The sequence below is a fragment of the Gigantopelta aegis genome, chromosome 9 (genome assembly GCF_016097555.1).
Source record: "Gigantopelta aegis isolate Gae_Host chromosome 9, Gae_host_genome, whole genome shotgun sequence".
Lineage (NCBI taxonomy): Eukaryota > Metazoa > Mollusca > Gastropoda > Neomphalida > Peltospiridae > Gigantopelta > Gigantopelta aegis.
In genome coordinates, this window is record NC_054707.1 from 22,216,167 (window position 1) to 22,360,345 (window position 144,179).

The 144,179-nt window shown below is 38.7% G+C and overlaps 3 protein-coding genes across 5 annotated transcripts in view; 2 read left to right on the plus strand and 1 right to left on the minus strand.

Moving 5' to 3' along the window:
• Nucleotides 1-49,834: 49,834 nt before the first annotated feature.
• LOC121380515 lies at nucleotides 49,835-74,336 on the plus strand. The gene is made up of 5 exons (XM_041509358.1): nucleotides 49,835-50,162; nucleotides 57,780-57,939; nucleotides 61,295-61,413; nucleotides 67,909-68,029; nucleotides 73,908-74,336. The coding sequence occupies exons 2-5, from the start codon at nucleotides 57,896-57,898 to the stop codon at nucleotides 74,245-74,247; spliced, it is 624 nt and encodes a 207-aa protein (XP_041365292.1). The 5' UTR covers nucleotides 49,835-50,162; nucleotides 57,780-57,895; the 3' UTR covers nucleotides 74,248-74,336.
• Nucleotides 74,337-87,214: 12,878 nt separating this feature from the next.
• Nucleotides 87,215-115,554, minus strand: LOC121381241 (palmitoyltransferase ZDHHC17-like). Its single transcript, XM_041510467.1, has 15 exons — nucleotides 115,500-115,554; nucleotides 112,735-112,973; nucleotides 111,163-111,240; nucleotides 110,894-110,964; nucleotides 108,174-108,312; nucleotides 104,971-105,133; nucleotides 103,683-103,808; nucleotides 101,781-101,920; nucleotides 98,350-98,450; nucleotides 97,086-97,210; nucleotides 96,517-96,673; nucleotides 95,244-95,327; nucleotides 93,814-93,974; nucleotides 91,319-91,476; nucleotides 87,215-88,286 (listed from the first exon to the last, which is right to left on the minus strand). The coding sequence occupies exons 1-15, from the start codon at nucleotides 115,551-115,553 to the stop codon at nucleotides 88,121-88,123; spliced, it is 1,962 nt and encodes a 653-aa protein (XP_041366401.1). The 5' UTR covers nucleotide 115,554; the 3' UTR covers nucleotides 87,215-88,120.
• A 10,086-nt stretch (nucleotides 115,555-125,640) lies between these two features.
• LOC121380439 (troponin T-like) overlaps nucleotides 125,641-144,179 on the plus strand; it is a 35,874-nt gene continuing 17,335 nt past the window's right edge. Inside the window, exons 1-8 of one of the 3 annotated variants that reach the window (XM_041509257.1) lie at nucleotides 125,679-125,713; nucleotides 132,575-132,644; nucleotides 134,316-134,327; nucleotides 134,696-134,719; nucleotides 139,049-139,091; nucleotides 140,651-140,767; nucleotides 141,599-141,685; nucleotides 142,841-142,993. In XM_041509257.1, coding sequence (XP_041365191.1) covers nucleotides 132,619-132,644; nucleotides 134,316-134,327; nucleotides 134,696-134,719; nucleotides 139,049-139,091; nucleotides 140,651-140,767; nucleotides 141,599-141,685; nucleotides 142,841-142,993 — 462 coding nt within the window. In that variant the 5' untranslated portion in view covers nucleotides 125,679-125,713; nucleotides 132,575-132,618. Of the gene's footprint in view, nucleotides 125,714-132,574; nucleotides 132,645-134,315; nucleotides 134,328-134,695; nucleotides 134,720-139,048; nucleotides 139,092-140,650; nucleotides 140,768-141,598; nucleotides 141,686-142,840; nucleotides 142,994-144,179 lie in introns of all 3 variants that reach the window. The other 2 variants (XM_041509256.1, XM_041509258.1) reach the window with 2 other exon arrangements.

The following is a 144,179-nucleotide window of genomic DNA, read 5'->3' on the forward strand; positions in this document are numbered from 1 at the left end:
TTCTCAACATCATTAATTCACCACAAATTACATTTTGCCTTTGTAGGGAAAATATTACAGTCATAGTTCTAAACTTTAAATTTTTAATTAGCAGGGCATGATTTTAATGAGATTTACCAAAACTCTTGGAGGCTTCCTTGTCAACATAGTTGGCAGAAACCGATTTTGGTATATGGAATCACCTGGACTATTTTGTTTTAGCCAGTGTTTCGTGCTTATATTTAATTGAGGTTCAAGCACGCTGCCCTAAGCACACACCTTGATATATAATTCGGTGTAGTGATCTTAAAGGGTGTACACCATCAAATCAAATCCCATAGACGACAGAACAGAACAGAACTTTATTACACTCAGGGTCATCGTTCGATGACATTTGAGGAATACATGTATAATATAAAATATAACAGCATCAAGATGACAGGGTTTGAAAAACAATTCACAAACTATAAATAATGGAAGTTTTAGGAGGGACAGAAATATTTGTTGATAATAGTTATAAATCTACACAGGATTCTAAGGGTGCCATTGATTAAAAAGCCGCTTAAATTTGTTTACATTAGGTCTTGTAAAATAATATTTGTGAATAAATTTACTATTTAATATATCTATCTTCAGTAAATTTTGTACATATAAATAAGTAGTGAAATTCATCACCAACATCATCAGTAGTACAACAGGTACATTTCCTGTTTTCATATAAACTATTGGTCCATCTTTCGGTTTCGACAATTGTAACATATGTGGCTTTAACTCCTGCATGCAGCGTATCAATCGACATATACACCATGGATATAAATACTACCATCCCTGACCCTTAAAAATACCCCCTATTGAGTCGTTAAAACTCGCTTAGGGTCGGAGCCGGTACCGGGCTGCGAACCCATACCTACCAAACCTTATGTCCGATGACTTAACGACAACACCACCGAGGCCGGTACCTCGAACTTTGACCCAGCCTGATGTTATTTAGTTTATTGCTACCTACACCTACACATAGAGCAGTTAAAACTCAGAATGGGATCCAGTATTGGGATACGGACTCAGTACCTTCAGTTTCTAAGGATGGTGGCAGACTCTAAACCACCTGATTGAAAGGTATATACATGTGTCTCTGGATCTGCAGACAATTCTTCCACGCAGGAATTCACCGTGTTTCTACACAATGATTACAATATCGATACACAACATATCATGCTGAAGACTTTTGTTATGACAAATCTGCTTGCGGTAAAACAAACCAGGGCTGTTGTCAGACGATACTGCGCCTAATAACAATATTATATTCCAAGAAATCTAATTGGGAGGGCCGGTATTAATTAGCGAGCGAATATTGACCTGTTTCTCTAGCAGACGTGACTATTAGCAGTCGAAATCATACTGCAGTAATATAGTCTATCATTTATAGACTAATCCATTTTTAAAGAAATAAGGTTCTGTAAATACCCATTGTACAATAATTCCTCATATTATGCTGTCGTTCATAAGCGTACGAGACAAGGAACAACTGATACCTCCCCCCCCTCCCCCAGTCCTGAAGAAAATCCTCAAATTCGGGCAAAAGCAATAGAGAAATTCGGGCAAGATGAGCTGGTTTGAACACTTTTCACCATGTATTTTCATCATTCTACCCACATTATTAGTTGTAATCCACGTAAAAATGCGTGGTGATTCATTTGCAACTCCGTATAGCTGTTTGATAGTAATGCAAACGTTATGAAATACATAGTGAAGAGTTTTCAGGCTAGCTCATTTTTCTCCATATTCTCTATTGTTTTAGCCTGAAATTCAGACGCCCCCCCCCCCCCCCCCACTGTCTCGTACGCGTATGTACAAGGGGAGTATGTAGAAAAATAAATGTGTTTCATTTTCTAGAACTGACTCCTACTTTAGGCCATGAACTAAAGAACTAAAGAACTTGAACTTGTATCAATCACCCGGAGAGGCGGGATGTAGCATAGTGGTAAAGCGCTCGCTTAATGCGCGGTCGGTCTGGGATCGATCCCCGTCGATGTATCCATTGGGCTATTTCTCGTTCCAGCCAGTGCACCACGACTGGTATATCAAAGGCCGTGGTGTTTGCTTTCCTGTCTGTGGGGAAGTGCATATAAAAGATCCCTTGCTGCGTTAGGAAAAATGTAGCGGGTTTCCTCTGTTGACTACGAGTCAGAATTACCAAATGTTTGACATCCAATAGCCGATGTTTAATTAATCAATGTGCTCTTGTGGTGTTGTTAAACAAAACAAAGTTCTTCTTATCAATCGCCCCTCGTAGGAGGCTAATGTGAACCAACGACCGGTTTTAGACCTGGAATTAGACGTTCCGCGACATAAAGTTATGTGTGTGACGTGCCTGAACCTCTTTTGAATACAAAAAGTAAAGTTTTTTTTATTTAACGACGCCACTAGAGCACACTGATTTTTTATCCTATCATCGGCTATTGGACATCAAACATATGGTCATTCTGACTCTGTTTTTTTTTTTAGAGGAAACCCGCTGTCGCCACATAGGCTACTCTTTTACGATAGGCAGCAAGGGATCGTTTATTTGCGCTTCCCACAGGCAGGATAGCACAAACCATGGCCTTTGTTGAACGAGTTATGGATCACTGGTCGGTGCAAGTGGTTTACACCTACCCATTGAGCCTTGCGGAGCACTCACTCAGGGTTTGGAGTCGGTATCTGGATTAAAAAATCCCATGCCTCGACTGGGATCCGAACCCAGTTCCTACCAGCCTGTAGACCGATGGCCTCACCACGACGCCACCGAGGCCGGTTCTTTTGAATACAGGCACGTTCATAAAATAACAGTAACAATTATGTAAAAAGGCGTGCGCTACAACAGCTTGTTCTGAATGTGCACATAAAGCCCTATAGCCTGGTATGTAAAGAACTCGAACAGTCGAACAGTATTTTCGCAACAACCATAATATGATGTTAAACGAACATCCATTTTGTATCAAGTTTGCGTTTTAAACATAATTATTGTTTTATTTATTACGAGCTTTAGCGAGTTTAATTACCTCATTATTAGTCGGTATTCGTATGCTGCATTATTGTTATTATACGGCTCGGCAATTAACGCAGGTGACATCGTTAACAACGGTGGTGGAATTAATCATTTCCCAGTAAAACATAAATCTATCGTTTTGCTGTGACAAAGAAATGTATATTTTAATCTGTATGAAAGAGGGTTGATATTTTTAACCGAAATATGGATGTCCGCGGTATACAGTTAGCTATTTAGTAAAGCCGTACCCCCCTTGTTGGTTAGAGGAAATGCTAGGAAATGAGCCCAGTATCTCCCAGCCTTAATATATATATTATATATATATATATATATATATATATATATATATATATATATATATATATATATATATATATATATATATATATATATATAGTATATATGTATGTATATATATATATACATACATACATACATATATATATATATATATACATGTATATATATATATATATATATATATATATATATACATATACATATACATATATATATATATACATTAATTAGAAGTAGTTAATTGGTAATCTGACGTCTGCCGAGTCTCTACTTAGTTAGCAACCTGCCAATTCGGCTAATTAGTGTCAAGCACTAAGAAAACATGTTACGAGCAACCCAAGTATTTTAATTGTTGTCACGGGTGTTGCAGGCGTCTTAGCGAGTACACCATGACAACTATATATCAATACAATCATTTCATTTCAACTTATTTTCGTGGTTATATCCAATTAAGGTTCAAGCACGCTGTCCTGGGATCACACCTCAGCTATCTGGGCTGTCTGTCCAGGACAGTGGGTTAGTTGTTAGTTGGTTAGTGAGAGAGAAAAGGGTGTAGTGGCCTTACCACCTACCCATTGAACCCTTAAGAACTCACTCTGGGTTGAAGCCGGTACCAGACTGCGAACCCTGTACCTACCAACCTGTAGTCTGATAGCTTAACCACTGCGCCACTGAGGCAGGTTGGTTTTGTACAACTGAGCTGCATATCTCCTTCATTACGCAATAGTCTGACACTCAATAGCCGATGCATTTTTCGTGCTAGGGTGTCGTTAAACATTCATTCATTGAATGCTTACGCATTTCGGCGCATTTCGATTTTGGGGTGGGGGCTTGACTGCCTTAAAGGGACATTCCTGAGTTTGCTGCAACTTTTAATATGTTATCGACTAACAGAGCCTTTTTAACGATTATAATTACATATCAAATATATTTTTCTGCATAAAATATTAATGGTTGTATATTAAACGTGTTTCTGATCGTTCTAATATTTTTACTGGTTTAAATTTCATTTTATTTCCTAAAATACTATTTTTTCGTATGTTCGAAATTATTTGAAGACAGAATCCAGTTTGCGCTTCTTACAAATTTCAAGAAGAACAGAAAGACATTGAATATACAGGCACTGATATTCTAAACAAGAAAATATATTTAATATGTAAATTTAATCGTAGAAATATTTTATTAGTTGGAAGCATCTTACAATGCAACAAACTTAGAAACGTCCCTTTAAGAATAATATGTACATTCCTACCCTTCCGCCATATCCTCGTCTCTTACTTTCATGACTCCTAAACAAATGCATGTCTGGGGTTCGTCTAAAATTGGGACTTTGGAAAACGAAACGTTCGTCAAGGCATCGGCTCAATTTCTTTGCAGGAAACACTAATATCTATCGACTAAGATGGAAGCCGTGTTTGCACAGTGTGCCTATTGACTGCAAAGCCGCGCCTAGACAACGTTGATTGCAACACGTCATACTACAGAAAGTGATGTGTTTTCTCCATGCGACATTGCAGTTGTCTTGATAACGGAAGAACCATTTGTTTTTCTTTAATGGTGGTGGCTTGTTCAGTTCCATTTTGGTTTTGGTTAGACAAACGAGATACACATACTATAAGGAAAAGGAAAGGGATGTTTGTTTAACCCACACCTCAGCCCATTTTAATTCTTTACTTCACTACTTACACGGCGAGAAAGACTTTACAGTTTCGATTATTTTTGCAAATGTTGTGCGTGGGATTGTGGTGGTGGGGAGGGTTTTTTTATGGGACAATGCCCCACAATCATATCTCTTTTTTTCGTGACACAATTCATAGAGTACCTCGGTGGCGTAGTGGTTAAGCCATCGGACTACAGGCTGGTAGGTACATGGTTCGCAGCCCGGTACCGGCTCCCACCCAGAGCGAGTTCTTAAGGGCTCAATGGGTAGGTGTAAGACCACCACAACCTCTTCTCTCTCACTAACCAACTAACAACTAACAACTAACCCACTGTCCTGGACAGACAGTCCAGATAGCTGAGGTGTGTGCCCAGGACAGCGTGCTTGGACCTTTATTAGATATAAGCAAGAAAAAAAGTTGAAATAAATAAATATATAAATAACATAGAGTGCCCCCCCCCCCCCCCCCCCCCGCCAATGGGAGTGGCTTCCAATATATTATCGTTGTTGTACCAGTGGACTAGAAAGAGAGAACCACGCTGCCATCTCATAAGTTACTGTTTTAGGTAGTACTAAGCCAAACAACTTCCGGCTGGGTCAAAGTTCGAGGTGAACCGAACTTTTGATATAGAAGTTAACACCACAAGTCCTGTGATTGTTGATAAATGTGAGTGTGTTGGTTGTAAAAAAACATAGTTTCATCTAGTACCACTGTGTCAAGTAGCCTTGTGCTTGAAACATGTAAAACAAGTACTCAAAGTTTGTGCGGAACTAGGATTGTCATAGACGCTATCTGTTATCTCTGAAATGAGCAGCTTCACCCCTAATTTGTTTCTGATTCACTTTAAGAGTGAGGGGTGGTAGTATTTATATCTGAGGTGTTTATGTCGATTGATACGCTGCAGGTAGACTTTTTAGCCACATGTGTTACTATTGTTATCTATGGGATTTGATTTCACGAAGAATCGCAATTTATTGTATACCAGAAACCTAATAATAAACAGTGCTGAGAGATCCTAAACATTGTGATTGGTTTTGTTTTTGTTTTAAAAATAAAATAAATTTTGTTTTATGTTGTTATACACATAACGGTATTGTTGTTATCGTTATCGGTGTAGTAGTAGTAGTAGTAGTAGTAGTAGTAGTAGTAGTAGTAGTAGTAATAGTAGTAGTAGTAGTAATAGTAGTAGTATTTAAAGTCAAGAGGTCATGCTAATTAACCATATATTTAAAAATAATTATCACAAAGATGTGTAGCTTGGGTTTTATGTATGTATGTATGAAATATACCAATTATCAAAAAGGTAGTAGTAGAGAAGGGGGGGGGGGGGGCATTATTCGTCCATAACAGGGTGGCTGTAACGTACCTTAGTAGCAAAGTTTGGGGGCTTGTGACGTCTTGAATGCAGATAAAATACGACGCGTACACGTACATAAACATGTGACTAGGGAATTTACGATCATAATTTCTGCAAATTCAGCCCAATGTATTTATGTTTCGGGTGCCCCGAGGGAGCAGGATTCATCAAGAAGAATCTATAACAAATGACGTTCGAGTCGACATTTACCACTGTGAGAGCTACATAATTTGAGTGAACGCAGATACGGAAAACAACGACGTCTGTCACTGTTATCATTGGAATCGTACGTGGAAATTAACCATTAATATTTAAATGCACACGGAAGTTGACTTATTAAATGACCTAAAATATTACCTAAAAATGTATTTTATTCAACCAGCTATGTAGTCGACATCATAACCAACAGATTATCGATCATCTTTTTCTATATAATTGAATTATTGCTCCGTAGCTATAAATAGAAATGATCAACATGGAAATGAATCGCTATTTTCACATTTATTTGTAATAAATAATAACCAATTAATCAATCCCACGCATAATCTTTCCATAATTAACTCTAGAATAATATATATTTTTTAATCTTGCACTGGAAGAAGAAGTAGTTTGTTTTATTTAACGACACCACTGGAGAGTATTGATCAATTAATCATCGGCTATTGGATGTCCAACCCGCTACATTTCATTTCAACTTATTTTCGTGCTTATATCCAATTAAGGTTCAAGCACGCTGTCCTGGGCACACACACCAGGACAGTGGGTTAGTTGTTAGTTGGTTAGTGATTAGTGAGAGAGAAGAGGGTGTAGTGGCCTTACACCTACCCATTGAGCCCTTAAGAACTCGCTCTGGGTTGGAGCCGGTACCGTGCTGCGAACCCTGTACCTACCAGCCTGTAGTCCGATGGCTTAACCACTGCGCCACCGAGGCCGGTGCCCGCTACATTTTACCCAGTGCAGCTAGGGATCTTTTATATGCACTTTCCCAAAGACAGGAACTCACATACCACGGCCTTTGACCGGTTGTGATGCACTGGTTGGAACGATAAAAAAATCCCAATCAGTTTAATAGATCCACCGAGGTGGTTCGATCCTGCGACACAAGCACCTCAAGCGAGCATTCAACCGACTGACTCCGTTTGTGGACCCATTGGGCTATTTCTCGTTCCAGCCAGTACTCCACAACTGGTGTAACAAAGGCCGTGGTATGTACTATCCTGTCTGTAGGATGGTGCATATAAAAGATTCCTTGCTGCTAATCGAAAAGAGTAGCCCATGAAGTGGCGGCAGCGGGTTTTCTCTCTTAATATTTGTGTGGTCCTTATTCATATGTCCGACGCCATATAACCGTAAATAAAATGTGTTGAGTGTGTCGTTAAATAAAACATTTCCTTCCTTCACCCGACTGAGGTAAATCCGGCGCCTCTTGCACTGGACAAGAAGGGTTTCCCGAATAATTTTTGGCTAAATACAACATGGCCACCATCTTATGTATTTTGTCAGGCCTCACTACACAGGTCACTTCCGGGTGAGAGTTCATTCATCACGGTCACCATAGGTCAAAAGGTCATGACAAATGTGTTGATTTAAAAAATCCGAAATCTTGGCATTAATGGTACTACTGCTTCATGTTTGAGGGTCATATTTCAACTCAGCTGTCTAGAATGTGAATGATAGACACCCTATGAGTAATTAAAAGAGTTCATTGTTAAATGGTTTTTAAAAAAAGTCATATTTACAAAGCTAACATAAAAGTGTGAAAAACACATACTTACTTTACAGGCTGTCAACAAATCCTTACACACTACCAGTAGCAACGTGAACATATTTTACCGTTGCCTTAGGTTTCAACTTTAAAAAGGGACCACTTGTCTTAGGTCTCACTACAAAGTTCACTTCCGGGTGAGAGTTCATTGATCACGGTACACTATAGTTCCTAACTGTGACACATGTTATGGTTCACATATTCACTTCTAGAAAATGGTGAAGAATTAAAACAATATGTATCTTTGGTAAGCCTTCTGGCTGTATTTTGCCCATGTTATTTTGTAATATTGTGCATTGACCTTTTGGGACATGTTTGTATAGGTAGTACTAAACCAAATAACTTCCGGCTAGGCCAAAGTTCGAGGTGCACCGGATAGAGAAGTGAACACCACAAGTCCTGTGATTGATGATAAATGTGAGTGTGTTGATTGTAAAAAACAATTGTTTCATCTGGGCAAAAATGTATGCAATTTTATTTTGTACGGAACTAGGGTAGTCATAGACGCTACCCGTTATCTCAGAAATGAGATACACTCTATAGCACAAGAGACAGCCGGAGTGAATCGGTTAATGAACCACCCGTTCGGACTGGTACTACAGCTAGATGCGATCATATAGCAAAAAGCTGAGAAAAGAAAATGTTCTTAATTTTGGAGTGAAAATAAATGCTTATATAATGTATGTTCGCAATGGCGTATGTTGTACGTGCCAACGAGAACCCGTTCTATTGGCAATCTTCATTTGAAGTTGGGCTATTTAACATGGGTTTCAATGGCAGATGACCTCAGCTGACCGCGAAAAATTCTTGGTAAACTTTGTGTGTTGAATGTGTACGCATAAAACAGTGACGTCACTAGTTAATCGTCTGCCAGGCTCAAGATTTCCCTCTTAAAATATTTTATTTTGTACTAGTAAGTGGAATATTTGGTTGTAATTTTTTTATAGGCATATAGCTAAAAACATAAACTTCATGTTTCAAAGAAAATCATAATAAATATTTTTGGCGGGAACCACCATTATTGCAACTTTGACATAGCACATCGAGTTTATTACATACCACGTGATCCGTGCGACCGCTCTTTGTATGTAGTTAAAAATACTATCAATGGTTACAAAGGGAAGTAACTAAAAGGTTCGTTGATGAGGAATGTTCCCTTGATGAGACACACAGTTACGTCAGGCAGAAGATCTACCTTATCCATTTATTCATTTAATTTATCTTCGCTCTTGTAATCCACATTAGGTTCAAGCACGCTGTTCTGGACACACTCCTTATGCATCTGGGGTGGCTGTTCAGAACAGGGGTTAATCGTTAGTTATTAGTGATTAGCAAGAGAGAAGTCGGTGTAGTGGCTGTATATTTCCCCGTTGAGACATTAAAAGTCATTGTAACTTGGCTCCGGTACTGGGATGCGTACCTGGAACCTACCAGCCTAAGAGCTCAGGAACTAACCACTGCATCAGCGAGATAAGTGCTCTGAGCTACACCCCGCTTCATACTTAATAGGTGGAGTGAACCACACGCCTACAAAATGAAATATGCTCCAGTACGTATATATCTATCCTGTTTACAAAATACTGATTGGAGTTCGGCCTAATCCAATCTAACTGGTAAATAAAGCGACTATGGACGGACGGGCCGGCTAGAAAGAGGCAGCAAAGCGTCGAAGCGGACACCAAGTGACCCGTGTTTTTCAGGAAAAGCCGGCTGATGACTCAATTACGATCTTATTGGCAGTACTTGTCTGTTTTGATGAACCCAACTAATAATATCTGGACACCAAATCACAGAAAAAGCACTGGACCGTCTCTCAAGAGAGTTGGATTTGACTGGACGTAGAATGGGAACCTGTGGTATATGAGACGGGTTGACGTGCTGGGGCAATAAAGACATGCGTTTGTCATTCACAGACGCCTGGTTATAATGAGCGGTTGCCGAGGGAGGAATTTTAAAAAGAGAGAAAAAAGATGTCCGAGTTAGAATTAATTCTTGAGACATTTTTTGTGTGGGTCTTTTGGGGATTTATGAACATGTATACAAAGAGTACGAACTTGTTTTAACCACCTAATATGTCTCTAATAATTAAATCCTTGTGATTTAGAACGCGCTGAAGGTTTATAGATACATTACGTGTTTGGTGGGGTTATTAACTGAAATAGTCAATTCCACAAAATCACTTGCATGTACTTTATGGTGTGTATGTGTTATCAGCATTCTATTTAGAACATGTTTGTGAGCATATAGACAGTTATGTACCTGAACATATTTATAGTGCAGTTGTCGGCATAGAGAGAGCTTTGACACCAATTTGATAGAATATAATGTGAGACGAGTTAAAAGATCTGGTTGATTGCTTCACAGTAATGAATTGTATGTCAAAGTCAATATCAGAGACCGCGGAAATGGGGAGGAAGGTGGGGGGTGGGGGCATCGCAGTGAGGAGGACATTTCTATACTTTCCCCTGTTATTGTGCTCAGAATGCGGAATGTACCGTATTTGAATACCTGAAATTCAAAATTTTCTCCGGACAGCATGCCCCCGAATCCACTAACCCTTTGAATTACACTGACAGTGACCACCACACTTTCAAATACTCTCGTTGTATATATATATATATATATATATATATATATATATATATATATCTCTCTCTCTCTCTCTCTCTCTCTCTCTCCCTCCCTCTCTCTCTCTCTCATCTCTCTCTCTCTCTCTCTCGCTCTCTCTCTCTCTCTCTCCTCTCTCTCTCTCTCTCTCTCTCTCTCTCTCTCTCTCTCTCTCTCTCTCTCTCTCTCTCTCTCTCTCTCTCTCTCTCTCTCTCTCTCTCCGTCTCTCTCTGTATTAAACCTACTCGTCCGTCCATCCATGAAATTCTACACTGTCTGCAGATATTTGACATTCATTCATTTTAAAAAGTAAAACGAACTATAATAGGTAACTGAACACAGTGGACACAGTTTTGTTGTTTAGAAAGGTTAACGGGCACTTTATTCTGCATGGAATTCAATACTCAGTTGATTAAGAACCAAACAAAAAAACCCTGTGGTCTCTCGAGGCGTCACTTGTTATGGACACATGACATGCAAGTTTGCATGGGAATATAGATATATCTATTATTACCATAACTATGAAATATCGGAACACCAATATTATCTAACTTCTTAGTTGCCTTACGTTCTCAATTTTTTTGTTGGCTGACATTTTAAAAGGGAAACATTTCTACCTAATACTCTAATACTAGTAACACAGTGTAGTTTTTCTTCTTTTCTTATTATTTTCTGACGAATGTAACTGATGGAACAGAAGTCAGAAGTTGGTGATATAGTTTCTATTTTTCTTTCCAACATGAAAAATTATTAACAAGTTGCCAACATGGTGATACAGATGCTATTATATCTCAGCTCTTGTGTGAATGACACACGTCTCCCGATAGAGCTGACATTGCGACTGAGAACACCTAGGGAATGAACAGTAGAGCTGTCCTCCTTGAGTTTCCCCTTCGATCTCACTGGGTCCATATATTTTGGTCCCCACTTAGGTCTCTCCTTCATGTATAGAAAAACTAATATTTATAAGATATATATGTGTGTTAACACGTAATTGAAATATGGGTTGGAGCCATCTTTACATGGATACGAAGCCAAATTAAACGGAAAGAAAAACTTGTTTAACAATACCTCATCATATTTAAACTAAGACTGCGTGGTCCTTAACCATATGTCTGACGACGCCATATAACCGTAAATAAAATGTGTTGAGTGCATCGTTAAATAAAACATTTCGTTCCTTTTTACCTTGGTCACAAGCACCTCAGGCAAGTGCTCTACCGACTGAACTAGATCCTGCCAGTCCCCACCAGTCCCTACTAGATCCTGCCCCGTCCCCACCAGTCCCTACTAGATCCTGCCCCGTCCCCACCAGTCCCTACTAGATCCTTCCCCGTCCCCACCAGTCCCTACTAGATCCTGCCCCGTCCCCACCAGTCCCTACTAGATCCTGCCCCGTCCCCACCAGTCCCTACTAGATCCTGCCCCGTCCCCACCAGTCCCTACTAGATCCTGCCCCGTCCCCACCAGTCCCTACTAGATCCTGCCCCGTCCCCACCAGTCCCTACTAGATCCTGCTCCGTCCCCACCAGTCCCTACCAGTCCCTACTAGATCCTGCCAGTCCCTACCAGTCCCTACTAGATCCTGCCAGTCCCTACCAGTCCCTACTAGATCCTGCCAGTCCCTACCAGTCCCTACTAGATCCTGCCCCGTCCCCACCAGATCCTGCCCCGTCCCCACCCTACGATGGTACCAGTCAAAATATTGGCGAGTGCTCGTGTTTCAGAACACGCCAACCCGATTCCTAAAGCTGTAAACCCGATTCCTACAGCTGTAAACCCGATTCCTACAGCTGTAAATCCCGATTCCTACAATTGTAAACCCGACGGAAGAAGCAGAAAATGCACCCTAGCTTGTATTGGCAGAAACATCTGAGATAGGGAAGGTACGATACTTTGTTCTTTTGTGCATTACAAAATATCGGAATAATTGCAGTAAAAGGTGAAGTAATCATGTTCCATACTTAGCCACCATGTTCCGGGAAACCGGAAGCAACTAATTGACTAAGTGAAAGCGTATTCTCCATACGACAGAAGCTATTTAAGGATTTGTAAAAAACAGAAATCAATTGTAAAAAGTCGATGCAGGGTTACAATTCATTAAGTCTGGATGAATCTGTGTCCACGGCTTAAAGAAAGCCACCAGGGATAACAAAATCAGCCAATAGCGTGCATAATGCCGTTTCCTGGTCAAGCATTAGGCCGTTAAAGGTGATTTGTTTTTTCCCAAATGTATTAAATCGCCAACAACTGTCCCGAGTCCAGGACCATACCTGGCTTAAAATAGCAGCGAAAACGAAATGAGAGTTGCACAAATAGGAGAGAGGGGAGAAGACGAAATGAGAGTTGGAGTGAGAGAGAGAGAGGGAGAGAGAGAGAGAGAGAGAGAGAGAGAGAGATAGAGAGAGAGAGAGAGGAGAGAGAGAGAGAGGGGGGGACAGAGGAGAGAGAGAGGGGGAGGGGGGAAGAGGGAGAGAGATAGAGAGACAAAGAGAGAGAGAGGGGGGGAGGAAGAGGGAGAGAGACAATAGAGAGAGAGGGGGGAGGGAGCAAGAGGGAGAGAGGAGAGAAAGAACCCAGAGAAAGAGAGAGGGAGAGAGGAGGGAGGGGGAGAGAGAGAGAGGAGAGAGGAGAGAGAGAGAGAGGAGAGAGAGAGGAGAGAGAGAGAGAGGGGGAGAGGGGAGAGGGGAGAGAGATAGAAGAGAGGGAGAGAGAGAGGGAGGGGGAGAGGAGGGAGAGAGAGAGAGAGGAGAGGGAGAGAGAGAGATAGAGAGAAGAGGAGAGCGGAGAGAGGAGAGGGAGGAGAGAGGGGGAGAGGGAGAGAGAGGAGAGAGAGAGGAGGGATAGAGAGGGAAACAAGGAAAGAGGAGGGAGGGAGGGGGAGAGAGAGAGAGAGAGAAGATAGGTAGAGAGAGAGGGGGAGGAGAGAGGGAGAGAGAGAGAGAGAGGAGAGAGAGAGGGGGGGAGGAGAGCAAGAAGGAGAGAGATAGAGTAGACAAAAGAAAGAGAGGAGAGGGAGGAAGGGGAGAGAGAGGGAGAGGGAGGAAAGAGAGAAGAGAGGAGAGAGAGAGAAGAGAGAGAGAAGAGGAGAGAAGAAAGAGAGAGTAGGAGGAGAGGAAAGGGAGGGAGTAGGAGAGAGGGGAGAGAGAGAGGGGAGAGGAGGAGGGAGAGGAAGTATGGAGAGGGTAAGAGGGAGAAAAAGAGAGGGAGGGAGGGGGAGAGAGGAGAGAGAGAGAGAGACGGGGGGAATAGGGATAGAGCAAGGAAAGAGAGAGAGGGGAAAGAGGGAGAGGAGGGAGAGAGAGAGCGAGAGGAGAGGAGGGAAGGGGGGAGGGAGGGAGGGGGAGAGAGAGAGGAAAAGTAGAGAGAGAAATGGGAGGGAGAAAAAGGGAGGGAGATAGACAGCAGCGAGGCAAAAAGAAGAGAAAACAAAGGAAGAGAAGGAGAGAGAGGAGAGAGAAAGAGGGAGAGAGGAGAGATAGATAGAAGAAAGGAGAGGGAGAGGGGGGGAAGAGAGGAAGAGTGGAAGAAGAGGAATAGGAAGGAGGGACAAGAGGGGGGGGTAAAGGAGGGGGGGAGGGGGGGGAAAGGAGGAGGGAGAGATAGACAAGAGAGTATAGAGAGAGAGGGGAAGGGGAAGAGAGGGAGAGAGATATGAGGTGGGAGGGGGGAAGAGGGAGAGAGTATAGAGAGACAGGAGAAAGAGAGAGGGAGAAAAATAGAAGAGGGAGATAGAGAGAAAGAGAGAGAGAGAAGAGAGAGGAGAGAGAGAAAGATGAGGTTAAGGACAGGGAGGGAGGAAGGGAGGGGGGAGATAGAAGACAAGAGAGGAGGATAGGAGGGGGAGGGATCAGTACAGAGGGAGAGATGAGAGAGAGGAGGGGGGAGAGATGGAGAGTTTAGAGAGAGAGAAGGGAGAGAGATAGAGAGGAAGAAGAGGGAGAAGAAGAGAGGAGAGAGAAGGAGAGAGGGAAGAGAGAGATGAGGAGGTAGATAGAGAGAGGAAGGGAGTGAGAGAGAGATAGATAGGGGGAAAAGATAGACAGATAGAGAGAGAGAGGAGAGAGAGAGAGAGAGAGAGATATAGAGGAGAGAGAGAGGGATGAGAGAGAGAGAGATGAGAAGAGAGAGAGAGAGATCCGGGATGTAATTCAGGGTATTCTACGGCTAGACAAAAAGGAAAATTTTAAAATTCAGATTGTTTTAGCTTTTTGAAGGGTAGTTGGGTGGGTACGCAACTTTCCTCGACACCACTAAGTATCGTTATGGATCCCGTGAAATGGAAGTAATGATTTGAGTTGACAGTCAGTGGAGCTTGAATATACACATACCTATGACATCACGTAAATTCACTCTAACAACAATTAATGTTGACATTTAGTTAATTGTTCTGCTACTGCTAGCACAATCAACACCACTACATACATACATAAAACCCAAACTACATATCTTTCTGATAATTATTTTTACATGTAATATTATGGTTAATTAAATTTAACTTAATTACCATGACCTCTTGACTTTAAATAGCTGCATATCAGGTAATATTTTACCTAGTCTTGATGTTAGTACCAAGTAACCATTGTAACATATTTGAATCTAAACGTTTATTCCATCAAACAAAGCAAAACTATTTGTAGTCTATATAATATAATATAATATAATATAATATAATCAATAATTACCGTAAGTTTGGTGATGGACACTCTTAAAAGTTTTGAACAATCATCCAGTGAATGTGAAAAAGCCACAGAAATATGTTTTAAAATTTACTTTAAACGTATCTTGTTTCCTTATAAAAACATTTATGTTGGAGATAAAGATTTTCTTTTAAAATGGTTACTGCAATACCAGACCAGTAACAGTCGTATATTAGTGTGGCATAGACTTTTAATGACAAACAATCAACTATATCTATAAAGATTGATACATGGTCCTTCCGCTTTATTTAACATAATAAAATTCTCAAACTGCATCTTTATATTTTCGGACTGTGGACAGATTCAATGTAATTTCCTTGTCTCAGGAATGCTGGAAGCAACTATTATTTCTCCATTGTTACAAATCGACAGTGAATAGATTTAGGTTGGGCTGAGCGAATCCAAAGAATTGGCGAGGCAACATTATTTTCTGATCATATATGGTTGTTGGAGACAACATGCAACTCTGAATGCAACATATTTTGTGATGCTAATATCGTGAAACCTTTACTTCTCTTACTTCTGGCGAACGCAAATGAACGAACCACCAAATTAATTAATTCTTATAGTACATGTAAAAATAAATATATAAACTGTTTTGTTACAGAGTTGAAATTGTAGCACTGTGAAAATACTTCCAAATCCATTTGATGGTATTTTTCCATGTAATTTTGCTAAAAAGTGTAAAAATCTTCCTTTTCAAAAATGATTTTATTTTTATTGTGCAGTACACTCCTCTGAAAGGTACAACATGTTGGGTGGTCACCCAGTCTTGTTGGACAAACATTAACTGAGAAAGGTGAAAAATATTACTACTGAAAAATTATAGCGTGAATATGCAAGAATTGAGAGACAACGAGTAAAGTTTTCCCTGTTTTTAGCTTGAAAAACCAACAAAATGAAAAGAAAAAACACTTTTCCCCAAACTAACCCCAGTTTAAAGTATCATTCATATGCATCAACTACTACGAAACATATGCAACAGGTCATGCTTCATGCTAATTAAGAAAAAGTTCGTAACCCATATCTGTAAAAATAATTATCCGAAAAAGGTGTCATTTGGGTTTTGTACACACACACACGCACACAGGCACACACGCACGCACACATGCACAGGCACACACACACACGCACACACACATACGCACGCACGCACACATATACACACACATACGCACGCACACACACACGCACATACATACACACACACATACGCACACACATACACACACACATACAGACAGACAGACAGACACACACACACACACACACACACACAACAGACGAAAAAAGTGATGACAATGATGTTAAACAGTTCGTTGAATTGACATGGAATGACCCTACTACTGCTCCATCGATTACTACTACTTCTACTACTACTACTACTAGAGCTACAACTACAGCTACTACTCCGTTACGACTGCTGCTGCTGCTAGTACTAATACCCGCTACCAGGGCCGTAACCCTGACCAAAATCAATGGGGGGGGGGGGGGGGCACTAAAGTTTATAAATAATTTTTAACATACTATAAAGATTAAACATTTCTATGCTATTACTGGAGATATATATATAAAAAAAAAAAAAAAAAAAAAAAGGCAAGATCTCAAGGGGGTGGGGGGGGGGAGGGGGCCAAAAGCTGCCCCCCTGAGAACCCCCCCCCCCCCCCCAGAGGGTACGGCCCTGGCTACCATGTTTATTGGCTACTTATATTACTGCTGCTACTACCATTATTGTTATTATTCATATTCAGTACTACAATGACGACCACTACTAAGTACTGTTGTTGTTGTTGCTGCTGCTGCTACTACTACTACCGCTACTACTAACACTGATACTACTACTACTACTGCTACTACTACTACTACCACTACTACTAGCCCGATCTCGATCCCCATCGGCGGGCACATCGGGCACTTTCTAATTTTAGCTCCTGATGTAACAAAGGCCGTGGTATGTACTATCCTGTCTGTGGGATGATGTATTTAAATGATCCCTTGCTGCTAATCGAAAAGAGGCAGCGGGTTTTCTCTCATTAGGGCCTATTATCTGTACGGTCTTTAACTATATGTTCGAAACCATATAACCGAAGGGCGAGACGTAGCTTGATGCGCGGTCGATTTGGGATCAATCCCCGTTGGTGGGCCCATTGGGCTATTTCTCGTTCCAGCCAGTACACCACGACTGGTATATCAAAGGCCGTGGTATGTGCTGTCCTGTTTATGGGATGGTGCATATAAAAGACCCCTTGCTACTAATGGAAAAATGTAGCGGGTTTCCTCTCTAAGACTATATGTCAAAATTACAAAATGTTTGACATCCAGTAGCCGATGAATAATAAATCAATGTGCTGTAGTAGTGTCGTTAAACAAAAAAACTTTAACCATATAACCGTAACTAAAATTTTGTCGCAGTTGTGCGTCGTTAAATAAAACATTTCTTTCTTTAATTTTTCATGATATTGCTAGTACACATAGCGTTACTTTTTGCTATTACCATTTTGCTTTAGCTTCACATTTCTTTTTATCACCTGCAAAATGGTCAGAGATTTGATCAACAACAATGTATAAACAAATCCCATCTTCACACAAACAACTGTCGCTGTTTATTCACAATCCAATATCTTTCTCTTCGTTTATTTGATAAATCTCTTCCACAGCGGTATTTTAAAAGAATACACAAAATACTCTTTAATGCCACTCAATTAACGATGCATTTCTCACGGAGAGATACGCTGGATGTTTGAGCAACATATCGAATATGACACATTTCTCACGCGGGAGTCGTAATGCGCGGAAATTGATTTCCTTTCGTATTATTACAACGACAGGTGTTTTTCGTTCGGCGCTCAAGAGGTCTCGTAGATCGTTCTCGTGGACAAATGAACTAAGTAGTCGGTAATTCTGCCAGTCGGAAGTTTTTACAATCAACTAATACAGCGTACTCAGTGTGGCTAGACATAAGTTTTGTCTCAGAAGATTGTTTTGTTGGTAAAGTAATGATGAATGTTGTAATGTATTTCCTTGAAATATTTAATTATTTTGTCATTTGTTTTCATGATTATATAAGTTATTAATCCATCCATACACCCAGGCAACTAACCACCCACAAACCCAACAGGAGCACCTCGTAAACTAACAAAAGATGTAAACAAAATCACTAACACATATGCACATAAATATACACGCATACACGCGCACGCACACACTGAGACACACGAATACGTACGCACGCACACACACACACACACACACACACACACACACCAAACACAGACACATCGCAGTACATGTTGTACATCACACAACTAAATTAATGGAACCATCAGTAAAAGTTTGTTAAAGTTTGTTTTGCTTAGCGCTAAATTTTGTTCCATTAGTAACAAAATATATTTTACATGCACCATCCCACAGACAGAAAGCACATACCACGGCTTTTGATACACCAGTCTTGGTGCACTGGCCACAACGAGACAGGGATCGATCCTAGAAAGACCATACATCAAGCGAACGCTTTACCATTGGACTACGTCCCGCCCTGGAACGATCAGTAATGTTAAAACGAATTATGGGAATATGCAATGATTGTTAAAGGGACATTCCTTAGTTTGCTGCATTGTAAGATGTTTCCGATTAATAAAATATTTCTACGATTAAACTTACATATTAAATATATTTTCTTGTTTAGAATATTAGTGTCTGTATATTCAATATATTTCTTGTCGTCTTAATGTTCGTAAGAAGCCCAGTCTGGATTTTGTCTTCAAATAATTTCGTACGTACGAAAAAAAGAATTTTAGGAAATAAAATGAAATTTAACCTAGTACAAATATTAGAACGATAAGAAACACGTTTAATATACAACCACTATTATTTTATGCAGAAAAATATATTTGAAAGTCTCTGTTAGTAGATAACATCTTAAAATTTGCAGAAAAGTCAGGAATGTCCCTTTAAGTTATTAGTTATTATTAAAATAAATCCAAACTGATACATATAGCCCGTATGTGTAAAATCTGAATCACTGAAACAAAGGAATAATTAACGACCTCCCCAAAACAACAACAACAACACGGAAGTGAAGCTAGATTTAAAGGGACATTCCTGAGTTTGCTGCATTGTAAGATGTTTCCGACTAATAAAATATTTCTACGATTAAATTTACATATTAAATATATTTTCTTGTTTAAAATATCAGTGTCTGTATATTCAATGTGTTTCTGGTCGTCTGAATATTTGTAAGAAGCCCAAACTGGATTTTATCTTCAAATAATTTCGTACGTATGAAAAAAACTTATTTTAGGAAATAAAGTTAAATTTAACCTAGTACAAATATTAGAACGATCAGAAACACGTTTAATATACAGCCACTAATATTTTATGCACAAAAATATGTTTGATATGTAATTACAATTGTTAAAAAGTCTCTATTAGTCGATAATATCTTAAAAATAGCAGCAAACTCAGGAATGTCCCTTTAATAAATTTTAACAGTAAGAGAATACTTTGTGACAAAGTGTACAACTTTGATCTAAACTCAGAACATCATTAAAAGACGTATCTTATTCTTAATGTTGCAAACAATTTATCATTCAGAATAAATCCCACCATGAACAGTTCTTCCACGTTCCAGTTCTGAAGTTTCGCTTCATATTTCACGGTATGACGTATCACTGACTAAAATGATGCATGATTCAATACCCTTCCGCGACCCTTGTTCTTAAGCCTTCGTCATTATCGCAAGGAATCGGCGGTTTCACCCACAGACTCGATTCATCCAGAGCTTCCTATCAAGATATAAATACAAGATTCATAAAGAGTTCTCCCATAGGCCTCTCCCACAACGTAATCTTCCCTGGGTGAGAACTGAGTTTCCTTTAGTTGTGTTTCTTGACGCGCCAACAACTGAAATTGGAGAATAATTTTAACGTGCTTTTTTTCTGTGAAGTTATAAATCAAGCATTTCGTAGGATATCTTAAGCATACGACTTGTTACTTGACGTGGCTTATCGGTATCGAGTTAAAGTTTGTTTTGTTTATTAACGACACACCGCTAGAGCACATTGATTTATTAATCATCGGCTATTCGATGTCAAACATTTGTTAATTTTGACATATAGTCTTAGAGAGGAAACCCGCTACATGTTTCCATTAGTAGCATTGGATCTTTTATATGCACCATGCCACAGACAGACTAGCACATACCACGGCTTTTGATATACCAGTCGTGGTGCACTGGCTGGAACGAGAAATAGCTCAATGGGCCCACCGACGGGGATCGACCCCATACCGACCGCGTATCAAGCGAGCGCTTTACCACTGGGCTACGGTCCGCCCTATATCGGTATTGAAGAACGGCGGTTGTTCGGTCCGACAACCCTCCCCCCCCCCCCCCCCCCCCCCGCGATTTTTGTTCTAAGCAGCTATGCAGATATACAACACTAATGATATCAAATTATATTTAGGATCCTGTTGCACTGGTAGTGTTCACCTTCTGAACGCCCCGTGTAGCTGCCCTGTTTGTTTTTAACAGAGCCAGTTTAAGGATGCGTGGGGCATGTAGCAGGATATATATTTTGCAACCCCGTCGGGGAGTGGGGAAAAATGACCTGGGGAAAATAAATGTATACATCACCGCGGGGCTCCCTGAAGCGCGGAGACCCTAGCATGTGCTACATGTGCTACTAGGATAAACCTAGTTTTAATTCAGACCTTTCGACCAAGAAAACGTTGTTAATATAGCTTTGCTAGCATATTATTGTTACTTTTTATTTCATTGCCTCTTTCCATTCGCTACCTTGATTTTCATTTATTTTCTTCCCGATCTAACAGCTCATATCATATTTACTTCTTTTGCTGTCCACCTGTCAGTCCTTGTCTCTCAAACTGCAACAGATGCTTGTCCCTTGTGACCTTGCATGCCAGACACCGGTCATTTCCATATCAGCTTGTACCATATTTTCTGTGGGCCAAGTCTAACCACTTTGGAGGGATCAATGGTCACTTGTGGCTATCACATCAATCTTATTGATGGCGACGATGTAATTTACTTTTGTACCTATGTCCATTTGCAGTTCAAGCATGCTACGCTGGGCTCACAATTTATATTCCAGGGCCCCGTCTTACGAAGCGATCTTAGCGCTAAGAGCATCTTAAGTTCATTAGGTAGGTATACACTTAAGGTGATCTTATCGCTAAGATTGTTTCGTAAAACAGGGCCCAGGGGCCCATTTTACTAAACATAATAAGTTTACGTCTGCTGCAAGCAGATATACCGGTCGTGCGTTTACACGTGTTTGGCATCAATTTCACGCCGAAAAATTACATCATTGCGGAAGCTGGAGTATTCAAAAGACAAAAGAAAATGAAATATGTGTTCTTCTAACTATATTTGTTGAACTATAATAGTAATAAGAATTGTGGTTTAGTCGTAGATTTACGTTTACGTGCAAAAAAAGGCTTACGATGTTTTGTGAAATTGGACCCAGGACAATAATATAAACCAGCTATGGCGATATTGGCCATTCTTACATCAGCAGGATGGATTTTCACACAGACAAGAGAGCAAACACCAAGACACTTGGTGGACCAGCCATAAAGCACTGGTAAGGTTTAGATCGGCCATCCACATACAAACGGATCAAAAATCTTGTTCTCTAACTTAACTCTAAAACGCGGCCACCACATACAAACGGATCCTAGCGTAGCGCAACTTGAGCAGCAACAAGGGCCTATGTTCCAGCGTCATCTTGCAACCATAGCCATCCGGCCCTTTAACCAGTGAAGTTAAATCAAAATGTCTTGTTCTCTAACTTAACTCTACAACGCGGCCACCACGAAAAAAAAAAAAAAAATTCACCGGCCACTACTCTCCATTCAAATCACAGACCAATTACAGGACGGGATAATCTTTTCATGGTAATCGTAGCCATCTTCCAATAAAACAATCAACGTGATCACCTCTTGTCCGAAGTTATTTGTGTGGTCTACGACTGATCTCAAGGGTCATCTAACGAGGCAAGTCAAGCCATCAAGTGAAAAAGGAAAACTCAATATCGATGGCTTGTTTTGTCAGAACCCTTCGAACCGGCCTCGTCAGAATTGACTGACGCCGAATTATCGGCTTCTGTAGACTGGTTTCGGTCGACTGTATTACGCGCGAAGCGTTCATTTAGACTGGTAGTCGGCTAAGTTGTAGTGAAAACATTAAACGTTGCCCTCTTGGCTGATACACGGTGGAATTTGTTTGTAATAAACGTTAAGAAAGTGTGCAGTTTTAAGGATGTGTTATTCATTCATTTTTTTCAAGTTTTCATTATTTAACTAAAGTGGCAGACACATCAGCTATTTTGATATAGGCAGGAGTTGCGGTTAATACAGAAGTCGACATTGTGGCTTTACATTTCTCTTTGAAGTTGTAATATATTGTCATCTATTAGGTCTACGTTATGGTTTGATGTTTGAAACATTGTTTCTCAGAATTTGAAAGCACTTGATCACTTGAGACGTCACATACACTGCTGCCGTGGATGACAAGATATCTCCAATAACTTCTCTGAGTACCTGGTGGGCGGTACCTAACAGGGGAGGGAAGGGGCTTTTACACCTCAAAAACAAACAAATACCCCCCAAACCCCCCCAAACCCCCCCAAATAAATTCTCGCAACAAAACAAATAAACAAACAAACAGCAAAACGAACAACCCTTCCTCCCACTCTCCAACCCACCCCCCAAACCCAAAACACCCCCCTCACCCCAAAAAACCCCAACCAACCCCTCAACAAAACCCCCACAAACCCCCCACCCCAAAAACAACCCCACACACCCAAACACCCTAATACGAACAAACACAACAAAAAAGAAAACATACAAACAATAAAACCCCACAAACAACAATAACAGCAGTAACAGTAGCAACAACAACACAATTGCTGCTTTTATTTTACAAGTGTCCCATTTGTCCAACAGGAGAGGATTCTCTATTACACGTAGTGACTGTCGACACAAATGGAACATAAGCGTATATATATATATATATATATATATATATATATATATATATATATATATATATTTATATATATATACATACACACATGTGTATATATATATATATACATATCTTGAAAAACAGCAAATCCATTCATTCATTTATTTTCGTGCTTATATCCAAGTGAGGTTCAAGCATGCTGTTCTGAGTACACACCTCACCTATCTGCCCAGGACAGAGGGTTAGTTGTTTGTGGTTAGTGAGAGAGAAGAAGGTGTAGTGGCCCTACCCCTACCCATTGAGTCGTTAAACTCGCTCTGGGTTGGAGCCGGTATAGGGAGGTGACCCCAGTACCTACTAGCCTAAGTCCGATGGCTTAATCACACTACACCACTAAGGCCGTGAAAACCGTAAAAACCTTCCAGCTTCTTGGCCTGTGTGTCAGTTACACCAAACCAAAGGTAGTTTTGATTGAGTCGTGACGTCACAGAGCTAGGTACGAGATCATTATTACATAATTATGTGTATTATACGACATTTATTACACGTTTTATTTATAATCATGCGAAGAATAAAAAGCAGTATTGTTCGAGTGCCCGTTAGACATCATTAATATCTTACGATCTGCTTATTTGGAAACATATCTAAAGCATATGATACATCTATAAAGTCTGAGACTGTACATGATACACACGAAGTGATAACACCTATGGTATTATTATTATTATATTATGCTATGCTGTGCTGTGCTGTGCTGTGCCGTGCCGTGCCGTGCCGTGCCGTGCCGTGCCGTGCCATGCCATGCCATGCCATGCTATGTTTGGCAAAACCCTGTTAAACAGAAATCGTTAAACATTTGAAATCTAATTCCGGTTATTACAGCTTCTTTTTTTACCTTTAAAGAAAAAAAATTACTTGTTTAAGTTTTGAACTTTGGTAAATCAAGTGTTAATGGTCGTTCTAATTTGTAATAGCTCAAAAATCTTGATACAAAATTAACACCAATGCTGAAGCAAATTCGAGCAAAATGTGGTAGCCTGAAAGTGAAACCTTTTCACCATGTATTTTTATCATTTCAATAACAATAATATTGTAGAATATTAGTTGTAATTCATGTAAAAATGTGTGGTGATTCGTTTGCAACCCTATATAGCTGTTTGGCAGTAATGCTAATATGAATTAGGGCATTTGCGTTTAATTCGGACAAAAACCACGCTGCCAACCCCCTCCTCCCCTACAAAAGCGGGAGCCCGTAAAAAGGCCGTATGCCTATGCGTACAGGTCTTTACAGCAACAAGAAACCCACAAACATCAGTGGTAGACGATAAAAACTACACATATATTATGACGTGTCTTTAAGTTAACAAACTGAACATGGCAGTCGTAGTCATGCTGATTGGTTAGACCTAACCGAGTTACTCTGAGGGTGGGGATGCATTCAGCTGGTGAGATGTGTGCTAATTTAGAATAACAACAACTGACAACACACGAAGATCAACAAGGAGTAGCCTATAATTGTTCTAAAACCAATGAAATCCAGCACAGTATTTACTGAGGAGGAAAGGGGCAGCTGCTTCTTCAAAACATAAGAAAAGATGTCATTTTCAGTTTAGAAGCGTTCTTTTTGTCCAGCTAGAGAAGACCACTATGTTGCTGTGTCGTGGTCCCTTTTTACTGTTCCCTGGGTACCTTATTCAATTTAGACCTGATACGGCCAGTACTCCAGGCAATTATGTTCATTTTTTGAAGGTAAATTTTTTTTAATTTATCAGGTTAACAACATTTTTGTTTTATGTTCCCAAGACCTACCTGAACCATTGATATAATTTTTATTTCCTGACCACTATAATGTCAGCCATCTTGAATTTTAAAATGGCCGTCATTTAAATTTTTTTTTTTTTTTATAATTCTCTTCTCCCATTAAGGTCTCACTACACATTTCACTTCTGGGTGAGAGTTTATTCAACACGGTCCACTATAGTTCCTGATTTTGACATTTGCTGTGGTTCACATTTTCACTTCTAGTAACTGGAAAAGAATTAAAATGATTTTTATTTTTCAATGGTACGACCTTTGGCTGGATTTTGCCCACGTTATTTTGTAATATTGTTCTTTACAATTTGGGAACATGCGTGTATAGCGGAACAGGCAGCCGGCGTGAATCGGTTTCTTCACCACCTGTTTTGACCAGTACTACAACCAGATGCGATCATATATAGCAACAAACTGAGAAGGAAATGTGAAAATAAATGCATGTATAATATATGTTTGCAATGGTGTATGTTGTTAGTACCATCGAGAACCCGTTCTATTAGGAATCTTCATTCTAAGTAGGACAATTTAACATGGAGTGCAATGGAAGATGTAGTGTAGTGATAACTAACAGAAACATCTTGAGGAGGGTCTATTAAAACGTTTTATGTCAATGAATTCACAGATAACAATTATTTTATTCATCCTATCATGACAGGCATCTGAAAATTCAATATAGTCGTTATTTTAATATATATGTGTTTTATCTTTGATCCCAGTCAACAGAAAAATAATTTTGGTGTCTATTTACATATAAATACATGTATCTATAAGTTCAGTGAATTAATTTGTAAAAATCCCATTGTTGTCTGGTTATGGCAACCATCTTGAAGTAAAAATAGTCACCAATATGTTTCATATGTCTCAGCTCCTGGTTAATGTAGAAGTACACATTTTGTTTATGAACATTTCTATAGCCAATGCATTTTTGGGTGACATTTTTATATTCATTCAATCATGCCAACCATCTTGAAATTAAAAATGGCAGCCTTATGAAAATTCAAAGTGGCCACCGATTTAAACATTTGGCACATCATTTTTCTCCTAGTCCACATAAAAATATGTTTCTAAGAACATTTTTAGGTAAAATAATTAAAACATTGTATTACTAACGACCTTCATGTTCTATATTTTAAACTAAAAGGAACATAACAATGTGTTGTAGCGGGGATTATGCGATGGTCTAGAATGAATAGGAACAACAATATATAACGCAGTTGCAATATTTGTTTCTAATCTCTATACTTTCTTGTTTTGTTGAAAATATATACATAAATACATACTAGTATGCACTTTTCCACAGACAGGACAGCATATATCACGGTTTATGATATACCAGTCGTTAGGTACCGGTTGGTACAAGATGGCGTATTTGAACATTAATTAGATGTAAGATATAATTATGTTTTTCCTCCTCATCATCGTTGTTGTTATCGACATCAGTGGGTGATGGGATCTCTCTCTCTCTCTCTCTCTCTCTCTCTCTCTCTCTCTCTCTCTCTCTCTCTCTTCCCCTCTCTGTCTCCTTCTCTCTCTGTGTCTGTCTCCCTCTCTCTCTTTGTCTGTCTGTCTGTCTGTCTGTCTGTCTCTCTCTCTCTCTCTCTCTCTCTCTCTCTCTCTCTCTCTCTCTCTCTCTCTCTTCCTCTTCCTATGATATTGTCCGTGTCTGTCTATCTTCTTTTCTATGTTTCTTTCATCACTGCCTCTATCTATGTCTGCCTCTTTGTATATCTGTCGTCTGCCTGTCTGTATGTCTGTCTGTCTGTCCCTCTGTCTCTGTCTGTCTCTGTCTGTATATCTGTCTCTCTCTGTCTGTCTGTCTCTCTGTCTGTCTGTCTGTCTGTCTGTCTGTCTCTCTCTCTCTCTCTCTCTCTCTCTCTCTCTCTCTCTCTCTCTGTCTCTCTCTCTTTCTCTTCCCCTCTCTGTCTCCTTCTCTCTCTGTGTCTGTCTCCCTCTCTCTCTTTGTCTGTCTGTCTGTCTGTCTGTCTGTCTGTCTCTCTCTCTCTGCGTGTGTGTGTCTCTCTTTGTCTCTGTCTCACTGCCTCGCAGACTAGTTGTCTCTCATTTTCCACACTCGTACGTGCAAATTTAACCAAAAAAACAACACTTTTTTTTTCTCTTTTTTTTTTGTACAAAATAAAAAAGCATTTGTCTTAAGTAATCCAATATAAGCGGAGATATTTTGTTTATGAATCACATGCGGTGATTGGCACCAATTAGTACTCGATGTGATTCGCGTCGAATATCCCCTTGCGGCGTATAACGGTAGGGAAATACGAAATGTAGTCGTTAGTTTAGCATGGATTTAACGAAAGAAAAACGAGGACAGAAAACAAGAACTAAATTCTGTTAAAAACAGAAACGTCCATTAAATACTAAGTGGAAAAAATCTCCATGTCTGCTTTTTTTCTTCTGATTTATGTGCATGTAATTTACAGAAATATTCCAAAATAGCGACGTTTGCAGCCAATGCGAAAAGTTACAAAATGCTAAATTCTGAAACCGCAAAGCACCAGCTTCTACCAAATGTTTTTTTTTTTTTATTTTTTTATTTTTTTATTTTTTTTTGCGAATATTTTCTGTTTAGCTTGACCAATGTTTATCAAAATTCCACAGTACAATAGAACATGTTTCTTACTTCCGAAACACTTTTCATGTTCTTTATACGCCAAACCACACAGAAGTTAATTAAAAAAAAACTTTTACTGAAGGCTGGGGAAGTATAGATAATGTTTAGACGCGTGTCGATTTCGCAACATCTCCAATTTATCATAAACGTAATCAAGGGTGAAAACTTATTTTTTTTATTGTATTTTTATTTATTTTATTTTATTTTATAATTCAACTTTGTTGATAACAGAAGTCTCCGTCGCTTCCAGACTTCTAGTATTGTTCCATGACGTTCCTAAAGGCTCTCTGTCCTGGTATTGGCGCTCATTATGATATAAATGGGAGAGGGCAGAACGCAATTAAATCGTTAACGGGTGCCGGCAAATAAAATATATTTATGTACTGAAGGCAATCTTGCATTTCTTGAAAACTGGTATGATTGGATGACTCGATGGGCTCAAGCATTGGTTTTTTTTTATAAATAATTGTTTATTGTCCCCAGAAATATAAGCAAGATCAAGATTTTTACGGGTTTATTTTGTCAAATAAATTTGATTTTCTTTTTAACGGTTTGTATCATATGATTTGTTGGATTTGATTGTATTAAGAGTAAATGTGTCACTTTTTGTATTAAAGTTTCAAGAACTGTAACTCTTCCAAGGATAAAGAGTTTTCCAATAATCAGAGAATTATAATAAATCTAGCTACGTTTATAAAAATAATTCAAGCTTAAACGTCAATCGATTGTTATATAACTGCCTTACCTGTTCTTCCACCCCATTATTGCCAGTTCTTTTCTACCAATAATGTCTTCACTGATTTTGTATTATATTGTGTATTGCATGAACCTCATATGCCGTTGTGTAACGGCCTGAGTCGTAATAAAGTTTCTGTTTCTGCTTCTGTATTGTATTGTATTGTATTGTATTGTTATGTATTGTATTGTATTGTATTGTATTGTTATGTATTGTATTGTATTGTATTGTATTGTATTGTATTGTATTGTATTGTTATGTATTGTATTGTATTGTTATGTATTGTATTGTATTGCAGGCCTGGACCTTATGTTTTTTCAGTGGTAGCCCACCGGGCTACCAGGTTATAAAATCTAGTAGCCCCCAGTAAAAATCGGTAGCCCCTTAATAATAATATACAATAATTCTATATTATTATTTATTATTATTATTATTATTATTATTATTATTATTATTATTTTATTATTTAATTTAATTTATTATAATTTTTTTTTTTAATTTGTGTTCTTTGTTTTGTGTTGTTTAATTCCACAGCCAACTCATTATTGAGGTGTATTTATACTTTGCTATAAGTGTTTTGTTATGTAATACTTAATGCAATAAACTATAGAAACTGACCAAGTTTTAATTAAGTGCTGCATTTCTATAATCTTTGAGTTGTAATTAAATTCTATTTTACAATCTGAATTAACTTTAAAGTTTATACCAAGTAGATTAAAATTGTCCGCACCCCATTCGAGTTTCCATTGTGTGTGATGATAGACTGACTTGGAATGTGTTGTTTTTTTGCTACCTATCCAAATGGCTTTTGACTTAGTGTAATTAATTCTTAAACCAGAAATATCTCAGTAATATTGACAAGTAAAACCATAGAACTATTCAGAGACCGGGATGACCCATTTAAAATAAACGTAGTATCATCAGCGTATTGTGAAGAAGCTTGTTTTGGTTAAAGGGATATTCCTGAGTTTGCTACAATTTGTAAGATGTTATTGACTAACAGAGACTTTTTAACGAGTGTAATTACATATCAAATATATTTTTCTGCATAAAATATTAGTGGCTGTATATTGAATGTGTTTCTGGTCGTTCTAATATTTGTACTAGGTTAAATTTTACTTTATTTCCTAAAATATTATTTTTTCGTATGTACGAAATTATTGGAAGACAAAATCCAGTTTGGGTTTCTTACAAATATTAAGAAGACCAGAAACACACTGAATATATGCAAGTTTAATCGTAGAAGTATTTTATTAGTAGGAAACATCTTACAATGTAGCAAACTCAGGAATGTCCCTTTAAGCGTAGAAATATTTTATTAGTAGGAAACATCTTACAATGTAGCAAACTCAGGAATGTCCCTTTAATCGTAGAAATATTTTATTAGTAGGAAACATCTTACAATGTAGCAAACTCAGAAATGTCCCGTAGAAATATTTTTAAGTGTAGAAATCAGGAAATAATTTATTTTAGTAGTAGGAAACATCTTACAAATGTAGCAAACTCAGGAATGTCCCTTTAATCGTAGAAATATTTTATTAGTAGGAAACATCTTACAATGTAGCAAACTCAGGAATGTCCCTTTAATCGTAGAAATATTTTATTAGTAGGAAACATCTTACAATGTAGCAAACTCAGGAATGTCCCTTTAATCGTAGAAATATTTTATTAGTAGGAAACATCTTACAATGTAGCAAACTCAGGAATGTCCCTTTAAGTGTAGAAATATTTTATTAGTAGGAAACATCTTACAATGTAGCAAACTCAGGAATGTCCCTTTAATCGTAGAAATATTTTATTAGTAGGAAACATCTTACAATGTAGCAAACTCAGGAATGTCCCTTTAACATCTGATGGATGTAAAACATTTGGTCATTTTGACGTCTAGTCTTCAGGAGGAAACCCACCACATTTTTTTTCATTAGTAGCAAGGGATCTTTTATATACACCATCCCACAGACAGGCTAGTACATACCACAGCCTTTGCTATACCAGCCGTGGTGCACTGCCTGGAACAAGAAATAGCCCAATACGCCCACCGACGAGGATCGATCCTAGACCGACCGAGCATTAAGCAAGCGCTTTACAACTGGGCTACGTAAGGCGGGGGTGGGGTGTGGGGGTGTAGTGGGGGGGGGGGGGGGTCTGTTGTGGGATGGAGGTCTATTAATAATAGTAACAATAATTCTGAATAAAACATATTATTGGTATTATAAGAAAGGGATGAATTTTACTTGTAGAATGCAGGAAATTGCATTTTAGGACATCTACTTTTTAATACTTTACGGGGGAGCATACGCCAGAACTCCCTAGAAACTTTTGCTTTGCGCCCTCGATCTCAATCAGCGCCCCCCCCCCCCCCCCCCCCCCATGTCTATTTGCTTCCGTCGTCCCTGAATTTAGAACCGAGACAAGAGATTACCGGCCAGCGTTCACCCAGCCATTTTCCTACTACCGTTTTCGCTGGTTCCCCAAGAGGTCAATCGGCTTAATGTGTAGCGTAAAAAAAAACCATCCAAGCAAGCGTTAGCGACAAATGGCTGACTGAACTCACACAAGGTTTTTCTTATAAACTGTTCTCAGACTCATTTTGCGACAAGAGACCTCTCCGACCACGACTGTGATAACAGATAAATGCTCGTTATTTCTTCACGCCATGTCCAAGTTCTTAATTTAACTGGCAGTAAACGTGAATCACGTTTAGCAAACACGAACCCTTTTAGTTCGTTTTTAGAAATTTCACTAAAGTAAACATTCCCCGCCACTCTCGTTTTTGGCAGTTCCACAACGTGTGTCGGTGTTTAGCAACCGTGACCTGTTTTCGGAAATGCCATTCGCAGACATTTTGATTTCTCAAAGTTTTTCCATTATTAAATCGAGATTTTACATTTTCCATTAAAAGAGAGTCTTCGATTTTGATACCATACAGGAAATGAAAGACTTAATTGAGTGCTAAACCTTTAGCTTCGTCCCTTCACGGTGTTTAATAATAGATATCCCTTTTACTGACGATAATCTCTTAACAACACACGCCAGACAGAATTTCAAATTTTGATTTTGTGCCAAACACAGTGAAATCTGTCTTAAATACATACAAACACACACACAGGCGTGCGCTCACACACAACACCTCTAAAACCATAAATCAATCAATCAATCAAGATAATAATAATAATAATAATAATAATAATAAAAATAAAAATAAAACAAAACCCCACCAAAAACATTTTTTAAAAGGTTATTTGCCCGTTACTGTAACTCTCTCCGTTAATCTCGATCCGTTAGTCTCGCTACAACTTTTACAATCAATCGAGATGTAAAAGTTATCAAAAACAAAAAGCCAAAATTATTGGGGGAGGGCGGGTACCCTGGCCACGCCCCTGCTAAGGGCCTGCAACAACAACAACAACAACAACAACAACAACAGATCAGCAAAACAAAACACAATTTAAGTCAGACAACTTATACAAAGTAAAAACATATAGTTGAAATGCTATAATTATTTTTGAAAATTGAAAAACATATCTATAAACGAATATTCTTCACTTTGAAGAATATGTTAATGTTAATATTAAAACATTACAATTATTGCAACACATTTTAAAAGTACACAATTAGATAGAAAAACTAGGGGGTTGCTCATTTATGCATTTATAAAACAAATATAATAAATAATCCCAAAATAAATAGTAGGCCTATATGCTATACGTTCTAATACCAATAAATCTGGCCAACAGAAATCAAAAGACACTTGCCAGTATGAACTATCCACAAGAGAATTGACAGCTATTGGAAACCAGCAACGTAGACGAGATCTCGCGAGATATGTCGAAACTGTACACGTCTGCGTTTACTTTCATCAGAAAACCGTGCGATAAGCTATCCACTACCAGCCGAGTGGGTGAGATCTTACAAGATACGTCAACATCGTGCACGCCGTTACTTACTTCAGCTAGAAAACATCTGATTGCTATCAGTACAAGCAAAACGGGCGATATTTGAAGATATACGTCGGTTAGTTTGTTCGTTTTGTTTAACGACACTACTAGGACACATCAGGCACGGCGGAAGCAAGTAGACATTGGGGGGGGGGGGGGGGGGGGGGGGGGGGGGGGGGGGGGGGAGGAGGGCCCTGACTGAGATCGAGGGCGCAAAGCAAAGTTTTTAAGGAGGTTCGGGGGTATGCTCCCCTGTAAAAATGTTTAAACTAGATGTCCTCAAAGTTTGTTTTGTTTAACGACTCCACTAGAGCACATTGGTTAATTAGAGCCCCCAAACCTGCCCCCGCTTCCCCGCTCCGCCGTGCCTGCACATTGATTTATTAATTATCGGCTATTGGATGTCAAACTTTTTAGTAATTTTGACATCTAGTCCTAGAGAGGGAACCCACTACATTTTTTTTCATTACTAGCAAGGGATGTTTTATATGCACCAGCACACAGATAGAATAACACATACCACGGCTTTTGATATACTAGTCGTGGTGGACTGGCTGGAACGAGAAATGGCCCAATGGACCCACCATTGACCATTGATCCCAGACCCGCATCGGGCGAACGTTTTGCCACTGGGCTACGTCCGTCTGTCGGTCTGGGATCGACCCCCGTCGGTGGGCCCATTGGCTGTTTCTCATTCCAACTAGTGCCCGTGTGACTGCATGATAAAACATAAGACTCTATGTAAGAGTCATTTCATTTCATTTCAACTTATTTTCGTGCTTATATCCAATTAAGGTTCAAGCACACGCTGTCTTAGGCACACACCTCAGCAATCTGGGCTGTCTGTCCAGGACAGTGGGTTAGTTGTTAGTTGTTAGCGGTTAGTGAGAGAAGAGAGGGTGTAGTGACCTTACACCTACCAATTGGGTCATTAAAACTCGGTCATGGTGGTGGGAGCCGGTACCGGGCTGCGAACCCTGTACCTACCAGCCTCATGTCAGATAGCTTAACCAAGATACCACCGAGACCGGTTATAAAAGTTAATACCTTTCACTGGAAGACACTGTGATATTACCATGAGAACTTGCAAGTATGGAAAAAATGTAAGACATTAGACACTTTTTACTAATAACAATATTAACATTCGTTCTCACTTAGCGGTAGTGAAATAAATAATATTCTCCATACCAAACAGTCAAAACGTATTTGCACATTTGATGACGGTGCTTGGGAATCGACCATTCATTTTTATGGGGGCCCTATTTGGCCCGTTGGTAGAGAATGAGCAGTTGTTTTATTGTCCTTAGTATCTTAATAAGTTATATATAGTAGCAGCCGAGACGAATACTTGCGCTGAACAGTTCAGGCCCTTTTAAGGGCCCCTATGGGCAACCTAGGGAGACATGTCAGCACCACATAGGTCCAATTAACGAGCTACTTTCGACTAACTAAATTCCAAACCTATACGTAGCTCCCTACCTTTCCATTTAAGGCATTTAGATCGACCGTTCAAAATTGTGCCTAAATTCTTTCATCAAAAATGCGCACCCATTCTCTTTGGCTTAATCCTACGGATCTTCATAAATCAAGGCTAATATTTGTTCCTCGTATTCAGCCTTGATACATGTAGTCAAGATTACTGATATCCACTACTAGCGCCCTCTATTGGAAGAAAATTTGTAACACCGATTATGTCCCTTACACAATGACATCGCTGACCAATCACAGCATCGGTAACATGAGACAATCTTGAAAGCAATATTAGTGTTCGCCCGCCAACATGGAGTTTACATAACAAGGGAATCTATAAGGAGTGTTGCGATTCGTTGCAATCAGATCTCATCGCATCCAATGAAATTTAAGCATTTTGTGGCACGATTTCTTGACGACATGTATCAAGGCTGAATACGAGGAACGAATATTAGCCTTGATTTATGAAGATGAATCCTACGGGGCATTCCAAATTCCACAGAACCATACCACCCTCCGCCTGTTACCGGCTACGGTCGGACTGCTGGTGCTCCCTTGCACCTGCCAGTGCAGGCGGTCCCCCCTCCTATCCACCTCACACTTTTCCTGTCCTGGACGGAGGAGCCGGCTGAAGCCGGCACCTGTGCCCAGGACAGGCATGCGCTACAACAGCTTGCTCTGAATGTGCACGTTAAACAATTCCATCCATCCATCCATCCATCCACGAATACTAGAGTGACTGGCTTCTACGCACAACCCAGTGACGTCACGGATAAAGTGAATAATCACATGAATTCGTATTGGTATTCGTCCGGTTGTAATGATCTGAATAGATAATAATCTTCTGTGTAAGATCCTGTGGGGAATGAATGACGTTGCTGTTAATCAGACAGAAATAACAATGGATTTCTTCTGACATAATTTACATCACGCTGCACTTTAAAAAATCCACCAAAACCGCATTAATATGACACTTGTAATAATGATAGAGCACCTTTAACACAATGCAGCATAAGAAGTTTGTTTTATTTAACGACACCACTAGAACACATTGATTAATTGATCATCGGCTATTTGATGTCAAACATTTGGTAATTCTGACACGTAGTCACCAGAGGAAACCCGCTACATTTTTCCTAATGCAGCAATGGGCCTTTTATATACACTTTCTCACAGACAGGAAAGCACATACCACGGCATTTGACCAGTTGTGGTGCACTGGTTGGAACAAGAAAAAACCCAATCAGTTGAATGGATCCACCGAGGTGGTTCGATCCTGCGACGCAGGCACCTAAAGCGAGCACTCAACCGACTGAGCTAAATCCCGCCCCTACACATAAGCATACGGGCTCACTGATAAGCGTACGGGCTCACTGATAAGCATACGGGCTCACTGATAAGCGTATGGACCCACACATAAGCGTACGGGCTCACTGATAAGCCTACTGGCTCAAACATAAGCGTACGGGCTCACACATAAGCATACGGGCTCACTGATAAGCGTACGGGCTCACTGATAAGCATACGGGCTCACTGATAAGCGTATGGGCTCACACATAAGCGTACGGGCTCACTGATAAGCCTACCGGCTCACACATAAGCATACGGGCTCACCGATAAGCATACGGGCTCACACATAAGCATACGGGCTCACTGATAAGCGTACGGGCTCACACATAAGCGTACGGGCTCACACATAAGCGTACGGGCTCACACATAAGCGTACGGGCTCACTGATAAGCATACGGGCTCACTGATAAGCGTACGGGCTCACACATAAGCGTACGGGCTCACTGATGAGCGTACGGGCTCACACATAAGCGTACGGGCTCACACATAAGCGTACGGACTCACACATAAGCGTACGGACTCACACATAAACGTACGGGCTCACATATAAGCGCACGGGCTCCCAATTTTTGTAGGGAGGCAGGCTGATTTGTTCCCGAATTAAACGAAAATGCCTGAATATGGATAACAACATTTATTCATATTAGCATTACTGTCAAACAGCTATATAAGGTTGTAAACAAATCGCTACGCCTTTTTGTATGTATGTTACAAGTAATACTGTGGGTAGAATGATGGAAATATATGATGAAAAGGTTTCAGGCCAGCTCATTTTGCTCGAATATCTCTATCTTTTTTTCTGGACTGAATTTGAGCATTTATTCCAGCCTTGTGGTGGGGTGGGGTTGTGGTGGGTGGGTGTGGGAGGGCGATTGCCCAATGCGCCACTGTCGCGTACGCTTATGGTACTACGAATATGTTTCTCGGTATAATTGTTAATAAGGTGCATTATCTCGAACCAAAGAATAATAATAAAGATTTTACGATCCAGCTGGATTATTCTATCGCCTGCACCTCAGTGACATGGTTACAAAGTACATCTCGACGAAGAAGTCGACATTAGAACACGTTCTATTTACTGCGACTAATCTTTTAAACTCTGGATCGGTGAAGTCGTTTCTACAAGTTGCCCCGTGAGAATGGACCTTAAGTTAAACTGATGCGTCTTTCATGTTAAACACAGTCTGTACAATCACCCATCCCTGTCACAGTCCGGTGTAATTAACAACTGGTGACATTCTAATCCATCTGCTACAGTCGCAGACACTGGTCAGCAAATGAATCAATGAATGTGTTAGCACATTTGTCTCACAGAGATTTCGTCTAGCTGAAAGATTTATCGTGTCCGTCGCGTCTGTTTTATTTCGGGTCGTGTCAGTTTTATCTTGGGTCACTAAGGAGATTGTCCATTTATGAGGGCACCAGTAATCCATTCCCATTTACCGGTAACTTTTTTGTAGTATATTATCATGATGATCATCATCATCATCATCACCACCACGATCATCATCATCATCATCACCACCACCATCATCACCACCACCACCATCATCACTATCTTTTATTACCATCATCACTATCATCATCATCATCATCATCATCATTATCATCATCACCATCTTCATCACCATCATCATAATCATCACTATCATCGTTACCATCACCAACCCAACCACCACCACCACCACTATTATCACCTATTCATATACAGTTTACTTATTATACCTTGTGTAAAACATCTATGTACGTGTTTAAAGATCAATGGGTCTAATCCCAGTACAGTAATGCAATTACTAAAACGCAGAAACCGGAATACAACAAATGGCTCTTCAGGGTCACCGAAAAAGCAAAAACAATCAGCAAAAAGTGTACACATCAATACGTTTGATAACCAGCGCCTAAACACTTAGTGCTTTAAGTAACCCCATCTAGCCAATACCGATCAACTAATGTGTGTTATATCTACTCTAATGGTCGTGACATAACCGTGCTTCTTACAGACCCATTTGAGAGAATACTGTTTGGGATTTATCATATCACATGGCGATATTCAACACATGTGGGAATCGATGTAAAGACATTTCATTGACTGCTCCATGGTGCTGACCTACATGTCAAATCCAAATTAAAATGTTTCTGATGACGCACAGTCCATTATTCAAACGCAAGAGACTTAAGTAACTAAAAATTGGAACAGACATATTTAGTTTGTTCAACCTGTGTTGTTGTTTTCTAGATATGCAATAAGTAGATATTATCCTATTTTCCATTAGATTATTGTAGGTAGCACTAAACCAAATTACTTTCGGCAGGGTCAAAGTTCGAGGTGCACCGAACTTTTGATAGAGAAGTTAACACAACAAGTCCTGTGATTGGTTATAAATGTGAGTATGTTGGTTGTAAAAAAAAAAAGTTTCATCTGGGCTAAAAAAAAAAGCAATTTTATTTCATCTAGTACCACTGTGTCAAGTAGCCTTGTGCTTGGAACATGTATAGGGTACCTGTAAACAAATGCTCAAATTTTGTGCGAACCTAGGGGTGATGTAAAAACATCTGGTTATACCGAAAATGAGCCATGAAAGGTACCATTTTCTTCAGTTAATACAGTTAATAGGGGTTGTAGTACTGATGTATGGGTCATAGTTTGGTTGATATATTGCATATAGCGTTTTTAAACACAGACGTTAACATGGTCGCCTATAGGAGTTTATTTGGTATAGTACAACCTGTAGGACATGTATGTTTGCCATTGTATAAAAGTTTCTGAAACAAAGTCTCGCAAAATCATTTCGAGTGTATCGTGTAGTCTCAGACTCAGAATGTCTCCGAGATTTTGTAGATGTATCGTATACTTTAGATATGTTTCCAAATAAGCCGATCGTAAGATATTAATGATGTCTAACGGGCACTCGAACAATACTGCTTTTTATTCTTCGCATGATTATGAATAAAACGTGTAATAAATGTATAATACACATAATTATGTAATAATGATCTCGTACCTAGCTCTGTGACGTCACGACTCCATCAAGGATACCTTTGGTTTGGTGTAACTGACACACAGGCAAAGAAGCTGGACGGTTTTTACGGTTTTCACCGGCCTCAGTGGTGTAGTGGTTAAGCCATCGGACTTAGGCTAGTAGGTACTGGGGTCACCTCCCTATACTGGCTCCAACCCAGAGCGAGTTTTAACGACTCAGTGTGGTAGGTGTAAGACTACTACACCCTCTTCTCTCTCACTAACCACTAACAACTAACCCTCTGTCCTGGGCAGATTGGTGAGATGTGTACTCAGGACAGCATGCTTGAACCTTACTTGGATATAAGTACGGAAATAAATGAATGAATGGATTTGCTGTTTTTCAAGATATATATATATATATATATATATATATATATATATATATATATATATATATATATATATATATACCGGAAGTGAAGTAATGACAGTATAAATGTGTGTGTTAGTTGTATGTATATATATATATATATATATATATATATATATATCTATCTATCTATCTATCTATCTATCTATCTATCTATATCTATATCTATATCTATATATCTATCTATCTATCTATCTATATATATAAATTGCGATTAATGAAGCCACCGAATTTAAAGCTGGCAAACCCGTTTTAAGAAAACCACACAGCACGTACCATTATGTAATAATCTGTACAGCAATCTCAATTATTAACGTCATGAGAAAATGTCAGTCATATTAATTCAATAAACTCACCGACCCAGCCAAACTGTCAATCGTTTCGTTCCCCTGTATTTTCTTTGCTGCAAGCTAAAACCGAAACACAAACTTTTATGCCGTGTAGCTGTCATTCAAGCAGTCTGGAAAAACACAATTAAGCATTCGGTGGAAAGGTTGATTAATATTTGAAAATAAAAAAACACGCTAACTAGGCAAATTTGTAGAAGTTGCAGACACAGGCCAGTCTGTACTTGTGTAATCAATATTTTCGTTAAGTAACTCATAACGCCATTTGCACTGATTCGAGAAATAGACGAAGATAAAACTTATGTAATATTCGCACACGGCGACATACGTAAATTATGTCACATGTGATTAAATATTTACGAATGATGCCGCGAGGATTTTTCAATGCGGTAATTTAGTTTTTCTGTCATTATTTAACTTCCGGTTAGAATGGTCACATGAGTCAAAAGTTAGGGTGAAAATGATTTTGAATGTAGCATTGATCAAAATTTGTCTGACGTTCTAATATTACAACAGCAATCTGCACGTCAGTCGATATGTACGTCCAGTAGATTTCAACAAGTTTGGCGTTTTTCTTCACAAATTACATGACACACGCAGAACTAATCACAAACAGAACGTTACGGACTTATCAGTTGTCACATTTGAACATTTACCGAGACTGCTATCTAAATTGACAATAATAACCGACTTTATTATTACTATCCAGCCAGTGCAAAGAACGTCTTTTTCATGGAATTTACTACAAGTTATTTATTTCTGAATCGACTGGTTTGTAACTTGCGCAGAAAAATAGGCCCATTGGGCCATTTCTCGTTCCAGCCAATGCACAACGACTGGTATATCAAAGACCGTCGTATGTGCTATCCTGTCTTTGGGATGGTTAATATAAAAGATCCCTTGTTACTAATGGAAAAATGTAGAGGGTTTCCTCTCTCAGACTATATGTCAAAACGACCAAATGTTTGACATCCCATAGCCGGGAATTAGTAAACCAATCTGCTCTAACGGTGTCGTTAAACAAAACAAACTTTAGTATATCAGTCATGGTGCACTGACTGGAACAAGAAATAGCCCAATGGCGTAGTTACAGAGTATAACTAACGACACAATCTACCATTTTTCAAGATTCTGAAAGAAAGTTGACGAAATGTTGAAGAATTTGATTTTGTTATCCATTAACCACACACACACACACACACACACACACACACACACACATATATATATATATATATATATATATATATATATATATATATATATATATATATATATATATATATATATATATATATTATATGTTGTCAGGATTCGATATAGAACAGCTGACCATACAGTTGACCAATTGCGGGGGTCTATTTTAGCTTTGCTTTTAAATGTTATATTTTATTCATTAAAACAAACAAACAAACAAACAAACAAAAAACACAAACAAACATTATACCTAAAAGAACAACCCCAAAACAACCACCAAAGAACCACTCAAAAGAAAGAGGCTGGAAAACTAACAAAAAACCCCACATCGCAACAAATAGAGCAAACACCTATCTTTAATTATATTATATAAATTTAATTAATAACTGTTCCCAGAACCTAATAATTAAGGTTTTAAGATCGTCTCTCAAAAATGCATTCTTCACACTGGCAGACGTCTAAATCCACTTCTAGATTAGTAGCCATTGTCTGCGTACAATAGAGGATCATAATACTGCACAGATTTAGTAGAACATCTGACTTGGTACATATTTTCGGTAGACGACGTTGTCCACCACTAAACTGATTTACCGAGACGTTGTCGCTATTTCCGATTTGTTTCGCCGCATTGATCACCACCCAACAAATAGCAGTGTTTGGGGGGGAAAAAGTAATATATAACGAGTGCTGGCGTAAAACGTTGCGAGTTTGTGAATCCAACCACTTTATTAAGCGCACCGCGTTATTACCTAAGTGTTTTAAGCTTGGCAAATGTATTGATCTATATAAGTTATTCCCCTAATGTAGGTGGCGAAATTCTGAATGAGTGGTAGACGTGACACACATATTCCTAAGCAACGTTTTACAAAATGAGGAAAACCGTCCGTTTCTACAGTCCGTCCCATTCTCCTATAAACATGTTTTTGTTTTTGTTAATAATTTCAGTTTGGTTTGACGTAAGAAGAAAAGTAAGAAAACAATAATTTAATGTTTGTTTTGTTTAACGACACCATTACAGCACATTGATTTATTAATCATCGGCAATTAGATGTCAAACATTTGGTAATTTTAACATTTCGTCTTACATAGGAAACCCGCTACATTTTTCCATTAGTAACAAGGGATCTTTTATTTGCACCATTTCACAGACATGATAGCACATACCACGGCCTTTGATATACCAGTCGTGGTGCACTGGCTAGAATGAGAAATAGCCCAATGAGCCTATTTTTGTGCGCAAGTTAGAAACCAATCGGTTCAGAAATAAATAACTTGTAGTAAATTCCATGAAAAAAGACGTTGCCTGTGGGACGGACTGTTGGCGTGTGCCTACTTTGTTCTTCATTTTAAATTGTAAACTTCGCTTTCTGGTATGGGAATAGACAGACACAGACAGAAAGACTGGAACCGAGACAGAGCTGGATAATGACATACACCCACACATGCATTCATCTATCATTCCATATTCATATATCCATTAATATCTATCCATCTATCAATCCATTAATATCCATCCATCTATCAGTCAATCCATCTATCCATCCACCCACCCATCCATCCATCATCCATATTCATCCATCCATCCATCCACCCATCCAACTCCATCCATACACATCAATCCATCTATCCACCCACCTATTCATCCATCCATCCATCCATCCATATCAATCAATCAATCTATCCATCCATCTATCCATCTATAGTCTGTTCCACAGGGAACGTCTTTTTTCCCACACTATGGAATGTACTACAAGTTATTTATTTTTAACCGATTGATTTGTAAATTGCACACAAAATAGTTTTTTGGGGGTTATTTCCAAAACACAATAGTTTTCTTCTTATGTAAAACCAAACTGAAATTATTTACAATTAGTTTTATAGAATGATGGGACGGACTATAGTCATTCATTCGACTGTCCGCCCATCCATCCATCAATCCTTCCATCAATCCATCCAGACAGACATATTAAGACAAGACAAGACAAGACAGGTATCAGCGGCACCAGTGCACCTCTCATCTTAATATTAACACTAACGAAACCATGTACAATCGTGCGTACCCAATATCGTGTCTCGATTTTGGCATTTTAATATCATCCATAACCGAATGCGGCCAAGTTTGTCTCCACGGCAACCAATTTATTTCCGTGATTGAGATAAAAGCTGCGATTTAAAAACGAGCCGGTTAAGGGCAGCGAAATCAATGTGAATCCACAGCTATTGATAAGACGTCCATTCATGTTTTCCTACAGACCCGGTCAGACACACAATCCACCAGCGATGTGCCGTAAAGCGGTCCATCTGGTCGGCTTCATTAGCGACAGTGTACAGTTACTTCCGGTTAAACGGCTCTTCGCGACAGTTTCCAGCTGACATTGCATACTGTGAGAAAATAGCGAATACATGTTTCAACTATTACTTTGTAAAGAATAAGTTTTTAACGAAACAGTTTATGATACTTACCTTGACATTACTAGAGGAGGTGAGGTGGTGGTGTGGTAGGGTGGTCACTGGGGTGGTGGGGAGGTGCGGTGGTGGTTGTGATGGTAAGTGGCAATTGCATCTTTCAGAAAAAATATTACGTTTTAGAATTGTCCCTTTTGTCTAACGGAAGATCACATATAACTGAACCACGTTTTAACCCCCCCCCCTGCACCTTTCCCTCCCTCACCTGAGTTAGATGCAGCGTGCAATTTATTTGCCTATGTAAAGTTCTACGATTTGCCGAAAAAAAAATCTATTTTAAAGCTGCAACCAAGAATACTTCGACATTAAATGTGGAAAATTCACTGTCCTAGCTGTTTATGTTCATTTAACAATGTCCATTATTTTCTCAGTTATTCACTGGCCAATAATTAATTAATCAAAGTGCTCTAGTGGTATCGTTAAACAACATAGACTTTACCAAAGATGAAGATTATGAAAGCCGGGTAGGCATTTTCTTATTGAACATATGATATAAGCATAAAATAGAAAAAATAATTAAACAAAGAAATATAAAACATGAAATAAAGCTTTACTAAGAGAAAAAAATATTCGGTTTAGCATTTTCTGAACCCATCTGTAAAAATTCTAACTTTTCATTAGAATTGTCCGGCGCCCACCCCGCCTTAAATTAATTACAACGTGACAGGGTTTCCCTGCCCCTGCCCCTGTCTCTGCTCCCTGTTTTCTATGCATATGGATAGATAATTTTAAAAAACCCCACCCACTTCACCATATGTAATATTGAAAGCGATTTCCACAAGGTTCCACAAGGCACACAGATTGACGAATTAATGATAGAACCGTTTGATGCTTCTTGTTATATCAGCTGCCGTTTCTTTGTTTAACATCGATAACACTATATACACATATTGTATACACATCGCAGGAATTGGGTACTTTCAAAATGGCTGCCAAGTATCCCTTCGTTTAATTTGTTCCGGTTCTTTCGATTTGTTGCTTGGTGAAAACTGCCCAGAAAAAGATGTCAAACAGCACCATAGCATGCAGCTGTTTAACCAGCAGCTGCTATTAGGATCGATCCCCTCGGTGTGCCCGTTGGGTTATAGTTATGTCTTGATCCAGCCAGTGTTCCAAAAATGGTGTGACGAAGACCCTGCTATATTCTATTCTGTCTATGGCAGTGGCGGGTACATGCCCCCCCCCCTTGCCCCCCCCCCCTCCCCTCCTACGCCAGTGCCATAGTTCCTTTTATGACTACGAGTCAGAATTACCAAATGTTTGACATTAATTAATTAATCAATTTGCTCTAGTGGTGTCGTTAAACAAAAACTGTCGCCAAGGAATGGGCTACTCTTTTCAATTGGCAACAAGGGATCTTTTATGTATATGCATCATCCATATGCCAGAAAGTAAAGATCCCTCGTTGCCAATTGAAAAGAGTAGCCCATTCCTTGGCGGCAGTTTGTTTTGTTTAACAACACCACTAGAGCACATTGATTAATTAATTAATGTCAAACATTTGATTAATTAATTAATTAATGTCAAACATTTGATTAATTAATTAATTAATGTCAAACATTTGGTAATTCTGACTCGTAGTCATAAAAGGAAACCCGCTACANTACCACGGCCTTTGTTATACCTTTGTTTTTTCCTAAAGCAGCAAGGGATCTTTTATATGCACCACCCCACAGGCAGGATAGCACATACCACGGCCTTTGTTATACCAGTTGTTGTGCACTGGCTGGAACGAGAAGCCTTGGCGACAGCGGGTGTCTCTTTGTGACCCTAACCAATATAACCGTAGATAAAATGTGTTGCACGTCGCTAAATATATCATTTCTTCCGTCCTTCCAATTAGGTATCTCATACTAGTACATACTACTTGTGATAAGTGGTTTACATGGGATGTTTGTTTTAAAGCACAGGTATATTTATCTACTATAATTATGTTAACTGTGATGTTTGGTGTACAGAGTTTGAAAACCACCTTTGCCTAGTAGATATACACTACCCCCAGGCGAATTCTGATTTTTATATAAATCAGTTTTTTAGAGATATCGAGGAGAACGAAAAGGAAGCGGGAACAGACCTTGGTAAATATAATTTCTGCTCTGTGTATAACCTTGATGTGATTGATGTGACTTTAAATATTTTAATACTGTATTATACCAATATTCGACAGTGTCTTGACAGAAAAACGTAGACTTTTTGTGCATTTCGAGATTTTGGCATGCCAATCCTGGCTGGGACTGTAGGTTATTGCGGATAAGTATTTTCTGTCTACTCTGAAAATATCGGTTAATTAAAAATTGTTAGGAATAGAGCTGTAACCATATAAGTTCCCCAAGAAGCGTTTTTCTGACGCCAGTAGTAAGGGTTAATTAAAAATTAACCAGTTAGGAATGGTGTCGTAATTCCTTTATTAATTAACTTCTCCGTAGCGTTTCTCAATACAATGTGGTTAACGGTGAAGTGTCGCATATTGTGTAACTCATTAAATTAGTGACAGTTCGGGGTTGTTATTATTCTTTCTATCAGATTTTTGGAGGAAATCGTTTTTAGTGTTTCTAGTGAGCTATACTATCTTATATAAAATCTCCATAGAGACGGCAATAGTAACATATGTGGCTAAAACTCCTACCTACGATTATTCATTTGCAGCGTATCAGTGCGTCATAAAAAAACATTTCTTTCATCAGATTTTGGAGAAATCGACATAAACACCACGGATATAAATACTACCACCCCCACCCCCCCAGATTTTTGGCGAAATCGTTAGGGTGTATACTATCACCATAGACCGCAATAGTAACATATGTGGCTAAAAACTCTTAAAGTGAATCAGAAAACTTAAAGTGAATCAGATGAGGGTCAAGCTGTTCATTTCAGAGAAAACGGGTAGCGTCTATAACTACCCTAGTTCTGCACATAAATTGAATACTTTGTTATACAGGTACCCCATACATGTTTCAAACACAAGGCTACTTGACACAGTGGTACTAGATGAAATACAATTGCATAATTTTTTGGTCCAGATGAGACTATATTTGTTTACAACCAACACACTCGCATTTATCACCAATCACAGGACTTGTGGTGTTAACTTCTCTGTCAAAAGTTGGGTGTATCTCGAACTTTGACCCAGCTGGAAGTTATTTGGTTTAGTACTACCTTTAACGATCACTTGTAACGGAGTGAAACACTTTACCACCAATCGTTGCCACAGGTCGTTTCAATAAATTGGACAGTAAAAACCGCCTTAAATACAAGTAAAAGATAACATGCTGCTAATCGAAAAGAACATTAACCTAGGTAGCAATAGCGAGGTTTTGTTTTCTCTGCCACATTTAATATCTGTCTTGAAGAGACAGTCGAGTTTGCCCAGGACAGCATGCTTGAACTGGTTGATATAGGTACACGAATTGGTCACACGGTTGAAGGACACTAAACAGTTGATGCGCTGTACTCTGATATAACACATGCTTTCTCATTCGGCGTGTTTTATGGCCACAATAAAGGCTCACAATTAATAGTATGCAGATCTTTATTGTAGAGGAAGTGTCCAGGCAATTGTATTTCATAGATTTATTGCCTGTTAGTACAAGAGAAAAAACATTTCCATAATCCTTTGTGACGCTCCAATCACATTTTACGCGTTATAAAATAAAAGGAAAACTTCCCGGAATCTTAATCTGTTATCCAAATGTCATCAACACTTACTAAACAACGAGTGCAATTATCTTGTCGCCATGAGGAAGGCCTTGGTCTCTCACGGATCAGTGTCTCCTAAAACTCGGATTAATATATTTTCCCATAAAACAAAACTTGTGTTCAAAGGTGCATCTTTCCACATTTCGGCATAGAAACGCGACCCAAATACCCCCACGCATACACACACATACAGACACACACACACACACACGCACACACGCACACACATACATACAGACACAAAAACACACATACACACATACGCACGCTCGCACACACAGACACGCACCCATGCCCATATCCATACATACACACATACATCAATGCATACACAAACACAACACACACACACACACACACACACACACACACACACACACACAACAACACACACACACACACCACACACACACACACACACACACACACACACACACACAAACACACACACGTGTGGAGTTTGTGTTAACATTTATAAGCCTTAAAATACGCAATTAGGAGCTGAAATATTCTGGTTTTGGTTAATATTAATCTTTCAAATGTATGTGTTTACACAGGGGTCATTAAACTCCTGAAATAGTGCACTTTTTGTGTGAAATCGCCTATTGTTTAACAAGGTATTGTTTCATAATAATTGGCTGTTTGGTGTCAACAAAAATCATAATAATGAGTAGCTCATATTGCCTCTGAGACATAAATTCCACCAAGAATTTACTGTAAAGTCCTGTTTAATTATCGATGAGGCCTCTTCGTGTAATAATCGAATTTTCTTATTTCTTTTCAACAAGTTTCTATTCGCTCTGAAGTGTTTTCTGTCTATGAAGATCCCAACGAACGTCTCCTGCATATCTTAGAAATCTATACAGATTACAAAGCGACAATTCACAAGGGTGCGAACTGCTGACCATTCGTTAAATGTCTGACGGACATTCAGTTCATATGCTACATATATATATTACCGCACCCGGAAGAGAGTCGGGAGTTTGTCCGTCGACTATTCGCTTGTCTGACACTCCAGTTTGTTTTTATCTTCATATCTCATAACACACGATATAATATTACAGTTCTCCTATCTTCATTTCTCATAACACACGGTATAATATTACAGTTCTCCTATCTTCATTTCTCATAACACACGGTATAATATTACAGTTCTCCTATCTTCATTTCTCATAACACACGGTATAATATTACAGTTCTCCTATCTTCATTTCTCATAACACACGGTATAATATTACAGTTCTCCTATCTTCATTTCTCATAGCACACGGTATAATATTACAGTTCTCCTATCTTCATTTCTCATAGCACACGGTATAATATTACAGTTCTCCTATCTTCATTTCTCATAACACACGGATATAATATTACAGTTCTCCTATCTTCATTTCTCATAGCACACGGTAATACAGTTCTCCCTATCTTCATTTCTCATAACACGGTATAATATTACAGTTCTCCTATCTTCATCTCTTTCTACACAGTTATTTCCCCTTTTTCTCACTCATCGATCATCTCTTCCTTCCTTGCTTTCTTTCTCTTTCTTAGTCTTTATCTGCCTGTCTTCTCGACCCCAGGCTTCCTATACCTGTTCTCTGTCTGCCTTTGTTTTAGGGGTGGTGGTGGTGGTGGTGGTGATGGTGGATGTGGTGGTGGTTGTGGCGGAACAGGCAGTAGCTTCAGGACCGTAGCTAGGATGTTGTTGTTGGGTTTGTTTGTGTGGGGTTTTTTTTTGGGGGGGGGGGGGGGGCGGCGGCAACTAAGTAGTTAATAGTCTAAAACTCCTCAAACGGTTAAGAAGAGAATTTTCTTTAAGTTTCTATAATTTTTTCCGGATTTTTTACTTGCACCCGCCACTAGCTACGGCCCTGAGCTTAGAGGTAGTGTGCTCTCCTGACGTATGTCGTAGGGTCGATCGTACTTAGTGGACTCGGGTTTCCCTAGACACAACCAGTGCCTAGTGATATGTTTTCCTATTTGCACATATATATATATATATATATATAATAACTCTGATTGCTGCTTTCCGGTAAGGTTATTTATGTGACGGTAGCGGGATTCCCCGCCTCTACCCTCCCTTTCTCTCTCTCTCTCTCTCTCACTCTTATATAATAAACTCTCTATGCTCTCTCTCTCTCTCTCTCTCTCTCTCTCTCTCTCTCTCACACCCACACTACACTCCTCTTTCTCTCTCTCTCTCTCACTCTCTCTCCCCTCCCCTCCCTCTCTCTCTCCTCTCCTCTCTCTCTCCTCTCTCACCTCTCTCCTCTCTCTCCTCGCCTCCTCTCCCTCTCACACACACACCGGCTCTCACTCTCCCTCTCTCTCTCTCTCTCTCCTCTCTCATATCTCTCTCTCTCCTCTCTCCTCTCCCTCTCCACACACACACCACCCACTACTCCTCTCTCTCTCTCTCTCTCTTCTCTCTCTATCTCTCTCTCCCCTCTCTCTCCCCTTCTCCCTACCCTCCCTCTCCTCGCCCCCCACTCCTCTCTCTGTCTCTCTGTCTGTCTGTCTCTCTCGCTCTGTCTCTCTGTCTGTCTGTCTCTCTCTCTCTCTCTCTCTCACACACACACACACACACACACTCTCTCTCTCTCTCCCCCTTCTCTCCCTCCCCCCCTCCCTCGCCCTCCCCCCACTCTCTCGCTCTGTCTCTCTCTCTCTCTCTCTCTCTCACACACACACACACACACACACACTCTCTCTCTCTCTTTCTCACTCTCTCTCCCCTTCTCTCCCTCCCTCCCCTCCCTCTCCTCGCCCCCCACTCTCTCTCTGTCTGTCTGTCTCTCTCGCTCTCCTCTCTCTCGCTGTCTGTCTCTCCTCGTCTCTTCTCTGTCTGTCTCTGTCTCTCTCTCTCTCGCTCTGTCTCTCTCGCTCTGTCTCTCTCTCTCTCTCTCTGTCTCTCTCTCTCTCTCTCTCTCTCTCTCTCTCTCTCTCTCTCTCTCTCTCTCTCTCTCTCTCTCTCTCTCGTAACACATTTATACTTCGGATTTTAAAAAACCCACCTATATTTTTGTTAAAGAAGGGTTGAGATGCAGGGAGCGGACGCAGAAATAGAAATTTGAAAAACGATTAGGTTCCCTCATTTCCTATAAACCCTAATTTTGTCATAGACCAGATCAATGACCAGTATATCCCTTGAATCCCCCAGACGAGTCGAGATTACGACCAACAATCTATACGTAAGAACATCTCGCTTCTCCTGCTCTTAACATACAACCGAACGTGACGCGGCGAGACTTTGCTGGCGTAACCGTTACGCGGAATACAGTCCCGGGCCTTAAGTATTCCGAAATGGTAGTAGCCGTTGATCACGTTTAGAAATGCTAGACCAGTGATAAAGTGTTTTATGATTATTACCAAATGATCAAATGGACATTTCGACAAACAAGTGGTTTGTCTTAACCTTTGTGTAAGGCACGTGCCGAACCCGGGTTGTAAATAGAGATAGGAATGATAGAAGGAAAACGAGACTTGATTGTTATTGGAAAATAATTTTAACGGCTAAAATGTACCATCCTATTGCATTTTTACGCCGTGCCGCCAAATGAGGTCTGTCATAAAAGACGGACGTATCATGCGGAGGGATTAATGTTATATGAGAGTGGCGTTCGATGATCTGACGTACGGATTAGGTTTTCTGCAGGATCGCACAGGTCAGAAATAATAATAACAATCATAGCCGGGAAAAGAGGCCCTCTGGTCAGCTGCAAGTCCAGTTGTCGTGAAGAGCACAAATGTACAAAATCACTTGAGGCTGGTGCAAAATTGATGACATTGGGAGGGGGGGGGGGGGGGCACTGTAATTATTAGTTTAAGGCTGGTGGCAGTGGTGAGTATGCCGTATCTTTTTCTCGATGCATACGTGGTTTAAACAAATTTAATTTTTCGGCTCGTGTCTGTTCGAAACAAGTTCCAGACCTGCTAATCAGCAAGAGTAGCCTGTAACGCAACCGTTTGTTTTGTTCGACAACACCACTATATAAATGGATTAATCATTGGCTATTGGATGTTAAACATTTGGTAATTCTAACAAGTAGTTAGCAAAGGAAACCCGCTACATTTTACGTAATGCAGCAAGGAATCTTTTATATGCACTTTCTCACAAACAGGATAACACATACTACGGCCTTTGATATACTAGTCGCGGTGCACTGGCTGGAACGAAAAATAGCCCGATGGGCCCACCAACAGGGGTCGATCAATAGACCGACCGCGCATCAAGCGAGCGCTTTATCACTGGGCTACGTCCCGCCCCTTTTTGTGTGAAATTAAAAAAAGATTCAGTTTAGAAATAAATAAAACTGTAATACATAACATAGTAAGAAAACGACGTTTATGGCGTTATAGCCGCCATGTTGGTTTATAGGCTGGACCTGTGTAGTCTTAATACGAGACAACTCTGTTTGATTCATTTCACTACAGAGGGAATGTGCTATCTTGTCTTTGGGAGCAACAAGAAAATAATCAGTTATCTCAAGAAAGCAAGACTATACCAGTCCATAAACCAAAATGGCGGCCATAACGCTATAAGCGTCTCGGTTTTTTTTTTTTTTTTTTACTATGGTATTTATTACAGTATTAATTCATTTCTAAACCGAATATTTTGTTAATTGCATACAAAAAAGTGTTTATTTTTTTTTTTTTATTTCCAAAACACTTTTACTTTTCTTCTTACGTCAAGCCAAAGCAAAATTATTTACAACCCCCCACAAAAAAAAACCCAACCCCAAAACAACAACAACAAACGAAGAAACAAAACCATTTTTATAGGAGAATGGGACGGACCACAGGTGACGAATCAGTCCTTGAAATACGGATAATCTTGCGACAAATAATAAGAAAGTAAATATATATATACAATAATGATACAAGGGGGCGGGAGATAGCCCAGTGGTAAAGCGCTCGCTTGTTGCGCGGTCGGTCTGGAACCATCAGTGAGCCCATTGCGTTATTTCTCGTTCCAGCCAGTGCACCACGACTGGTATATCAATGGCCGTGATATGTGCTATCCTGTCTGTGGGATGGTGCATATAAAAGATCCTCTCTAAGACTATATGTCAATAGGCGATGATTACTAAATCAATGTGCTCTAGTGGTGTCATTAAACAAAACTAACTTTAACTTATAACAATAATGATACAAATGTTGCCCCCCCAAACCCCCCCCCCCCCCCCCCAAAAAAAAAATAAAATAAACCCAAAAAAAACCCCAACAACTTGCAACAGCATTTTACGGCGGGCCTGATGGTTGCCGTTGCCAATTTCAAGGACTATGAACGTAGAATCTGACTGCCTTAATGCCGAGGACAGGCACGTTTCCGAGGCTGAATCGCTCGACTATCACTAAATATCTTGAGCATACACAAGAAATACTAATAGCCATAGTTATAAACCACTGCGTCTAACGGGCGGTAAAATATTGCAGTATCTTCATAAATTAACTGTATTAGCACAAAAATTAAGAAATATGGAAAAATAACAATCAATTATCTTGCCGTGGACTGAATTATTATTCTATAATTACTGCCATTATCATCAACACGAAGAGACACACGGAAGATAAAACCCGGCATTACGACGTCCTTGATTAATCTAATTGAAATAAGACCTTACTGACCAGACTGGCAGTCCAGCCTTAGGTCTCTGTCAGTAGATCTTAACTAAACCCATGTGTTACTGCATGTCCAGGTGACCTTTCACTTGACCAATGAAACCTCCGCTGGGAAAGAAGGAAGAAAGGAAGTGTTTTATTTAACGACGCACTCAACACATTTTATTTACGGTTATGAGGCGTCGGACATATGGTTAAGGACTACACAAATATTAAGAGAGGAAACCCGCTGTCACCACTTCGTGGGCTACTTTTTTCGATTAGCAGCAAGGGATCTTTTATATGCACCATCCCACAGACAGGATAGTACATACCACGGCCTTTGTTGCACCAGCTGTGAAGCACTGGATGGAACGAGAAATAGCCCAATGGGCCCACCGGGCATCAGGAGAGCGCTGTACCACTGAGCAACGCCCCCTTCCCCCACCCTTCCGCTGTCATATATTTGATAGCGCCAAACAAGCCACAACACCATTTGAAATGACTGTTGCGAAGGAAAGTTACTGGGATCCGAAACACCGTTGGACAATGTCGGATCTACTAACAGATACGAAGGTAGAGTTGTAGTAAGATATGTTAAGTCAGATTACATCTTCGATATAAAGGAACACGCACGTGGAAATAAATGAATCGGCGGTAACTGTTTAACGAAACTTCAGCAAAACTTTAATACAGCTTTTTGATGTCTAAAATATGTTTATTTTGATATTTGGTCTACAAAAACGCACACACACACACACACGCACGCACGCACGCACGCACGCACGCACAAAACAACAATACCACCACCCGCTGTCTTCGCACTTGTCGCATACGCTATTCTACCAAAATCTTTTATATGGACTTCATTTCATAGACAGAACAGCACATACCATGACCTTTGATAAATCAGTCGAGGTGCCCTAGAGTAAACGAGTAGCTGAGGGCGATCAGTCGAACCACCAATCTCAGCTCAGGAATGCACCCCACTACTAAACTAATCCCACCTATGAATGCTTACCTGCCTGTCTATCTGCCTACCTACATGTCTGTCTATCTGCTTACCTACCTGTCTATCTGCTTATCTGCCTGTCTATCTATCTGCTTACCTACCTGTCTATCTGCTTACCTGCCTGTCTATCTATCTGCTTACCTACCTGTCTATTTATCTGCTTACCTACCTGTCTATTTATCTGCTTACCTGCCTGTCTATCTATCTGCTTACCTACCTGTCTATCTGCTTACCTGCCTGTCTATCTATCTGCTTACCTACCTGTCTATCTATCTGCTTACCTACCTGTCTATTTATCTGCTTACCTACCTGTCTATCTATCTGCTTACCTGCCTGTCTATCTATCTGCTTACCTGCCTGTCTATCTATATGCTTACCTACCTGTCTATTTATCTGCTTACCTACCTGTCTATCTGCTTACCTACCTGCCTATCTATCTGCTTATCTGCCTGTCTATCTATCTGCTTACCTACCTGTCTATTTATCTGCTTACCTACCTGTCTATCTGCTTACCTACCTGTCTCTCTGCTTACCTACCTGTCTCTCTGCTTACCTACCCGTCTCTCTGCTTACCTACCCGTCTATCTGCTATTATGTATGTCAGCCGCTTTGCTTCTCTAACTTCCTCTGTCTTACTAATATACTCTGTCAAAAAAGAAACGCATAGGCGATTGGGAAAGAAGAAATGCTTGGTTTTACAAAATATCTTTTTTGTGTACAATGTTGCTAAATGACCATATTTGTTAATGTTCATGGAATGGGACAGCATGCCCAAATGCACCCTAAAACAAATTTAACGCACGTTGTGGCACGTTGTGGCACGTTGTGCAACAATTGCAGGAAATCGACGTGAAATGGTCAGATTTTGTCGAATGCACGTGAAACTAGGGGAAAAGATTGGGGTAGTGATGGGTATTTAAAGCTACAATACTCGCAATGATGCCTCATTTCTATTTCGACGTAGACGAGTTACAAGATGCCAAGACTAAACCTGCCGAATCGAAACATTGCAATAGGTCGGTCCAGTTAGGTGAATCGCAGTCAGCAGTCGCACGCCACAGAGCACCATTTCACGTCTCTGGGACAGGTACCAGCTGTTTCAATCAGCTGAAGACCGGCCCAGAAGTGGAAGACCTCGCATAACAACTGCAGCACAAGATCGCTACATCCGGGTTCTGCACTTGCGTCACCGAACTGCCACAGCAATGAACACTGCTGGACGCATACCTGGTTTGAGAAGGGTGTCTGCACAAACCATTCGGAACCGACTTCGAGAAGCTGGTTTATGGGCTAGGAGACCGTATGTTGGCCCCGACCTGCGACGTCAACATCGACATTTACGTGTTCGCTGGTGCACGAATGTACATGGGTGGAACTTGGGGAAACTGGCGGCGAGTATGGTTCAGCGACGAGCGACGTGATGGACGACAACGTGTTTACAGACGCGCAATGAACGTTTTGCCAACAACTGCGTCACCCAAGTTGACAGATTCGGTGGAGGGAGTGTTATGTTGTGGGGAGCCATCTCATACACCGGCATAAGTGAACAGGTCTGTGTTCGTACAAGGCAACCTGACAGTTGTACGTTACCGGGATGAAATTCTTCACCGTCACATGCTTATTTTGGATCAACAGAGAGAACTCTTTCAGCAGGACATACGGCACGTGCAACAATCGATTTCCTACTGAATGAGAACATTAATGTGCTGCCATGGCCATCAAGATTGCCAGATCTCAACCCCAATGAACATCTATGGGACGAACTGGACAGACGTGTACGTCAGCGTAACGCGGAGCCTCAGACGCTTCCGCAACTGTCACATGCACTGCAGGAAGAATGGGCTAGAATTCCACGTGTCCGGATTCAGAGACTCATTCAGTCTATGCCAAGAAGATGTCGCGCAGTGATTGCTGCTGCTGGTGTCCACACAAGGTACTGGTTTCAGCGCCCTCGTGCGACGCTGTTTGGTGATGAAAACGCCTCCACTGCCGTCAGTTCATAGCAAGAACATTATCACATACTCCTGTCAAATTTGACTGTGATACGATCATAAATAACGACATTATGCCACTTTGTATTAAAGATATAATTCCATGAATATTTCGCCTATGCGTTTCTTTTTTGACAGAGTATATGTGAAGCGGGATTTAGTGTAGTCGGTAGAGCGCTTATCTGAACTCTGTAACTAAAAAAACGTCTACTATTACACTTAAACAATATTTAATAACATATTTTAATGACATGATTTCACTTAAACAGACCTGTTTAGTTTATCAACTAGGTAATCTCTCTGTTTGTTGTAATTGCTGACCATACAAATACATACATACATATCTACATGGGACATTGTTTTCGTGTATACGTTTAGAAATTAGTAAACGTGTATTGCCCGTACACGAACCGGTGCTGTTTACGCGTCTCTCGACCTCAGTCAGACACGTTTGATTAACAATGTAGATTGCAAAGTAGGGTGTTCCATTGTTTTATAGGATTTTAACGAGGAGGTTTAAATACCAAATCTCTTTTTAAACAGCAGCCTATGAATAGTTAAACATACAGTATCCATCATAATACCTAACTGTCTACCGGCCTCGGTGGCGTCGTGGTTAGGCCATCGGTCTACAGGCTGGTAGGTACTGGGTTCGGATCCCAGTCGAGGCATGGGATTTTTAATCCAGATACCGACTCCAAACCCTGAGTGAGTGCTCCGCAAGGCTCAGTGGGTAGGTGTAAACCACTTGCACCGACCAGTGAGTGATCCATAACTGGTTCAACAAAGGCCATGGTTTGTGCTATCCTGCCTGTGGGAAGCGCAAATAAAAGATCCCTTGTTGCTAATCGGAAAGAGTAACCCATGTAGTGGCGACAGCGGGTTTCATCTCAAAATCTTTGTGGTCCTTAACCATATGTCTGACGCCATATAACCGTAAATAAAATGTGTTGAGTGCGTCGTTAAATAAAACATTTCTTTCTTTCCCTAACTGTCTAGCTACATACCACTTACTCAAACGAGGGATTTACAGCGAAAGTAAAATCCAAAATTCACTGCTGTATTGATTTACTAATCATCGGCTATTGGATGTCAAACATTTGGTAATTTTGACACATAGTATTAGAGAGGAAACCCGCTACATTTTCTCATTAGTAGCAAGGGATCTTTTACATGAACCATCCCACAGACAGGATAGGAAACACCACGGCATTTGATATACCAGTCGTGGTGCACCGGCTGGAACGAGAAATAGCCCAATTGGCCCATCTACGGGGATCGACCCTAGACCGACTGCGCATCAGACGAACGCTTTGCCACTGGGTTACGGCCCGCCCTCCACATTGTAAGATGCATGACAGGACTTCAAGACATCGATGCTAGTTACTGGTCATTGTAAAATGTCTACGGCGTGTACAGCTCAAAGTACACATTGGTTATAACCACTGGTTAAATCCAATACGTTGGTGTCGGTCTCTCTAGTGTTTGGACTAGCTCAAAATGCTTTTATGCGAAACGGAAAAGTACGTACCTCAGAAACTAGGGTTGATTGAAATCATATTTTATTGCGTATTATGTATGTACATGTGTGTATTTGACAACAAGGTCCTCTCCAAATTACAGATGCATGTATGTTTATATTACAATATCGACGACGGCATTTCTTAAATATAAAAAATATAGTCCGTCCCATCATACACTAAACATGATTATTGTACATAATTTGAGTTTGGTTTGAGGTAAGAAGAAAAGCAAATGTGTGTTGGAAATAACGAAAATATACAATGTTTGTGTGAATTTACAAATCAGTCGGCTCAGACATAAATAACTTGTAGTTAAAAGAAAGAAATGTTTTATTTAACGACGCACTCAACACATTTTATTTACGGTTATATGGCGTCAGACATATGGTTAAGGACCGCACAGATTTTTTTTAGAGGAAACCCGATGTCGCCACATAGGCTACTCTTTTACGACAGGCAGCAAGGGATCTTTTATTTGCGCTTCCCACAGGCAGGATAGCACAAACCATGGCCTTTGTTGAACCAGTTATGGATCACTGGTCGGTGCAAGTGGTTTACACCTACCCATTGAGCCTTACGGAGCACTCACTCAGGGTTTGGAGTAGGTATCTGGATTAAAAATCCCATGCCTCGACTGGGATCCGAACCCAGTACCTACCAACCTGTAGACCGATGGCCTGCCACGACGCCAACGAGGCCGGTTAACTTGTAGTTAATTCCATAGTATGAAAAAAAGACGATTCCTATGACTGAAGTGATTTAAAGACGGGATATAACTCTGTCTGTAGATCGCTAACCTGAAGTACTTGCGTCGTAGGATCGAACCATCTGATTGGATTTTCCCCGTTATACCCAGTGCTATACAACTGGATTATCAAAGACCGTGGTATGTGCTGTCCTGTCTGTGGAAAAATACATATTAAAGATCCTTTGCTGCTAATTGGAAAAATACATATTAAAGATCCTTTGCTGCTAGCGGGTTTCCTCTTATGTTTGACATCCATTATTCGATGATTAATAAATCAGTGTGCTCTAGTGGTATCGTTAAACAAAACACACTTTTGGTATCATCGTCGTTTATCACATCACATTCTACACGTCATAACTTCCAAATGTTTGACATCCAGTAGCCAATTCTAGTGGTGTCTTTACACAAACTAACTTCTTTGTTTTAAAACTAATGGCATCGTTAAACAAAACCTTTTTTTCTTACACGTTGAATTGCTCTGTGTTTGCAGTGTTCCACGTCGTGCGGTGCGTGGGCGGCCTGTGCTCGCGCTCGTTCTCCCAGACGTGCAGCCCGACCATCAAGGCGCTGGGGACCTACACGGACCCTGTCCAGGAGTTCGAGGTGATGCTGCCCGCAGACACGAGGTTCTCGCTGAAGACAGCCTGCAGGTAGAAGCGGCATTCCTCTTCATTTCATTTCATCTTATTTTCGTGCTTATATCCAATTAAGGTTCAAACACGCTGTCCTGGGCACATACCTCAACTATCTGGGCCGTCTGTCCAGGACAGTGGGTTAGAAGAGGTGTGTGTGTGTGTGTGTGTGTGTGTGTAGTGGCCTTACACCTACCCATTGAATCGTTAGAACTCGCTCTGGGTGGGAGCTGGTACCTGGCTGCGAACCCGATACCCACCAGCCTTATGTCCAATGGCTTAACCACGATACCACCGAGGCCGGTGTCAGTCCTCTATGGTTTCATTTCATGTATACTTGTTGCCCTGCTTATATTCACTTTAGGCTCAAGTATGATGTCCTGGGCGCACACTTGAACTATCTGGGTATGTCAAGGACAGTGGGTTAATGGTTATTGAGAGAGAAATTAATTAAATGTCTTTACATGTTTCCTATCCACCGGCCCGTTAAAGTGGGAGCCGGCACCGGGCTGCGAATCCAATATACCAGCCTTAAGTCCGATGGCTACACCACCGATGCCGTTATTGGATGCTTACCTATGAAATAACAGTATAGGGATGGCCGAATACGTAGCTGAGTGGGGTGGTAACTGGATGACCGGGTGACTATATCTGGATGTTTTAGTGGTGACTGGGTGATTGAATGATTGGGTGACTGTATAGCTCAGTGTCTTAGTGGTGATTGTGTGTCTGAATCATTGGGTGACTGTATAGCTGGATGTCTTAGTGGTGAATGGGCGACTGAATGACTAGGTGACTGAATGACTGTATAGCTGGATGTCTAAGTGGCGACTGGATGACTGAATGACTGGGTGACTGTATAGCTGGATATGTAAGTGGTGACTGGGTGACTGGATGGTTGTATGACAGGGCGACTGTATAGCTGGATGTTTAAGTGGTGACTGGATGACTGGGCGACTGTATAACTTGATATTTAAGTGGTGATTGGATGACTGGATGACTGGACGACTGCATGGCTTGATGTTTAAGTGGTGACTGAATGACTGGGCGACTGTATAGCTGGATGTTTAAGTGGTGACTGGATGACTGGGCGACTGTATAGCTGGATGTTTAAGTGGTGATTGGTTGATTGGATGACTGGGCGACTGTATAGTTGGGTGTTTAAGTGGTGACTGGATGACAGGGCGACTGTATAGCTGGATGTTTAAGTGGTGACTGGAAGACTGGGCGACTGTATAGCTGGGTGTTTAAGTGGTGACTGGATGACTGGACGACTGTATAGCTGGATGTTTAAGCGGTGACTGGATGACTGGATGACCGGACGACTGTATAGCTCGATGTTTAAGCGGTGATTGGATGACAGGGCGACTGTATAGCTGGGTGTTTAAGCGGTGATTGGATGACTGGGCGACTATATAGCTCGATGTTTAAGTGGTGACTGGATGACTGGATGACAGGGCGACTGTATGGCTGGATGTTTAAGTGGTGACTGGATGACAGGGCGACTGTATAGCTGGGTGTTTAAGCGGTGACTGGATTACTGGGCGACTGTATAGCTCGATGTTTAAGCGGTGATTGGATGACTGGGCGACTGTATAGCTGGGTGTTTGAGCGGTGACTCAATGACTGGTCGACTTATAGCTCGATGTTTAAGTGGTGACTGGATGACTGGATGACAGGGCGACTGTATGGCTGGATGTTTAAGTGGTGACTGGATGACAGGGCGACTGTATAGCTGGGTGTTTAAGCAGTGACTGGATGACTGGGCGACTTATAGCTCGATGTTTAAGTGGTGACTGGATGACTTGATGACAGGGCGACTGTATGGCTGGATGTTTAAGTGGTGACTGGATGACAGGGCGACTGTATAGCTGGGTGTTTAAGTGGTGATTGGATGACTGGGTGACTATATAGCTCGATGTTTAAGTGGTGACTGGATGACTTGATGACAGGGCGACTGTATGGCTGGATGTTTAAGTGGTGACTGGATGACAGGGCGACTGTATAGCTGGGTGTTTAAGTGGTGATTGGATGACTGGGTGACTATATAGCTCGATGTTTAAGTGGTGACTGGATGACTGGATGACAGGGCGACTGTATGGCTGGATGTTTAAGCGGTGATTGGATGACAGGGCGACTGTATAGCTGGGTGTTTAAGCGGTGATTGGATGACTGGGCGACTATATAGCTCGATGTTTAAGTGGTGATTGGATGACTGGGCGACTGTATAGCTCGATGTTTCAGTGATGACTGGATTACTGGGCGACTGTATAGCTCGATGTTTAAGCGGTGATTGGATGACTGGGCGACTGTATAGCTGGGTGTTTAAGCGGTGACTCAATGACTGGGCGACTTATAGCTCGATGTTTAAGTGGTGACTGGATGACTGGATGACAGGGCGACTGTATGGCTGGATGTTTAAGTGGTGACTGGATGACAGGGCGACTGTATAGCTGGGTGTTTAAGCGGTGACTGGATGACTGGGCGACTTATAGCTCGATGTTTAAGTGGTGACTGGATGACTTGATGACAGGGCGACTGTATGGCTGGATGTTTAAGTGGTGACTGGATGACAGGGCGACTGTATAGCTGGGTGTTTAAGTGGTGATTAGATGACTGGGTGACTATATAGCTCGATGTTTAAGTGGTGACTGGATGACTGGATGACAGGGCGACTGTATGGCTGGATGTTTAAGCGGTGATTGGATGACAGGGCGACTGTATAGCTGGGTGTTTAAGCGGTGATTGGATGACTGGGTGACTATATAGCTCGATGTTTAAGTGATGACTGGATGACTGGGTGACTGTATAGCTGGATGTCTAATTGGTGACTGGGTGACTGTATAGCTGGATGTCTAAGTGGTGACTGGGTAACTGTATAGGTGGATGTCTAAGTGGTGACTGGGTAACTGTATAGGTGGATGTCTGAGTAGTGACTGGGTGACTGTATACCTGGATGTCTAAGTGGTGACTGGGTGACTGTATAGCTGGATGTCTAAGATGTGACTGGGTGACTGTATACCTGGATGTCTAAGTGGTGACTGGGTGATTGTATAGCTGGATGTCTAAGTGGTGACTGGGTGATTGTATACCTGGATGTCTAAGTGGTGACTGGGTTACAGTATAGCTGAATGTCTAAGATGTGACTGGGTGACTGTATACCTGGATGTCTAAGTGGTGACTGGGTGACTGTATAGCTGGATGTCTAAGTGGTGACTGGGTGATTGTATACCTGGATGTCTAAGTGGTGACTGGGTGACAGTATAGCTGAATGTCTAAGATGTGACTGGGTGACTGTATACCTGGATGTCTAAGTGGTGACTGGGTGATTGTATAGCTGGATGTCTAAGCGACGTACACGTTGGTGTTTCAGACATTACGCCGACTACGAGCACTGCGAGGACGTGTACGGCGACAACTGCACCGACACCATGAAGGAAACACAGATCTTCCACACCGTCTTCAAGCCGCTCTGTCGCGAAAACTATAAGCGTGAGTATTCAGAGACGATAATTGATTTTATTTGACCTTTTAGGAGAGGTCCTCGTAAGTTGGATAACTTGTGCCCAATCCTTGTGTGTGTGTGTGTGTGTGTGTGTGTGTGTGTGTGTGTGTTTGTGTCTGACACTGGTTATATTAAGCATAAGACACAATGTGAGAGATTCATTGTCTGTGGGGCGGAATCTGCCCATCAACCCAGGCTTTGTCTCACAACTCGTTGATTTGCTCCTGCGGGTAGTACTAAACCAAATAACATCCGGCTGAGTCAAAGTTCGAGGTGCACCTCGACCTTTGACCCAGCTGGATGTTATTTGGTTTAGTAGAGCAGTTAATATCACAAGTCCTGCCATTGGTTATACATGTGACTGTGTTTGTTATACAAGAAAAAAAAATGTATACAATTCTATTTCATCTAGTACCACTGTGTCAAGTAGCGTTGTGTTTGAAACATGTATGGGGTACTTGTAAAAAAAGTACTCAAATTTTGTCAAAAACTAGGATAGTCGTAGACGCTACCCATTATTTCTGAAACGAGCAGCTTAACCCCCAATGTTTTTCTGATTCACTTTAAGAGAGAGAGAGAGAGAGGGGTGGTAGTATTTATATCCATGGTCGATTGATATGTATGCTGCATGTAGGAGTTTTAGCCACATGTTATTATTGTCGTCTATAGAACTTGATTTGGTGGTATACACCCTGCAGTAATCTTGTAACTGAGCGTCCTATGACACAGATGTAAAATAAACGAATCGCAGAGACAGTTTGTATTTAAGTAGTACTAGTAGATCATATATCATGGGATATGGCGATATATTGGGGGTGAGGGGGTGCATATAATAGACTACTTCTTGTTCAACGCAAAAAAGAAATAAAGGAAAGTGTCAGTTCAATTTTGTCCTCTTACAACATTGTAAAATCTAGTTTCTTTCTTGAAATATTAATTTGATGGCCGTGTCGAATCTATTTCTGCGTGCACACTCCCCGTAAATTGGTCTGGCATTCCCGGACAACATGGACAAATCTGATCTGGAAACGAGTAATTGCTTATGTTCGTGATATCAGTTGAAACGTTGCGAGTGCTGCCAAATAGAACGACAGGCAGGAAGGAAGACAGACAGACAGACAGGCAGACAGACAGTTTATCTAGTAATGTCGGCCTTGTGGGTGTATACTACTAAATAAAATCCCATTGACGACAATAGTAACCTATGTGGCTAAAACTCCTACCTGTAGCGTATCAATCGACATATATACACAGCGGATATAAATACTACCACCCCTAACCCTTAAATTGAATTAAAAAGAAATTGGGGGTGAAGCTGCTCATTTCAGCTATAACAGGTAGCGTCTATGACTACCCTAGTTCCGCGCAAAATTTAAGTACTTTGTTTTACAGGTATGTCATACATGTGCTCTAGTGGTGTCGTTAAACAAAACAAATAAACACACATATAATCGAGTTCTCAAATAGTCACATGTCCAAGATAAGTCTTCCTTAAGTAGGTACATTTGTCACTTTGATTCACATTATTATTTTGCTTTTGTTTTATGTATTTGTTTTTCAATGTCTATAGTCTTGAAAATAGTTGACGATATTGTTATAATATATTGTAACTAGAAGAGGGCCTTAAAAATTGGATCCCGTGTGCCAAATACTTTTAACTAAATATATTATGCGCAATAAAATATGCTTCAATTAACAAACAAAACGTAAATGAAATCCATATTCAATTCCACCCTACTATAATTTGAACAAGCAGTATCTACGAAATATTTGCCTTTTGATCTACAAAATAAATTTTCCTTGTTCTAAATTTGCATAACGCTCATACAATGCAATACAGTACAATACAATACAATACAATACAATACAATATAATACAATACAATAGACTCTTTATTGCAACCTTTGTATGTGTACATTGGTTAACTGGACATTTCCGCAATAAAAACAAAAAACCCATTGGAAAATGGCCACTATGGCCACCACAAGGTATATTTAGGATGCCCCCAATCATTAAAATGTTCTCTTTGATGTCTGGTATGTGTGTGTGTGTGTGTGTGTGCAAAGTCTCATGCTTTTATCAAAAAGTGCACGATTCGGTCATTTTTGTGCACATATCCTCTGGACTATATAAACTGTCATTTAAATGCTTAACGATTGAGTAGAAAGCCGCAGTATAATCCATATTTTAGCGAACGCCAAGCGCTCAGACTATAACACTGTCTTAAGGCGTCTGTGAACAGTAAAACAGACAAGAAAACAGCGAATGCATATAGAAATGATATATTCTTAAACAATATTATACGTTTTAACCAGACGAGCCACAGAATGTTGTAAAGGGATCCCAGACCTTTAAACACACATAATTCCTTGTATAACAGTCTATGCCAATATCCTCGGGTAGCAACAATAAGTAGTATGGTATATTTCTAATTCTGTGGACAAAGTGGATGTTCACTTTTCAGATATTCTGTCGGTTGCTACCGGCAACCATTTTGTTGTTGTCTTGGAGCCCCAATCTATATCATTGATCAACAGTATTTGTGCATCAATGCTTTTAACCAATCATTTAACACGCATGTGAAAGTTGGTAACAAAACTTTGATTGTGTTGCCGCAAGTACCAGCTGTTCGTGCATTAACACAGATGTCATGCATAGGTCAAGCACACAGGGGTCATAGAAGTGTATAATAATAATATTAAACGAATGGGTCGTGAATTATAGCCTGTTGTAGCAAAAATAACGCCTTAAACTTTAACGTGTCGAATGAACAGCAAACGTCATTCGTCGTAAATTTTACATACATTTACCCTCCACCTATCGAAAACCATCTCATTACGAACAAAAAGACAACAAACAAAAACAAAAAAAAAAAAAAAAAAAAAAAAAAAAAAAAAAGAAGAAGAAAAGAAGAAGAAGAAGCTAAGTGCACATGTTCACTGCAATCATCTGACATATTAAACGACTTTGTTACTTCTTTAATCCAGTGTCAACTAATAACAAAACATTACTTTTTTACTTAATTTAGTTGTCCCCTGTGTCAAGAGAACGAATGCACACCAATAAATCATCCAAGGTATAAATGTTTTGTATCTCTGAGATTATAAACTATTTTACAATATCGAAGGCATGGTTAGCTCCTTTGGATGCTACTGGAATACTGGAATGCGAAGAAGTAAAGAGAGACGAGTTTACACCTTAAATAACCACTCTTATCTATGATCCCATGTGAGGTTAAACAATATACTCTACAGACCTTAACAGCATCCAGGAACATTGCTTTTTGTAAATTATTTCACTTTCATTTGACGGAAAAAAAGACAAGTAGAAGTATTTTGGAAATAACAGAAAGCACTATTTTGATTGTATGCAATTAAAAATAAAACAAATAAATAGATTGTAGAGCATGCATGCCATAGTCAGAAACGACCTTCATTGCTGGAAAGGACTATAGGTGCATTGTGGGCAATCTTGATTTAGCTTTTCTGTTAAAACTGCTATGGGGAAATGCAGTGGGACAGTAAACCCTTTCAACACCACCGGCTGTTTGGGAGCCGGTCCTGGGATATATATATATATACTACTCAAAAGAATTTAAGGGTCAAAAATTCATAACCAAATAAGTTTCAGAGTGTATTAGATTGATGATGTAAACTACACCAAAAATTTCATTTATTGTTCCATATTTACAAAAAAACACAAATAAACGTCACTGTATACAAGAAAGTCACATGACAAGCTGTCAAAGTTGAAGGTTGTCAAACATGGATTTTACATATTAGAACATTCGTTTAATAGTGTGTGAATCCACCCCTGGCGCGAATACACTCGACACATCGTTGCCTCATGCTGTTGATCAGACGTCTGAAGAACTCTTGGGGAATGGCCTACCACTCTGCCATAAGAAGTTGACCCAGATCATGAAGGTTGGCCGGAGGGGCTATCCCGAACTCTCCTGCCTAATTCGTCCCAGGCGTTCTCTATTGGGGCCAAGTCAGGCGAATATGCTGGCCAATCCATCCTGGCGATACCTTGTTGTCTGAGAAAGTCCGTTACCACCCTGGCGCGGTGGGGTCTGGCATTGTCATCCTGCAGAACTGCCCCGCCGCCAATCTGCTGAAGGCCTGGGAGAACCAACGGCCGGATAATCTCATTCAGATAGCGGATTCCATTCAGATTGCCATCCACCACATAGAGGGGGGTCCTGTGGTGGATAGAGATGCCGCCCCACACCATGACGCTGCCACCACCGAACCGGTGACGTTGTCTAACGTTAACGTCAGCGAAGCGCTCCCCAGGACGTCTGTAGACACGAACCCGACCGTCGTTGAACTGGAGACTAAAACTGGACTCATCAGTGAACATCACTCGACCCCACTGAACACGTTGCCACCGCAGATGAAGCGTGCACCAGTGACGTCTGGCCGTTCTGTGACGTGGTAGGAGTGGTGGTCGAACAGCCTGGCGACGGCAGCGTAGATTATTGGCTCTCAGACGATTGCGTATTGTTTGATCAGACACTTGAGTTCCAGTCGCAGTCCGCAGATTGTCACGTAATCGGCGTGCAGTGGTTGTGCGTTGACGTAGAGCCATATTGGTGATGTAGCGGTCCTCTCTATTTGTAGTGCTTCGGGGTCTTCCCGAACGTGGACGATTTCGAACAGAATTCGTTGCTTGGTACCGTTGCCACAGTCGGCCAACGACACTGACTGACACCAAGTCTCAGAGCAACATTTCTTTGCGTATTGCCATCCTGAAGCCAAGCAATAGCCCTTCCTCGATCTTCGATAGTCAGTTGAAGTCGTACCATTGTCGAATTTGGAGTGTGCACCGTACACAAACGCAAGCTCCAATTATACGGAAATTCAGCATTGGGAACATGGAATACACGTGCAAAGCGTGCAAATGAAGCGCTTTGTGAAAAAGCAAGTTATGGGCACTTAGCAGACCTTTCGCTTTCGCCCTAATTTACGTGCAAATGTAAGCATGTTTTCGCCATTAGAACTAGTCGACAGTGTCAATGACAGTGGATTTTAATTCATTTATGGGTTGCTTAGACCCACTTTCGTCAAAATGGAACAATACCATACGTGACATTATGGTCTAGCTAATATAATTGACATTCAGAAAATAATGTCGAAAATATCGTCTGACCCTTAAATTCTTTTGAGTAGTAAATATATACAGATCCAGCAGTACCAGCCTTGAACCTGACATCAACCACTGCGCCCTCATTTCGAGGGTAGTGAATACACTATATCATTGAGCTTACTGTAGCATTTAGCTCACTATAGCATTGTTCTCCCTTTCAGAATACCTTTCTCACGTGGACTGTTACAGAAGAATGAAGAATGCCAGAGAACATACTATAGCATTGATTTCCCTTTCAGAATACCTTTCCCACTTGGTCTGTTACAGAAAAATGAAGAATGTCGGAGAACATACTATAGCATTGAACTCCCTTTCAGAATACCTTTCTCACTTGGTCTGTTACAGAAGAATGAAGAATGTCGGAGAACATACTATAGCATTGATCTCCCTTTCAGAATACCTTTCTCACTTGGTCTGTTACAAAAAAATGAAGAATGTCGGAGAACATACTATAGCATTGATCTCCCTTTCAGAATACCTTTCTCACTTGGTCTGTTACAGAAGAATGAAGAATGTCGGAGAACATACTATAGCATTGATCTCCCTTTCAGAATACCTTTCTCACTTGGTCTGTTACAGAAAAATGAAGAATGTCGGAGAACATACTATAGCATTGATCTCCCTTTCAGAATACCTTTCTCAATTGGTCTGTTACAGAAAAATGAAGAATGCCGGTGAACATACTATAGCATTGATCTCCCTTTCAGAATACCTTTCTCACTTGGACTGTTATAGAAGAATGAAGAATGCCTGTGAACATACTATAGCATTGATCTCCTTTCAGAATACCTTTCTCACTTGGACTGTTATAGAAGAATGAAGAATGCCTGTGAACATACTATAGCATTGATCTCCCTTTCAGAATACCTTTCTCAATTGGTCTGTTACAGAAGAATGAAGAATGCCGGTGAACATACTATAGCATTGATCTTCCTTTCAGAATACCTTTCTCAATTGGTCTATTACAGAAGAATGAAGAATGCCGGTGAACATACTATAGCATTGATCTTCCTTTCAGAATACCTTTCTCAATTGGTCTATTACAGAAGAATGAAGAATGCCGGTGAACATACTATAGCATTGATCTCCCTTTCAGAATACCTTTCTCACTTGGACTGTTACAGAAGAATGAAGAATGCCTGTGAACATACTATAGCATTGATCTCCCTTTCAGAATACCTTTCTCACTTGGACTGTTATAGAAGAATGAAGAATGCCTGTGAACATACTATAGCATTGATCTCCCTTTCAGAATACCTTTCTCACTTGGACTGTTATAGAAGAATGAAGAATGCCTGTGAACATACTATAGCATTGATCTCCCTTTCAGAATACCTTTCTCACTTGGACTGTTACAGAAGAATGAAGAAATATTTCAGCACGTGTAGAAGAAAACGACGCTCGAAAATGCCGAGTGGGATACAGTCCTCCAGAGGCAGCTACTGGTGCAGGTAATGTTAAGGGCGGATCTAGGGTTTGACAAGTAGGTGGGGGTGGGAGAGGTGCTACGATTGTTTTATTGTGATGATTATCTTGGCAAATGAGCGAACGGATTCCACTCTCATGGTCTCCAAAATTACAATTGGTAAATAATATATCTGACACATAACAGTATCTGATTAATAAACCTTATACTCATGTTCCTTTATTTATGCATTCATAGGCATTGGTGTATGTTACGGTTAAAACACACACACACGCACGCACGCACGCACGCACGGACACGCGCGCGCGCACGCACACACACACACACACACACACACACCTCCACCACCACCCCTAAAAAACAACAAAATAAAAAACCAGACGGGAAAATTATTTTCTGTGTCAAAAGGGGACCGATAAATTTGCATGTATCTCAGTAACTCTATGGTGAATACTATTAAAATTCATATAAAACAATATTACATGCATTAAGTTTTAAACCTATACCATCTCCAATAGCATCTTTCAGAAACACATTTCTATGTAAATAAAAAAGGTTTCTTAACACATTACCATCAGAGTGTTTAGGTTAAATCTCATTTTTAATACAGAAGTGAAAACTAAATGCTGGAACAGCGAAGGTATGCAGTTTTACCTGAATTATGACTAGTAATCAATAATACAGTACACGAAAGAAATGTTTTATTTAACGACGCACTCAACACATTTTATTTTACGTTTATATGGCGTCAGACATATGGTTAAGAACCACACAGATTTTGATTGGAAACCCACTGTCGCCACTACATAGGCTACTTTTTCCGATTAGCAGCAAGGGATCTTTTATTTGCGCTTCCCACAGGCAGGATAGCACAAATCATGGCCTTTGTTGAACCAGTTATGGATCACTGGTCGGTGCATGTGGTTTACATCTCCCTATTGAGCCTTGCGGAGCACTTACTCATGGTTTGGAGACGGTATCTGGATTAAAAATCCCATGCCTCAACTGGGATCCGAACCCAGTACCTACCAGCCTGTAGACCGATGGCCTAACCACTACACCACCGAGGCCGGTCTACAGTACACGAAGACTGAAGGCAGAACTGCGCGTGTAACGGCTTCACGTTGTATCGCATACCATTACTGGGTCACTGTGACCTACTTTTCACGGTTTACTGCATATTAATTAGTGAATCCTTGTCCCAGACATGACTGTGGCCCTTTTCCCCACGGTTTACTGCACATAAAAGTAAATCATTTCCAGGGACTATCTTCCTTATAAATTCATATATAGCGGAGTCTTGCATACAATTACTAGGTCACTGTTACCTTACTGCACATTAAAGGAAATCCGGGCCATATCGTCCTTTCATGCTCAGCCATCAAAGATTGCATGCGAGTACAATATGACGGTGCTGCACACAATTACGAGGTCACCAAGACCTACGTTAATTTTTACTGCTTACTGCACGCCAAAAGAAAATTCGTCCGCACAATATCTTCCAAACTACTCCATGTGGGAACATAAAACCTTGCAGGCAAGTCCAACTTGGGATGATATTGTGTTGCATACCATTATTAGGTCACGGTGACCTAATTTTCATGGGGACGGGACGTAGCCCAGTGGTAAAGCGCGGTCTAGGATCGATACCCATCGGTGGGCCCATTGGGCTATTTCTCGTTTAAGCCAGTGCACCACGACTGGTATATCAAAGACCGTAGTATTTGTTATCTTGTCTGTGGGATGGTGCCTATAAAAATCCCTTGCTACTAATGGAAAAAAAATGTAGCGGGTTTCCTCTCTAAGACTATATGTCAACATTACCAAATGTTTGACATCCAACAGCCGATGATTAATAAACCAATGTGCTCTAGTGGTGTCGTTAAACAACACAAACAAACTTTTACTTTTTATGGTTCTAGATAATATACTTTCTGCTACTACTAGGTTACCCAAACTGTTCTAAATAACTGACCTTGTATCACACATAAATCACATAATCTGTCAAGATTCTGAAGAACAGAAAATTATTGTTAGCCAAGACTGTTTTCTTCCCAAAACATTTATCAGTAAATACATAAGCTGTTTGTCTGCCTATAGAATGTGTCACCATGGTGTCCAAGCTACAAAACTGTTCCCATTCTAATAAAGAACAATATCGTCACCAATCAGACCACATCGTCTATAGTGGGTGCAATAGTGGGTCAAAATAAACCGTTAATCCATCCCATTGCACGAATTTCACACAATTATAATCCAGACATTCCTTTAACTCATTCAATAATGTGCTTTATCCTTTATCAAGCTCCTGATAGGGTCTCCAACGAGTACCCTGGCAAGACTCGGAGTCCGTTCATAGGACTCACCGGCCTCGGTGGCGCAGTGGTTAAGCCATCGGGCTATAGGCTGGTAGGTACAGGGTTCGTAGCCCGGTACCGGCTCTCGCCCAGAGCGAGTTCGTAAGGGCTCAGTGGGTAGGTGTAAGGCAACTACACCTTCTTCTCTCTCACTAACCACTAACAACTAACCCACTGTCCTGGACAGACAGCCCAGATAGTGAGGTGTGTGTGCCCAGGACAGCGTGCTTGAACCTTAATTGGATATAACCACGAAAATGAGTTAAAACGAATGAAATCATAGGACTCGAGTACCCGTGGAATGAAGAGCACTCTCATTTAAAGATACTGTTTACGTCATTTTGTCATACTGCTTACAGCCGGTCACCTTATAGGGACCGGCCTCGGTGGCGTAGTGGTTAGGCCATCGGTCTACAGGCTGGTAGGTACTGGGTTCGGATCCCAGTCGAGGCATGGGATTTTTAATCCAGATACCGACTCCAAATCCTGAGTGAGTGCTCCGCAAGTCTCAATGGGTAGGTGTAAACCGTAACTGGTTCAACAAAGGCCATGGTTTATGCTATCCTGCCTGTGGGAAGCGCAAATAAAAGATCCCTTGCTGCTAATCGGAAAGAGTAGCCCATGTAGTGGCGACAGCGGGTTTCCTCTCAAACTCTGTATGGTCCTTAACCATATGTCTGACGCCATATAACAGTAAATAAAATGTGATGAGTGCGTCGTTAAATAAAACATTTCTTCATTTCTTCTTCGTTATAGGGCTATGGGAATGCATGGAATGTAAAATACAATGGCATGATTTGGCATCCATCTTCAGCGATGGAATTAAGATGCATAATGCTATTTTACTTTATTCCTTAGACCGGCCTCGGTGGCGTCGTGGCAGGCCATCGGTCTACAGGCTGGTAGGTACTAGGTTCGGATCCCAGTTGAGGCATGGAATTTTTAATCCAGATACCGACTCCAAACCCTGAGTGAGTGCTCCGCAAGGCTCATTGGGTAGGTGTAAACCACTTGCACCGACCAGTGATCCATAACTGGTTCAACAAAGGCCATGGTTTGTGCTATCCTGCCTGTGGGAAGCGCAAATAAAAGATCCCTTGCTGCCTGCCGTAAAAGAGTAGCCTATGTGGCGACAGCGGGTTTCCTCTAAAAAAAAAATCTGTGTGGTCCTTAACCATATGTCTGACGCCATATAACCGTAAATAAAATGTGTTGAGTGCGTCGTTAAATAAAACACTTAAAATTATTCCTTAGTCCCACTATCATCTAGTGTAAGTGTCGGGTACTCGGATCCGTGTCGAGTTTGACACTCGAGTACTCGAGTCCAATATTGTGGACTCATGGAAGCCGTAACTCCTGACGGGGATGTCATGTATCTCACCGATACTCCTGTTGTTGTTATTTAATACAACCGCTATGTTAGGAAGGAAGGAAATGTTTTATTTAACGACAAACTCAACACATTTTATGAACGGTTATATGGCGTCAGACATATGGTTAAGGACCATACAGATATTGGGAGAGGAAACCCGCTATCGCCACTTCATGGGCTACTCTTTTCAATTGGCAGCAAGGGATCTTTTATATGCACCATCCCACAGACTGGATAGCACATACCAATATGTTAGATAGGGTTGCCATGTTAGATCGGAAGAAGGTGTAAATGTGAAGCATGGATGAGGTGAGATTAGTTTTTTTTTTAATGGAGTGAGGCGTCACATTTAGTTTTTTGGTGGCAAAATGGTTAACCCATCGGATTACAGGCTGGTAGGTACAGACTTCGCAGCCCGATACCGGCTCCAACCCAGAGCGAATTCTTAAGGGCTCAATGGGTAGGTTTAAGGCCACTGCACCCTCTTCTCTCTCACTAACCACCAACCAACTAACAACTAACCGACTGTTCTGGACAGACAGCCCAGATAGTTGAGGTGTGTGTCCAGGACAACGTGCTTGAACCTTAATTGGATATAAGCACGAAAATAAGTTGCAATGAAATGAAATGTTTTTCTCGTCTCCTTCAGATTCCAGAACAAATCAATAAAAAAGACTCAGCCTGAACCTTAATAGTGATTGATTTTCTAACATAATTTAAAAAAAAAATATATTTAAACATTATTGATGCGTTGTTTTTCGACACAGTATGTGAACATCATTAAAATTTTACAATACTCATTGATCCTCAATTTCTCAGATGCAATTTGAACCACCAAGGTTGTGGGCGCGTAATTTCAGCAAATAATGTGTAGCTCATTTAAGATCTGTCACATTCTGAAGGGCATAACCTATCTTCTTATTACTTTGTTGTGATAAATATATGGTATTACAATCAATAGGTCTAAACTTCAGTTATATCAGACGTTGCTCAGCAACCGTCAGAAGACCTCTTTGCCAACGGCATAAATCTATTTGATCAATTTAAAATTGTACATGGAACTGTTGGCATTTCTGTATTCCCTTTTCCCTGGTACTTTATTAATCCATGATTATAGAACGTCTATTAAGAGAAGTTAAAAAACAAACATTTCCCTTAAATATCCATACAAAACCCCAAGACGCACAGAATACAATACAACTAATTTAGCTTTTTCTGTTAAAAGATGGATCTACAAATCAATCGAGCATAAAAACGATTATTTGTCACCCTAACGCTGTTTAATAAGCACCTACTGGGTGTATTACATATAGTAATTGAGACACTTGGATGAAAGAATCGGGCAACGTTTTTTTTTTTTTTTCAATTAGCCCGCTGTTGTTACATTGCTACTCTTATTAACGTTTAGCATTGACCACAATAATTCTAATTTGATCTTCGTACTTATATAAGGTTCAGTCGTTAGACAACAAAGCATCCTCTTTGCAAGTCGTTTAGCATTGCACTGCGAGATCGCAAAGTTGCGAGAATTTAGTGAATTAGGCCCCAGATCTTTTGGTTGGCTGTCCAGGATAATTTCAATTGTTTTTTTTTCAATTTCAGTTTTTCTTAGGACAATGCGGTAATGGTTATTGTTTAGTGGCTAACTAGAGGGAAGTCGGTGTAGTATATCTACACCTGATGTACATATATCCAAAAGCTTGAGTGATCGCGGTCGTTTGCAAGACTGGGTGGTTTGTTTGCGCTTAACGTTAAATGAATGTCATATGATAGAAGATGGTGGTACCAGTGTCGAAAGGTCAGTACAAGTCCACCAATCTCAAGGACTAATATATAGCTTAATATTTGCTACCACCTTTGCTATTACCATTTCTAGACTCTTAGTACCCAAGAGTTTGGAGTAGGCAGGATTTCGTAGATGTGTGGATAAGTTATAGTTTACCTGTTTACACATAGCCTACCTATAGAATATCTTGACAAATAAGGTCTATAGTCCGCCAAACCAAACAAACAATTTTTAGTGCAGTTTAGAAAACAATTGGCTCAGAAATAAATAACTTGTAGTAAATTCCATAGTATGAAAAAAGTCGTTCTCTGTTAGACGGACTATAGGCCTATAACCTGTTCTAAACACGCAGTTTATATTTAAAAAGTCTGGTTTGTTTTATTTTCAGGATTACAGGTGACTTCATAACCTGCATGTACAGTAACATAGCACTTGGTTGCTCCATAGAGGCTGCTAACGTTTATTTAACCATCATGAATAAAACTATTGAGACGCTCCCTCATTCTGGAGCGCCATGCGCATTCACACATCCGCTTGACCTACTGAAGACCACGTCATCTCCAAGTGCGTCAACGTCACCACTGTACATGCTGCGTGATGCGGAACAGGTGTCGAACGGACAGTACCAGTCTATTAATCCGGTCCACAATTCTCAAGGACATATATGCATTTCTGTAATGTTTATACTGATACATTTAATATTTTTTTCGTATGCAAATATTTTATGACAAGTATTGCTTTGACACTGATTTATTTTAAATGGTGTTTTTTTTGTACAATCAAAACAACCAAAGAGTGAAAGAGTGATATTTCTTAAATAAACACACATACACCAGTCATTACGAACAGTGGTCTAAATATGAGGTATCACATAGACCTTTCTAGCTTAGTCCGAGTATCCTGCCATTCTAAAGTTGTTGTTTTTTAACGACACCACTAGAGCACATTGATTAATTAATCATAGGCTATTGGATGTCAAACATTTGGTAATTCTGACTCGTAGTCATTAGAGGAAACCCGCTATATTTTTCTTAATGCAGAAAGGAACCTTTTATATGCACTTTCCAACAGGCAGGAAAGCACATACCACGGCCTTTGAACAGTTGTGGTGCACTGGTTGGAACCCGCTACATTTTTCTTAATGCAGAAAGGAACCTTTTATATGCACTTTCCAACAGGCAGGAAAGCACTTACCACGGCCTTTGACCAGTTGTGGTGCACTGGTTAGAACGAGAAAAAACCCCAAGCACTTGAATGGATCCACCGAGGTGGTTCGATCCTGCGACGCATGCACCTCAAGCGAGCACCCAATCGACTGAGCTAAATCCCGTCGCACTGTCATTCGAGAGCTAAACGGACATTTGGACGGTTACAATCGCTCTTTGACGTCTGCTATTAAAAAAAAAACGCGGGATTTTTGCCTACCACCTAGTAGGCTCAGTTGGCAAAGATACCCTTTCAGAGTTTCTAAGACAACAATCATCCTACGGTTGACGTTAAATATCATTGCACTGATCATTTTCGAGTTCGCCGATAAAAAAAAATGCCACATATTGACCACTAATACACACTCTACACGAAGAAACCCGACAGCACCCCCTTTCAACAATGTTTCGGTTAAATACGTAGGTACCGGCCTCGGTGGCGTCGTGGTTAGGCCATCGGTCTACAGGCTGGTAGGTACTGGGTTCGGATCCCAGTCGAGGCATGGGATTTTTAATCCAGATACTGACTCCAAACCCTTAGTGAGTGCTCCGCAAGGCTCAGTGGGTAGGTGTAAACCACTTGCACCGACCAGTGATCCATAACTGGTTCAACAACGGTCATGGTTTGTGCTATCCTGCCTGTGGGAAGCGCAAATAAAAGATCCCTTGCTGCCTGTCGTAAAAGAGTATCCTATGTGGCGACAGCGGGTTTCCTCTAAAAAAATCTTAAAAAATAGTGTCAGAATGACCATATGTTTGACGTCAAATAGCCGATGATAAGATAAAAAATCAATGTGCTCTAGTGGCGTCGTTAAATAAAACACTTTACTTTAATACATAGGCTGACGGGTGCAGTTCTGTCGTGTGTGTATTATTGATTAATATATAAAATATTTGTTATCAGCGATTTAAAAAATGATCGATATAAAGATATTTCACGTCAAACATAGGATCATTATTATATTAGAGCGGGAATCTTTGTTTACTCGGTGGTAAGCAAAAATCTTGTGTTTTCGTTATAGATTTATCTCTAACGGCAGAGAGCGATTATAAATAACTGTCCAAATGTCCGTCTTAGCTCTCGGACGGCAGCGTACTTGGGCTAGTATGCAGCTCAATGGTATATATGTTCTATGATGTATACGTCCAATATCTAGTGCTTCACCACGTAGTATTAAAGTCACCAGACTTTGTGGAAGTGGAAGTCCAGACTTCAGTGGCGTAGCGTGGATTGCCAACGCCCGAGGCAAGGCAAGTATTGCGCCCCCTAACCAGTGGACCGTTAGCACTCCCCGGGTCCCTTCCACCAGTCCAGAATGTTGCCCCCGGTGGCCCCGCCTACGCTACGCCACTGCCAGACTTTATACGTTCTATAAGCACGGAGCCAGAAATGTACCTCGTGTCCATTCGAACCCCCCCCCCCCCCACCCCTCCAACACACACACACACACACATACACACACACACTTTGTAGGTCCATGGATCTCCAGTTGAGAATCACTAATCTAAAGTTTATTTATATATTCATACAATAAATGAAACACCTAAATGTTTTTTGTTTGTTTAAAGCCACTAGAGCATATTGATTAATTAATTATAGTCATTTATACAGACCAATGAAAGACATACAGTATTAATATGATCAGAGGGGAAATGCACAATAATTAGTCTTTATTAAACATGTAGTGAGTACTGATTCAAATCTAGGCCCCGTTCCAAGAAGGTACTTACCATTTGTGACACCCAATAGCCGATGTGTATTTTTGTGCTGGGGTGTCGTTAAACATTCATTCATTCATTCATTCATTCATTCGTTCGTTCGTTCCACGAAGCGATCTGAGCGTGATTGTAACATGATGTAAACTGACTGCATTTGGGTCATATGTTATTTTATTTTGCGACAAGAAAGTGCAATGACACTATTTTTATGTTAGCAATTTTTAAATTTGAAATGTAACTACACAAGGAAAGGAAATGAGATATAAAAGAAAGTAATCTCAACCAAAAAGCAATAATTCTTCCTTCTTTCATTCTTTTCCTTCTTTCTTTCGTTCTAATTTGTTTTCGGTATCTCAGAATCGGATAGCTCCTACATACGAGGCAGACAATAAAAAATGTTTGTTTCGTTTAACGACACCACTAGAGCACATTGATTTACTATTGGATGTCAAACACTTGGTAACTCTAACACAGTCGTAGAGAGGAAACCCGCTACATTTTTCCATCAGTAGCCAGGGATCTTTTATATGCACTGTCCTACAGACAGGACAGCGCATACCACGGCCTTTGATATACCAGTAGTGGTGCACTGGTTGGGACGAGAAAAACCCCAATCAGAGAATGGGTCCACTGAGGTGGTTCGATCCTGCGACGCAAGCATCTCAAGCCTGCGCTCTACCGACAGAGCTAGATCCCGGCTCCACGAAGAAGACAATGTTACAATAAGTCAGGTATACGATAAACCACTAAGATGTGCTGTTCTTTCATTTCTTAGCTGAAAATTGTGACAGCTAATCAACTTGAACATCGCCAAATGAACGACGATCGCATTTGGTTTCAGACCGGCCTCGGTGGCTTCGTTGTTAGGCCATCGGTCTACAGTCTGGTAGGTACTGGGTTCGGATCCCTGTCGAAGCATGGGATTTTTAATCCAGATACTGACTCCAAACTCTGAGTGAGTGCTCCGCAAGGCACAATGGGTAGGTGTAAACCACTTGAACCAACCACTGATCCATAACTGGTTCAACAAAGGCTTTGTGCTATCCTGCCTGTGGGAAGCGCTAATAAAAGATCCCTTGCTGCTAATCGGAAAGAGTAGCCCATGTAGTGGCGACAGCGGGTTTCCTCTCAAAATCTGTGTGGTCCTTAACCATATGTCTGACGCCATATAACCGTAAATAAAATGTGTTGAGTGCGTCGTTAAATAAAACATTTCATTTCATGTCATTTGGTTTCAGTGACAAACAAGTTTATAAAATTTGAATCCCGCTTAACAGACAAGCACAAGTGTCAAATAAAAATTATATAAAAACAAAAACTAATACCATTTATAATTGTATTAGCCTGTGCATAATTCAGGTCACATCACAATTACGTTTTTTGATATTCCGGCCAATTTTATGGGGTGTTTTTTCCACACATCATTATTTATTGCTTTTCTTGTTGGTGTTGTGTAAATTAGTGGAGAGAGAGAGAGAGAGAGAGAGAGAGAGAGAGAGAGAGAGAGAGAGAGAGAGAGAGAGAGAGAGAGAGAGAGAGAGAGAGAGAGAGAGAGAGAGAGAGAGAGAGAGAGAGAGAGAGAGAGAGAGAGAGAGAGAGAGAGAGAGAGAGAGAGAGAGAGAGAGAGAGAGAGACACACACACACACACACACACACACACAGATAGACAGACAGACAGACAGACAGAGACAGAGACGTGTTTGATTCGCCCGATGTGCTTGCTAGTTGTACAATCGATTTGTACAGATGTATAAATATAACAGATGTTACGTATTTTAAATATTGTACATATGCATCGTTATATAAAAAATATCAATATGTTAGTAATATAGTGCTGGTATGTTGTAAAACACGTTTAATACTGAGAGTAGGTTTATAGAAGAGAGTATAGACCAGGGGCAGCAATATTTTGTACTACGCTTTGGTGACTTTCGAGGATGCTCGTAATTTCATGTTTACTGTAACGTTTTACATGTCATATCATACTTAGTGGGTTTCACTTCGTTTCTCATTGCTATAAACGCAGCCCACTAAGTAGGCCCATACTACATTGAATAATTGTCTACTGCACCCCGATGGATCGAGACCCATCTAATTATGTGAAGAACGCGTTGGATTCACAACAGAGCTTCTGGAGCTCTGAATAGTGTAGGATTTTATATTGGGGGTCGGGTGGGAGATCCACACTATGTATGTATGTATGATTTTATAAAATTTAATATAGTAAAACAGAAAAGAAGAAAAAAAAGTATTACCCCTGTGGCTTCCCCACTCGCTACGCCAATGAGTGTACTAGAACCAAGATACGTGAGAAAGTTGTCCTGCGTAGATACTGGGAAATGATCAGGTATACAACATTTCCACAAATATCGCTGTTAGCCATTCCTGTTTGTACATTTAAAACTGTAACTTTATTTCTGGATGTAACAGACAAAAATGTAAACCGGTTTCCATGTAAAACCAAAGGTAACTGATTTGTACATGTTTATATATAGTATGACATGTTTATAAATGATACAAATATTGTGAATATTGAATACTTGATCACGATATATACTGTTATTTAATCTTGAGACGATATTAAAACTAAACATTACTAAGGGAAATAACTTCAACGTGTTATTTCGTGAGACAGTTTTCCACCACTTACCTTCCGTTGACAGGCCCGTAGCCAGGATTTTGAGAGGGGGAGGGGTTAGTTTAGGTTTATGGTGAGGTACGAAGTGCCTCACACGAGGCTTTGGGTTGATTTGGGGAGTCAAGAGGCATACTGATAAAAAGTCACCGGTGGGAGGGGGGGGGGGGGGGAGATCGACCGACTCCTCTCCCAACCTCCCACTGGCTACGGGCCTGGTTGATACTAAGTTATAAGACACAATTCAAGATGGAACTCCACAATTCACTGTTGGATGAATTTCAATACAATTTCTATGTTAGATATGTTACAATAATAGAACAACATCTATAGGGATACGCGGGTGCTATATTTAGGCAGTACAGTTGATTGGTAACATACATGCAACAGCTCAACATAGGTTGACCACAGAAATTTAGAGTTACCTATCCTTGAACTACATCACCGCCTCATTTTGCTGTTAGACAAGTGGCATTTAGTATTAAATATAACAAACGACTTCAAACCAATGGGCTATTTAAATACTACAGAGGTCCGCCTATTGGTCTATTGGTAATCATCAAACAAATATTTCAAAAGGCATTTCAATATATATATATATATTGTTTCTAAACCGGACTATATTATGCTATATAAAGTAACGACACGGCAAATGGTGGTGGAGTGCCTCGAGTATGAAGCATATCGATTAGTAACCGTATATATAAAACCAAATCTTCCATATTGAATACTGTAAATCATGTAATTAATACGTCATGATATTATTGCGTCCATACATGAGTGAACAAAAATGCGTATTTTTATTAATGCGTCGGGCAAAAGTCCACATCACATAAAAAACACAGTTGTGTTGTTATTATATTGTTTGGGCTTCATCTTTCATGTTAAAAGAAGTCAGTAGTTGTTTTCACAGCTACTACATAACTAACCCGAGTACTCTGACTGTAAGAGAGCTAGACGGACATTTGGACATAAATACGCTCTCATTACAGTCGGATGATGATAACTAGTTTAACGTGCCCATATACCACTAGGGTTTCGAACACGCCCATCCCGAGTCCGACCTCCGATATCTTAGACTTTTCTAACTCTGTTATTAGTTCTGTTTGATTTTCTACGTTTATATTTTATACACAAAGCCATAAAATACCACCATTACCCTTTAGTCATCAGTTCTAATTGATGATGCAGTGTGTATACATTGTTTAGTAATATGAGTATTTGCATTACGACAAAACATATTCTAAATACCATGAAAACCCCCAAATAAGTACATATAAATACATATGTGCATGCACATCATCAAATCAGAGAACGGACTAACGCATGATGAAAGAAGAAAAACATGTCTTGTATTCCTTTGTCTGTGTATTTCAGTCCGTAACGGTTTCTGTGGTCCTGTTGTGTACAGTACTGTACTGTCGTCCATACACGTGTACGTGTTTTGTTTACTAGAAAAATGTACCATACTGTTATAATAATTGTTTCAAGTGACTGAAATAAAAATAACATTTTATAAAACAGTCTGCTGTTTTCAATTATAATGCACGAAGAAATACTCATCAGGCGTGTGTGTATGTGCGTGTTGGGTGTGGGGTGGGGGGGGGGGTGAGGTGTGGGAGGTGGAGTGAAGTCCCTAACACCTCCCCGCTCAAGCGTCTTAGGCCTATGTATAATTTTCGGCGGAGCATAACTCGCCTCACCTAGAAACTGCGCTCGGCAGTCCAGATCCCGCTTCATAAATTCCTACACACGCGGAAGATTATTGTGACTGGAGATGGTGCGTTGGGGGTAGGGGTGAAGGGGGAGCGGCGGGGCGAGAGCCATATATAAATTTGCTTTTCTACTGGGAGTGGCAGCGCATTCTTTTCAGAGATTGGGGCAGACTAGTGGACTAAATGGCTCAACATTATCCATACGCTGTTACTACCACGACCATGGTAGCACAGACTGCTGATCATAACAATCTTACTTGGAAATATCCATAAAACATTAATATGTTGGCCCAACTCTGATTTTGAGGGAAAATTCCTTTTCCTATTCGTTTTTGTGAAATTTGTTTTTTTGTGAGCTTTTTGGTTAGTTTATTTTTAATTTTTGTTTTATCAACTTATTTATATCATTCGCTTTTGTATGCCATATAGTGAGACGAAATCCGCTACATTTTCCATTAACCGTAAGGAATTCTTTAACCATTGGGGGTGGGGTGGGGTAGGGTGGGCCTTGGATTGCTTGTCCGTCGAGTCGTTACCTGTATTATTATATCATTATATGAGCGTGTGGGTTTGCGAATACGTGCCACTAGTAACAGTTACATATTGCATCGTGTAGCCGTTGGGGTGAAGATTAAGATGGAATGAAAAGTTTTTATTTTAGATGCACCATCCCACGCACAGGATAGTACATACCACGGCCTTTGTTACACCAGTTGTGGAGCACTGGCTGAAACGAGAAATAGCACAATGGGTCCACAGACGGGGGTTGTAGATTAATAAAGTTATATTCTGTTCCCCCAACAGGTGTGTAACAAAGTTTTCTTTACAAACCTTTATCGGACAATCACCGAACGAGACCTGTTACCAAGTTGAAACGGGAGTGTTGTGTACACCCGTTATCACATTCAGACACTTTTTGTAATGCCCCCCCCCCCCCCCCCCCCCCCCTCCATCACCATGTCAACCATGAACCTATGATTATATATTCAACCCACTCATTCACTACTAAACCATGCATAAAGAAATGTTTAAAACAACAAAAACAAAAAACCCAAACAAATCCAAGCTGATAAGATACATTTTATTCTTTATTTTTAACAGATATTTTGAACTGTCTACAATTCCAAAGGTATGTGAATACCTGGATATTTATAAAAGAAAAGAGACAAAAAAACTATTCGTCACCATCTTGATTCATCACAGTCTCAGTAAATAATACAAATTACAAAAAAAAAAATAATACATGATTACTATAGGCTCATTTTTTTTTGTACAAAGTAAAAAAACAAACAAGTAAAGTATTCTTGAAAATAGTTCAAGATAAATACGAAAGTTTCACACACATATCTTAACAATGAGTTAAAACTTGAAAATGTAAAGATAAGTGTTGATACACTTCTGAACCACCAGAAGGCCCAGGACTTTGTTGAATATATTAGTTAAAACAACCCACAGTACGGTATTCGGAGGGTTTATCGTCTCCTTCCAACCAGCAACTGGGCTTATTCTTCCACGTGTCATGGACATCTACTCTGATGTTGGTCAACAACACAAAAACTATAGTCTTAACATTCCATGAGAGAGAGAGAGAGAGAGAGAGAGAGAGAGAGAGAGAGAGAGAGAGAGAGAGAGAGAGAGAGAGAGAGAGAGAGAGAGAGAGAGAGCGGAGGAAACAAAAGTCTTAACCTTCCATAAATAACAATCAGCTGTTTAAACCGAGCATCTGAGCCCGTACCGACATGTTTTACCTCTGTAAACAATGCCTGTCGTATAAGCCAGTCAGTAAACAAGGGTGGCCTTTAAAGACAAGTTGAGAGAATACACTGTATATGAAAGATTCATGAAATCTGACGGCCAAAAAACCCCGATTCTTTTTGTTCTGGAAATGTTACCTTTTCCTCCCACCAAAATCATCTGTATCAGAATTGTATACAAACGGTGGAAGAACTAACTAAAACATAAGGCGAATTGGTCATATGAATGAACCAGGCATCAGAAAGGCCGTAAATCGCCTTGCAGTTTGGCAGTGATACTGTAAATTGCCTGAATTAAAAAACAAATTGTGCTGTAATTTCTGTTTTAATAACAGTAACCCTGACCTTTGAAGCAGAGATGAAACACGAAGTCGTTCAAGACATCATGATTCTATACCTATATGAAAATGTTTCACATGGATGAAATATTAAGTCAGAATAGTCGTATGTAATTTTTATATTTAGTAATGGTGACCTTCACCTTTAACACAGAAAGGCTAAACTGAAGATATGATCCTATTAAAATATGTAAAGTTGGTAGATTAGCGACATCAAACGCTACTTTCCACTGATAACTCATTGTATATATGTATGTGTATGTGTATATATATATATATATATATATATATATATATATATATATATATATATATATACACACATATACATATACACACACACACACTAAAGTAGAATCTCGTTGGGTCGAACTTGGAAGGGTCGAATACACTGCAACGCTCAATCCAAAAACAAAGTCCCGAGTTACACTTACATGATCTTAACCGAATGGTTAGTCAAACTACCCGATGGGTCGGAACACTTTCTCGAGCACCTACGGGGTTCTAACGAACGGGATTCAACTGTATGTATGTATGTATGTAAATATGTATGTTATATATATATATATATAATATATATATATATATATATATATATATATATATATATATATTAAAACTAAAGTTTATTTTACACTTTAATGTCTTTATATTTATGTAACAGACTGATAAAATGTGTTTACTTAAATACTTTTGTTCCAATTAAATTAATTTGAACACAATTTCATTACATATAGATGAAACAGAGTAATAATAAACAGCTAAAAACAAAACTAAAGAAAAACATGACAGAAAAATAAATAAAATCAGAAGACAAGAGCAATGTAGATAATAAAGTCACCAGATCAAACTATTAAAGTATGATGTGTAACCATAGTTAACAATAAAATATTTGTACATTACAAATTACAGATAAGACGTACCAAAAAATAGCAAAATAACACACAAATTGATCTGTAGAGCAAATACATTTAAACAAAAACAAAAACAAAAACACACACACAATAGATTTCAAACATAAATATTAACTATTTTATTTTAACTTGTAAAGTGTATTGTTGACTTTTCGGTAATTTTCATCCCCTAGGGAGGGTAGGGGCAGAGTATCATTTGGCCTCCCCAATTATTAAAAAAAAGCCCCAAAAATATACGAGTTTATTTTGGAATAATTGTTAGAACTGAAAAGAATAAAACCCACATAACTTGTTTAAGATTTGAACTTTACACTTCTCTTGTAAACCACTAGTGTATACTTGCTATTTCAACCTCCCCCACAAAAAAACAAAAAAACAAAAAAAAACTTCCCCTAAAGACAATAACGAACTATTAGAATGACTTCATTTGCATATCACTAGTACTAAGGCAACAAAGGTACAATACTAGACTGGATGTAATCAGCACCAAGTCAAGCAGGGAAGACAACTCTATGCTGTTACCCGAAGAAATTCACTGGGAAGAAAACCGTTTTATCTACATTCCCCAATCCATATGCTGACATCGAGAACAGCCCTGCTAGAAGTAACTGACAATAACTGAATACAATGCTGATGACCGACATTAATCTGATACACTCAACCAAAAGAGAGAGAGAGAGTTGGCAACAAAGCCCCTCTCACGACATGGGTGGTACTGATACTGAGGCCAGCCTAGGTGGTAGTGTGGTTAAGCCATCGGACATAAAGCTGGTAGGTTCGCAGCCCAGTACCGGCTCCCACCCAGAGTGAGTTTTAACAACTCAATGGGTAGGTGTAAGACCACTACACCCTCTTTTCTCTCTTACTAACCAGTAACAACTAATCTACTGTCCTGGACAAACAGCCCAGATAGCTGAGGTGTGTGCCCAGGACAGTGTGCTTGAACCGTAACTGGATATAAGCATGAAAATAAGTTGAAATGAAAATGATACTGATAACATACAAAATAAAATCCAAGAGTATGACACTTGGTCTACAGGACACGTGGCTGCCATCTAGGATTTTTTTTTTTCAACAAGGGCACCTTTGAGGTAAGGTAGGGCGTAGAGGTCAAACACCGACTTGTAATGTTTAATACTACACATACAATATACAGAGGTATCAAATTTATGTCCTGAGTCAAATAATTTTACTTGTCATGAGCTTTAGTGAGTGACAAATGAAAATTATTTCACGAGGGACATAAATTTGATAATAACTGGTATTGAGTTTGTTATTCTATTTATTACCCCAGCTATTTTTTTTTAAAAGCCTTTATTTTCAATCTAGCCTACATTGGCTACAAGTCCATGTATATAGAAACAACGTAAACTACTTTACTGTTCTGGGTATTGCTTTAACTTTGTATTTTATTCACGGTTCACAGATAATTTTCAAAACCCAAAGTTCTATATATTCTGTAAAAAAAAATCTCTAATGAATTGCATTAAACAACCATTTATTACAAGTTTAACACTGAAAACAGAAAGACGTAAACGCAAACGCTTTAAACTATGTGACGTCATTGTGTGTGCTTTGCCAAATCGTGATGTCATATTTAGTACCGACAACGTGATTGTCTTGTTGGCTTCAAATCGTCTAATAATAGTTTACGTTAAACCAATCAATTATGATTTTTATTTTAAAATTTTAATTTTAATTAAAAAAAAAAAAATTCCCCATTATGCTGGGGTAATATTATATATATATATATAGCACTGCTCGAACCAAAAACAAAGTCCCAAGTTACACTTATACGTTATTGACCAAATGGTTAGGTCAAACTACCTGATAAGTTGAACACTTTTCTCAAGCACCAACGGTGTTCGTGCCAAGAGGATTCAACTGTATATATATATATTTATGTTCTTCGGTTAAGCTGCAGTTTTCTTGTTTGATTGTGGTATTATATAACAGTACTAGGCATAAAAATAGCAAACAGTATATCAAAAAGACTATAATACAAAATTATTACCTTCAAGAGGCATGTAATAATATAAAGATAACAACACATAATGTATAACAGAGATCTACAAGACATTACTGGACACAACCAACACAACGATTGGAAGTCAAACATGGATCAAGCAGCCACCTCTGTTAAGAAGTCACATGAAGTAAGCAAGCACCTGTCTTAAGAAGCCAGTTTACTCTTCCACCGAATCATATACGACAATACAGTACACATACTGACCTGTATTAATTAGTCACTTGTCTAATTATACTCCATTACTGTAATTCTCACAATTTAATAAGACTCCATTACTATAATTCTCACAATTTAATAAGTCTCCATTAATATAATTCTCACAATTTAATAAGTCTCCATTACTATAATTCTCACAATTTAATAAGACTCCATTACTATAATTCTCACAATATAATAAGACTCCATTACTATAATTCTCACAATATAATAAGACTCCATTACTATAATTCTCACAATTTAATAAGACTCCATTACTATAATTCTCACAATTTAATAAAACTCCATTAATATAATTCTCACAATTTAATAATACTATGTACACATTAACCTGCATTAAACAACCATTGTTTAAGATGTCATTCGCCAAATTGCCAAATTAGTTTAATTTTTCAAATATATTTCATTATTATTTCATCAAAAAGGTAATTAAAAATCATGTAAATACAGTTAATTGCAAAGCCTTAATTTTGTTTTTAATTTGACTAATTTCAGATTTTTCTAACCAAATACTCCTAATTGTTAATAAAATATTTTAGGTTTAAACCCTTGAAAAGCCATCTTGTCAAAGTCGTCACTTTATCATTCCCAGTTAAAACCCTGAATAGCCATCTCTCTTAGTTTAAATAAAATTCTTTTGTGGAAACACCCTCCAAAAAAACCCTCCCACTGCCCTTGCCGAATTTCCCTACATGATTAGTTCTGGAATGCCCCTAAAATTATACACCCTGATCTGTATTACGCAGCAATATTGGCACTTTACTGTTCTCCGATATCATTTATGGTTTCTCGCCAACATTCAGTTTCTTAATATTTATTCTTTATAAAAACACGTAACACATTTTATTATTTCAAAATCATCACAAACATAGCAAGACTTATAGGAAATGCATTTTTGCTGTGCACATTGTAAGGAAATAGCATGCTGAATATCAGCATAGCCTAGGTTGATCACCTAAATAAATACCAGTACAAAGTATTTTTTTGTTAATTTACTACCATTTCAGGGCTTGAACTTAAAGGCATATTGTCACAAACCACTGACCTATTTACTGGTCTAACAAAGTATTACCAGAACAAAAATAATTTTATTTGTTCCTAGATGTACTTTATTCAACCATCTTCATAACCACCATACTCCATTTATTAATGATATTTTGTAAAAATAATTGAATTATGGCAATGGTCCATAATTCAAAAACTAAAATTGCCGAGAGAGTTGACATGGATTTCACTCCAGCAATTAATGTAATTTTTAGAGAAATAAGGTCCTTAAATCTGTGACACTATGCCTTTAACTACGGCACCGATGGCAATTGCAGTCGTTGAGATATAATTTTGATGTAGGTAGAGAGCATCACAATAGTGCCAACGGTAAAGCTCCTCGTCAATAGCAAAATGTAAACATCTGGTGTACATCATTTGTCAATATTTAACATTTGCACATTTGAAATATGTCTACATACAGCAAAAAAACATTTAAGTCATGTTTATTTGCCGCAAAAGCAATCTTTTAAAAAAAACTGCCATAGACAGGTTCAAAATTGCAGTCGGTGGTCCATTTCAACCATGGCAATTCTTTATTTAATTGCCGTGGGAGACAAATTCTTAAGTTCGAGCCCTGCCATTTTCAGAGCACCTGAATATACATGTATGAAGTAGGGATTTCTTGTTTAAGTATTAGCTGAGAGTGAATGTTTCCAAATGTCACTGATTAAACAAAGCAAAAAAAACCTTTTAAACTACAAAGAGTAACTGCAGGAATATACTGCATTGTCTCCAAGTCAAAGAAAGGGATGTTCCCAGCTATTTTAAGAGCTGCAATATATGGTACAGAGATAATTGTGCAGTGTGCCGCTGAATAATATTATAGGAGCTTTATCAAGCAGCCACATGGTTATGAGGCTACCTAAAATCATTCAATGTAATACAAATTGACATTGTTAAGAAATCAGCTTTTAAGTGGTTACGTTTTTTATACTTACATGTAATCACTTAAAACAGATCTGACTAAAACACAGATATTGTTCATAAGCTACATGTATGCACAAAAACACAAAATCATTAAAAGTTCACTAGACAAACTGGTAGTTTTCTCTTGGTGCATTGAATGGGACTTTGTGAAACGGACTGACGCTGTCGTCTACAGTGTATCTGGCGGTCCAGTCTATCCGGTTTGGTCGTAGAAGGCCACAACACTGGAAATCCAAGGTATCAATCAGATTCTTGAATATACCTCGACTGAAATAAAGCAAAAATAGTTGATAAAATTAGTCAATCACTGCCAGTTATATCAGTCATGCAATTTAGTGTTTGAAATATATACTCAACAATGAAAGTTTAGCGAATGTTACAAGAAATGGCATAACATTTATAAATTAACCTATTTTTATTAATTAGTATTCACATCTAAAATGTTTACCATTTACAAACAACAAAAATTCATCAACCTTTGCCTTAACACAACAGGAGGACTTGGTTTTCTTTAAGTTTATTCAACCATGGCAAATTTAGATGTCATAAAAGATATTTGCTATCTTTGTTGAGTATACATGTAAATATAGGCGTGGCATACTTAAAACAATGACATTTTTGAGAAAAATTTTCAATCGTGTGTACACTGAAACAGACTAATGACATAAATGACCAATATAAGCATGTTGGTCCCAATCTAGTAATAGAGGAAATAAAACAAACACAAAATGTTTGTACTAAGTTATTCTATGTAAGCGTCAATAAAAGGTAGAATAGGATAACTACTATGCTTTCCCAAAAAATATAGCACACACCTGTATCATGTTGTAAATTACTGGCCAAAGTATTTTGTTCTGAATGAAATTAATAAAGTTCAATTTCTGCCTTTGTTTTATTGAAATTGGGTTACTAAAGTAGTGTCGGAAATAGAATAAAAATGATTTTTGTTGATTATATTTTACATATTAAACAGGCAAGTAAACATTTTGTAAATATCTATTTAATGATAGTCTACCTAATTTAGCATTTACTTGTTTTGGCTCTCATTAATATGCAAGGTGGTGTTTACTCTTAAAATTAAAAGAAAGATGTCAGTAAACAGGTGACACGTGTCAATTTCATTGCTGTTACAATATGTGACGAACTGTTTCTGATGACAGTTTATCCCTATTCCTCTCCAAAACAAAATATGTGTAGACATTTCTTAGTAACTTTTGAGCAAAACTGTCAAGAACCATTCTGAGTTTGTGATCTATTATAACAGTATTAAAGGTGCTATCTCAAAGTTGCATAATGACAGCTATTGCAAATCATGTTTTTATAAAATTTTGCTTTAACATTTAAAGACTACACCTTTAACTATATGCCCATAAATGATTATAGGAAATAATTTTATATACTAGAAGAAAATACATTTTTATTGGAGAATCTTTTATCACAAACAGATGCTCACATATAACTTCTGATATAGCACCCAAAGTGGTTGCAAGATTGTGTAAGTTTCTAATGTACATATATTGAATTTATATTCACTAAATATACTGGTCATAATTAATAATGTATGCTGCAATTCAAAATAATCAGTTAACTTGCAGTTTTAAATTAAAAGTTTGTTTACAGGTAAATGAAATGGACATGTATCATTAAAATGTGTTATAGTCTGTTCCATTAAAGGTCACAAATCTCCTGTTTACTAACATCTTTATTTTAATTTCAAGAGTAAACACCACCTTGTACATCAATGCGAGCCCAAACAAGTAAATGAATCATTAAATAGGTATTTACAAAATATTTACTTGTCAGTTTAATGTGAAAGAAATAATTGATGAAAATAATTTGTATTCTATTTCCGACAGTACTTTAAAAAATTTTTTATTTCATTTAGAATACAAACAAACATGTTTCATATCTTTCAGAATATTCAGCCCTTATAACTTCTGAAAGAAGAATGTAAAGATATTATTTTGTATTATTATTAACTGAATGTTGAAAGTAACCACCTATCTGAATTCTACCCATCCCACATCCCCTCAACTGAATGCTGGAAGTAACCACCTATCTGAATTCTACCCATCCTACATTCCCTCAACTGAATGCTGGAAGTAACCACCAGTCTGAATTCTACCCATCCCACTTCCCCTCAACTGAATGTTGGACGTAACCACCTGTCTGAATTTTATCCATCCCACATCCCCTCAACTGAATGTTGGACATTACCACCTGTCTGAATTCTACCCATCCCACTTCCTCTCAACTGAATGTTGGACGTATCTGAATTCTATCCATCCTACATCCCCTCAATTGAATGCTGGAAGTAAGCACCTATCTGAATTCTCCCATCCTACATCCCCTCAGTTGAATGCTGGAAGTAAGCACCTATCTGAATTCTATCCATCCTACCTACATCCCCTCAGTTGAATGCTGGAAGTAAGCACCAATCTGAATTCTACCCATCCTACATCCCCTCAGTTGAATGCTGGAAGTAAGCACCAATCTGAATTCTATCCAACCTACATCCCCTCAGTTGAATGCTGGAAGTAACCACCTGTCTGAATTCTACCCATCCCACATCCCCTCAACTGAATGCTGGAAGTAACCACCTGTCTGAATTCTACCCATCCCACTTCCCCTCAACTGAATGTTGGACGTAACCACCTGTCTGAATTCTACCCATCCCACATTCCCGCAACTGAATGTTGGAAGTAAGCACCTGTCTGAATTTTATCCATCCCACATCCCCTCAACTGAATGTTGGACGTAACCACCTGTCTGAATTCTACCCATCCCACATTCCTCAACTGAATGTTGGAAGTAACCACCAGTCTGAATTCTACCCATCCCATATTCCTTCAACTGAATGTTGAAAGTAACCACCTGTCTGAATTCTACCCATACCACATCCCCTCAACTGAATGTTGGAAGTAACCACCATTCTGAATTGTACCCATCCTACATTCCCTCAACTGAATGCTGGAAGTAACCACCAGTCTGAATTCTACCCATCCCACTTCCCCTCATCTGAATGCTGGAAGTAAGCACCTATCTGAATTCTACCCATCCTACATCCCCTCAGTTGAATGCTGGAAGTAAGCACCAATCTGAATTCTACCCATCCTACATCCCCTCAATTGAATGCTGGAAGTAAGCACCTATCTGAATTCTACCCATCCTACATCCCCTCAGTTGAATGCTGGAAGTAAGCACCAATCTGAATTCTACCCATCCTACCTACATCCCCTCAACTAAATGTTGGAAGTAACCACCTATCTGTAATGCATGCTAGAGACTGGGCTACTCACTGGAATGGACTGATAATCTTGGGTGCTTTCTGAGTGTGTGTGTGTCCCTCCTCGCACACACCGGGTTCACTGCTGTTAGGACCCTGTTCATACCGGTGGAAGTGGAAGTACCGGCCTTGATTCAGTCGCTCGTTGGATGTCATAGCAAGCCACATTATCTGGACATAAGCGAAGAATGATTAAATAGTAAACACAACACAGTCAAAAATAATAATAAAAAAAGGCTCAGCATTTCACACTTGTATGACAAAAACACATGTCTTTTTTGACTAACTTGACATTAGAGCTGGGCGGTATACCGTATATACCGTTCGGTATCGGTATTATGTCAATACCGATTTACCGTACTGAGCAAAATTCAAAATACCGAAATTTCGGTATTGAAAAATATTTCCCGGAAACCACTAATAATATATCTGACGAACGCAAAATGGGTTGGTATAAATCAGACGAGAGCCTTGTGTATAGAATTTAATTGTATTTAGATGAAATTAGCGGGTGAGCCTTAACACAGGCGTGCATTTTAAGCCGAGTATACCGAAAATAAAGCTCGATATCGGTATCGTGTCAATACCGAATACCGTACCGATACCGAGGTAAATCACCCCAAAAATACCGATATCGATACCGAACCTCAAATTTCAATACCGGCCAGCTCTACTTGACATCCAACAGGTGATGATTTATAAATGAATGTGCTGCAGTGGTGTCATTAAACAAAACACACCTTAACTTTGGGATCATCAGAATGGATGGTAGTACACATTAAGCAAGCAGTCTTCTGGACATTCTTGTGACTAACTTCAGTTTTATTTGCTTGGTGACCACTTTCCCATCAACACAAGCCATAAAATTCAATCAATTATTTCACTACCATGTCAAAGAAAAGCAAAACACGAAAAAACAAATACTTCACCCTATGCTTTAAAACCATTTTGAGTGTGAAAAAAAAGCATAACTTTTGGACTTGAACTGTATACAAATATATTATGGTGTTATTCTTATTCTTAAATGAGTGCCTTAGCCCAGGCCCTGTACTTATAAAATTTGATTTTAGACGCCAGGCTACAATACACACAGACCCTCACAAACAGTATGGAGACCAAAGTTTGAAATTAAAAATAAATGAGCCAGACTCTAGCAAGGTCTATGCTGTTTGGAAAATCGCCAAACCTGAATTAAAGTGGAGGCTAATTTGAAAATTGTGTGTTGTTTGTAACTGTACCACTATTTTTCCTGTGTGGCCATCTGAAATTTGTCTTTGGCTACTGATTTTCTAATCATATTTGCCAAGTCACTAATAACCATGGCTTGTTAAACCCTGATCTAGACTAGCGGTTCTGTAAGACAAGGCTCTAGAATTTAGGCTAAATAAGGCTCACAGCAGAAATTCCTTCCCACTTCATTACGAATGTAACCTCTCTTGCTTAGTAAAATATTCACAGTAACTCTCCGAAGTGGTCAGACTAAACCCACAACTAAAGCTGATGTGAAATGACAGGTGTGTGCAGGCATCGAAATAAGTCGAGAACGGTCGTTCAGGTTACCGGGAGGTTACCACATGTTAGAAAAGTCGAGAACAGTGTTTCGTTCTCGATAAAAAATTTCAACGAATGGTAGTTTCGTTTCCGAATGTAAACCAGGCAATGCATTCAGGACTTCTGCGTTTCATTTTCTCGTCAGGAATTGCATCGATGTTCGCGCGCAAGTCACTCCGCGTTTAAGCAGCGTCCACTAAATGAATTTATGTCCGCGTTTTGTTTTCTCGTACAAAATTGCATCGATGTTCGTGAGCACTTGTAAATTGTAAAGCAATTTTGGCAGTCCGTGTTTAAGCAGCGCCCACTAGATAAATTTACTTCCAGATTTCGTTTCTCGTATCGATGTTCGCGCGCACCGTTAGAATTTCAGAACGACCGCGTAGTAGTAACAGGAATTCAATTCTAACTTTCATATAGTTGTGGAAACCTATAGGTTACCAGACTATATTTTGTGGTAACCTGTAAATGGGTTACCAGACACAATGCTTATTTCGATGCCTGTGTGTGGCATGGATAACCACAAGAGAGAAGCACCTGTCACAGATGGAGAGACAAGGACTGGGATGTGGAGGTCGACAGTGAAAGAAGTTGCAACATATGAGCTACCAGATTGGGAAGAAATGAGGTTTGTTTTTGTTTTTTCGACACCACTAAAGCACATTGATTTATTAATCATCGGCTATTGGATGTCAAATATATGGTCATTTTGACACATAGAGAGAAAGCCTCATACATTTTTCCTTTAATAGCAAGAGATCTTTTATATGCATCATCCCACAGACAGGATAGCACACACCACGGCCTTTGATATACCAGTCGTGGTGCATTCACTGAAACGAAAAACAGCCCAATGGGCCTACGGGAAGAAATGAGATGAAAGTCAAAGGGGAGAAAGGAAAGGGGGCACTGGGATAGAATTTAAAATTTAAAAAAATACAAAGCACTGTCCATTACCTGATAGAGCTGACAAGCCAGCATGGCTGTCACCCAGGTGAGGTGGCCGAGGGCATTGAGAGCCATCCAGGCCACCCACGGTGAAGTGTGGAGAATCTTGTAACTCACACCAGTAATTCCATCATCATAAAACGACATGGGCGGGCACCGGTTCTTCCAAACTGAAAACAGAGAGGAACGATTCCTGTTGTTGTAAGATTTTAACTTGGACGTGCACAACAACTTGGTAGTAAACACAATATCTATAGTAAATTTATAGAGAATAACTAGTTAAAAATGTAGGATATTGTCTTTATCCCGTGAAGGTAAGAATGGGAAATTTCTCATTCAGCCTGAACAGAATAAAGCATATATCCTACCTCATTAACTAGTTATTGTCTTTATCCTGCAGACCATAAAAATTAAGGGGAAAAGCTATTATTTCTGTTATTTCAGCTACATTGTACGATGACCTAGAGGTCAAATGAGCAATTTTGTAATGTAGCTATGGGTGTGACTTATTCTGCTTCTAAATGTTTATGACTTTGTGTTATCCGTCATCATAATACGCAAATAGAAACAGTGGTGGCAGGATAAATGAAGATATTATAGTATTTAATTCTGTCTAAATATACTAGTATTATTTTAATCTTTTTTTTCATTAGTAGCAAAGGATATTTTATACACACCATCCCAGACAGGATAGCACATACCATGGCCGTTGATATACCATTCGTGGTGCACCGAGTGAAACGAGAAAATAGTGGTTCAAAAAGTGGTTTTTCGGCAAGTATTTTGGCTCAACAACAATGGCGGCACGTTGCAATCATTTTCAGGGATCGATAGCTGATTGTGACAACTAATTTCATAATAAATTGGATCGTTTTACCAATAACGAAAATCACCAAATATTGGGATATGAATTGTAGGTTTTTTTTTAAATTAAAAAAATTCTGGTCAGAAAACCACTGTTATCGAGAATAATGGACATAAATACTGGACAGCTGGCCACAAATGCCCAAAAGTAAATGTGACTTTTTAGATTTTTTGCATAATTTTAATCTATAATAATTGATCTAAAATATCATAAAAATTTGAAAAACCCATGAAAATAATACTTTATGATTCAAATATGAACTTTATTTTATGTATTTATAAAACATTTAAGTGAATATATGTGAGTAAAAATTATAAACTTGAACCCACTCAAAAATTAATCTAGTAGTCTAAGAATTAACAAGCTTGTCGTTTTTGCCGTTTCTTTCTCCCAAATGCAAAACTAAATTTATGTTCTGTTCTACTGGACAAGCACAGCAGAGCTCGCTGGGTTGGTAGCGAGCTCTAAAGATTTGCAAACAGGGAGTCCTTATGACACTTAAAGTTTTGTAAAAAAAAAATTGCACACTGATAAATAGGATTATAATATTATTGTAATAAGTGATTTTTCTTACACTGGACACAACCATAGAAACACCAGGACAACAATCCCATTAAAAAGATGAGGTATCCAAGAAAATACTTGTGATTAAATGCACCTGAAACAGAACAAAACGAAAAGGAAATTAAAGTGAAACAGAACAGGAAAAAATGGCATTTCATGATAAAGTTTATTTCAACAGTCAGACATTAAAAATAAATGAATAGAAAGAAAAAACCAATTGTGTACATGAAAATCTGCACATGCATGTAACAGTTGTAAACCTACAAGCAAATATAAAAGTCGTTGATATGCATATACAATATGCAGCTGTTAAGCCACAGTCAACCATGATGTAAGTCAAGGGATAATGCTAATCAAGTGTTCTTAACTAAAAACAAAAACTCCCCAAAACATAATCTGATTACATTTCCTTTTCTCCTGGGAACAAATGAATGAATGAATGAATGTTAAACAACACCCCAGACAAAGTCAATACTAATATTTTGTCAAAACAGTGTATGAATAATGAATGAATGTTAAAATGTATTTGTATCATATTTTAAACTTAGCATCAATGATTAATTTTTTTTTTTTTTTTTTTTTATACAAGTACACAAATAAAAGGTTAATGGCACCCAGCATATCAATTATAAAATAAATCAATGATACACAACATAAAATAAAATCATCTATGGTCAAATCTGAGAAACAGTGTATATAAAGCTGTTCTATTCCAACAATTAAACTATAATTAAGAACATTTATCTGGAATTGATTTTTTTTATATTATGTACTATTTATTTCATTTCAACTTATTTTCATGCTCATATCCAATTAAAATTCAAGCACGCTGTCCTGGGCACACACATCAGCTATCTGGGCTGTCTGTTTAGGACAGTGGATTTGCTGTTGTTAGTGAAAGAGAAGAGGGTGTAGTGGCCACCTACCCACGGAGTCGTTAAAATTTGCTCTGAGTGGGAGCTGGTACTGGGCTGTGAACCCTGTACCTACCAGCCGTATGTCCGATGGCTTAACCACGATGCCACCGATGATGGTTATGTACTATAACAGATCAGTGTTACTGAACTTGTTTTAAAACTGTTAAGAAACGCTGGTGATTGTGTGCAGCATTTGCCACTCCTGAATCTTTATCATCATTCCGAAGTTTTTTCATACTGGAAATAGCTATTTTGTACGCATAATTATTTTTATTTTTTAAATGCAATCTAGTACTAAAGAAATATGATATTTTCACAAATATCCCGGTGAATCAAAGTGCCAGGGCTGATCCAGCGTGATCTTACCGACACAGTTGTAGACCCAAGGACAGTGGTGGTCAAACTTGGCCACACACTTGTTGCAGATCGAACAGTGCTTGGATCGGATCGGTTTGCGGATCAGACACGTACTGCAGAACTGATTCAAAGACAAAGTCTGCCTTTCAGCCAGGTCAAGAATCGCCTGAAAAATACACAAAAATTAACTGTTATAATAATAATAACCTACTACCCACTGCATGGTGCGGAACACTTAGTGCATTTGTAATGTGCTCAAGTTAACATTTATTTATTTCAGTTCAATAAAGAAAAGCTGCTGAAGATAACTAAATGGCTAGAAATATATAATTTCATTTCTCTGTTGTTTTTCATTTTCTAGTCTACTCCTACCGATAAAGCAGCAAGGGGAATTTTTATATGTACTTCCCCCATACAGGACAGTACATACCAGTCTTGGGCACTGATTGGGATGGGAAAACAGTAAGTCCTTAGAGGGTAATCGATCTTGCAACCCATCGCACCTCAGGAGAAATGGAAATGAAAGCTTACTTTGATGTTTTTTTTTCTGTTTGTGCTACACAACTGACGAGTCTTACTTTGATTTTATCCTCTCTGTTGCTCTTGATGTATCCAGGATCTGTCATCATACACTTGTAAACATTATAAAACAACAGTGCACTGTTTAGCAGCAAGCCCACATTTTCCCACATTCCATTCACATCTAATACAAGTTAAGGAAGCTGTAAATCCAGTCAATCAATCAATTAATTAATTAATTACATGTATGTGTTGCTGTCATTGTTGAGATTCGTTTAATGTATGTATATATGTGTTGCTGTCATTGTTGAGATTCGTTTAATGTATGTATATATGTGTTGCTGTCATTGTTGAGATTCGTTTAATGTATGTATATATGTGTGTGCATGAGTACAGTGGCATAACATGTTTACACACACAAATGATATTTTCTGAGGAATTCGTGCTAAAATAGACCTGTTTGAACAAAGGAAATTTTAAAAAGCCATTTTATGCTTAATGGTACATTAAGTTTCGGTACCCACTGGCATTAAACAACATTGGTATTCACTTTGATCTACACCGATTAAGAAAAGAAAACATTTTATGCTTAATGGTACATTAAGTTTCAGTACCCACTGACGTTAAACAACATTGGTATTTGCCTTGATCTACACCGATTAAGAAAAGAAAGGCCAGGATTCAAACAGAATCATTTAAAATAAATATATTAAAGAAAATTAAAACAATATTTTGGGGTGTTTTTTCTTGTTCAGTACATATTGAATTTTCTTGGCATAACTCTTTTATTTGGCGTGTATATAAACGCTTGATGCAAAAAAAAAAAGCCAAATAAATAACCGTTTGTGGAAAGATTTAAGTTATTAAGAATGCAGTTGTATTTGTTACTTTTGCATTTATAAAACTATAAAAAGATGTTCAATTCTAAAATGACTGAAATTTGTTTTCTTTAACACCATTAGAGCATATTCATTAATTAATCATCGGCTATTGGATGTCAAACATTTCGTACTTCTGACTCGCAGTCATCAGAGGAAACCCGCTACATTTTTCTTAATGCAGCAAGGGATCTTTTATATGCACTTTCACACAGACAGGAAAGCACATACCACGGCCTTTGACCAGTTGTGGTACACTGTTTGGAACGAGAAAAAACCCAATCAGTTGAATCCATCGAGATGGTTTGATCCTGCAATGCAAGAACCTCAAGCGAGCGCTCAACCTACTGTATCAATATGAAAACACCCACATAAAACACCGAATTTTGTTAATCATGCATAAGTGGAAAACAAAATCCACCACACATAACGAATCAAAGGATACAAGGGAAAAAGATGGTAAACCATGTCAAATACATCCAGAACTTTGTGGCAAAATACCACACAACAGGGATTACATTCATCGCGCTATCATCAAAGAAGATACTGAAAAATTAACACAAGAAATTAAAGCATTATAATTATATCCACAAGGATGTACCACACTATAGTAAAGATAGTTAATATCCTGACAGATATATTTTATATCTAGACTATTAATGTTACCATCACTAACTGTAAACAGAGAGTACTATACGAACTTGTGTGTCATACTGATTTTAAGAAATGAGTCTTGTATTGCCAAGAGCATGGGTAATACATGAATCTGACAAAGTTTCATAAAATGAGTACAATTCACACATGGGTATAATAAAGTCTTTATTTTTCTTATTATCTCTAATATCTTCTCTCTTTTTTTATTAATAACAAGGACATTGCCAAAATGTTTCAACTGTAACAAGGAGACAGCGAAATGACATCATTTTGGTAAGCGATTACCCAGTGCTGAGATTGGGATAAGCCACATTATGTTGTTATGTCACTTCCAAAAAGTCTCATGAAATTTGTGATGGCATGTGATGGGTACTGGTAATAATAAATATCAAAAAGTTGTCTTTAATAGATAAAAACTACACTGACAACATAATACAGGCCTCTACGTTAACTTTTCCATTTAGGAGCCAGATGACACCTACTTCTATTTTTATACAGATAGTATGAAATGTTTTAGTCGACAAATTTAAAAAATGGTAACATATGCAACCAAATCGGTCACAGTGTAGAGGGCTGTAATATACATACACCTAACAATTTACAGGTGTCATAAACAATACAAGGTGTAATAATGCAGTTGGTGGCAATCAATTTCATATATAGTCTGTTTCAAACTTCCAAGTGTTTTGTCATTGTTCTTCTATAAAAGGCAGGTTTTTTTAGTGTTTATTAAGCTTGTTATTTGTATATATAGTAACAGGCCATCATAATGCTAATACAATAGGCGTCTTAGCTCAGAACAGGGGATATAATAAAACAGGTGGCGCGTCACTCGTCAGGGTCCAACAAACTAGGACAATAGCTGTATTTTTTCATTGCTTTGTCATTCTTTGTTATATCACGATCATAAGGGACCGAAACCTTATCGGCTCTGTACAGGACGGACTATAGTATACGCTGCAGTTAACGGTTACCAGTCGTTACCAGTTGACGTTTGTCTATATGTGTACTGAGATATGGGGGGCGGAGTCAATAATAATAAAGAAAATATATGTATATTGTGGATAATAGTATTAAAAATATATATAATGATGACGGCTCTGTACAGTACGTTTCTACACAGGGCGGTCTAGTATTTTATATACTTAGATATGGTGGAAAACACATTAACAGTAAAGGGTATAAATATATATTTTGTATCGTTCCTACACAGGGCGGTCTAGTATTTTATATACTTAGATATGGTGGAAAACACATTAACAGTAAAGGGAATGAATATATATTTTGTATATAAAGAAAATATATGTATATTTTGGATAATACTGGGAAAAAAAAGAATATATATTTAACATGTGCGTGTGCGAGTATTAAAAAATATATATAGTGATGACGGCTCTGTACAAGACATTCCTACACAGCACGGTTCTGCACATGACGGTCTATAGTATACACTGCAGTGAATGGTTACCAGTTGACGTTTGTCTACACGTGTACTGAGATATGAGGGGGGAAGTCAGTAATAATAAAGAAAATATATGTATATTGTGGATAATAATCAATAAAATATATATGAAAAGCCAGGATTGTTTTTATATATCGTCAACGTCCCTAACTGCGTTATGCTTCAAATTCCGTTCACTTTGTTTTCTCGTGCACGGTTCGCGCAATCAACATCCGATTTGTTGTCATCGGCATGTCGTTCATTTATAAGGTTTTTCTTCACAGTTCAGGAACATTTTTATAAACAATAAAGTTAAGAAAAGTAAGTATCTAAATACAAAACTTTACAAACCCCTAAAACCATTAATTTTACTAAGTCGTTTTTGTTTATTCCTTAAAATTACCGATATGGGGTCCACATGACCCGTAGAAATTGACTTAAAATGGAGAAAGATGAATTAACATTCGGTGCGTGTCACATGACCTCACGCGTTCCAGATCAACAAGGCCAAAGAATTTAATTTTTATGATTTTTAGGACCTCTGTTGTTAGAATTTGTTTTCAATTATTATATTCCTGCAAAAGGTATGCTACATTTTTGTGCCTCTATTGTAGTGAATAGTATTCATTATCCATTCATAACAGTTGTAAATAATTTTGAGTATATAAATTTTGTTAATTTAGAATCAATTCATTAAAAAAATTATATTTTACAAAATATGCGCAAGTATGGACATAATGCCTGTCAGTATTGACATCAAGTGTGAGCGATATGTGTTGATAAAACGCGGAAATTTTTCCTTTAAAACAATTGAATAAATTAAGTGTTCGGCAACTGTACCTAATTAAGAAACATATATTTTTTCATGTAGTTGTCTTAAAAATGGAAAATGATGAACTGCACATGCGCATTACGATACTTTTTGCAAACGCATGCGCCTGAACGCAGTTAGAAACGTCGCACTTTTTCCTGTTTACTGTAGGGTGTTTCACTTTTGTTTACTAGAATATATTTGTTTTACATCCAAATTGTTGATTATTTTACGTTAAATGTTTAAAATCTATTTTGTTACACGTATCGTAGCTAAAAAATGTAGAATAATATTTCCGTAAATATCGTATTCGTGTTTTTGTTGTTAGGTGAACGCAGTTTGGGACATCGATGGTATAACGTGTGGGTGTGTAGTATTAAACAAAAAAAATATATATAGTGATGACGGCTCTATACAGGACGTTCCTACACAGGGCGGTCTAGTATTTTATATACTTAGATATGGTGGAAAAGACATTAACAGTAAAGGTAATAAATATATATTTTGTATAATACTCAATGCGTTCGTGTTGACACTGTATGAAAACTTTGCCGCATAAAAACTCAACTTTGCCACCCAATTTTTTTTTATGTACTTTTCCCAATTAGACAGACAATAAGAAAAATGCAACAAAACACATTCTGATATTTAAAATATTACTTTACTGTTAAAACAAACTGATACGTAATTTCAAGTCACTCAGTTGGTCGCTTATAACCTGAAGCCAGTCAGAGACAAACCAGGTTTCTGGGACCCTGTCGATCGTCACGCCATCTGGAATAGAGTTATTTCCACCTGTTTCAGCTAAGACGCCTATTGTCATGTTTTTATTTCAGGAATTTTCCTGAATCATATATGTAAAAAGCAAATAACATAGTAGGGTACAATTTATGTGAATAGGACTTTTAATCAAGAAGTATTGAAACATTAGAATATCTATTAACATAACATTATTATAATGATAACATACTTTGTAGTCAGTTTCCACACCCCGAAAAATATCATACACAGTGCCACCTTCTCCGGCCACCAAAACGAACTTTCTGGTATCCAGCCCATCAAAAATATAGCCACAAAGGGGAAAATATAAACCACGTATTTCCTGACCGTCTGAAAAAAGAAGAAGAGTAAACATTAGTGAATACAAAATAAGAGGAAACCAAAGGACTTTCACCCAGCTGTTATAATGTAAGGTTTTTGATTTGAACAATACAAAATAAGAGGAAACCAAAGGACTTTCACCCAGCTGTTATAATGTAAGGTTTTTGATTTGAACAATACAAAATAAGAGGAAACCAAAGGACTTTCACCCAGCTGTTATAATGTAAGGTTTTTGATTTGAACAATACAAAATAAGAGGAAACCAAAGGACTTTCACCCAGCTGTTATAATGTAAGGTTTTTGATTTGAACAATACAAATAAGAGGAAACCAAAGGACTTTCACCCAGCTGTTATAATGTAAGGTTTTTGATTTGAACAATACAAATAAGAGGAAACCAAAGGACTTTCACCCAGCTGTTATAATGTAAGGTTTTTGATTTGAACAATACAAATAAGAGGAAACCAAAGGACTTTCACCCAGCTGTTATAATGTAAGGTTTTTGATTTGAACAATACAAAATAAGAGGAAAGCAAAGGACTTTCACCCAGCTGTTATAATGTAAGGTTTTTGATTTGAACAATACAAAATAAGAGGAAACCAAAGGACTTTCACCCAGCTGTTATAATGTAAGGTTTTTGATTTGAACAATACAACATAAGAGGAAACCAAAGGACTTTCACCCAGCTGTTATAATGTAAGGTTTTTGATTTGAACAATACAAAATAAGAGGAAACCAAAGGACTTTCACCCAGCTGTTATAATGTAAGGTTTTTGATTTGAACAATTCAAAATAAGAGGAAAGCAAAGGACTTTCACCCAGCTGTTATAATGTAAGGTTTTTGATTTGAACAATACAAACCTCAAGTGAATATCTAACCCTGCACTCATTTCCACTCTCAGCCTTAAAAGAATGGCTGATCTACTCAGCCCCCATGCTAAGAAAACTTTAAACATCACTGGACTTCCATTACTGGTATATAAACTACTAATAGGCTTTCTGTTAGTGATCAGTATACACTGGCATAGGAAGTGAGGTGGGGTGGGGTGTGGAGGCGGGGGTAAGAGGGTCACATGCCCCCACTTTGTACCAACAGCGATGGTTTTTATATATAAAGGAGGCTTCTGACTTTTTCTTTATATAATATATATATATATATATATATATATATATATATATATATATATATACATACGTCTGCCCCACCCCACACACCACTTTTTGGCACCTTCCTACACCTGTGGTACATATATAAACAAAATTCTGACAGTACTGCTAAAGCAATACATATCCTAATTTCAAGAGCAATAACTCTGTGCTATATGGATATATTGCCATTAAAGTCAAACTTCATCTGTAACAGCACATGATCAAAATATACCCAAAATTTCAGCTCAATATCTCAAGGAAAGAGAAAAAAACCCCATCCGGAAAACACACTTTCATATCTCCTAATTTCAAGGGCCATAACTCTATCAAAAATGGGTAAATCATCATGAAAGTCAAACTTTGATCTGTAGCCAGCACATGATAAAGCTGCACAAAACATTTCAACTCCATATCTCAAGGCTCTGTGAAAAAACCCATTGAGAAAACTATACGTGGAACAGACAAATGGTCGGACGGAAGACAACATTTGGTCCCCTCTGGTTGGACCAGTAAGGGACTAATAAAACATGCAGCCGGATTTATCTTCCATAAAATAATGTGATTCATCCTCACAGGGATATAACCAAGTAAATAGTTATGGTTGTTATTAACTAATACTGACCTTGTTAGTTGTGTATTTCTGACATGGGTGTTGCTGATCTAAACCTTGCATGTATCTCTCGTCTCTTAGCTTCCTTGCCAGTCCAACATTTTTCATTTGCATAGCAATATCTAATGGAGTCTGGCCCTATAACCAGATAAGACATTTATATTTTTAACATGAAGAATATAATCCGAGGACAACAGCAAAAGTTGGTATAGTGGTTGGTGTGTGGCATAGATACCTACAGGAAACAAGCATCAAAATTGGGATGGCAAGTTGAATTGAAAAAGAAAGTTCAAGATGTATTCTATCAAATAAGAAAAATTCATACGAAAGTCAAATGAGAAAAAGAATAAAAGGCCTATTGGCTTATAAAGCTCTGCTATTTAATTTACAATTTAGTCATGTTCAATTTTTATTTAAATTAAAACAATTTAATAAACATTAAAAAAAAAAAATGTCTTAGTTTGTGAAAACTGTCCCTAAGAATAATTGTACAGAGTTTCAGATCTATCCTATTAAAACTCTAGAAGAAGATAAACTTTCAATTTTTCAAAAACATTTAATAAAAATTCCAAACTTCCAAAATATCTGTATTAGTTTGCGGATTGTGCTTCCGATGATCATTGTACCAAGTGTCAGAACAATTTAATCAAAACTGTAGGAAGGAAGACTTCAAAGAAAAACGGTTTCTGGACCAACAGGCGGACAGATGCCGGACAAATCAGTATTAGAAAAGCTCTGCTGACAAATGTCATAGCGGAGCTACAAATGAAAAAATGAAAATAAAACTTTCTATGTACATAAAATAGTACTAGCATTTAAAAAAACAGTTAAAAAAAGTTTGTTTTGTTTAACGACACCACAAGAGCACATTGATTCATTAATCATCAACTATTGAATGTCAAACATATGGAAATCCTGACACTTAGTCATCAGTGGAAACCTGCTAAATTTGTCCTAATGTAGCAAGGAATCTTTTATATGCACTTTCACACACACAAGAAACGTACATACCACGGCCTTTGACCAATTGTGGTGCACTGGTTGGAACGAAAAAAAACCCAAAACAGCTGAATGCATCCACTGAGGTGGTCCCATCCTGCGATGCAAGCACCTCAAGTGAGCACTAAATCGAGCGAGCTGAATCCCATCCGTAGAATTCTAAGAGATGCTCACCATGTGTGTTGACGTTTGGTTTGTTATTTGTATTGTATTCTTGGTAGTTTTATTGGTTAAATATACAATGTACCAAGTCATTATTACATTGATACGATCTGTGTCAGTGACTTTACAACATTATAACCTTTGTGTTTTCTGCATCAATACTTGCTCCACGCTTCAGCAGAATGTTTATGACGACGTGGTTGCCAGTGAGACAGGCCCAGTGGAGTGGCGTGTTTCCCTGAAACTTGTCCGCCTTGTTGACTATCGCTCCAAACGTCAACAGAAGCTGCAGAGGGTCATGGCTGAAATGTACAGTTAACTGTATAAATATTGTGTACATAAAAGTTGATCAATGAAAATGATGCACAGAAATAAGGAATGAATAGCTGGGTGGGTAAATGAAAGAATGGATAAGGCCTGAACATTTGCAGTGGCAATGGGCAATGCTGCTACAAAAGGCTGTTCATTTTATTTGCCACCGTAAAATCAAGACAAAACAAATTTCGCCCCTCTCGCCCAGATTCAAAATATTGTAGACACCTTAACCAGTCAAGTTTTTCTGAATATTGTCATTTAGTATATTTTGGCTTGTTCTGGTATGGAAGCATACAAAATAAAAAGTCACAACAACGAGGCTATGCAAATGACACATGGGAAGGTGGACCGCTTTGCATACCACAAATCAAGAGTCAAAATCGGGTAGCACTGCTCAGCGGTCTGTACAAAACTGTTGAAACCTAACAATGTCTTATATTCATGGCAATCAGTGACAGGATCACAGATGGGAAACTAAGTCAATAGCTAGAAGATATACTGCAGTTATATTTCAAAGTGAACAAACACAGACAGACATGTCATTTTCGCGACGCTGTTAGGAATTTGTTTTGTTTTTAAACACAAATAGGGCTGTCACATTTACAAAATTTTGTAAATGTTTAAATGGGACCTATTTAGCTATTAAATGAAACGATGCGATTTAAACGGTGTAATATTTAACTAACTGCTAGTTCATCAATATAATATAAAACCTGAGGCACTGTTCACACCAGCTATAAATAATTGCTGTTTCTAGGTAAAATACTGGGTATAATAAGTCTTTCTTAAATATATAAAAAGGTAACTTTTATATTTCACGCCCATTACCATATGGATATTTGCCACCTTCAGTGACAATTTTAGGTCCATACATGTAGGTCAAATATTGTTAAAGCCGCACACCCTAGTTCCATCCAGCGAAAATATATTATAATTTGGTTAATCTACAAACCTGTAACACACTTAGATCACGTTTTTATCAAATGGAGTGAAAAAGCAGGTTTTATATCGATAAATACCATGGGAATCCCCATGTCCCAATTGCTTGAAATAATTTTGAAAGTCAGTATTCTGATGTCACCGGTAGATGTCGCTTGAAGCACAACAATGCCTACGTCACGACAAATTTCACAGACTTGGGGTGCGTTCCTTTCACCTCTCCTGGACATGTTCCAACTGTTCTGTCCTGGTTGTATCCCCTCTCCAGATATCGTAAGACTTAGCAAAATTATTGGTTTTAAGGGTTTGTAACGTTTTGTATTGAGACACTTACTTGTCTGAACTTTATTGTTACTGAAAATGTTCACGAACTGTGAAGAAAAATCTCACAAATGAACAACAACAAATCGGATGATGATTGTGCAAACCGTGCACGAGAAAACAAACCGAACCAAAATGATAATGGTCACGTGATATACCAACGTCTGTGACATTGAAATGGAAATATCCCCTCTGAAAATAGATTGGACCTCGCTTGCTTAACATTTTTTCTCGACAACACGTCTTGTGAAAAAATGCAAAAAATGCATTTCGTGGTTTTACAAACATCAGGATTACCAAAAAGCACTTCAGGTGAATAGAAATGTGTATTCTAAATAATAAAATGTAAGTAAAGTGCAATTTTATTTGTGAAAAATGGGGTTTAATAGCGAAAAACAACGCTGTAATGGTTAACAGATAAACGTAACTAGGGTGTGTCCCTTTAAAATAGCAATAAATTCACAATTGTATGTAAACAAAAGTGTGATGCCAGATAAGTGTAAATTGTAATGAGCGTCACATTATTTTTACTTACAGTTTTGAATATATATATATAATCACTGTAATTAACCCCTTAAAACTGGAAACCACTCTAGTCTGAATACCGAACCAATTACCTGGTCCCATTGTGTTTTATTTCATACACATTTTACCTCTGAATATCAAACGATCAAAAACTTTCAAGAAGTGTCGCCCGTCTCGATAATACCAATCAGTTTATTAAAATCGCGGTCTTATTGACAATACCAGATGCAGGGTCCCACAAATCGAAACCCACTTATTTTAAGATATATGACCAACTTCTGAATGCACACTGCGCAAGTGTAAAAAATCGGAAACTCCCGATTAGCTTCCGAATGTTAACGACTGCGTGTATAAGGAGATCGTGTTCGGGTGAAATTATGCAAGTTACTGAAAAAATTTTTTAAATACTTTTTCAAAACTTAAAATAAGTTTTTATTAAATACTTTTTCAAGACCTAGAAAATGATAAACATAAATTCCATACTTTTCAAGGATTTCCAGACTGTGTACGAACCCTGCAGATAATATGCGCATGCTCGGTGTAACATGTCCTAGAACAATGCTTAATTGTTATTTGCCAACCATACCCAGTCATATGTCATGTTCATACACAACCAAGGTTTCTGCCAGAGGGGAAAATGGGTATGGTGCCATTTTTTTTTAAAGTTAATTTTTTGACAAAATTAGTTACTCTTTATCATTACTGTATGATTTTCTTAACCTAAACTTAGCCCATTTTCTTTCTGGGGGAGGCCCCTCATATCCCCTGTTGACTGGTTGCATTCAATTCTGTAGCGTCATACCCAAATATTTCTTTCTAGCAGAAATACTGACATCCAATGGATAATATGAACATGTGCATATTGCACTAGCTATGATCACAGTAGGTAATCTGGCCGAAGACAGTGAAGTTGACAATAAATGAAACAATTAGTGGTGCAATAATGATTGACAATGGTCTGGTCGTCCGGTTTCAAAGGTACAAATTGCACTAAATAAAGAGTTTGGGACTGAATTATTAAAGATGAACGATTCTTACAAAATGTCCAAGATATGGGATCTTTAAAACAGGCTACAGTAGTTAACCAACAATGTGCAAGTAGACAGACAACACTGGAATGCTTTGTTAAGTGACGAATACAAATGCAACTACGATACAGATCACTGTTCGGTGCATCAAATATTCAAGTGTATCATTACAGCCCTAGTGCTCAACGACATCTACTTCTGTTGCACCGCTTACCCAAACACTCTATAGGCCGACCACATCAGAGCTGTCATGCCATTCCTATCAACCATGTCCACATCCTGGCCTTTTGCGATCAAATAGGCTACGATCGCAGTGTGGCCAAACTGAGCTGCCAGGTGAATACAGCTACATCCTGCAAGAGATACACACATTATTAAACTGTGTCATATGTAAACACAGAAGTTCACACCGCCGCGACACTGTTGTTAAAGTTACAATCAATGCTCTCGCTGGTTTATTATGGGGAGTGAGCGACACTGCCCCTTCACTGTTGTTAAAGTTACAATCAATGATCTCGCTGGTTTATTATGGGGAGTGAGCGACACTGCCCCTTCACTGTTGTTAAAGTTACAATCAATGATCTCGCTGGTTTATTATGGGGAGTGAGCGACACTGCCCCTTCACTGTTGTTAAAGTTACAATCAATGATCTCGCTGGTTTATTATGGGAGTGAGCGACACTGCCCCTTCACTGTTGTTAAAGTTACAATCAATGCTCTCGCTGGTTTATTATGGGGAGTGAGCGACACTGCCCCTTCACTGTTGGAAAAGTTACAATCAATGCTCTCGCTGGTTTATTATGGGGAGTAAGCGACACTGCCCCTTCACTGTTGTTAAAGTTACAATCAATGCTCTCGCTGGTTTATTATGGGGAGTGAGCGACACTGCCCCTTCACTGTTGGAAAAGTTACAATCAATGCTCTCGCTGGTTTATTATGGGGAGTGAGCGACACTGCCCCTTCAATGTTGTTAAAGTTACAATCAATACTCTTGCTGGTTTATTATGGGGAGTGAGCGACACTGCCCCTTCACTGTTGGAAAAGTTACAATCAATGCTCTCGCTGGTTTATTATGGGGAGTGAGCGACACTGCCCCTTCACTGTTGTTAAAGTTACAATCAATGCTCTCGCTGGTTTATTATGGGGAGTGAGCGACACTGCCCCTTCACTGTTGGAAAAGTTACAATCAATGCTCTCGCTGGTTTATTATGGGGAGTGAGCGACACTGCCCCTTCACTGTTGTTAAAGTTACAATCAATGCTCTCGCTGGTTTATTATGGGGAGTGAGCGACACTGCCCCTTCACTGTTGTTAAAGTTACAATGCTCTCGCTGGTTTATTATGGGGAGTGAGCGACACTGCCCCTTCACTGTTGTTAAAGTTACAATCAATGCTCTCGCTGGTTTATTATGGGGAGTGAGCGACACTGCCCCTTCACTGTTGTTAAAGTTACAATCAATGCTCTCGCTGGTTTATTATGGGGAGTGAGCGACACTGCCCCTTCACTGTTGGAAAAGTTACAATCAATGCTCTCGCTGGTTTATTATGGGGAGTGAGTGACACTGCCCCTTCACTGTTGTTAAAGTTACAATCAATGCTCTCGCTGGTTTATTATGGGGAGTGAGCGACACTGCCCCTTCACTGTTGTTAAAGTTACAATCAATGCTCTCGCTGGTTTATTATGGGGAGTGAGCGACACTGCCCCTTCACTGTTGTTAAAGTTACAATCAATGCTCTCGCTGGTTTATTATGGGGAGTGAGCGACACTGCCCCTTCACTGTTGTTAAAGTTACAATCAATGCTCTCGCTGGTTTATTATGGGGAGTGAGCGACACTGCCCCTTCACTGTTGTTAAAGTTACAATCAATGCTCTCGCTGGTTTATTATGGGGAGTGAGCGACACTGCCCCTTCACTGTTGTTAAAGTTACAATCAATGATCTCGCTGGTTTATTATGGGGAGTGAGCGACACTGCCCCTTCACTGTTGTTAAAGTTACAATCAATGCTCTCGCTGGTTTATTATGGGGAGTGAGCGACACTGCCCCTTCACTGTTGTTAAAGTTACAATCAATGCTCTCGCTGGTTTATTATGGGGAGTGAGCGACACTGCCCCTTCACTGTTGTTAAAGTTACAATCAATGCTCTCGCTGGGTTATTATGGGGAGTGAGCGACACTGCCCCTTCACTGTTGTTAAAGTTACAATCAATGCTCTCGCTGGTTTATTATGGGGAGTGAGCGACACTGCCCCTTCACTGTTGTTAAAGTTACAATCAATGCTCTCGCTGGTTTATTATGGGGAGTGAGCGACACTGCCCCTTCACTGTTGTTAAAGTTACAATCAATGCTCTCGCTGGTTTATTATGGGGAGTGAGCGACACTGCCCCTTCACTGTTGTTAAAGTTACAATCAATGCTCTCGCTGGTTTATTATGGGGAGTGAGCGACACTGCCCCTTCACTGTTGGAAAAGTTACAATCAATGCTCTCGCTGGTCTATTATTGGGGGGGGGGGGGGGGGGGGGGTGGTGAGAAACAATGCCCCGTCACTGTTGAAAAAGTTACAATCAATGCTCTCGCTGGTCCATTATTGGGGGGGAGGGGGGGAGGGGGCATTGCACACACACACACCCCTTTTATGTTTTGCTGGCCCCCTTTCAGGTTCTGTCGTCCCTCTTTATTTTGACACATCCGACTATATTTTATGTATCAGCCGACTTTTCAAGTCTTTAAATACCATCCTGGGACTTTGAGGGGTCAGCCAATTCATAGTCAACAATTTTTTTTAAGAAACTAGAATAAATAGAGAATAGCTGGCTATATGAATCTGCGGCTCTCAGTTTTAACAAACCATAAACAAATCTCATAGAGGAATCAATCGGAGCAACATGTGAAATGTTTGAAACTTGGCAGATATATATTTCTTGAAAAGATTTTTACCTTCTCCATCTCGCAATGAAGGATCTGCACCATGGGACATCAAAAGAACAACCATTGACAAATGACCTTGTCTGAAAAATACATTTAAATTTTTTATTTAATTCAAATTCAATGGATGTAGTATGTTAAAGTCATTTCTGCAGTGATTTTTCATCAGTTCATGTACTTCAATTAGAGCAAAATGTAACAAACAAAAACAAAAAGTATAAAAACTAAATAAACTAAAAAACATTAATTTTGCAAAGTATTAACAAGTCTTGCATACTTACCGTGTAGCCCAGTGTAGCGATGTTGAGTTTAAATCTCCTCCAAATCTGTCAATCACAGCATCCTTAGAAATGTAATATCTACAAAGTGAAAACACAAGAAACAAAACCGTTTTAAATATATATATATATGTATATGTGTGTGTGTGTGTGTGTGTATGTGTATGTGTATGTGTATGTGTATGTGTATGTGTATGTGTATGTGTATGTGTATGTGTATGTGTATGTATATGTATATATATATATGTATACGGAACATACAATGTACATGTAATCGTATGCAATAAATAAAAAAATTATAACGAAATGTTAATTTTATACATCAGAGATTTATCCAGGATTTTTTGCCAGGGTCCCATGACTGACAGGATTTGAAATATTAATGCGAGTAAATCATACTTGGAAATTTTCTGCATAAAAATTAGGAATTTTCAGTGCCACTTTCTTTTAGGAAGAGGCCTACCGATATGTTCGGACCCACAGAACAAATCCCTGTATATTGAACCACCATGCATACTGCCATGTCGTTAAATTATAAAACTCTTGTGCAGTAATGTCTAATCATTTGACAGTCTCTTTTATACAGGGCTTTTAGATTATGGTAGCACATCTGATTATATTACTATTATTTAGTAAAAAATGTCTTAACTTAAAGTAAAGTAGGGCTAGTGAATTTTTAATCATGGCTAGTAAATTTATAAAATCACCAGGCTTTCAAGCAAGATTTTGTGAAAAATAAGGGCTTTTTTTTAGGGCAAAATTCTTAAAAAGTAAAGGCTATTTTTAGGAATTTTTAGGAATTTTTTGACAAAAATAAGGACTGAAATTCAATAATCAACATAAAAGAAAAACATTCTGTACTCACCTCCAGGGAGAACATAAATACCAAAGCTAATTACCAACTCAGAAGATCATGCCAATGGTCATCAACAGCGATATTCAGCATATCAATACAACCAGATTAAAGTAATCTGATATGGTGCAAATCCATGCTGAATATGATGCTGATAACCACCAAGATGTCTTCTGAGAAATACATTAATTCAACATATTCATTATCTGAAAGTATACTAAGGCTAGATTTAATTAATTCCAACACTTATTTTATGTTGCATTTATAAAAAAAATTCAAAATTTGAAAATTTTGGATTTTGACCAAAAAATTAGGGCTTTTTAGGATTTTGAAGCTTTAATAAGGAATATTAGGGCTGCTGTAAAAAAAATAAGGAAAATTAGGAAAATAAGGGCCCGCTTGCAAGCCTGAATCACTGATCCCATGGCTAGTGGATTTTATAAAAATTCTAGAAGCTCTGCTTATGATATGTAATACAATTAGAAAAGCAGGGCTAACTCTGGCACTCCCTAATTTCGCCAAATGCGAATTTTAGAAAACAACTGGCGAATTTTATTTTCACTTGGTGAACATAGCTCATGTATTAAGTGATATTTGGTTACAAAATAACCGGGTATCTATACAATTTGTTAGCTTAATAGATAATTTGGCGAAATTTTCGGCTGACCCAGAGTTAGCCCTGAAAAGAATTATATATTTAAAAACAATTGTTATCAATTTACTTGACAATATCGATTCTATTGTTGATGGCAGCCCAATGAAGTGGGCTGACATTTTCTCTGTCCATTTGGTTGACATCAGTTCCAGCCTTTATGAGCTCCTTGATTCGGTCAAACACTCCATACTGTGTGGCTCGAGTAATGTCAAAGTTCTTAAAATCTTCAGTGCCTGGTTGATTTGGCATTGCCTGTGGATAATCCATATCCGTAGTTGCTGAATAACTGTGCTGATGGTCAGATTCCTAAAATAAATAACACCACATATAAATTTACAGAATATTAAAAAATGTATACATACATGTATTTAACCATGTAGTTTTCACTAGGAAATAAAAGCGATCACTCCCACTCATGACAAAGACTGCATTGGTATAAATGCAAGTCTCTTGTTGTGTTTTTTTTGTGTCTGTGTGAGTGTGTTAGCATTTGATATGCTACATGTAGTGTTCCTACATGTAGTGTTCCTACATGTATCGTAATATTAAAATTGATCTGAGTGTCTAACTGACTTTCCATTGAAAAATGTCAAAGGTCAAGATCACAAGGTCAATATCTAAATTCAACCAAATTTTTGATTTCTTGCATAATGAATTTTCATGAATGTACAGTCATAGCAGTTGACAAACTGTTTTGGCTGCATTGTGAATATGTAAATGTCAAAGTTGAATTTATATCCATCATCAATAACGTGTGGACCCTCATAGTACATACTGAAATATGCAGGAAAAAACAAGTTTTGAACAAAAAACTATGAAATGGTTGTTGCCCATGGCAATGTTTGATGGAGACCAATATTATTCACTCTAATAATAGGGGAAGAATTAAAACGATTTGCATTTTTCAATGGATATGCCCTCTGACTGGATTTTGCCCATGTTATTTTGTAATGTTATTGTGCGTTGACTTTTTGGGACATGGCTGAACAGCGGAACCTGGAAATAATATCTGAGTGGGTCAAAGTTCGAGGTGCACCCAACCTTTCATCCCACAGATGAAGCTACCAGTCCTGCCATTTAGAGCTGGGTGGTATTGAAACTTCAGGTTCGGTATCGGTATTTTGGGGGGAGATTTACCTTGATATGAGTATGGTATTTGGTACTGATACAATACCGATACAACACTGATATAGAGCTGTATTTTTGGATTTAAATGCATACCAGAGTTAATTCTCACCCGTTAATTTCATCTAAATATACCGGCCTCGGTGGCATCATGGCAGGCCATCGGTCTACAGGCTGGTAGGTACTGGGTTCGGATCCCAGTCGAGGCATGGAATTTTTAATCCAGATCCCGACTCCAAACCCTGAGTGAGTGCTCCGCAAGGCTCAATGGGTAGGTGTAAACCACTTGCACCGACCAGTGATCCATAACTGGTTCAACAAAGGCCATGGTTTGTGCTATCCTGCCTGTGGGAAGCGCAAATAAAAGATCCCTTGCTGCCTGTCATAAAAGAATAGCCTATGTGGCGACAGTGGGTTTCCTCTAAAAAAATCTGTGTGGTCCTTAACCATATGTCTGATGCCATATAACCGTAAATAAAATGTGTTGAGTGCATCGTTAAATAAAACACTTCTTTCTTTTTCTTTCATCTAAATAAAATGAAATTCCATACACAAGGCCTTCATCTCTCTCTTCTTTTCAGATATTTCGCATTCATCAGATATATAATGTTAACTAGTGCTTTACTAAATGGTGGATAACATTTTTCAATACCAAAATTTCGGTATTTTGAAATTTGCTCTGTATGGCAGGGTTGAAAATTAGTAGTCGCCCGATCGCCCATGGATACCTTTATTGTCTAAGGATGACTAAGAATTTTACAAAGGTGGGCGAACATCGATTTTAGGGTCTGGCCAGTATGGTACTAGTTGAAAAAGAAACACACTGATACTGAATCGAAAATGACAACACACACTACAGATCTGGCAGCAGAAGACATAGAACATGTTCTATATTTTGACAGCACCAATATAATGAATAAAGATAAAATTAATATAAAAACATATTAATTGATTAGTCACATTCTGTGAGGGAAGCCATGGAATTCCATCAGGTTTGTCGTTTTAATGACCCTACCCACAAGCGGCGCTTAGTCTCTTCTTTTGGAAATTTGTAAAACGATATTTTTTTTAACATCATGTTCTGGTTTATGCAGCCAACTGCACAACATGTGTTGGGCATCGTGACCGTTAACTGTTGTAAATGATCGACCAAAGTTGCCTCATTTCACTATCAAACCATACGTAACTAAGGAGAAGCTTCACCGCGTCACGTGATAAACAATGGCGGCCAGGGGTCGAAGTACCCGTATGTTCGGTTCCGAGAATTGGTGAGAGACACATTTTTATTAAGTATTTCACAGTGTTCACATAGAAAATGGTCCTTGATTCGCTTGAATGCTTAGGTGCGCCGATACACCGGACAGCAATGTAATAATGATGTTGATGTTTGCAATGGTAAATGTTGTTAGTGCGACCAGCGAGAACCCGTTCTATTAGCAATCTTCATTTGAAGTCGGGCAATTTAACATAGATTTCAATGTCAGATGGCATCCGTGTAGTGAGACCTACATGTAAATAGGCTATATTATATCCAAGGGAAACAATCCAAATATTATGAAATAACACCAAACAAATGCAACAAAATATTTTACTTTCGTTATTAAATTTAGTCTTAGACATAACAAGGATATAAATCTGACGAATTCAGTGCATAATAATAATTTATAAAATATATTTTTTCGATCAAAATATTTGTATGAAGCAAACCTGGGGGAGGATCGGCTGCATTGGATTGCAGTTGGGGTCCACCTCCGCCATCATGATTTTTGTTGTTCTTCTGTATTTGTTTTCCACCAAACTGGAGCGCTCATGTGTTTTCTCAAACCTTTCATTTCAACTTATTTTCGTGCTTATATCCAATTAAGGTTCAAGCACGATGTCCTGGGCACATAATTTAGCTATCTGGACTGTCTATTTAGGACAGTGAGTTAGTTGTTAGTAGTTAGTGAGAGAGAGAAGAGTATGCAATGGTCGTTAAAACTTGCTCTGGGTGAGAGCCGGTAGCTGGTTGCGAACCTTTTTTACCTACCAGCCTTATGTTCGATGGCTTAACCACGATACCATCGAGGCCGGTTCTCCTGAAACATACCTATTGGGGATATTATAGCCATAAGCGTAATACGTGTACAAATGCACAGTGATTCGCTTGCAACACTATATAGCTGTTTGGTAGTAATGCAGCCCGAGTACTCTGACTGTAGGGGGCTGGACGGACATTTGGACAGATTTTCAGCCAGGGACGATTATGTCCGCACTGGCAGATAATTTCATAAAAATTACAGTTTATATGAAGTATTTAATAATTAAAAAATGTTTTGCTACGCAGATATTGTAATAAGCCTTATTTATAATAACAGTAGTGCACGGCAAAGGCTAAGCAAAAGCAATGATGTGACAATGATCTAACACATTGCCATCAAATATTTCAATCAGGATATAATTATTAGGTGTAACCGAACTAGACACAGATAACAGCATCTAGTTAGTTTGTGAAATTGACGCATAACATGTAAAATGACCGCTTTTGCCCAAATATACATGAGTGCTTCATATCAAACGTCCAGGTAGCAGTACAGTAAATTGTATCTCAGCGGGTCAAAGATCTCAGCGGGTCAAAGTTCGAGGTGCACCCAACTTTTGATTTCACAGTTAACGCTAGCAGTCCTGTCATTGCTGATACATGTGGCAGCGTGTGCAATGGCGTAGCCAGCATGAGGCAGACGAGACGCTTGCCTCGTCTGGAATTTCCCCAGATTTATTTTATTTTTACTATGACACTGATATTTATTTTACAGGGTTATGCCTCGGTGTTTTTTTCTCTCTGGCTACGCCCCAGGACTGCATGTGTTGTCATAAAATGTTGCTTCATATGGCCAGTCAGTGTACCAACTACTATTGTGCTTAAAACATGAGCGGAATCCTGCTAAAAATATGAAGACAATTTTTGTGCCGAGCTAGTGTAGTCAAATACGGATCCCGCTATGTCTGAAACGAGCAGCTTGACCCACCCCACCACCCCTCATTTAAAAAACCAACAATAGGCTACTTTAATGATGAGTGGTGGTAGTATTTACATCCATGGTGTATTATATATGTTAACTGAAACGCTGTGTGCTGTAGTTTTAGCCACATATGCTATTATTGTCGTCTGTGTGATTTAATTTGGAAAGTATACACCCTACATTGGCAACACTTGGATGTTCTCTCTTATTCATCCTGTACTACGGTGCCTGTCAAATACTGAGATGCCGTTGACGTTGCCTTCAGCCATTGATATTTTAAGGAGCCGGAAGTCGGTGGGCTCATTGGGTGATTTCTCGTTTCTTGTTTCAGCCAGTGCACCACGAAGCACACATCATGCCGTGGTATGTGCTATCCTGTCTGTGGGATGGTGCATATAAAGGATCCCTTGCTACGAATGGAAAAATGTAGCGGGTTTCCTATCTAAAACTATGTTTGACATCCACTCATTGATGATCAGTGTTTACCAAATGTTTCAATTCAATGCAATTCTTTATTTCAGCCTTGAACCCGAAGTTCATCGGCACAAAACAACAGCATATACGCTTCGAACAGACTCTAATGCATGCAGGCATTAATGAACTGATGACAATATAGTAGCAGTAATTTTAATTTTAGGGGAAGCGTTGTGAACAGAGCATCCACTGGACTGGAACTACGTTTACAGCAGACATAACTCACTTGGTAATGTATCCCTTATCCATTGAAAATATAAATACCCAAAGATTATTAAAGAAATCTTTGTACCCCTATATCCAGCTCCAGAAAGATGTCTCGCTTACAACGTGCACGATATAAAACAAGTAATAGTTGAGCATATATATTTGAACACAGGAAAATCAAGTATGGGTGTTTTATCGTCTTTTACATACATTATGTAGAAAATTACCCAATCGCCGTAAGTTATTTTTATAACGGTACTCTGAATTACGACAAACACGAGTTACCGGAAGGGTTCACAGTTTATTCATACCAGGGAAACAAAACAAAACGACCCTTTGCTATAGGCAACATGGTCAGTGACTGGAACGCTTAGATGTTATGTAGTTCCAGCCTTATGTGTACAGTGCACGTGGTACAGAAATGGAAAGAAATTAAACAGAGCGGTGCAGTGAAAAGAACGTCTTCGTTTTAGTAAATTAATTACCACGCCTAAGGGCATTCTGTATCGAAATTTGATAAACGAGTTTAAATTACAAATTTACCTTACTAAGCCATTAGAAGGAAAATATTTAAAAGAAATAGCAAAAATGAGATTATGTGCACATAAATTAAATATCGAATCTGGTAGATACAGGAACATTAACAGAGAGGAAAGAGTATGTGCACTTTGCAACAGTAATGAGATAGAAGATGAGTTTCATTTTATATTGCAATGTCCACAATATTACGACCTAAGAAAAAAGTATATAAAAAGTTATTACTATATGCGACCCAGCGTTTTTAAACTTTCACAACTTTTAACCACTGGAAATAATAAAGACCTAAACAATCTTGGGAAATACCTAATAACGGCAAATATAATATGGAATTCTTTAATTAATTAATAGAATAAAAAAAATAGTGTAATTTTATAGTAATTTAATGAATAGTGAAATATAATTATTGTTATTTATAAGTATGTATTGATCATTTAAATATTTTAATTCGATGTTACTTAATTATCTTATTGATTAATTAAGTAATTGAATGATTAATTATATTATTTATTATTATCCACCATTGTTTGTACATATTGTATATAGATGTATTTATATTTATGTTATTATTAATGCTGATAAGATGTAAATCTTAAGGCAATAAAGAACTTGAACCAAAATAATTATTACAGTAGTGTCCGTCACGTGATCATAAAACAGTGAATACTACACAATAAACTATAGCGATTGGTCTAAATACCCGCACGGACAATTCGCCCTAATCGTTGGCGGGAAACATCACTTGGGCGTTGCCCGTATAGTATATTCTATACGGGAAAACCTAGTAAACGAATATAACATTAATTAAAGGTAAAATAAACAATTATGTACAGAATAAAACATTAGTGAAAGGTGTACGTTATGATATTTACATGGACCTCACACATTTCACTCACTGTTACATTTTTACTAGAGGAATTAAATAATGAAACCAATTTAAACATGGGTGGATGGACCCACTAATGTTGGTTTATATATAAAAGTCTTAGGTCATCAAAGAAAGGGCAACTTAAGATAACATGGAACTCGTCTTTAATTTCGTTCATATCACAGAAAATACATAATCTATCGCTACGCTGAGTGTTGTTGTAACGCCCAACCTCCATGGCATCCAATTGCCGATGATTACTAAATCAAGGTGCTCTTGTGGTGTCGTTAAACAATTTTTTTTTTTTTTTAACGTTCTATTGGAAATCAACAATAAATTAAACAATAAACAGTGTTCATGTTGCCTGTTGATTAGTGGTATCGATAAGAAATACAATAACATTTCGTAACCGAAAAATGTATTGTGTTCAAAAATAAATATTAAGCTAACACATTTTTATTGCTCGAATTTGTAACATGAAATTGTTTTTTTAGAATTCAGAATGCTTTTAGAACAGCTAATTGTAGTGACTTATAAAAGATGGCGCGCGTGTGTGTGTGTGGGGGGGGGGGGGGGGGGGGCTCTTAGCAACACTGTGCAACGAGTTTCGTCCTTTACACGGACTTGAGTACACATTTCGAAAGCCAGCTTACGCCTCTGGAATGGGTGTGATCCAGCCATGTCAGTAGAGTCCAATATACATCCCCGTACAAACCCAATTAAGTGGACAAGCCCAGTCACAAACACATTGAGGAGGAGAGAGGGGCAGGATTTAGCTCCGTCGGTTGAGTGCTCGCTTGAGGTGCTTACGTCGCAGGATCAAACCACTTCGGTGGATCCATTCAACTGATTTGGGTTTTTTTTTTTTTTATCGTTCCAACCAATACACCACAACTGGTCAAAGGCTATGGTATGTGCTTTCCTGTCTGTGGGAAAGTGCATATAAAAGATCCCTTGCTGCTAATGGAAAAATGTAACGGGTTTCCTCTGATGAATACGTGCCAGAATTACAAAATGTTTGACATTCAAGGCCGATGATTATTAATGTGATCTAGTTGTGTCGTTAAACAAAACAAACTTTACTTTTATAAACATATTGAGATTGTGCTAATGTTTGCACGAGCAAGCCGAGATCCAACAATTTGAAACACGTCTACATTGCAGGACAGTGCAGGGCCGTATTGCCATTGAGGATATCTGAACTGGGAGAAGACGCTTTAAAACTATTCCCATACATAGTAAAAACATCAAAAAAAGGTTAATTTTGTGAGAACCCCCGTATCCTGTCACCTCCATCCCCACAGCCATGCAATACTTTTTTACAAATATTTTATTTAACGACGCACTCATCTCATTTTATTTACGGTTATATGGCGTCGGACATATGGATATGTACCACACTGATATTGAGAGAGGAAACCCGCTGTCGCCACTTCATGGGCTACTCTTTCGTATTAACAGCAAGGGATCTTTTATATGCACCATCCCACGGGCAGGATAGCACATACCACGGCCTTTGTTACACCAGTTCTGGAGCACTGGCTGGAACGAGAAAAAGACCAACGGGAACACTGACGGGGATCGATCCTAGACGAACCGCGCATCAAACGAACGCTTTACCATCCGGCTACATCCCGCCCATGCCATGCAATACATAAAGCCCTGTGAATTCATGTAGTCAGTTTATAAGGGCCCTATGGGCAACCTAGGGAGACACCACAGCATCGTAAAGGTCTAAAATTAACGAGCTACTCTCGATTCACTAATATCAAAACCTATATTAGCTCGGCCATTTACCTTTCGACCAACCGTTCAAAATTGCGACAAATTCAAAATTGAGCACCCTTTTCTCTTTGGCATTTAACTGCTCCATTCAAATTCCATAGCACCACCACCACCCCCACCCGCCTGCTACCGATTTGATCGGGCTGCTGATGCTCCCTTGCACCTGCCAGTGCAGGCGGTCCCTCCTCCCCCCCCCCCACACACCTTTCCTGTCGTGGACGGAGGAGCCGGCCAAGGTCGGCTCTTGTGCCCACGACAGGCGTGCGCTACAACAGCTTGTTCTGAATGTGCACGTAAAACCCTATGACATGACATGACATGTAGTTACATTTTTTGACCTATCATCGGTACTAGTATACTATATAAAAAGTTTGTTTTGTTTAACGACACCACTAGAGCACATTGATTTATTAACCATCGGCTACTGGATGTTAAACATTTGGTAATTCAGACATATAAGTCTTAGAGAGGAAACCCGCTACATTTTTCCATTAGTAACAAAGGATATTTTACATGTACCGGTTATATGGCGTCGGACATATGGTTATGGACCACACAGATATTGAGATAGGTAATCCGCTGTCGCCACTTCATGGGCTACTCTTTCCTATTAACAGCAAGGGATCTTTTATATGCACCATCCTACAGACAGGATAGCACATACCACAGCCTTTGATATACCAGTTGTGATGCACTGGCAGGGAACAACAAATAGCCCACTAACGGGGATCGATCCCAGACCAACCGCGCACCAGGTGAGCGCTTTACCACTGGGTTACGTCCGTCCTCTGCGCTACATACTCCCTCCTCTTGTCTATGAAACATGTGCGATGTCTTATTCAAATTAGGACCACAGTTTTTTTTTTTCTGCGGAACTTTGGTCGTTATAAACGCTCTCTTTCTTTTCTGAAACAATTAGCTTATACGTTCATTTGCCTGATGTGCTTGCGTCGTGGGATCGAAACATCTCAATGGAACCATTCAACTGATTGGGGGTTTTCTCGTTCCAACCAGTGCACTATAACTGGTCAAAGGCCATGGTACGTGCTTTCCTGTCTGTGGGGAAAGTGCATGTAAAAGATCCCTTGCTGCTAATGGAAAATGTATCTGGTTTCCTCTCTAAAACTTTACGCCAAAATTACCCAATGTTTGACACCCAACAGCCGTTGATTAATAAATAAATGTGTGCTAGTGGTGTCGTTAAACAAAACTGCCTTTATATACGTTCATTTGCTGAACGTCACATATGTGGCCGAATTTACGAAGCCTCTTTGAAAAGCATTGTAAATGTATGTGTGGGCGGAACGTAGCCCAGTGGTAAAGCGCACGCTCGATGCGTGGTCGGTCTGGGATCGATCCCCGTCGGTGGGCCCATTGGGCTACTTCTCGTTCCAGCCAGTGCACCACGACTGGTATATCAAAGGCCGTGGTATGTACTACCCTGTCTGTGGGATGGTGCATATAAAAGATCCCTTGCTGCTAATCGAAAAGAGTAGCCCATGAAGTGGCGACAGCGGGTTTCCTCTCTCAATATCTGTGTAGTCCTTAAAAATATGTCTGACGCTATATAACCATAAATAAAATGTGCTGAGTGCGTCGTTAAATAAAACATTTCTTTTTTTCTTTCTTTCTTTCTGTCTTTCTTTCTTTCTTTCTTTCTTTCTTTCTTTGTAAATGTATGTAGTTCCACGCGTGTAAGATATAAAAAGGCTTTGTAAATTCGGCCAGTGTTTCATATACATTCCCATACCAATCGTGCTTATAAAAATTTTAGAGTCCAGACTCCGTCTCTAATAACGTCACACACATACAATTTGTATGGCGTTGCCATAACGTTACTGGCTCAGACTCTTTTAGAGTCTCGAGTCTAGACTCTAAAAGTTTTATAAGCACCAGACCTGGTCAGTGTACTAGCTAGCAACAAATAGAAGGGTGGCTGCCTTGCCTCCGTTCTGTGCCGCCCCTCAACATTCCCTTCCGCCCCACCCCATTTCTTGACCGCCCTGCCCCGACTATCGCCGCTCTGCTCTCTAATTCAATATAATAATAATAATAATAATAATAATAATAATAATAATAATATAATAATAATAATAATAATAAAAATAATAATAATAATAATAATAATACAAAATACTTGCTTTCATCTCAAAGCGTGTACAGTGATGTCACAGTCATGTCTGAATTCTCAGCTAAGACGTTTGGTGACAGGTGTGAGAGTATAGGCTTACCAACAGGACCGTCACATGTGTTTTCAGTCTTGTGTTTGTCTTTTTGACGGTTTCCATGCATGATTTCTTTTATTGTATGTCAAACATTCAATCGAATTCAGCATATATACCTTTACAAAGGCCGGGACTTAGCGGTCGGTTTAGGATCGATCCCTGCCGGTGGACCATTAGGCTATTTCTCGTCTCGGTCAGTGTACCACGACTGAAGTATCAAAGGCCGTGGTATGTGTTATCCTGTCTGTGGGATGGTGCATATAAAAGATCCCTTGCTACTAAAAAACAAAATGAAGCGGGTTTCCTTTCTAAGACTATATGTCAAATTACTAAATATTTGTCATGCAATAGCCAATGATTAATAAATCAATATGCTCTAGTGGTGTCATTAAACAAAACAAATGGACGTGAGCAGAAGAAGATCCTTGCGACATGCGGCGCCATATACGTACAAAGAAGGCAATCTTCGCAAGCCAAGGTACCATTTAGTTTTCTGCATTTTGTACCTTGGCATACCTGGGCGGAACGTAACCAAGTAGTATAGCGCTCGCTTGATGCGCGGTCGGTGTAGGATCGATCCCCGTCGGTGAGCCCATTGGGCTATTGCTCGTTCCAGAAAGTGCACCACGAATGGTATATCAAAGGCTGTGGTATGTGCTATCCTGTCTGTGGAATGGTGCATATAAAAGATCCCTTGCTACTGCATTTGTAATGGAAAAATATAGTGGGTTTCCTCTCTAAGACTATGTGTCAAAATTACCAAATGTTTGACATGCAATAGCCGATGATTAAACCATCAATGTGATCTAGTGGCGTCGTTAAAAAACAAACAAAAACAAAAAATCCCAAAACAAACACACACACACCTCTTCAAAAAAACAACAACACGTGGAGGCTTGTTACATATTTCTTTGCTACTATAAACACAATATTTGCCACAATATTTTGACCAAACGACAACGAAGATCCATATTTATCTAGATATCTCCCGTATTAACACGGAACGTTATCAGAGGTATTGGGTTACATTTCAATCCGTGCACATAATTATATTACTGTAGTTGAGGGAAGCCATATTTCTTTGTTTTTTATCCAATGTTAAACACACTGTTATTGATCATTGATGATAGCATGCATATAAGGGATATAATCGTTGTTTCAAATGTATGTCCTATAGATGGAACTAGTAGTCCGGGTAAGTATTCCAAAGTACGAAATGTAGTATAGTATACCACACGGCATGGTACCTTGTCTTACAAAGATTAAAGGAGACGGTCGGCAGTACAAATCAAAAGATGAGAAACGGCCAGGCACAGGCTGTCAACTGGCACGACAAAGTTGGCTAACTGGACGGTTGCGTTGTAATTTCCCAAACTGCCAACTTAGATGAATGCACTCAAATTAACAACTAACCGGTCGTAGAAGTCGTATACGATGAAAATCGAGTTGTAAGAGCGCACAGACAAGCAACTGGATAGTCGTAGTGAAAGCAAAACATTGGCCAACTCTGTCGTGGCATTTGGTAGTCTGATACTAGCATAATTCGTAAGTAGTTTTGCACTAAAAAATATTTTTGTTACATAACTCGTGGTGGACTGTCAAATATTAAGAGAGTACAAACAACATCATCTCTGGTCGAATATCATAATTGTTCATTTGTGCATTAATACACGTGTTGACCGACCTCGGTGGCGTCGTGGTTAGGCCATCGGTCAACAGGAGGGCCCAGTGGTAAAGCGCTCGCCTTATGCGCGATCGGTCTAGGATCGACCCCCGTCGGTTGGCCCATTGTGCTATTTCTCGTTCTAGCTAGTGCACCACAACTGGTCTATCAAAGACCGTGGCGTGTGATATCCTGTTCGTAGGATGGTGCATATTAAGGATCCCTTGCTACTAATGGAAAAATGTAGCGACCTTCCTCTCTAAGATTACATGTCAAAATTACGAAATGTTTGACATCCAGTAGCTGATGATTAATAAATCAAGGGAGCGAGGGGAGAGAAAGAGAGAGAGAGAGAGAGAGAGAGAGAGAGAGAGAGAGAGAGAGAGAGAGAGAGAGAGAGAGAGAGAGAGAGAGAGAGAGGCAGCCAGCCAGCCATACAGACAGACAGCGACGTACAAAAAAGCGAGTCTTTTCCTAAAACAATATCGTAGAAACGTGTTTTAAGCATCCAGTCTTTAACGCATGTTTCCCAGAAAATACAGGTGAGCCCCCTACTTTTTCACACCTTGTTACGCCAGCGCTACCCTCTCCCAACACTGTCCTTGTTTCACCGAGCCTGCGTGTATTCGAGAGAACCGAGAATTGTAAACGACGTTGTGATATAACACCGCGCCTGTTAATACCACCACACTACAAGTAGCCTCCGTGCACCGGGCTACCAAAAATACTCGACGGAGTCATGTTTCTCATTGCCTATAAAAGGTGTGCTGCCTTCTCAACCACTGGTTCCGATTGGTACGCCAGCTTCTAGAGATTCGTCTGCATTCTTGGAACACTCCATTATTCACAACGTAGGGTTGTTTAGATGAAATTTATAAATTTCAACCTAATTTTCGGCTGTATGTTTTAGGAACCACCAATATAGATAACATTTGTATGTATTCATTACGGGGGTCTTTTTAGAAATGTAATTTCACTTCTTAGGTTGAATTTGGAAATATATTTCTAAAGCTGACACCCCTCTGCCGGAAAACGGATTTCGCTTAGTAATTCTCAATGACGAGCATTGGTACCTATGTCCTATATACATTGAATTCCCCTTGCAAATCTCTCTGAACATTCCAACAGCAGTTTGGCAGCCATTTTGTTTCGATACCCAGGTAAGTGAATTTATCGTCTGCAGTGGTTATCTACATATAAAAAAATAGCATGTTGCGGCCGCATTTCAGCTACATACACACGCACACCCCTCTTATTAATGAATGTTTTATATTATTTCTGCAGAAAGAATATACACACATCTCTTTCTGCACAAAACTTGATTAATTTGTGTACCAAGGTCGTATTATCATTATGATTCATGACGTTTACACCCACATTTTATTCATATTTCTACGTTAAACTACATTGCTTTAAATTTATTAGACTATGCTTTTGATCGTCCCGTCACATCAGTTATCATTATCCATAATCATTCGCAATAAGATGATGACAAATGCACGTTTATAAAATGCCCGTGCATGTTTTCTTCTACTACTTAAAATGTGAAAACAAGTAGAACTAGATTATCACAATCTAACACACACTGCACATACAACCTAACTAACTCACACTCCGTGGATATGAAAGAAAGAAAGAAAGAAATGTTTTATTTAACGACACGCTCAACACATTTTTATTTACGGTTATATGGCGTCAGACATATGGTTATGGACCACACAGATTTTTGAGAGGAAACCCGCTGTCGCCACTACATGGGCTACTCTTTCCGATTAGCAGCAAGGGATCTTTTATTTGCGCTTCCCACAGGCAGGATAGCACAAACCATGGCCTTTGTTGAACCAGTTATGGATCACTGGTCGGTGCAAGTGGTTTACACCTACCCAATGAGCCTTGCGGAGCACTCACTCAGGGTTTGGAGCCGGTATCTGGATTAAAAATCCAATGACGCGACTGGGATCCGAACCCAGTACCTACCAGCCTGTAGACCGATGGCCTAACCACGACGCCACCGAGGCCGGTCCGTTGATATGAATGCATCTTAACTTGCATATAATGGCCACCGCAGTTAACTGTTCATTAAAGAAACATTATGCGCTGATCACTTAATATCTATTACAATCGTCTAGCATAGCTAGATACGTGCATGTACGTGTGTAAATTGTCCTAGTATATTATGTAATTTAAAGATGCTTTCTAGTGCAATATCCATGGTGCTTTATAATAACGCTGCCGTGCCACCGTAATTCAGTATGCACTGTCACTGTGAATCTGGTGCAACATAACAAAACTTCACTGTTTTTGTATTGTAGTATAATTAATCAGCATTGTCTTACTAGTGCATCACATATATATTTGGGATGGGACGTAGCCCAGTGGTAAAGCGCTCGCTTGATGCGCGATCGGTTTAGGATCGATCCCCGTCGGTGGCCCCGTTGGGTTATTTCTCGTTCCAGCTAGTGCACCACGACTGGTTAACAAAGCCGTGGTATGCAGTATTCTGTTTGTGGGATGGTGCATATAAAAGATCTTTGCTGCTAATCGAAAAGAGTAGCCCATGAAATGGCGACAGCGGGTTTCCTCTCTATATATATCTGTGTGGTCCTTAACCATATGTCTGACGCCATATAGCCATAAATAAAATGTGTTGAGTGCGTCGTTAAATAAAACATTTCCTCCCTTCCTTCCACATAGATATTTACACAGCATTGCAATTATGTTGCGCTAAACTGCATACTTTCTGGTGCGGAATATTTATAGCTTATGTAATTGATACTGTATTGTTAATACTCATCCCATCGAGAGTTTCATTTCATTTCATTTATTTTCGTACTTATATCCAATTAAGGTTAAAGCACGCTGTCCTGGGCACACACCTCAGCTATCGGGGCTGTCTGTCCAGGACAGTGAACTAGTTGTTAGTGGTTAATGAGAAAGAAGAGGGTGTAGTGGTCTAACACCTACCCATTGAGTCGTTAAAACACGCTCTGCGTGGGAGCCGGTACCGGGCTGCGAATACAGTACCTACCAGCCTTATGTCCGATGGCTTAACCACGACACCACCGAGGCCGGTTAAAACTATATACAAATTATACCCGTTATTAACCCGGAAAGTCTAGAATCGTGTATCATTGTATTCATACGCGTACGTCTGCCATATGCATCTGATATGAGCAGGAAGTATTTCTAAGTAGCAGGATCTAACCTCCTCCGCGGACCCAGCTAGTGCCATATAACTGGTATACCAAATACCATGGTATGTGTTGTCCTGTCGGTAGAGAAATACAAACAAAAGACCCCTTACTACTGGTGAAAAAAATGTAATCTGTATCCTTTTAAAGACTGTGTCAGAATAATCAAATGTTTAATTAATCAATGTGCTCCAGTTGTGTCGAAAAACAAGCTAAAATATATGTTAAAGGGACATACCCTAGTTTCAACCCGTGAAAATTAACACTAAGTTTATTTAATCTACAAACCTATAACACATTTGAATAAAGTTACAATAGAGTGAAACATGAGTCTGTGACTTTGAAATGGTGAAATACCCTCTAAAAATAAACTAAAACTTGACTCCATAAGTGTTACTTCTCAGACGCACGTGCGTTTTAAAAAATATGAGAAATGCATTTTGTGACATTAAAAACACCAGGATGACAAATAACACTTCGAATGTACGGAATTGATAATCTAAACAATAAAATCTTAAGTAAAGTATGATTTAAGTTATGAAAAACGGTTACAACAGTCAAAAATATGCGTTAGTGTTTAAAAACTAGGGTATGTCCCTTTAATGTATATATATCTTCATGCTTCTTATATAAATAATAATGCACGTGTGTATTCACTCGAGTAGTTCGACATTTTAGGTAATTATACACACGTTCAAGACTATACTACCAAATTATTATTTTCTTACCCATAGGAAAGAACATCGTGTGATATTTGTGGTATCACACTGTAATATTCAACATATGTAGAGGTCGATGCTATGATCCATGGTGATGACTTAGACATCAAAGCCATTCAAATCAACACTGCCAAAGTCGATTTTTATCTATGATTTGTAAAGGTTAACACGAAACAAAAAAGTGTTAGTTGAAAAATACATTTACGTTTCTTTTAAACCTGTTTCAAATAATATGAAATAAATAAAATACCAACGATTCCACAGTTAGAAGGAAATGTTCTATTTAACGACGCACTCAACACATTTTATTTATGGTTATATGGCGTCGGACATATGGTAAAGGAACACACAGATATTGAGGGCGGAAACACGCTGTCGCCACTTTATGGGCTACTCTTTTCGATTAGCAGCAAGGAATCTTTTATATGCACCATCCCACAGACAGGATAACACATACCACGGCTTTTGATATACCAGTCGTGGTGCACTGGCTAGAACGAGAAATAGCCCAATTGGCCCACCAACGAGGATCGATCTAAGACCGACCACGCATCAAGCGAGCGCTGCCCCACTGAGCTACGTCCCGCTCTCCACAGTTAGAATGTATCCGAGATCAATATTCATGTAAGAGTAAAAGGGATTGTGGTTGTCCTTGACGCACTCAACACATTTTATTTACGGTTATATGGCGTCAGACATATGGTTAAGGACCACACAGATTTTGAGAGGAAACCCGCTGTTGCCACAACATGGGCTACTCTTTCTGATTAGCAGCAAGGGATCTTTTATGTGCGTTTCCCACAGGCAGGATAGCATAAACCATGGCCTTTGTTGAACCAGTTATGGATCACTGGTCGGTGCAAGTGGTTTACACCTACCCATTGAGCCTTGCGGAGCACTCACTCAGGGTTTGGAGTCGGTATCTGGATTAAAAATCCCATGCCTCGACTGGGATCCGAACCCAGTACCTACCATCCTGTAGACCGATGGCCTAACCACGACGCCACCGAGGCCGATTGTGGTTGTCCTTGAAGGCTTGGCTTGAATAAGTGCAGCCGCTTTTTGTTCATGGTTATGGAATGGTGCATTAATTAACATTCATACTATATATTCCAAAATAAACGTAGATATGCATGCTAACTATTATTAAAAAAAAAAAAAAAATATTTGACTGACCTTAACTGGATCAAAACATACAGTCGCAATAATTACTAATGCATATGGCAATACAATACGGAAAAATAATTTAAAAAAAAAAAAAAAAAATCAATGTAATCTTTTAAAATTTAAAAAGTGAAGTTAAAAAGTCCCAATAATGAAACTATAAAATAGTGCATATAGAATAGTTTCCTCTATCCTCTTTACTTTCGTATGATCAGCTTCCAAATAGGCCTAATGATTTTTTTTGCCGATGACGTGGTGGTTAAGCCATCGCCTTGCCATATCATCCGCCTTGTGCAGAATAGCGTGCTATTACTTTAAGTTGACATAATCATAAAATAAATTAAATAAATTAAATGGCATGGCTTAGATTGCATACACAATTATGTATTCTCTGTTTCTTGTTTTTCACCCATATGCAAAATCTTTCTCCAAATTATATCTCAATTTCTTTTTTTTTGGAACTAATACAAATTCATTAACAACAAAAAGCCAGATGCTAATTTAAATTCTGAAATGGCGATATGGTGCTTTTAATTAATACTAGTGTTCTGCAAGTTGCGCAATGGCGGTTCTGCAAGCAGCGGGGGAGAGAGTCTTGATAACCGGTCTTCTTTCCAGATGTGGAGCCAGTTGCTTATATAGACCTTTATCTCTTGGCACAAGCTTTGGAAACGCGATACCTGGCCATAGCCTGACAAATGTACACTCGGTTACCGACACAACCATATAGCTTATTGCGTACCGACAGCTTGGGTGCGTAAACAGCAGCAGGCTACTATTGTTCAAGTTGGTATAGGGTGCCATTCTTGCTCTGACGTTTCTTCTTCCTTTGCTGGTTTTCTCGGGTTTTTCTCGCTGATGATTTAACGTAGGTAATATATCGGTATTCGTTTTTACTTAGCATAATATTGTTTTACTTTTACATAATGTATTACGAATTGTATTATTTAGTTTTGTATATTTTTGTAGGTGCACTTTTTAAGTGCGTACAGATTTAAGTTTTTTAACAAGACACTCACTACAGTCTCTCCCACAGTGGAATGTTGTGGGCACGATCAGGTGTACTGCATGGAAACATTCCACACTAGAACGACCATGTAGAGAAAACATAACGACCACCAGCTTTACCACTGGCGTAGGAAGCGAGGGGCGGGGGGGGGGGAGACAAGGCATGTGCCCCCCACTTTTCAGATATTTTGCTTTATATTTGCTTTATATGGTTTATAATAGTGTAAAAGTGTGTAAATATAAAAGTTGCCTGTAAGTCTCTGTAGATCGTATAAAGTATGTGTAGTCTGACTCTTGAATGGAAATATAATCATTAAAGGGATGAAACTGAAGTTCCGACCGGAACGAACGACTATGTCATTATTTGTAAGCCGGCCAATTAATGGCTGTAGAAGCAATCTGCACACAGCGCTGTTATCGAAATAATGTTATCCCGGATATTTTAGCCCCTATGGGTAATACAATGACCCAACACAGTGGCGTAGGAAGATGCCAAAACGTGTGTGTTGGGGGTGGGGTGTGCACACACACACACACACACACACACAAACACACACACAGACACACACACACAGACACAGACACACACACACACACACTTTTTCTTGGTCCAGTAGCAGCAGTAATGGTTTTTATGTGTGTGTGTATATATATATATATATATATATATATATATATATGCTACTGGATCAAGGAAAAGTGTGTGGGGGGGGGGGGGGGGGGGGGGCATGCCCCTTGCCACCCCCTGCTTTCTACGCCAATGCAACATTCTCATAACAATGCAAGTAGTCTAAGTAGATGAATGCTAGTCACCTTGGCGGCCATTTTGGATGTCTTATGGTGTAGCTGCATATACTAAATATTGTCTTAATATATAAGTTAAAATCTCAGACCTAAATAAAATTATTTCCGGGAACCATACCGTACATAGAGAAAAGGAGAAACTATTTTTGTTTTCAACGTAATATATATTTGTTTCTATTTCTAAAATAATATGTTGGTGAAAAGAATAATATGTTGGTGAAAAGAATTCATACATGATTTGTAGTTGTTTTAATGATTTAATAATGTGAAAAGAGTACATTCATAAATTTTATGTAGTAAAAATATTTTTAGAAAGGCAAACCTACCCTACCTAAAACATTTTTAGCACATTCCAGGAAGCACACATTGTTTTAGGCCGTATGCTTGACAACACGTGCAATAGTTACGTAATTCAGGATTATAAAAAATGTTGCTCCGGGAATACAATGCCGTGCCATGGCAGTGATATAAAGACCTTTCAGAGAAGAAATAAAACATGATCTTAGAAGCTGGCAGCCATTGTAACTTCTATAAATATCAAACACAGACATATTTGTGCAGAAAGGATGGAATGATCAAAGCATTTTCTTGCAATGATGTGCAACTCAAAGAAAGCAGTTGTCTTTCTGTTAGTGTTTGTTAACTGATCACCACTCTCTTGTTTATTTCAGGATATTTAACTCACTTTAGAGGGGATGCACATCCAAAAATCCCCACACCTCTGGATCTGCTACTGACAGTCATAATTATGTGCATAGGCGTACGGGCTGCCATCTTGGTAGGCTGGCTTTTGCCCAAATTAAACGAGAATGCCCGAATCTGGATAATAACATTTATTCATATTAACATTACTACCAAACAGCTATATAGGGTTGGGAACGAATTACTACGCATTTTTATACAGTTACAACTAATTTTGAGGGTAGAATGATGGAAATCCATGGTAAAAAGGTCTCAGGTTAGCACATTTTGCCCGAATATCTGTATCAATTTTGCCAGAATTTAAGATTTTGCTTCAACACTGGGGGGGGGGGGGGGGGGGGGGCGTTTACCCACTCTGCCCCCTGTCTCGTACGCTTATGATTATGTAATAGGTTCGACTGTACATTAATGGACATTAATTTTTCTTTTTCAGCTTGCTTGAGACCTGGTATATAGCTTCAACTCCAGAGAAACAAAATGGCGGACGAGGAACAACAACCAGCGTAAGGACCATAGCTAATTAACCATAGACACTTAAACATGGATTCTTGGGTCGCATAACACAATTCAGGTTTCCTAGAGCCTAGGCACTCACAAGTTATGGATCCATGGGTCCTGTAATTGAGATTCGGTGGTAGTAGTTTCATTAGTGAGGACCCCGTGCGTGGAGGATCAGATGATACCAATACAATACGTATACGGGATACAGTTCTATTAATATTCAACCAATTTCAATACATTTTATAGACGCTCATGCCACATGTGGTTGAGAAGTTTTGGAAGCATACTGTGCATTTAAATGGTTTAAAAAAAAACCCCAAAACAATATATATATATATATATATATATATATATATATATATAAAATTAAAATTCGGACTATACATATATGCTACATATGATTTGAGAATCTAGCCGGCCTAAATATCTATTTAAAGCCGATCCATTGTAAAGTTTTAAAATCTGACGAGGCTGTGAAAGTGGATGGTTAGACGTCTACCCCGTTTTACCGTGATGCTCGATTCAGTACAGGTGTTCAGTACCCTAACCCTAATCCTAACCCTAACCCCAACTTCAGTCAGCAAACGTTTCGCGAATTGGTTCTCTACGTGGCCATTTGGTTTAATTTGAAGCGCATAAACCAATCTAGCGGACCTTTTTCTGCTCGGTGTAGCTGAACGCAGCCCAGGTGTTTACAGCGTTTACAGATTATTAAACACAAAATAAACTTATGTATATGAAGTACTGTTATAATTTATATTATATTATTATTATTAATTATCAATATGTTAAGTAGTGTAACTGATAGAATTGTGTCAATTTAACATTAAAGGCGCAGACCCCAGTTTCAACAAACTTGTAACATATATAGATAAAGTTACAACAGAGGGAACCAAGTGTCTATGACATCGAAACAGCGAAGTACCCCTTAAAATAGACTAGAGCTCGACTTCTTAACCGTTACTTCTTGGAGATACGTGCATTTTTAAAAATACAATAAAAATTCATTTTGTTTTTTGTATGTAAAATACCAGAATGACCAGAAACACTTCAACCGGCCTCGGTGGCGTCGTGGTTAGGCCATCGGTCTACAGGCTGGTAGGTACTGGATTCGGATCCCAGTCGAGGCATGGGATTTTTAATCCAGACACCGACTCCAAACCCTGAGTGAGTGCTCCGCAAGGCTCAATGGGTAGGTGTAAATCACTTGCACCGACCAGTGATCCATAACTGGTTCAACAAAGGTCATGGTTTGTGCTATCCTGCCTGTGGGAAGCGCAAAAAAAAAAGATCCTTTGCTGGCTGTCGTAAAAGAGTAGCCTATGTGGCGACAGCGGGTTTCCTCTAAAAAACAGTGTCAGAATGACCATATGTTTGACGTCCAATAGCTGATAATAAGATAAAAAATCAATGTGCTCTAGTGGCGTCGTTAAATAAAAGAAACTTTACTTTAGAAACACTTCAGATGTACGGAAATGGATAATCTAAACAATAAAATCTAAGTACTGTTTGATTTCAGTGATAAAAAAGGGCTGTGACAGTACAAAATATGCCATAGTGTTTAAAAACTGGGGCCTGTCACTTTAGTATAAAATATGTGACGTAATGTATGAATAGCGATTGTTTTAGTGTGATATATTATTATTATGTCTTGCAATGCTTTGTTGTTTCAGAGAAGGAGAGGAGTAAGTAGTACTACTTTCTTAACGTAATAATAAAGTATTACATTTCTCGTTTTCTTTAAAACAAAACATTTTCCTTTTTTGTTTTAATACTAAACGTACATGTATTACTAAAATTGTATTAACAACTAACACAAAAATAACATTAATGCTTCTTTATAACTAATAAATATATTTTGAACGCATTATTTAAATTGTTTATCTATATTTGTTCAGTTTGTTTATCTATTAATCTTGTTAGTGTACACGCTAATGCGAATTTTAAAGCACTATATTGAAGATTGAAGGTTGCCTATTTACATAATTGTTATTTCCTGAATTTTTAACAGTTATTTTAAACTATGGATTATTTATTTACTTTTTTTGTCTAGACGTCCTAAACATACCGAAACGACGTGAGTCCGTATTGCTTGGTCTTTCTATGACAAACCGAAAATCCTCTGACTCTACGTGATCAATAATTTTCTATTGTTTCAATAACAAATAATAAAAATGAAAAATAAGAAAATAAGTCAACAGCTGCAAGCTGTCTAGCTACATGACTAAAATATGATGCCTGATATTATCAGCTTTGATCACTTATATCTAACATATTTCTAATTATTTCAAGTAATGTTAAAGCACACTGTCCTGGGCATACAATTCGGCTACCTGGGCTGTCTGTCCAGGACAGCGCTTTGTGATTAGTGGTAGTGAAGTGAGAGTACTGGCTTTATTCTCCAGTGAACCATCGGCATCGAAGCCTGTAATGTAGTAGGCCTAATAAACTACGAGCCCAGTAGCTATCGGCTTCAACACTGACGGCTTAACGACCATGCCAAACTAGACTGGTTTCGCTGCGGTTTTAAAACACTGTAGGGACAGAGGACGCTCGGTCTACTTGTTTCAGTATGTGGGAACTTATTGCAGAATTCTTTCGTAGTCACGAATGCATGATTTTAGGTTTTAGAATTGAGTAAAGAAATATTTAGACACCTTGTTAAAATACAATTGGTCTAAAGTGTGTGAATAATGCAAGCATGGTTTATTACAGAATGTCTTCAAAGCTAGAACATCTTTCATTGATATATCATTCTATGCCATGCTTATAAATAATGGTTGTGGAAAAGTACAATAAATAGACCGCATGCTACCTGAGTTACTACAAGTCGAAGTATGAGGTTGCTCATTAATTAGTATACGACCATCATTCTCATAATATTTAATGCACATTTTTGAAGAAAAAAAATTGTAGACTATTTAAATGTGTGTTGCATGATTCTGTCATGGATGGTGAAGTGGGTTTCTTTTCTTCTTTTTGTCGTTTTTTTTTTTTGTCAAAGAAGCAAATGCTTAGATTAGAAAAGTCTGCAATATTTATTTATTAGTAGCTATAGAGCGGTCCGATATCTATCTCATTCATTGCGATATTGGTAGCCGCGAATTGAAATATGCGTGTGCGCTTTGTTTCCTGAAATCTCATTGTCATAGAAACTGTATGACTGGTCGGATATGTGTACTGGATTTAATTGTTGGTTTAGTCTTTAATACTTGTGACATATTATTTCATGTTTTAACAAAAGCTATTTTTGCAGTTGCACAACGATCCAATACAATTACAAGCATGAATAAAAAGCAAAGTTAAATATTTGCTTATTTAAACAAAATAATACAATAAAAATTAATTTAAAGTTTATTTTAAAAAAATATTTATTGTTTTTTATGAAATATTTGTATGAATATTTAATGTCTATAATTAGCAAATAATTTAAACGCGATTTTTTACATACACAGTTTCAGGAAATCTATTTACCATGGCGTGTTTTTGTTTTTGTAGTATTTAAAATTAATTTTAAAAATTATTTTCTTGAAATGCTTGTCTGGATGTCCAACAGTTTGGTTTTTTATAATTACAAAACGTTTATTAACATTTGTAAACATGAATTTATACACATCTTGTGAACATGGTTTTAGCTATTTAATATAATTACCATGACGAGTTTATATTTTAATCTAACAATAACATAACACCATATTCTAACAAAATGGACATAACATTTTAACTAAATAACATGTACAATTGTAAAACTGTTATTTGACTAACTCTACTAATATGACATGTTTTATATAGGCGTGAAGAGCATCATGCACCGATGTAAGTTCTCATTGTTATTTCTTGTTCTTTATAACAGCGGCAATAACGAGAAAAGTAAGAAAAGAAAGACGAGAAAATAAGCACAAAGAAAATAATGTTCAACAAAAAAAGAAAGAAAAAAAGCCAAACGAGGATAAACTATCTTTTTTTTCGTTTGACTCTTAACCTTTCCTTGTCGGTGGGACAGTGTATATAAAATACCCCTTGCTAATAATGAAAAATGTAGCGGGTTTTTTCTCTAATACTATATGTCAAAATTACCATCCAATAGCCGATGATTAATAAATCATTGTGCTTTAGTGGTGTCGTTAAACAAAAACTTTAACTTTACCCCACTCCCCCCTTTAAAAAAAATAAATTTCGTGCTAATATCCACTTAAGATTTGAGCACGCTCTCCTGGGCACACTATTGATTATGGACTGTCTGTCCAGGGCAGTGGGTTAATGGTTCCGTGGTCGTGGGTACGAGAACTCGGTGTCATAGCCTTACACGTTCTACTGATTCCTTTAAAATTACTTTGACCTGGAGTCGGAACTAGATTTAAACCAGCACCCACCAGCCTTAAGACCAGACGATTATTCACTAATCTTCTAAGACCAATTTGGCCATCGGTCTACAGGCTGGTAGGTACTGGGTTCGGATCCCAGTCGAGGCATGGGTTTTTTAATCCAGATACCGACTCCAAACCCTGAGTGAGTGCTCCGCAAGGCTCAGTGGGTAGGTGTAAACCACTTGCAGCGACCAGTGATCCATAACTGGTTCAACAAAGGCCATGGTTTGTGCTATCCTGCCTGTGGGAAGCGCAAATAAAAGATCCCTTTCTGCCTGTCGTAAAAGAGTAGCCTATGTAGCGACAGCGGGTTTCCTCTCAAAATCTGTGTGGTCCTTAACCATACGTCTGACGCCATATAACCGTAAATAAAATGTGTTGAATGCGTCGTTAAATAAAACATTTCTTTCTTTCTTTCTTTCTTTCTAAGACCAATTTCACCGGTGTCTTATTTTCTTTGTCTTTACTTCAGCTGTCTTTATTTCCGTTGTGTGCATTGTTCTTCCATTCTAGGTCCTTAAGGTATGTCTGTGCCATCAGCCTGTGTCATCAGGGCATGGTGCCATTTTGAAAGTCAGATGCGTTTCAGCTAATTAATGTAACATGCTGTGTGGTCGATTTTAAAGACACTGACTCTAGTTTCAGAGTTACGTACCTCTTCCCTTTCGGACTAAATACACTTGAAACTATCTAAGAGACAGATAGGACAGGATAACAATATTATTAACATATTAACGTGCCTATATCCAATTAAAGTTTAAGCACGTCTCTCCCGGACTCAGTATCTGATTTCGCCAATTACTGGGTCCGAGACAGAAGGGGGATGGGTAGAGCTGGAAATAGCAATCCAAAGATAAAAAGGAATTGATTGTTCGGCCGAATATTTATATAACTGGGAGGATTTTCGAAGGACAGTTTAAAAATAAATCAGAGGAAGAAGAGAGGATCGGACTATTTAATAGTATATCAAAAGTAATTTGACATACAATTTTGAACGAAGGTCTAAAAATTTCAGAGACAGAATCCCCCCCCCCCCCCCCCCCCAATAAGAAAGTCATTGGAACTGTCAAAATTGATAATTAAGCAATAATTGTAAGTACACTTATAATTGCCGAAAATAAATGTCAAAGCCTAATAGCTAGAGACAGTGTCTTTGGTATGTTTGTTACAAGCTGTCTTATGGAAGACACGTGGAAGTACACGACTCAATACGACAATTGCAGATTCATACCAATGAAGATTTTCTGTTCACGCTCGTGTCCAAGTAAAACTAAGTAGTGTAGACAACTTGCCAACCACTACCTGTCAAACGGGACACGCTAAAGTTCATTTAAAGGGTCTTTTTTTTATCGTTTGTAACTCATGAAACGTTCAAAGAATGGTTTTCATACTTATGATGAATACCAGTATTAGAGAAGTGGGTCTTTCAAATGCATGCTCTTCGGGACCATAAATCTGTCCATAATTTAAATATTTTAAGAATTTTGTAACAAAAAACAAAAAAACAAAAAACATTTAAAAAAAAAGAAAAAAGTATGTATGTATATATATATATATATATATCGTATTTTGGATAGCCGATAACTTGGTTTTTACATATTAATGTCCTTGGTGTACCAAATATTAATTTTAATAAACAACAGAGGCTTTTTTGTGATTTGAAAATATTATATTTTATATAACGGAATTCATGCCCTGTTTAAGTTTTTAATTCAGTCTATTTATGTCTTTACTTGCGTGCATACTTCGTTTTCCACTTTCATATAATTACAGACAAATGTCCTCCACTATTTACTAAAACATTTCTCCTTTGGTTTCATTTTATATAGGTTTTTTTATAATATTTTACTGTATTTTTGTTATAAATTTAAACTGCACCAAAATGAAACTTTATGTTATTTGATGTGTCTCATTGTGCAATAAACGTTTAGTATACTCTGCTATTGTATACAAATGTATTTGTGGTGATATTGTTGTGGAGTTTTGTAGGATTTTGAGATATACATTACGTTTTTCTTTGTTTTCCTTTTTACCAACAGGCACGCTCCTGCTGACGAAAATGAAGCAAAGAAAGCCATGGAGGTAGGGACATTTATTTATGTAAAACTAAATTACTTTCGTTGTCACCTATTTTCGTAATTTTCGTGAATGAATGAATGAATGAATGCATGTTTAACGACAATCCAGCACAACGAACAAATTAATTTCGAGAATTCGTGTTCTATTATCCAAGAAAATATAGTTTCTAATACTGTCGTGAATTCTTGTTTTATTATCTAAGAAACTATCATAGTTTTTAATACTGTCGTGAATTCTTGTTCTATTATCCAAGTAAATATCATAGTTTCTAATAATGTCGTGAACTTGTGTCTAATTATCCAAGTAAATCTCATAGTTTCTAATAATGTCGTGAATTCTTGTTCAATTATCCAAGTAAATATCATAGTTTCTAATAATGTCGTGAACTTGTTTCTAATTATCCAAGTAAATATCATAGTTTCTAATAATGTCGTGAATTCTTGTTCAATTATCCAAGTAAATATCATAGTTTCTAATAATATCGTGAACTTGTGTCTAATTATCCAAGTAAATATCATAGTTTCTAATAATGTCGTGAATTCTTGTTCAATTATCCAAGTAAATATCATAGTTTCTAATAATATCGTGAACTTGTGTCTAATTATCCAAGTAAATATCATAGTTTCTAATAATATCGTGAACTTGTGTCTAATTATCCAAGTAAATATCATAGTTTCTAATAATATCGTGAACTTGTGTGTAATTATCCAAGTAAATACCATAGTTTCTAATAATGTCGTGAACTTGTGTCTAATTATCCAAGTAAATATCATAGTTTCTAATAATATCGTGAATTCTTGTTCAATTATCCAAGTAAATATCATAGTTTCTAATAATATCGTGAACTTGTGTCTAATTATCCAAGTAAATATCATAGTTTCTAATAATGTCGTGAATTCTTGTTCAATTATCCAAGTAAATATCATAGTTTCTAATAATGTCGTGAACTTGTGTCTAATTATCCAAGTAAATATAGTTTCTAATAATGTCGTGAATTCTTGTTCAATTATCAACGTAAATATCATAGTTTCCAATAATGTCGTGAACTTGTGTCTAATTATCCAAGTAAATATCATAGTTTCTAATAATGTCGTGAACTTGTGTCTAATTATCCAAGTAAATATCATAGTTTCTAATAATGTCGTGAATTCTTGTTCAATTATTCAAGTAAATCTCATAGTTTCTAATAATGTCGTGAACTTGTGTCTAATTATCCAAGTAAATATCATAGTTTCTAATAATATCGTGAATTTTTCCAAGTAAATATCATACATGCGCCTGTGACGTTGGTCGTTAAACGGTAATCAAACGTTTATCGGCATTTAGGAATTGTCAATTCAATTCAATTCATTTATTTGCCAAAGCAATTGCCTATAGGCATAAACATAATTTTAGGCCTACATAATAAATTTACATAATTACGAAAAAAACCCCAGCGACAAACGTATAAATATACATGTAACATGAAATGAATGAAATGAATGAATGTTAACGACACCCCAGCACCCCTTACGGTTCTCTTACTATATTTTGCTGACCACGTGTTTTATTATCCATGACAGGAAGCAAAGAGGAAGAAGTTGGAGAAGCAACAGCAGGAACTGGCGGAGTACGAGGAGATGAGACGCGAGGAACGAGAGAAAGAAGCAGAGGAAATCGCCAGACTCAGGGAACGACGGGTACGCGTCGTCAGTCGGATCTTACTGACTCTCCACACTAGTCTCCCTTGGTAGATCTGACATGAGCTAACACCAACTGATTTCATATCGCGAACAGCTGCCCCAGGTTCAGCCAGCAAACGTTTCGCTAACTTTCACGACGTATTTGATAGGTTCCCAACGTGGTCATTTGGTTTACCGAGAAGCGCAAAAACCAGTCTAGCAGACGTTTTATTCTGCTCGATGTGGCTGAATTCAGTCCCATAGGCGTATGGGCTCCCATTTTTGTAGAGGCAGGCTGGTTTTTGCCCGAATTAAACGAAAATATTTATTCATATTACCATTTCTACTAAACAGCTACATAGGGTTGCAAACGAATCACTACGCAATTGTATATGGACTACAACTAATTTTGTGGGTAGAATGATGGAAATAAATGGTAAAAAGGTATCATTTTAACACATTTTGCCCGAATATCTCTATAATTTTTGCCCGAATTTGAAGTTTTGCTCGAGCACTAGGGGGAATTTGGCCCCAACCCCACCCCCGTCTCGTACGCTTATACGATTCAGTCATGTCATATCATAGGAGTTTACGTGCACATTCGGACCTCTCAAATCATTTCAAGTAGTATAAATAATTAGTATTATGAAGAGAATTAGTTTAAGAGAATAATCTACTTCCATGTTAATAACAGTTAATAAAGAGTCTATATCATAGTTTTACGACTGAATAATACGATTTATACATGTTGTCGATATTCCTTTAAAATGTTCAAAATGACATACCAAAAATATCCATGTCGCGTTATTAAGTAGATAATGACTATGTTATTCCACTGTTTCATTGCAGCTCCAACGAAAGAAGGAACGGGAAGAAGAAGAGAAGAAGTTGGCTGAATTGCGAGCACAAGAAGATGCGAGAATGAAGGCGGAAGCTGTGAGTTGGAAAACATCCACATTATATATGTATACTGACGGCCAAAAGAAACTTTACATACATAGAATTTTAATAATTTGATGAATATTGTTGCTGATCGAAAAGACCCAATTTGAAAACCACCTTACAAACACTTTGCATGTATCATAAAATGCATTTTGATGCTTAGATGTTGAACTTCATAATACTTTCATATCTCCCATACCAATTGTTGGTTTCCTATAATACAAGGTCAAGCCTTGTAAAGTTTGGTTTGGACGTCAGTGTATTACGAAAACCACTAACAAAACTCCGGCTCTGTCCCACACCAAATCACAGCACTCTGCACACAACCAATCCACACACCCTCTCAATCCAATAAAATAAAACAAAACACGAAACAATAATTTTAAAACCCCCGAAAACAAAACAAAAAATACCAATCGTTTAAAATGTAACCTGGCAATAGCAATAAACAGTTGTCCGATAACCTGTATGTGTAGTAACATCTCGAAAATATTGTATAGTTAAATAACAATGATACCACAACAAGGATACCCGTATTGTAAGTTTACCGTTTGACTTTAAAATACTGAATTGATGCATTTCCGGTTTATATATTTATTGTGTATGTATATCAAGTAGAACGGGTATAAAACCTATTTAGCATAGTAATATGGAATAGTAATACGTCAAGTAGAAAGGGTATAAAACATATTTAGAATAGTAATACGGAATAGAAATACGTCAAGTAGAAAGGGTATAAAACATATTTAGAATAGTAATACGGAATAGAAATACGTCAAGTAGAAAGGGTATAAAACATATTTAGAATAGTAATACGGAATAGAAATACGTCAAGTAAAAAGGGTATAAAACCTATTTTGAATAGAAATACGTCAAGTAGAAAGGGTATAAATCATATTTGGAATAGTAATACAAGAAGTAGAAAGGGGAACAACCTATTCAGAATAGTAATACAAGTAGAAAGGGTATAAAACCTATTTATAATAGTAATACATCAAGTAGAAAGGATGTAAATCATAAATTAGAATGGTAATACATCAAGTAGAAAGGGTATAAGACAGAATGGTAATACATCAAGTAGAAAGGGAATAAATCTGATTTAGACTAGTAATACGTGTACCTGGTACATACCCTATTTACCCTATTTAGGAGGTGAGGAAGCGTAAGAAGGCCGAGGAGGAAGCGAGGCTTAAGGCTGAGAAGGAGCGCAAGAAGCTGGAGGCGGAAGAACGCCTGTCCATGGCCAAGAAGCCCAACTTCGTCATTACGAAACGTAGCGACTCGGACAAAGCCCCAGGAAGTGTAAGTTGCAAGCGAAACTCGCCAATCTTTCCTCGCTCTCATCTTTCCCTCTGTCTGTCTGTCTATCAGACTCTCTCTATCTCTCTCTGTCTGTCTGTCACTGTCTCTGCCTACTCCCACCTCTCTCTCTCTCTCTCTCTCTCTCTCTCTCTCTCTCTCTCTCTCTCTCTCTCTCTCTCTCTCTCTCTCTCTCTCTCTGTGTGTGTGCCTGCCCCTTTTTTCCTACACATTTGGTTATGATAAAGCTGCAATTTCTCTTACCCATCCTATAACATCGATCACTAACACAGGAACAACTTTAATAAAGCTCAAACACAGTTTTAATAGACACAAACACAACTTTAATAAAGTCAGACTCAAGCACAGCTTTAATAAACTTAAAGTTTGTTTTGTTTAACGACACCACCAGAGCACATTGATTAATTAATCCTCGGCTATTAGATGTCAAATATTTGGTAATTCTGACACGTAATCATCAGAGGAAAGCCGCTACTTTTTTTTCATTAGCAACAAGGGATCTTTTAGGTATGCAAATTCCCACAGACAGAAAAGCACATACCGCGGCCTTTGATCAGCTGTGATGCACTGGTTGGAACAAGAGAAAAACAACAACAACAACAATCAGTTAAATGGGTCTACCGAGGTGGTTCGATCCAGCGACGCAAGCACCTCATGCGGGCACTCAACTGACTGAGCTAAATCCCGCCCAGATTATTAATAAAGTCAGACACAAACAGCTTCAATAAACACAAAGACAAACACAGCTTTAATAAACCTCTTTTCTATATCTAAGACCATGTCTTGTTTATTTTCCCATGTTATAAGCAACTACAGTAGCTTTGTCACTAAATAAATATATTTTACAACAAACTACATGATATATCAATATCGGGGATTTCTAAGACAGTATTGTGTGAAGTATGTGTATGTATTTTTAAATATTGGTGTAATACACAAATGACTAGTGTTTATTTAATATTATACATGTATGTATACCACAGATTTACAACCGAATACCGAATGTCTGTTTGCATTTGTCCATGTACAAATGTCCGTCTTTGTTGTCAGATTTTACCATTTAACAACTAACATTACGTCATTAAGGCCACCGCAGACTTTTGCAACTTTGTCGCATATGCAACTGAAATTGAGACACATCTTCCTTTTAGCCCTGTTACTATATTTA

Bases quoted from the DNA above. Each gene is read 5' to 3' on its own strand.
- LOC121381241 (XM_041510467.1), bottom strand. From the start codon at position 115,553: ATGATGGCGGAGGTGGACCCCAACTGCAATCCAATGCAGCCGATCCTC. The intron at 105,134-108,173 runs GTAAGCGGTGCA...TGTACATTTCAG, and splicing joins TCGGCCTATAGAGTGTTTGG to CCATGACCCTCTGCAGCTTC. The intron at 88,287-91,318 runs GTGAGTAGCCCA...GCTTTATTTCAG, and splicing joins AAGATTATCAGTCCATTCCA to TCGAGGTATATTCAAGAATC.
- LOC121380515 (XM_041509358.1), top strand. From the start codon at position 57,896: ATGCTGCCCGCAGACACGAGGTTCTCGCTGAAGACAGCCTGCAG. The intron at 57,940-61,294 runs GTAGAAGCGGCA...TTGGTGTTTCAG, and splicing joins TCGCTGAAGACAGCCTGCAG to ACATTACGCCGACTACGAGC. The intron at 68,030-73,907 runs GTAATGTTAAGG...TTTTATTTTCAG, and splicing joins AGAGGCAGCTACTGGTGCAG to GATTACAGGTGACTTCATAA.